This window comes from Oncorhynchus gorbuscha, linkage group LG05, assembly GCF_021184085.1.
Source record: "Oncorhynchus gorbuscha isolate QuinsamMale2020 ecotype Even-year linkage group LG05, OgorEven_v1.0, whole genome shotgun sequence".
NCBI lineage: Eukaryota > Metazoa > Chordata > Actinopteri > Salmoniformes > Salmonidae > Oncorhynchus > Oncorhynchus gorbuscha.
Window position 1 is genome coordinate 74,450,764 of NC_060177.1, and position 144,179 is coordinate 74,594,942.

At 45.3% G+C, this 144,179-nt stretch overlaps 3 protein-coding genes across 4 annotated transcripts; all 3 read right to left on the reverse strand.

Annotated features, from left to right (window-relative positions):
- Positions 1-618: 618 nt before the first annotated feature.
- Positions 619-13,001, reverse strand: LOC124036489 (cholesterol 25-hydroxylase-like protein). Its single transcript, XM_046351143.1, has 2 exons — positions 12,389-13,001; positions 619-2,571 (listed from the first exon to the last, which is right to left on the reverse strand). The coding sequence occupies exons 1-2, from the start codon at positions 12,850-12,852 to the stop codon at positions 2,109-2,111; spliced, it is 927 nt and encodes a 308-aa protein (XP_046207099.1). The 5' UTR covers positions 12,853-13,001; the 3' UTR covers positions 619-2,108.
- Positions 13,002-31,366: 18,365 nt separating this feature from the next.
- LOC124036490 (erlin-2) lies at positions 31,367-59,215 on the reverse strand. Of its 2 annotated transcripts, none has more exons than XM_046351145.1 (12): positions 59,116-59,215; positions 56,827-56,934; positions 56,395-56,476; positions 55,970-56,016; positions 55,775-55,836; positions 48,561-48,686; positions 47,740-47,813; positions 43,329-43,387; positions 40,579-40,670; positions 40,311-40,400; positions 33,088-33,167; positions 31,367-32,733 (listed from the first exon to the last, which is right to left on the reverse strand). In XM_046351145.1, the coding sequence occupies exons 2-12, from the start codon at positions 56,931-56,933 to the stop codon at positions 32,560-32,562; spliced, it is 993 nt and encodes a 330-aa protein (XP_046207101.1). In that variant the 5' UTR covers position 56,934; positions 59,116-59,215; the 3' UTR covers positions 31,367-32,559. The 2 variants fall into 2 exon arrangements, with proteins under 2 accessions (XP_046207101.1, XP_046207100.1); XM_046351144.1 differs by having other exon boundaries at positions 59,040-59,173.
- A 30,785-nt stretch (positions 59,216-90,000) lies between these two features.
- Positions 90,001-93,591, reverse strand: LOC124035252 (zinc finger protein 703-like). The gene is made up of 2 exons (XM_046348698.1): positions 92,817-93,591; positions 90,001-92,005 (listed from the first exon to the last, which is right to left on the reverse strand). The coding sequence occupies exons 1-2, from the start codon at positions 93,066-93,068 to the stop codon at positions 90,518-90,520; spliced, it is 1,740 nt and encodes a 579-aa protein (XP_046204654.1). The 5' UTR covers positions 93,069-93,591; the 3' UTR covers positions 90,001-90,517.
- Positions 93,592-144,179: the final 50,588 nt, after the last annotated feature.

The window sequence follows — 144,179 nt, forward strand, 5'->3', positions numbered from 1 at the left end:
ATGGTTCAATAGCCTATAGGGCCTAACTATAGTGCATGGCGGAGAAGCACAGCGCTAAGTTCAATTTCCAATTAAACTACATTCCTAAAAATGATAGGCCATTGACTGGAAATAAGTATTGTTTCATTAATTTGCCTAATTTAATATATAATAAGAGAGGTCCAATTAGAGTCCTGTATATTTCAAAACTGGAGTCTCATGCTAGGCTATATGATGGTAATAGGTCCGTTTTTGTAGCCTACAACTTGCGAAGCGCATCAGAGCATAAGTTGAAATAACTTCTTTATTTCACTGGACTGATGGTCATGTCTCAGCAGAGGGAGGTAGAGAGTGCGAGTCGAAGTAGAGAAACGTGTTTCATGATTTCTAAAAGTATCAGTGTTGTAGTGCTGATCATTGTCTCTGAATGTACTGAAACTATCTTTAAGGCCCTTGATTAGATCAATGCAATCAGTGACTGATATAGAGGGGGATTGGAGGCCCTTCATGGCAAAATCACTGATATCAAATAACTTGGCAAATGCGCCAACATCCTCTTTTATACAAGGTCTGTTGAACAAGATTAACAGTGAGCTTTGTTTGGCTAACTAGCTAGCTAACGCTGAGTAGCCTACACAGTGGTAAGCTACTGTTTCCTGCACATGGTATCAGTGTGAAGTGACACGTGCCAGAACCCGTCCATTATTTTGAAGTTGATAAGCTGTAAATAATCAAGCATAATTCAAATTAATTTGAATTCATGAATGGAATTTATTTTATGTACAGCACTAGATTTTTTGTGGTGTCCTGAAAGGCATCTTCCAAATAAAATGCATTATTCTTATTGTCTCTGAAGCCTGTGATAGAAAAATGACTTGTTAACCTGATTTGTTTGATATTAATAGTTAGATATTAATACTTAACAAATGGGATATTTCTGTCCTGTTAGTGTCTGTGTTTTTATGGTCTCCACTCTAGTTCCCTGCCACTAATCTGGGCGTATGGTCACCAGAGATGGCTTGAGTTGACAAATGAGTTAAAGACTGCATTGCATAGAAAATATGTGGTTGGTGTAACCAGGAGGAGTTTAGAACAATTCCTCATAGTCTCTAAATCATCCTTGCATCTGGGAAACTAAGCCAGGGAGGGGTGAAGACATCACCCACGTGCAGATAACAACAGAATGAACCCAGAGTGACTTATTTCCACGACAAGCCTCTGATTCTGTCTCTGATTCTGAAGGATGCAATTTCCAATCCAGCAACAGAAAGTTGTTTGAGATTTTTGTTTTAAGCCTATCCCAAACCTTAACCACTCAGAGTTAAATGCCTAACCTTAAGATTTCGGAAGTTAATGCATACACTTAACCTTAAACACTTTCAAATTTGCAACAACTTCGAAAAGTTATGTTTGAGAAACCTGGACGAATGTCTAATTCTGACGTGAGACAGTGAGAGCTAGTTGAGGCTTCACTGTGTGGCTGTTACCAAGTTGTATCCAGGCTGTATCACAACTGGCCGGGATTGGGAGTCCCATAGGGAGGCACACGATTGGCCCAGCGTCGTCCGGGTTTGGCCGTCATTGTAAATAAGAATTTGTTCTTAACAGACTTGCCTATTTAAATAAATGTTACATTTAAAAAAGTGCCATAGAGGGAAAAGCAAGCACAGATTGGTTCAATCCAAAGCCTACGTGTAAAGAATATTAAATAATGCATCTGTGATTGTATTTATTGCAACTTTCTGAAGATGCAATGTCACGGGAATGCCTGTGTCTACCACTTTGTGCAGCCAGTAAATTATTTTGATATATATATATTTTTTTACATGTAAACTTTAACTAGGAAAGTCAGTTAACATTGCAGAAACAGTCGTTTCTAAAGGCCTTCCGGTAAACTTTCCAAATGAAATGTTAACTGCAAAGTAGGCTTACCTGGTAAAATGAATTGTATCAAATCGGGTGGTATTTTGATTACCAAACTCTGCTATTGCACATGCAGTACAGAAACACTGCCAGCCAAAAACCAGTCTCTTGATGTGCTCAATTGAAATTAAAAGGGGAACTAAAACCTGCAAAATATAAAGTTGTATTTTCTTCCTCACACCTCAAAAGTGGTCTCCTGATGTGATTTAAGCTTTGTTGTACGTGCACATACATACACAGTCAGACCCCAGGCTTTTCCCCCTCCTCCTCCTCCTCCTCATTGTCCTCCCTCCATGTTTCCTCCCAGCCTCCTCCCTTACCCTCAGGTAGGTCCCACAAAGCCAGTCCCAGTGCCTGAAGTAGGGGGCGTAGTTCCCCCTGTAGACGTGGTGGTGTGCCTGGTGGAAGGGGGCCCCTCCGAAGCAGGGCAGCAGTCTATGGAGGGCCCAGGGCAGGTCATAACCACAGTGGTCCTCTACGGCCAGCCAGGTGTTGAGCAGGTGGAACAGGGCCTCGCTCAAAGGGTGGCAGCCCACCACCCAGGCACTGGTCAGGGCCAGCACCTGCAGGGAAAGGAGCTCAGCCGGGCTGGCATCCTGGGCAGTCAGGGCAAAGGTAATCCGATTCTGGTGGTGAGCCTGGTGGACCATCCGATACAGCCAAGGAACCCTGGGGACCATACAGACATAACTTTGATGTGTATTGTGTTGGTCTATAACTTTGTTGTCTGGGTTACAACTAAATTATCAAAAACATAGGTGTGTGGTGAATTAAGAGGAGTAGCCTTTAGTGATTGAACCAGTGACACCTCAAATCAAATCACATTTTTTGGACACATATGTCACGCCCTGGTCGAAGTATTTTGTGTTTATCTTCATGTATTGGGTCAGGCCAGGGTGTGGCATGGGGTTTTTGTATTGTGGTGTGTTTTGTCTTGGGGTTTTGGTGTTGGTATTGGGATTGTAGCTTAGTGGGGTATCTAGCAAAGTCTGTCTGGAGTGGTTCTCAATCAGAGGCAGGTGTTTATCGTTGTCTCTGATTGGGAACCATATTTAGGCAGCCATATTCTTTGAGTTTGTCGTGGGTGATTGTCCTTAGTGTCTTTGTTCCTGTCGCTGTGTTAGTTGACAAGTATAGGCTGTTTCGGTTTTCGTTACGTTTATTGTTTTGTAGTGTTTTGTGTTAATTCATGTTTACGTTTGTTGATTAAACATGGATTGCAATCTACACGCTGCGGTTTGGTCCGACTCTCCTTCATCACCAAAAGAGAACCGTTACAACATACACATGGTTAGCCAATGTTATTGCCAATGTTATTGCCAGTGTTGGGAAACACTTGTGAAATGCTCTGGTGATTGAACCAGTGACCCCTGCAGTTACAGGGCGAGCACATTCTTGGCAGATGCTATGGTATGCTTACATACAGGAAGGCCCTGAGAAGCAGTGACATGCAGTCGGGGTAGGCAGTGCTTAACCTGTGATAATCTAAGAAAAAAAGCTACTATGAAAAGCCAAATAAAAAACACAATTATATAAATTATTATTTTTTGTTATCTAATGTTTTTTCTCAATGATTCTAGTTGTTTTTATGCTCAATCTCAAAAGTTGCTAAAACTGCATCAAAACCTCAGGAAAGGAGCCAGGGTATTCATGCCTTCCTTCCTGACTCCAGTCACTGTTCAAACCACATTTTATTTGTCACATGCACCGAATACAACAGGTGTAGACCTTAAAGTGAAATGCTTACTTACAAGCCCTTAACCAACAAAGCTTTAAGAAGTTAAGACAAAAAAAGATCAATAGAAAATAAAAGTAACAAATAATTAAAGAGCAGCAGTAAAATAACAGTAGCGAGGCCATATACGGGGTGTATCTGTACAGAGTCAATGTGTGGGTGCACCGGTTAGTCGAGGTAATTGAGATAATATGTACATGTAGGTAGAGTTAGTGACTATGCATAGATTATAAACAGAGTAGCAGCAGTGTAAGAGGGGTCTGGGTAGCCCTTTGATTAGCTGTTCAGGAGTCTTATGGCTTGGGGGTAGAAGCTGAACCTCTTACGGCTATAGAGATGCTAGCGTCTCTCCTGGCCAATAGCCTGGGGAAATGCGTAGCGCCAAATTCAAATAGTACGAGATAAACTCAAACTTTCATTAAATAGCACATACAGGGTACTCAATTAAAGCTACACTTGTTGTGTATCCAGCCAACATGTCAGATTTTTTAAATGTTTTTCGGCGAAAGCTTGAGAAGCTATTATCTGATAGTATGCACCTCCCCGAAATACCTGAGGGAGACGTAAACAAAAGAATTAGTGTAGCCAGCGCTATACAAAACGCAGAAATAAAATATAAAACATGCATTACCTTCTTTGTTGGCACTCCAATATGTCCCATAAACATCACAATTGGTTCTTTTTTTCAATTAATTCCGTCCATGTATACCCAAAATGTCCATTTATAAAGCCCGTCTGATCCAGAAAAAAACAGCTTTCCAAAACGCAACGTCATTTTTTTAAATTAAAAAGGTTGCCTATAAACTTTGCCAAAATACTACAAACTACTTTTGTTATCCAACTTTAGGTATTTGTAAACGTTAATAATTGATCAAATTGATGACGGGGCGATCAATAGCAGCAAGTCAAGAAATCATGGAAGATTTTCTCTCTTTCATAACTTTCCACCGTGTAACCTCTGACAGGAAGTGCCTATTCTTCATTTCACCAAAGATTAACTTAAACCCAATTCCAAAGACTGGCGACATCGTGTGGAAGCTGTAGGAACTGTAAACTGGGCGCTATCTAATTTCCCTTGCCATAGACAATACAGGGAACTGGCGGAGGGATATATATATTTTTGTGAACAGTTCTTCCTTGGGGTTTTGCCTGCTACACAAGTTCTGTTATAGTCACAGACATGATTTAACCAGTTTTATAAACTTCAGAGTGTTTTCTATCCACACATACTAATCATATGCATATACTATATTCCTGGCATGAGTAGCAGGACGTTGAAATTTTGCACACTTTTTATCAAAAAGTTGAAAAAATTGACCCTAACCTCTAAGAGAAGCCTCTTGGACCTAGACTTGGCGCTCCGGTTCCACACAGTAACAGAGAGAACAGTCTATGACTAGGGTGGCTGGAGTCTTTGACAATGATTAGGACCTTCATCTGACACCGCCTGGTATTTTATTTTAGTGATGAAACTATGGTGTTTAATTTTGGAACCAGGGTCCAGGATGCAGGGCACATGGTGTTTAACCAGTTTGAATTCATCTGTGGATCTGTTTGGGCGGTATTACCATGGAATGGGTCTACCTTTATTTAACTAGGCAAGTCAGTTAAGAACAAATTCTTATTTTCAATGAAGGCCTAGGAACAGTGGGTCCTAATCATTGTGCCTGTTCAGGGGCAGAATGGCAGATTTGTACCTTGTCAGCTCGGGGGTTTGAACTTGCAACCTTCCGGTTACTAGTGCATCAACGCGGTATTCTAACCAGGGTTTCTGGGATAATGGTATTAGGCTACCATGCTTCATGGCCGATGGAGTATTTAGAGGTCCTGGATGGCATGTTGGACAGCTTGGCCCCAGTGATGTACTGGGCCGTATGACCACTACCCTCTAGTGCCTTGCGGTCGGAGGCCGCAAGCAGTTGCTCTTGGTTGGTTTGTGTCATACCAGGCAGTGATGGAACCAGTCAGGATGCTCTCGATGGTGCAGCTGTAGAACCTTTTGAGGATCTGAGGACCCATGCCACATCTTTTCAGTCTCCTGGGGGGGGAATAGGCTTTGTCGTGCCGTCTTCATGACTGTCTTAGTGTCCGACTCGTTGAAGAAGAATTCCTCCAGTACGGGGTGAGTAATTGCTGCCCTGATATCAAGAAGCGTTTTCCTGTTTGCTTATGGCAGTCGTATACAGCTCATTGAGCGGGTTTTAGTGCCAGCATTTGTCTGCGGTGGTATATAGACAGCTCTTTTCCGGTCATAAGACATGGTGGCAGAAACATTATGTTCAAAATATGTTACAAATAATGCAAAAAAACATACACAATAGCACAATTGGCTACAAGATCGTAAAACGGCAGCCGTCTCCTTTAGCAACATTATTATTTCCATGGGAAGGACAGGGTACGCAAAAGAATCACTGCTTTGCCTAGCTTCATTTGTTGCATTGAGACTATTTCATATGTTGTGCATGCGTATTGCCTAAACATTTGTGGGTAAGCTCTGCACATTTGGGCATGTCTACATAATTGTATATAAGACAGCCGATCAGAGATCAGAGGAATGTTTTACAACACTTTGGACAAAAGCCAGGTTTGATAATTGTGTTATCCTTGGCCGTGCAACGCTGTTACTGAGAGGTTCACCCTAAAAGACAAAACACATTTTCCTTGCAATTAGTGGGATAGGCTACTGTTGAATGAAAATACATGTAGAGTATATAACTGAAGCATTTTATTTATCTAGCTAGAATTTCATTTGAGACACTGACATTTTGAACTGCATTTTCAATCATTTTTATTGTTGATATGGACATTTTGTTAGAACATTTATTATACAGTACCAGTCAAAAGTTTGGACACACCTACTCATTCAAGTGTTTCTTTATTTTTACTATTTTTTTACATTGTATAATAACAGTGAAGACATCAAAACTATGACATAATTATGTTGGAAGTTGGTCTTTTACCAAATAGGTCTATCTTCTGAACCCCTCCCCTACCTTGTCACAACACAACTGATTGGCTCAAATGCATTAAGAAAAAAAGTAATGTTGTGGAATTGATAACATTTGTAAGATGTTTAATATTCATCAAATGTGTGTAAGTTACTTCTCATCAAATGTGTGTAAGTTACTTCTCATCAGAATGGTATATTTGTATAATACTGTGGTGAGGTTGCAGTTATCTGTTCTATGTCAGGACTAAGTTGCATGGGCCACAGAGAGGGGAGAGGTCAAGGGGTCATCTTTTCGGTGTGGCAGTGACTCCCTACTTTTCTCATGGGGGGGAAAGGAGGGTGGAATCATTCTATGCTCCCTCTTTGTTGACCTGTAGGGTCACTCTCCTCTCCGTGAGTTTGTCCAGGAGTTTGTATTTAGAGTGGGTTGTATATAAATGACAATTTGATATATGCCTATTGATATGGAGGATTTGGTTTATGGTTCTGGGGTTTGGGAAAGGAGACAAAGCTGAACGATGAATTATGTCTATGCTGTTTGACTATGTGTGTCTCTGCTATTAAAGGAACTCAGTTGCATTGTAAAGGTCTCACAGAGAATCCACTGGGAGACACTGAATTTATCTGAGAGTCACAGGATTGTGATAAGAGCTCATATAATTAAAGATTGACTTTTATAACTAACTCTGACGTGTGTGTGTGGTTTGCTCCCATGATTTGGTAAATAGAGGAAATTTCCACGACAGTAATTCCACAAATTAACTTTTTCTTGAAACTCCAGGCTAACCGGCAGGGGACCTGGGAGCAGCATTGGGCCCCAGAGATGCGTCTGTACAGGCCCACCTCTGTGTGGACACATCCTGGCAGCCATCAACCACTGTCCCACTGCCTTGTGGGTTAATCTGATACAACAAAGGCTAGGGGATCACACCCTGAGAGAAAAGCAGCGTGCTGGCGGCATGCGGTAGGCGGACGCCGACAGACTGGAGGGCCGGCAGCCTCCTGCAGCTGTGGAAGATACTGGTCGTCCTGGGTTTCCCCCTTGTCCCTGGACTTTCACTGTAGGAAGAAGTAGTGCTGTTGGGGATTGCGCACCCTCAGCGGCACTTTAAATCACTTCCTTTGCACGCGTATCAACTTCTGACCTTGGTGAAGCCATCAACCAGAAACCGGACTAAAGTCTGGGGGCGTTGGGGTGTCTGGTGATGGGGGCAGGAGTGAATGCACCGGGAGCCCTTAATCATACCCCTGCACGCCAGCGGCACAGGGCTACTATGGTCGCCAGCAGCTGGCACTTGAGTTTAATCTGCTCACATCAGACTACTGTGTGACTGATTAGCCCTATTAAGGAGCCACACGGCTCACCCCAGCTGGGGAGAGGCTTAGAAAAGGTAGCCTAAACATTGCCCACTCACGCCATCCTGGATAGACTACCGCACCTATCAGGAGTTCCACTCACGCCATCCTGGATAGACTACCGCACCTATCAGGAGTTCCACTCACGCCATCCTGGATAGACTACCGCACCTATCAGGAGTTCCACTCACGCCATCCTGGATAGGCTACTGCACCTATCAGGAGTTCCACTCACGCCATCCTGGATAGGCTACTGCACCTATCAGGAGTTCCACTCACGCCATCCTGGATAGGCTACTGCACCTATCAGGAGTTCCACTCACGCCACCCTGGATAGACTACCGCACCTATCAGGAGTTCCACTCACGCCATCCTGGATAGACTACATTTACATTTAAGTCATTTAGCAGACGCTCTTATCCAGAGCGACTTACAAATTGGCTACCGCACCTATCAGGAGTTCCACTCACGCCACTCTGGATAGACTACCGCACCTATCAGGAGTTCCACTCACGCCATCCTGGATAGACTACATTTACATTTACATTTAAGTCATTTAGCAGACGCTCTTATCCAGAGCGACTTACAAATTGGCTACTGCACCTATCAGGAGTTCCACTCACGCCATCCTGGATAGGCTACTGCACCTATCGCGAGTTCCACTCACGCCATCCTGGATAGACTACCGCACCTATCAGGAATTCCACTCATGCCATCCTGGATAGACTACCGCACCTATCAGGAGTTCCACTCACGCCATCCTGGATAGACTACCGCACCTATCGGGAGTTCCACTCACGCCATCCTGGATAGGCTACCGCACCTATCGGGAGTTCCACTCACGCCATCCTGGATAGGCTACTGCACCTATCGGGAGTTCCACTCAGCGGTCGAAAAATGCTAAAGAAAATAATTCCCCTGAGACTGGCGACATGGAACATCAGAACTCTTTTAGACACTGACGATAATAGCGATAGACACCATCGGAGAACAGCTTTGATTGCTGCAGAACTAAGGCACTACAACATTGACATTTCTTCCCTGAGTGAGACCAGGTTCCTGGATGAAGGTTCCCTGAAAGAGGAGGGAGAAGGTTAAACCTTCTTCTGGAAAGGTTACCCTCCGGGTGGACAACATCAGCACGGTGTGGGACTGGCAAATGAGAACAGCCTTCTACCCAGCCTCACCAAAACATCTGTCAGCATAAGTGAAAGACTCATGTCTCTCCGTATCCTCCCAGCCAAGATGCGTTATGCTTACTCTTCTCAGTGGATACACACCAACGCTACCATCTGAAAATGAGAGAAAGGACTGCTTCTACCAGTCACTAGATGAGGCAATTCACAAGCATCCCCATGAATGACAAGATCTTTCTGCTGGGTGGCCTCAACGCAAGGGTGGGACAGAACAACAAACTATGGAGTACTGGGTAGGCATGGTGTTGGCCAGGTCAATGAGAATGGCATGGGACTGCTAACTCTATGTGTCGCGCATTATCTCATTGTCACTAACACCTTGTTCCAGCAGAAGAACAAATATCCAACATCATGGATGCACCCACACTCCAAACACTGGCACCTGATTGACTACGTCACAGTGAGACATTCTGATACTAATGACATCCTGCTGACACGTGCCATGAGAGGTGCAGAATGCTGGACAAATCACCGTATGATACTGGATAATCACCAGGTGAAAATAGGCATCCCTCCCCCCCAACACCTGCAGAAGTCCAGTAAGAGGCATCTACACTGTATCTGGCTTGAGAAAGCTGCAGTAAGGGACGAGTTTCCGTTGCTCTCTCGCTGAAAGGCTGAGGGAGACGGAGCCTCTTCTGAGTGCAGAGGACCCCATGGAAGAGAAATTGACATCTATTAGCTCAGTGCTCTCAGGCAGTGGCTCACTCCATTGGCTACAGAGGTAGGAAACATCATGACTGGTTCGATGAGAACTCTGTCCAGTAAGGGTCCAGTAAGGCTGTGATGGTGTCAATATGCAAAGCACACAGGGCTACTCTCAACAGCACCACATCTGCTACCCTTCACATGAAATGGCACGCATAGCGCAAGGAAGTGCAAACTGACCATTTTGAAGCACTACTCAATCAGCATCCTCCTACAGACCACTCCATCCTGGAAGAACTGCCTGTTCATCCACCCATTTAAGACCTCAGCCATTTGCTAACCTTCCAAGAGGTGTTATCAGCTATCTGTTCTCTCAAGAACAATAATACTCCTGGCGTTGACAGCATCCCGGCAGAGCTACTTAAGGGAGGTTATTTCTGCACCAGAACTCTCCACCAGTACATCACTAAGGTTTGGGACCGGGAGATCGTCCCCCAACAGTGGCGGGATGCAAACATTGTCATGATCAATAAGAACAAGGACGACAAGTCCATCTGCACAACAGCCGGGAGATATCCCTTTTGGCTGTTGCCAGCAAGGTCCTGGCCAAGGTGATGCAACACAGGCTGGTGAACAACATCACAGAGGCTGCTGCCAGAGTCACAATGCGGCTTCAGAAAGAACAGGAGTATGGTCGACATGACATTCACGGCAAGGCAACTCCAGGAGAAGTTCAACTTTTTTGGAACAAGCTGTCGTACACGTCAATCCAGAGCATCCCAAACATGCTCAATGGGTGACATTTCTGGTGAGTATGCAGGCCATGGAAGACCTGGGATATTTTCAGCTTCCAGGAATTGTGTACAGATCCTTGCGACATGGGATGTGCATTATCATGCTGACACATGAGGTGATTTCCGCAGATGAATGGGCCTCAGGATTGCATTCAAATTGCAAAATAGCCAAATGCTATTGTGTTCTTTGTCCGTAGTTTATGCCTGCCCATACCATAACCCCACCATGGGTCACTCTGTTCACAACGTTGACCTCAGCAAACCGCTCGCCCACACGACACCATACACACGGTCTGCCATCTGCCTGGTACAGTTGAAACCCGGACTCATCCGTGAAGAGCACACTTCTCCAGCGTGCCAGAGGCCATCGAAGGTGAGCATTTGCCCATTGAAGATGGTTACGACGTTGAACTGCAGTCAGGTAAAGATACTGATGAGGACAACGAGCAAGCAGATTACTTTCCCTGAGTCGGTTTTTGACAGGTTGTGCAGAAATTCTTTGGTTGTGCAAACCGGGCTGGCTTTGGTGGACATTCCTGCAGTCAGCATGCCAATTGCACGCTCCCTCAAAACTAGAAACATCTGTGGCATTGTGTTGTGTGACAAAACTGCACATTTTAGAGTGGCCTTTTATTGTCCCCAGCACAAGGTCCACCTGTGTAATAATCATGCTGTTTAATCAGCTTCTTGATATGTCAGGTGGTTGGAATATCTTGGCAATGGAGAAATGCTCACTAACAGGGATGTAAACAAATTTGTGCACAACATTTGAGAGAAATAAGCTTTATGTGTGTATGGAAGATTCCTAGGATATTTTATTTCAGCTCAAGAAACATGGGACCTACACTTTACTTAACCCTACTTTTTTTTTTTTGCATTTATATTATTGTTTAGTATATTTGGATGAAATGTGTACATATGTTGGTATTTTACTGCCACCTATTGGTTGTGACTGTGGATGCTACATTGATCTAGAGAATCCCACAGTAACGGTGTCATACAGAGAAATGGTTCCAATCATTTTTCCCATTGGGGATTTTTTAGAAACAACAACCTTATTTAGAGCCAAAAATAAATTATAAGGGCTGTGTTTCGTGTAGGCTTACCCTGGTGTGACGTTTTGATAACCATGTAAATCTCTCTCAGACAAGGTGACTTATTTTTGTCTTTATTTACGCTCAGATTTGAAAATGCTAATTAACACCAATGTAGATATCATGCAAAACTACAAATCCCTGCAAGCTCCTGCACGTCATCTCTAGATGACACCTTTGCTAACATGTATTGTGTCAATTTAAAACTTTCACAAGACAGTTCACAGCATTGTCTATTTAAAGAAATGTAGCCAATTTATTCATTACTACATTTAGCTAACATTAGATAGTTAATCCAGAGATTCTTACCTTTTATTCGATTCAGTAGTCTCATCATGGCATTTGTGGTTCATTATGATAGCCACATTTGACGCTCATTTGCATTTCATTTTTTTGGGGGGTAAATACAGGCATTATATATTGATAAGTCACCATGTCCTAGAGATACTTACACAGTTATACAAAACGTCACGCCTGGGTAAAACCTACACCAAACACAGACCTTATTTTAAGTGTTTATAAAATCTCATATGAGAAAAATTAATGGTGGTAACACGACTGGAACCATTTCCCTGTATGACTGTCATACTCTATGGCTGAGCTGAGTTGAGCAGTGTCATTTTGTCAGATGATATGAAATATGTCACCATATTATGCACAACCTGAAGTGAATCACTACACATCAACGTGTCTCATAAAAACAAAAAGCTTACCGATGCATGGAATAATGCCATATGAAGAACAGCGCATCGAATAGAAGTAGGCATGCGATAACCTCCGCTATGAGCACTCTCCAGGATGGCGCGAGTTCTGGAAATATTGGATTCCGAACGCTTTGGTAAAGCGCGCTGGCCGGGAGAATAGTTGTCAGGTATTTGATAAAAATCCTCCAAAAGCAGTCAACCCATCGCTGCAAACACAACCCCAACGGTTCAGCGTTCCTAGAGATCCTGTAGAAATGTATCCGTGGCCAGAAACATCCCAGCGCTTCAAACACTAGGAAAGGTGAGCAGAGGAGGATGTGGATGAAGAACGCAAAGCACGCGGGCAGATAAGGTGACGTGAGGAACTCCCGTCGCGCTTGCATATCATCCCACAGCGCTTGGAGCAGTAATCTTTCTCCATTTGGGTCCCCATGTTGATCAAAAGAACAATTCATGTCAGACATAGGCTTCATATTTAATCAAATCAAATTTTCAACGGGAAGTGTTCTCAGCATCTAACCTAGTGTTGGCTATTTGAAATATCGGCAGTCCTCTCCAGCAATTTCAATCCAACTGAAAGTAGGCTATGAATTTAGTTATACAAATACTTATTTTCTCCTCCTTCATGGTTGGGAACACACCCACTGTGCACAGACATCAATTCAACTGTTGGTTCAACGTAATTTCATTGAAATCACGTGGAACAACCTTGATTAAACCACTGTGTGCCTAGTGGGCAGGCTTGTCTGTTATTTGGTGGGAGAGTAGTTGATTCATAGCAGCAGTTAAATCTATGAGACAGTCAATCAGACTGTTTCCCATAACCAAACCTCTTGCATGGGGTCTCTCTATGGTCAGAGACAGATTCAGAAATCATAGGCATGGGGCTTTGTTTTTTATAGCTCCCCCCACCCCTCTTCCCTGCACACTATCATTTTCTGTAATCAAATCCTTGCACCAAGATACAATCCGATGCTTGGTACATTTACTGTTGAAGAAGAAAAAACACTTTATATTAAAGCCATAATGTTTGCCATGAGGCATAGGCTACAGTTGAGCAGAGGCGATTTCAGGATTTCCGCACATAGATTAAAAAAATACCACAACAATGATCGAAATGAGTGGCTACTCTGACTGACAATGTGATATCAATCTGGTCTTGAATTCTAACAAACAATAGCCCAGGCCAATGAACACAGATTGTACAATATTAGTGTAACGGCGTTCGTCTGTTGAAAGAAGAGAGTCGGACCGAAATGCAGCGTGTAGGTTACTCATGACTTTAATGAAAGAACGCGGTACATGAAATAACTGAAGACTAAATACAAAAACAACAGAACGGAACGTGAAACTAATTACAGCCTATCTGGTGACTACAACACAGAGACAGGAACAAACACCCACGAAATACAAAGCGAACTCAGGCTACCTAAATACGGTTCCCAATCCGAGACAACGAGAATCACCTGACTCCAATTGAGAACCGCCTCAGGCAGCCAAGCCTAACTAGACACACCCCTAATCATACACAATCCCAATGCTAATAAAACCCCAATACGAACCCAACACATAAACCCATGTCACACCCTGGCCTGACCAAAATATATAACGAAAACGCAAAACATATTAACCAAGGCGTGACAGAACCCCCCCCCTCCTAAGGTGCGGACTCCCGGACGCACCTCAAGAGCATAGGGAGGGTCCGGGTGGGCGTCTGTCCATGGTGGCGGTTCAGGCTCGGGACGTGGACCCCACTCCATTAATGTCCTAGTTCCTCCCCTTCGCGTCCTGGGATAATCCACCCTCTCCGCCGACCATGGCCTAATAGTCCTCACCCAGATCCCCACATAACTGAGGAGCAGCTCGTGACAGAGGGGCAGCTCGGGACAGAGGGGCAGCTCGGGACAGAGGGGCAGCTCGGGACAGAGGGGCATCTCAGGACAGAGGGGCATCTCAGGACAGAGGGGCATCTCGGGGCAGAGGGGCAGCTCGGGACAGAGGGGCAGCTCGGGACAGAGGAGCAGCCCGGGACAGAAGCAACCTGGGACTGAGGGGCAGCCCGGGACTGAGAGGAAGCCCAGTACTGAGAGGAAGCCCAGTACTGAGAGGAAGCCCAGTACTGAGAGGAAGCTCAGGCAGGTAGTAGGCTCCGGTAAATCCTGGCTGGCTGGCAGAACTGGAAGATTCAGGTTGACAAGCAGATCTGGAACTTGCAGGCTTGTTTTCAAATTGCTGTGCGTTTTGTTGCCAACCTATTTTGCTACCTGACAACTTTACGGGTTTCACTTTTTAATTACCGTTCATATATTTATTTTTTCCTCGACTTTTTCACTCCGGACGCTTTATCTGGACACGATTCGTCAGGACCTCCAACAGCCGAAGCTAAGTAGTAACATTAACATGATGCCTTCTAATTGCAGCCGCTGTGCTCGCCTTACGGCGAGGATAGCTGTACTGCAAGCCCAGCTTCAGACGCAATCGTTAGGCAAGGGTAATTTCAGTGTAGGAAAGGATGAAACAGCGTCTGTGCCACCAGTAAGTACAGATAGTAGTATAAATCCCTGGCACAGTCCCCGCAGCCGGACAACTTTCTCACGGTTTCTGGTAGGAAATGCTGTAGGAACGCTCAACCGGTGTCGCTCATTCAGCAGACAGAAACTTTCAACCGGTTCTCCCCATTAAGCAGCGGGTCGGTGTCAGAGGCCGAGTCTTCTCTGGTCTCTACTCCTCCCGTTACGGGGTCTGAGACGCCGAAGCTTCCCACCATTAGCTCTGACAAATTGAAAACTCTAGTCATTGGCGACTCCATTACCCGCAGTATTAGACTTAAAGCGAATCATCCAGCGATCATACACTGTTTACCCGGGGCAGGGCTACCGACGTTAAGGCTAATCTGAAGATGGTGCTGGCTAAAGCTAAAACTGGCGAGTGTAGAGAGTATAGAGATATTGTTATCCACGTCGGCACCAACGATGTTAGGATGAAACAGTCAGAGATCACCAAGCGCAACATAGCTTCTGCGTGCATATCAGCTAGAAAGATGTGTCGGCATCGAGTAATTGTCTCTGGCCCCCTCCCAGTTAGGGGGAGTGATGAGCTCTACAGCAGAGTCTCACAACTCAATCGCTGGTTGAAAACTGTTTTCTGCCCCTCCCAAAAGATAGAATTTGTAGATAATTGGCCCTCTTTCTGGGACTCGCCCACAAACAGGACCAAGCCTGACCTGCTGAGGAGTGACGGACTCCATCCTAGCTGGAGGGGTGCTCTCATCTTATCTGCCAACATAGACAGGGCTCTAACTCCTCTAGCTCCACAATGAAATAGGGTGCAGGCCAGGCAGCAGGCTATTAGCCAGCCTGCCAGCATAGTGGAGTCTGCCACTAGCATAGTTAGTGTAGTCAGCTTAGCTATCACCATTGAGACCGTGTCTGTGCCTCGACCTGGGTTGGGCAAAACTAAACATGGCGGTGTTTGCCTTAGCAATCTCACTAGGATAAAGACCACCTCCATTCCTGTCATTACTGAAAGAGATCATGATACCTCACATCTCAAAATAGGGCTACTTAATGTTAGATCCCTTACTTCAAAGGCAATTATAGTCAATGAACTAATCACTGATCATAATCTTGATGTGATTGGCCTGACTGAAACATGGCTTAAGCCTGATGAATTTACTGTGTTAAATGAGGCCTCACCTCCTGGCTACACTAGTGACCATATCCCCGTGCATCCCGCAAAGGCGGAGGTGTTGCTAACATTTACGATAGCAAATTTCAATTTACAAAAAAAAAGAAAATGACGTTTTCGTCTTTTGAGCTTCTAGTCATGAAATCTATGCAGCCTACTCAATCACTTTTTATAGCTACTGTTTACAGGCCTCCTGGGCCATATACAGCGTTTCTCACTGAGTTCCCTGAATTCCTATCAGACCTTGTAGTCATTGCAGATAATATTCTAATCTTTGGTGACTTTAATATTCACATGGAAAAGTCCACAGACCCACTCCAAAAGGCTTTGGAGCCATCATCGACTCAGTGGGTTTTGTCCAACATGTCTCTGGACCCACTCACTCTCACAGTCATACGCTGGACCTAGTTTTGTCCCATGGAATAAATGTTGTGGATCTTAATGTTTTTCCTCATAATCCTGGACTATCAGACCACCATTTTATTACGTTTGCAATTGCAACAAATAATCTGCTCAGACCCCAACCAAGGAACATCAAAAGTCGTGCTATAAATTCACAGACAACACAAAGATTCCTTGATGCCCTTCCAGACTCCCTCTGCCTACCCAAGGACGCCAGAGGACAAAAATCCGTTAACCACCTAACTGAGGATCTCAATTTAACCTTGCGCAATACCCTAGATGCAGTTGCACCCCTAAAAACTAAAAAAAAATGTCTCATAAGAAACTAGCTCCATGGTACACAGAAAATACCCGAGCTCTGAAGCAAGCTTCCAGAAAATTGGAACGGAAATGGCGCCACACCAAACTGGAAGTCTTCCGACTAGCTTGGAAGGATGGTACCGTGCAGTACCGAAGAGCCCTTACTGCTGCTCGATCGTCCTATTTTTCTAACTTAATTGAGGAAAATAAGAACAATCCGAAATTCCTTTTTGATACTGTGGCAAAGCTAACTAAAAAGCAGCATTCCCCAAGAGAGGATGACTTGCACTTTAGCAGTGATAAATTCATGAACTTCTTTGAGGAAAAGATTATGATTATTAGAAAGCAAATTACGGACTCCTCTTTAAACCTGCGTATTCCTCCAAACCTCAGTTGTCCTGAGTCTGCACAACTCTGCCAGGACCTAGGATCAAGAGAGACGCTCAAGTGTTTTAGTACTATATCTCTTGACACAATGATGAAAATAATCATGGCCTCTAAACCTTCAAGCTGTATACTGGACCCTATTCCAACTAAACTACTGAAAGAGCTGCTTCCTGTGCTTGGCCCTCCTATGTTGAACATAATAAACGGCTCTCTATCCACTGGATGTGTACCAAACTCACTAAAAGTGGCAGTAATAAAGCCTCTCTTGAAAAAGCCAAACCTTGACCCAGAAAATATAAAAAACTATCGGCCTATATCAAATCTTCCATTCCTCTCAAAGATTTTAGAGAAGGCTGTTGCGCAGCAACTCACTGCCTTCCTGAAGACAAACAATGTATACGAAATGCTTCAGTCTGGTTTTAGACCCCATCATAGCACTGAGACGGCACTTGTGAAGGTGGTAAATGACATTTTGATGGCATCGGACCGAGGCTCTGCATCTGTCCTCGTGCTCCTAGACCTTAGTGCTGCTTTTGATACCATCGATCACCACATTCTTTTGGAGAGATTGGAAACCCAAATTGGTCTACACGGACATGTTCTGGCCTGGTTTAGGTCTTATCTGTCGGAAAGATATCAGTTTGTCTCTGTGAATGGTTTGTCCTCTGACAAATCAACTGTACATTTCGGTGTTCCTCAAGGTTCTGTTTTAGGACCACTATTGTTTTCACTATATATTTTACCTCTTGGGGATGTTATTCGAAAACATAATGTAAACTTTCACTGCTATGCGGATGACACACAGCTGTACATTTCAATGAAACACGGTGAAGCACCAAAATTGCCTCGCTAGAAGCATGTGTTTCAGACATAAGGAAGTGGATGGCTGCAAACTTTCTACTATTAAACTCGGACAAAACAGAGATGCTTGTTCTAGGTCCCAAGAAACAAAGAGATCTTCTGTTGAATCTGACAATTAATCTTAATGGTTGTACAGTCGTCTCAAATAAAACTGTGAAGGACCTCGGCGTTACTCTGGACCCTGATCTCTCTTTTGAAGAACATATCAAGACCATTTCGAGGAAAGCTTTTTTCCATCTACGTAACATTGCAAAAATCAGAAACTTTCTGTCCAAAAATGATGCAGAAAAATTAATCCATGCTTTTGTCACTTCTAGGTTAGACTACTGCAATGCTCTATTTTCCGGCTACCCGGATAAAGCACTAAATAAACTTCAGTTAGTGCTAAATACGGCTGCTAGAATCCTGACTAGAACCAAAAAATTTGATCATATTACTCCAGTGCTAGCCTCTCTACACTGGCTTCCTGTCAAAGCAAGGGCTGATTTCAAGGTTTTACTGCTAACCTACAAAGCATTACATGGGCTTGCTCCTACCTACCTCTCTGATTTGGTCCTGCCGTACATACCTATACGTACGCTACGGTCACAAGACGCAGGCCTCCTAATTGTCCCTAGAATTTCTAAGCAAACAGCTGGAGGCAGGGCTTTCTCCTATAGAGCTCCATTTTTATGGAACGGTCTGCCTACCCATGTCAGAGACGCAAACTCGGTCTCAACCTTTAAGTCTTTACTGAAGACTCATCTCTTCAGTGGGTCATATGATTGAGTGTAGTCTGGCCCAGGAGTGGGAAGGTGAACGGAAAGGCTCTGGAGCAACGAACCGCCCTTGCTGTCTCTGCCTGGCCGGTTCCCCTTTTTCCACTGGGATTCTCTGCCTCTAACCCTGTTACGGGGCTGAGTCACTGGCTTGCTGGGGCTCTCTCGTGCCGTCCCTGGGGGGGGTGCGTCACCTGGGTGGGTTGATTCACTGTTGTGGTCGGCCTGTCTGGGTTTCCCCCTTTGGGTTGTACCGTGTCGGAGATCTTTGTGGGCTATACTCGGCCTTGTCTCAGGATGGTAAGTTGGTGGTTGTAGATTTCCCTCTAGTGGTGTGGGGGCTGTGCTTTGGCAAGTGGGTGGGGTTATATCCTTCCTGTTTGGCCCTGTCCGGGGTGTCCTCGGATGGGGCCACAGTGTCTCCTGACCCCTCCTGTCTCAGCCTCCAGTATTTATGCTGCAGTAGTTTATGTGTCGGGGGCTAGGGTCAGTTTGTTTATCTGGAGTACTTCTCCTGTCCTATTCGGTGTCCTGTGTAAATCTAAGTGTGCGTTCTCTAATTCTCTCCTTCTCTCCTTCTTTCTCTCTCTCGGAGGACCTGAGCCCTAGAACCATGCCCCAGGACTACCTGACATGATGACTCCTTGCTGTCCCCAGTCCACCTGGCCATGCTGCTGCTCCAGTTTCAACTGGCCTGGGCCCTAGGACCATGTCCCAGGACTACCTGACATGAGGACTCCTTGCTGTCCCCAGTCCACCTGGCCATGCTCCTGCTCCAGTTTCAACTGTTCTGCCTTACTATTATTCAACCATGCTGGTCATTTATGAACATTTGAACATCTTGGCCACGTTCTGTTATAATCTCCACCCGGCACAGCCAGAAGAGGACTGGCCACCCCACATATGCTCTCTCTAATTCTCTCTTTCTTTCTCTCTCTCGGAGGACCTGAGCCCTAGGACCGTGCCCCAGGACTACCTGACATGATGGCTCCTTGCTGTCCCCAGTCCACCTGACTGTGCTGCTGCTCCAGTTTCAACTGTTCTGCCTTATTATTATTTGACCATGCTGGTCATTTATGAACATTTGAACATCTTGGTCATTTTCTGTTATAATCTCTACCCGGCACAGCCAGAAGAGGACTGGCCACCCCACATAGCCCGGTTCCTCTCTAGGTTTCTTCCTAGGTTTTGGCCTTTCTAGGGAGTTTTTCCTAGCCACCGTGCTTTTACACCTGCATTGTTTGCTGTTTGGGGTTTTAGGCTGGGTTTCTGTACAGCACTTTGAGATATCAGCTGATGTACGAAGGGCTATATAAATAAATTTGATTTGATTTGATTTGATTTGGTTGTCTGGCAGATCTGGAAGAGACTGGTTGTCTGGCAGGGCAGACTGGGAGCACTGGCGGCGCTGGGCAGACTGGGAGCACTGGCGACGCTGGGCAGACTGGGAGCACTGGCGGCGCTGGCCAGGCGGGAGACTCCGACAGCGCAGGAGAGGAGAAAAGCGCTGGCTGCGCTGAACAGGCGAGGCGCACTGGAGGCCTGGTGCGTGGTGCTGGAACTGGTGGTACTGGATCGAGGACACGCACAGGAAGCCTGGTGCGGGGAGCTGCTACCGGAGGACTGGTGTGTAGAGGTGGCTCTGGATAGACCGGACCGTGCAGGCGCACTGGAGCTCTTGAGCACCGAGCCTGCCCAAGCTTACCTGGCTTGATGCCCACTCTAGCCCGGCCAATAGGAAGGGCTGGTATGTGCCGCACCTGGCTCTGCACCCGCACTGGAAATACCGTGCGCTCCATAGCATAACACGGTGCCTGCCCGGTCTCTCTAGCCCAACGGTGAGCACAGGGAGTTTGCGCAGGTCTCCTACCTGGCATAACTATTCTCCCTTCTAGCCCCCCCAATAATTTTTTGGGGCTGATTTTCCGGCTTCCAACCGCGTCGCCGTGCTGCCTCCTCATACCTGCGCCTCTCCGCTTTACCCGCTTCTATTTCTTCCTTGGGACGGCGATATTCTCCAGGCTGAGCCCAAGGTCCTTTACCGTCTAATTCCTCCTCCCATGTCCAATTCTCCAAGTGGTGCAGCCTCTCCCACTGCAACTGCTCTTCACGATTAACAGGGAGAGTTGGCTCAGGTCTGAACCCTGACTCAGCCACTCTCTCTCTGCGCCCTCCCCCAATAAATAATTGGGGGTTACTTTCGGTTTTCGCTCTGCGTCGCCGTGTTTTCCTTTTTGACTCCATTAGCCTGTAGCCCTCTTCGCACTGCTGAAGCGAATCCCAGGCGGGCGCCTGCACTCTCTCTGGGTCGGCCGCCCACCTGTCGATTTCTTCCCACGTCGTATACTCCATGCCTTTACCTTCCATAACGTCCTCCTTTAGCTCCTGCCAGTTATCTACGTCACACGCTGCTCGGTCCGTGAGAGGTGGGTGTTTCTGTAACTGCGTTAGTCTGTTGAAAGAAGAGAGTCGGACCGAAATGCAGCGTGTAGGTTACTCATGACTTTAATGAAAGAACGCGGTACATGAAATAACTGAAGACTAAATACAAAAACAACAGAACGGAACGTGAAACTAATTACAGCCTATCTGGTGACTACAACACAGAGACAGGAACAAACACCCACGAAATACAAAGCGAACTCAGGCTACCTAAATACGGTTCCCAATCCGAGACAACGAGAATCACCTGACTCCAATTGAGAACCGCCTCAGGCAGCCAAGCCTAACTAGACACACCCCTAATCATACATAATCCCAATGCTAATAAAACCCCAATACGAACCCAACACATAAACCCATGTCACACCCTGGCCTGACCAAAATATATAACGAAAACGCAAAACATATTAACCAAGGCGTGACAATTAGGAGGATTTGTTTGGACACACCTACTCATTCAAGGGTTTTTCTTTACTTTTAGTATTTTCTAGATTGTAGAATAATAGTGAAGAAAAAAAACCATGCAATAACACTTTTACTACAATCATGTAGTAAAAGTGTTAAACAAATCAAAATATATTTTATATTTGAGATTCTTCAAAGTAGCCACCCATTGCCTGGATGACAGCGTTGCACATGCTTGGCATTCTCTCAACCACCTTCATGAGGTAGTCACCTGGAATTTCAATGACATTTCTGGCATTTTAACTAACAGGTGTGCCTTGTTAAAAGTTCATTTGTGGAATATCTTTCCTTCTTAATGCGTTTCAGACAAACAGTTATGTTGTGACAAGGTAGTTGTGGTATACAGAATATAGTCCTATTTGGTAAAAGACCAAGTCGATATTATGGCAAGAACAGCTCAAATAAGTAATGAGAAACGACAGTCCATCATTACTTTCAGACATGAAGGTCAGTCAATCTGGAAAATGTAAAGAACTTTGAAAGTTTCTTAGGAGGCCATTCCTTCTCTTGCTAGAACGAAAAAAAACACATATTCTAGCTTTGACAAATCTGATGTATTAGTTAAACATATCAATTGCACAGTTATGACTAAGTAGGCTATGTATCAAATCCAGAAAAAAACATTGCCACGAATCTGTCACCAGCAGACATGTACACAAAAGGTAAGAATCACATTTTTTTTTGTGAAATAGGGGTAGTCTAGACTAGTCTGTTCCCAATGTGTTTCATTCAAACCAATGCTACTTCTTCACTTGGAAATTATTTTGTTCTGTCAGTCCTCTCTAAACTAAAATGAAACTATGAACTGTCTCATGCTTGAAATCCCCTCTATAAGACTATCTGATGCAGGAATACTGAAGCAGGATTACAATCTGAAGCAGGAATACTGGAATACTTCTGATTGCACACACTTAATACACTCCTCGAAGAAATGGTGCTATTACCCTAGGGTTCTTCGGTTTGTCCCAATAGGGGAACCCTTTTTTATGCTACGTAGAAGGTCTTACCTTGAACCCTTTACTTAGTAGAATCGTCTATGAACAGTTCTAGAACCCTTCTTCCTATATCTTTGAAGGGTTCTTCCTAGAACCGTCTATGAATGTGTTGTCTAGGAATGTTTCCATCTGTCATGCAGGTGAAAGAGGACCCAAAAGCGACTTGGCGAAAACAGAGTCTTTAATCCAGTAAAGTAAATACAATCAAAAAAAACACAACTTTCACTCGAAATGACGAGGACAAACTGGAGACTCGATCTTGAACAGCTGGTGAACAGCAGGTTGCCTCGGGAAGGCACTTGAACCAAACAGACTCAGACACCTGCTCACCACGCAGCATCTGAGGAAAACACGACACGACAGGGCGATACACAAACACAGCACGGTGAATTATAAATGAGGATCCGACAGGGCAGGTACGGGAAACAAGGAGTGAAATAGGGACTCTAATCAGGGAAAAGGATCGGGAACAGGTGTGGGAAGACTAAATGATGATTAGGGGAATAGGAACAGCTGGGAGCAGGAACGGAACGATAGAGAGAAGAGAGAGCGAGAGAGTGAGAGAGGGAGGGGGAGAGAGAGGGATAGAAAGAGGGAAAGAACCTAATAAGACCAGCAGAGGGAAACGAATAGAATGGGAAGCACAGGGACAAGACAAGATAATAAATGACAAAACATGACAGTACCCCCCCCACTCACCGAGCGCCTCCTGGCGCACTCGAGGAGGAATCCTGGCGGCAACGGAGGAAATCATCAATGAGTGAACGGTCCAGCACGTCCCGAGACGGAACCCAACTCCTCTCCTCAGGACCGTAACCCTCCCAATCCACTAAGTATTGGTGACCCCGTCCCCGAGAACGCATGTCCATGATCTTATGTACCTTGTAAATAGGTGCGCTCTCGACAAGGACGGGAGGGGGAGGGAAGACGAACGGGGTGCGAAGAAAGGGCTTAACACAGGAGACATGGAAGACAGGATGGACGCGACGAAGATGTCGCGGAAGAAGCAGTCGCACAGCGACAGGATTGACGACCTGGGAGACACGGAACGGACCAATGAACCGCGGAGTCAACTTACGAGAAGCTGTCGTAAGAGGAAGGTTGCGAGTGGAAAGCCACACTCTCTGGCCGCAACAATACCTAGGACTCTTAATCCTGCGTTTATTGGCGGCTCTCACAGTCTGTGCCCTGTAACGGCAAAGTGCAGACCTCACCCTCCTCCAGGTGCGCTCACAACGTTGGACAAACGCTTGAGCGGAGGGAACGCTGGACTCGGCAAGCTGGGATGAGAACAGAGGAGGCTGGTAACCCAGACTACTCTGAAACGGAGATAACCCGGTAGCAGACGAAGGAAGCGAATTGTGAGCGTATTCTGCCCAGGGAGCTGTTCTGCCCAAGACGCAGGGTTTCTGAAAGAAAGGCTGCGTAGTATGCGACCAATCGTCTGATTGGCCCTCTCTGCTTGACCGTTAGACTGGGGATGAAACCCGGAAGAGAGACTGACGGACGCACCAATCAAACGACAGAACTCCCTCCAAAACTGTGACGTGAATTGCGGGCCTCTGTCTGAAACGGCGTCTAACGGGAGGCCATGAATTCTGAATACATTCTCGATAATGATTTGTGCCGTCTCCTTAGCGGAAGGAAGTTTAGCGAGGGGAATGAAATGTGCCGCCTTAGAGAACCTATCGACAACCGTAAGAATCACAGTCTTCCCCGCAGACAAAGGCAGACCGGTAATGAAGTCTAGGGCGATGTGAGACCATGGTCGAGAAGGAATGGGGAGCGGTCTGAGACGACCGGCAGGAGGAGAGTTACCCGACTTAGTCTGTGCGCAGTCCGAACAAGCAGCCACGAAACGGCGCGTGTCACGCTCCTGAGTCGGCCACCAAAAGCGCTGGCGAATAGACGCAAGAGTGCCTCGAACACCGGGATGACCAGCTAACTTGGCAGAGTGAGCCCACTGAAGAACAGCCAGACGAGTGGAAACAGGAACGAAAAGGAGGTTACTAGGACAAGCGCGGCGACGCAGTGTGCGTGAGTGCTTGCTTAACCTGTCTTTCAATTCCCCAGACTGTTAACCCGACAACACGCCCATAAGGAAGAATCCCCTCGGGATCAGTAGAAGCCACAGAAGAACTAAACAGACGGGATAAGGCATCAGGCTTGGTGTTCTTGCTACCCGGACGGTAAGAAATCACAAACTCGAAACGAGCGAAAAACAACGCCCAACGAGCTTGACGGGCATTAAGTCGTTTGGCAGAACGGATGTACTCAAGGTTCTTATGGTCTGTCCAAACGACAAAAGGAACGGTCGCCCCTCCAACCACTGTCGCCATTCGCCTAGGGCTAAGCGGATGGCGAGCAGTTCACGGTTACCCACATCATAGTTGCGCTCAGATGGCGACAGGCGATGAGAAAAATAAGCGCAAGGATGAACCTTATCGTCAGACTGGAAGCGCTGGGATAGAATGGCTCCCACGCCTACCTCTGAAGCGTCAACCTCGACAATGAATTGTCTAGTGACGTCAGGAGTAACGAGGATAGGAGCGGACGTAAAACGTTCTTTTAGAAGATCAAAAGCTCCCTGGGCGGAACCGGACCACTTAAAACACGTCTTGACAGAAGTAAGAGCTGTGAGAGGGGCAGCAACTTGACCGAAATTACGAATGAAACGCCGATAGAAATTAGCGAAACCTAAAAAGCGCTGCAACTCGACACGTGACCTTGGAACGGGCCAATCACTGACAGCTTGGACCTTAGCGGAATCCATCTGAATGCCTTCAGCGGAAATAACGGAACCGAGAAAAGTAACGGAGGAGACATGAAAAGAGCACTTCTCAGCCTTTACGTAGAGACAATTCTCTAAAAGGCGCTGTAGAACACGTCGAACGTGCTGAACATGAATCTCGAGTGACGGAGAAAAAATCAGGATATCGTCAAGATAGACAAAAACAAAGATGTTCAGCATGTCTCTCAGAACATCATTAACTAATGCCTGAAAAACAGCTGGCGCATTGGCGAGACCGAACGGCAGAACCCGGTACTCAAAATGCCCTAACGGAGTGTTAAACGCCGTTTTCCACTCGTCCCCCTCTCTGATGCGCACGAGATGGTAAGCGTTACGAAGGTCCAACTTAGTAAAGCACCTGGCTCCCTGCAGAATCTCGAAGGCTGATGACATAAGGGGAAGCGGATAACGATTCTTAACCGTTATGTCATTCAGCCTCGATAATCCACGCAGGGGCGCAGAGTACCGTCCTTCTTCTTAACAAAAAAGAACCCCGCCCCGGCCGGAGAGGAAGAAGGCACTATGGTACCGGCGTCAAGAGACACAGACAAATAATCCTCGAGAGCCTTACGTTCGGGAGCCGACAGAGAGTATAGTCTACCCCGAGGAGGAGTGGTCCCCGGAAGGAGATCAATACTACAATCATACGACCGGTGAGGAGGAAGGGAGTTGGCTCGGGACCGACTGAAGACCGTGCGCAGATCATGATATTCCTCCGGCACTCCTGTCAAATCGCCAGGTTCCTCCTGAGAAGTAGGGACAGAAGAAACGGGAGGGATGGCAGACATTAAACACTTCACATGACAAGAAACGTTCCAGGATAGGATAGAATTACTAGACCAATTAATAGAAGGATTATGACATACTAGCCAGGGATGACCCAAAACAACAGGTGTAAACGGTGAACGAAAAATCAAAAAAGAAATAGTCTCACTGTGGTTACCAGATACTGTGAGGGTTAAAGGTAGTGTCTCAAATCTGATACTGGGAAGATGACTACCATCTAAGGCGAACATGGGCGTAGGCTTCTCTAACTCTCTGAAAGGAATGTCATGTTTCGAACCCATGCTTCGTCCATGAAACAACCCTCAGCCCCAGAGTCTATCAAGGCACTACATGTAGCACCCGAACCGGTCCAGCGTAGATGGACCGACAAAGTAGTACAGGATTTTGATGGAGAGACTTGAGTAGTTGCGCTCACCTGTAGCCCTCCGCTTACAGATGAGCTCTGGCTTTTACTGGACATGAATTAACAAAATGTCCAGCAACTCCGCAATAGAGGCACAGGCGGTTGGTGATCCTCCGTTCCCTCTCCTTAGTCGAGATGCGAATCCCTCCCAGCTGCATGGGCTCAGTCTCTGAGCCAGAGGAGAGAGATGGTTGCGATGCGGAGCAGGGAAACACCGTTGATGCGAGCTCTCTTCCACGAGCCCGGTGACGAAGATCTACCCGTCGTTCTATGCGGATGGCGAGAGCAATCAAAGAGTCCACATCTGAAGGAACCTCCCGGGAGAGAATCTCATCCTTAACCACTGCGTGGAGTCCCTCCAGAAAACGAGCGAGCAGCGCCGGCTCGTTCCACTCACTAGAGGCAGCAAGAGTGCGAAACTCAATAGAATAATCCGTTATGGACCGTTCACCTTGGCATAGGGAAGCCAGGGCCCTAGAAGCCTCCCTACCAAAAACTGAACGGTCAAAAACCCGAATCATCTCCTCTTTAAAGTTCTGGTACTTGTTAGAGCAATCAGCCCTTGCCTCCCAGATAGCTGTGCCCCATTCTCGAGCCCGGCCAGTAAGGAGTGAAATGACGTAAGCAACCCGAGCTCTCTCTAGAGTATGTGTTGGGTTGGAGAGAGAACACAATCTCACACTGCGTGAGAAAGGAGCGGCACTCAGTGGGCTGCCCGGAGTAGCAAGGTGGGTTATTAACCCTAGGTTCTGGAGGCTCGGCAGGCCAGGAAGTAACAGGTGGCACGAGACGAAGACTCTGGAACTGTCCAGAGAGGTCGGAAACCTGAGCGGCCAGGTTCTCCACGGCATGGCGAGCAGCAGACAATTCCTGCTCGTGTCTGCCGAGCATGGCTCCTTGGATCTCGACGGCAGTGTAACGAGCGTCTGTAGTCGCTGGGTCCATTCCTTGGTCGGATCCTTCTGTCATGCAGGTGAAAGAGGACCCAAAAGCGACTTGGCGAAAACAGAGTCTTTAATCCAGTAAAGTAAATACAATCAAAAAAACACAACTTTCACTCGAAATGACGAGGACAAACTGGAGACTCGATCTTGAACAGCTGGTGAACAGCAGGTTGCCTCGGGAAGGCACTTGAACCAAACAGACTCAGACACCTGCTCACCACGCAGCATCTGAGGAAAACACGACACGACAGGGCGATACACAAACACAGCACGGTGAATTATAAATGAGGATCCGACAGGGCAGGTACGGGAAATAAGGAGTGAAATAGGGACTCTAATCAGGGAAAAGGATCGGGAACAGGTGTGGGAAGACTAAATGATGATTAGGGGAATAGGAACAGCTGGGAGCAGGAACGGAACGATAGAGAGAAGAGAGAGCGAGAGAGTGAGAGAGGGATAGAAAGAGGGAAAGAACCTAATAAGACCAGCAGAGGGAAACGAATAGAATGGGAAGCACAGGGACAAGACAAGATAATAAATGACAAAACATGACACCATCAGTCTTATTAACCTTCACAATTAAACTATTTATGACAATAGTGTTTTACTTGACACAAAGAAAAATTACACTCAACTCTGGCTATTAACACCAACACTGGGGTTATTTTACACCACCGAGTGTTAATTTAACTCCTGAATGAACACTAGAAATGTTACACTGAAATATCAACACTAGGTAAAAAGGGCCAATTTGCTGTCTACCATACAATATACTGCTGTTTCATGCATACTCCCTTCTATTCTTCTCCTCTCTGCTCAGAAAATACTAATTTGAAAGACAGAATTGATGGCACAGATATAAACTATGTCAGTAATGTATATGTACAATTATTAAGGGAATACCAGATACATGCACAAATATTCCCATATAGGTAGTTTACAGCATTCTCACATTTTTAAACTGGTCAGATTACTCAAACTCCTGATGTTAAAGTTTAAACACAGAGGTAAACACATGCTCAGGCACTATTTTAAAATATATATTTTTTTACAAAATTAAGCTTTTTCTGATTCAGAAGTGTTCTATAGAACCCTTCTTGCCAACCAAATTATTTTTCTTGCCTTCCAAAGAATAATCAAAGAACCCTTTCTGCCAAAAAACTGTTGTCACAGCCATATAAGGAGACAATGGAAAACAGAGCCTCAAAAATTCTGCTCATTTCCTGTTTGAAGTTTCATCTTGGTTTCGCCTGTAGCATCAGTTCTGTGGCACTCACAGATAATATCTTTGCAGTTTTGGAAACGTTAGAGTGTTTTCTTTCCAAAGCTGTCAATTATATGCATAGTCGAGCATCTTTTTGTGACAAAATATTGCGCTTAAAACGGGCACGTTTTTAAAATCCAATAATGAAATAGCGCCCCCATAGGTTGAAGAGGTTAAAGGTTCTAGGCAGAACCCTTTGCCTTACAATGAACCGTTGTCTTCCAAAAAGTTTATTCAGATGAAAACAAGTTATTGGTAGAACATTATCCCTCCAACAAGAACCCTTTTAGTAAAGAACGATTCTAAGAGTGTAGGGTGTTTATCACAGGTGATACAGTTGAAGTTGGACGTTTACATACACCTTAGCCAAATACATTTAAACTCAGTTTTCATTTCCTGACATTTAATCTAGTAAAATGTCCCTGTCTTAGGTCAGTTGGGATCACCACTTTATTTTCAGAATGTGAAATGTCAGAATAATAGTGGAGATAATGATTTATTTAATCTTTTATTTCTTTCATCACATTCCCAGTGGGTCAGAAGTTTACATACTCTCAATTAGTATTTGATAGCATTGCCTTTACATTTTTTAAACTTGGGTCAAACGTGTCGGGTAGCCTTCCACAAGCTTCCCACAATAAGTTGGGAGAATTTTGGCCCATTCCTCCTGACAGAGCTGGTGTAACTGAGTCAGGTTTGTGTAACTTAAGCCATTTTGCCACAACTTTGGAAGTATGCTTGGGGTCATTGTCCATTTGGAAGACCCAAGCTTTAACTTCCTGACTGATGTCTTGAGATGTTGTTTCAATATATCCACATAATTTTCATTCCTTATGAAGCCATCTATTTTGGGAAGTGCACCAGTCTCCCCTGCAACAAAGTACCCCCACAACATGATGATGCCACCCCCGTGCTTCACGGTTGGGAGGGTGTTCTTCGGCTTGCCAGCGTCCCCCTTTTTCCTCCAAACATAACGATGGTGATTATGGCCAAACAGTTCTATTTTTGTTTCATCAGACCAGAGGACAACAAAAAAAAGTATGATCTTTCGGGTTATGTCAATATAGGACTCATTTTACTGTGGATATAGATACTTTTGTACCGGTCTCCTCCAGCATCTTCACATGGTCCTTTGCTGTTGTTCTGGGATTGATTTGCACTTTTCGCACCAAAGTACGTTCATCTCTAGGAGACAGAACGTGTCTCCTTCCTGAGCGGTATGATGGCTGCGTGGTCCCATTGTCTCTATACTTGCTTACTATTGTTTGTACAGATGAACGAGGTACCTTCAGACGTTTGGAAATTGCTCCCCTAGGATGAACCAGACTTGTGGTCTACAATTTTTTTTCTGAGGTCTTGCCTGATTTCCCCATGTCAAGCAAAGAGGCATTGATTTTGAAGGTAGGCCTTGAAATACATCCCCAGGTACACCTCCAATTGACTCAAATGATGTCAATTAGCCTATCAGAATCTTCTAAAACCATGACATAATTTTCTGGAATTTTCCAAGCTGTTTAAAGGCAGTCAACTTTGTGTATGTAAAATTCTGACACAGTGAATTATAAGTTAAATAATATCTGTAAACAATTGTTAGAAAAATTACTTGTGTTATGCACAAAGTAGATGTGCTAACCGACTTGCCAAAACTATAGTTTGTTAACGAGAAATTTGTGGAGTGGTTGAAAAATGAGTTTTAATGACCCCAACCTAAGTGTATGTAAACTTCTGACATTAACTGTAATAGGTGATTTGTTTCTTTGACTGTAGATAAAACTTGGCTTCGCTATTGGACATAGACTTGTACCAGAAAGATGATAGTGAAGTCATGGCACTTTAGTGTTACATATTATAAACAATAGGCTAATGCTGTTGGATGCAAGATAATTTCTTAACGGATACAATAAAGCCATCATCAAAATGATGGATTTAGGGCTCTATTCAATCTATATCGCAGAAGTGTTACAGCGTGATTGAAATCTAAAGGCATGTTCCTGCATTAGTGGAGACTGCATTCACACTAAACGCTGCATATCAGCTCAATCTGAAATTACATTTACATTACTATTGCGCAATCTGTAACTCTTCGGCGATACAGATTGAATAGAGCCATTAGATTTTGAACGTTACACAACAAATTGAGCCAAACATCTCTAAAATAAGAGTTCAATTTAACAGAGGATGCTTGAAAAATATGTTATCTAATGTTTATTTTCTGCAGGCCATGTCTTCAAGTATAAATTGGAGTTGTCGCTGTCATCAAATTGGGTAACTTCTCATCTTCATAACTTCAGAAACAGTCTGTAACTTTGTGCAATAGTCTGAATGGCTGTGAATCCATCATCACAATTTACATAACATGAGCACATCTGAACTAGCCTTTCAATAGGCAGTGGTATGTAGCCGAATCCAATCAAGATTCAACATGTTTGTCTTTCTTCCTTGACAGATGTGAAAGGGCAATGTAAGAAAAAGTCAATGAAAACACCCACAGAAACATCACTCTACAAAGGAAAACTAATTTTATTGTATAAATGACAAAATTATGGATTGCTCATTCACAATTTAATATCAGTGAGAGTGCAAAAACAGTTCCCTTCAAGTAATCAGTCAAGTCAACCTGAGCGAGTCTAAAACAGTTTATACAGGTAGTCACTCGCACAGCTAACGCAGAGCAAACCAGAGTTACATTAAGAGAACAGTTTTATAGATACACAGTACAAGAATCAAATGCCTCACAAACAAGTTTAGTTAAGCACTGGTGAAAAACATACAAATGATTAACCCCAAATGAGCTCTGTCTCCAACACTGAGGGTACCAGTGAGTGAAATGCAGAGTTAAAAATCTGATGCTGCATCTTTCATTTACAACCCCATTGAGATCATTATACCATTGAATCCATTACCAAATCCTTCCAATAAAGTAATTAGCTTTTGTTTGTTTTTCTGTCAAGAAATCACACTGTGACAACTCTATACAAGAGATAATGTACATGAGAGAAAAATGCACAATTATGTGTTTAGTCAAGATCTGTTACATCTGTTGTTGTGATAAGACCCTGGCAAGATAGTAAAGATAGTAAGACAATTCTTATGGGAGAGCGGTCTGTATGAAGAAACAAGGCAATCCCAACATTTTAGTGATAAAATAATGAATCACACACAACTGTCTCTCTGTACACATCTCTTACACTTATTATGAGCTATGCAACACATAAAAGACGACCATCATTAGAAAATACAAGAAAACGCTAGCAAATGAAGTAACAATGGAAAAAAACATACATCACACACTTGCATAAGTTCAGTTAATGTTTAAATGTCCCTGGTGCAAGAGGAAATTAGAAAAACAATACAACACAAAAAGTGATAATTCAGTCAACAGAAACAAACCACATTACGCTGTTACATTCAATATCTCTGTTTCGCCTACGGTCTTCTCAGGAGAGTCTGTTGTTGAGCTAATAAAGCCTCCTGGTCCAGGTTTGCATCCCAAATGGCACTTTATTCCCTATATAGTGCACTATTTTTGACAGGAGCCCTATGGATAGTAGTGCACTATAGTAGTACACTATATAGGGAATAAGGTGCCATTTGGGATTCATAAAAACAAAAACAAAACCCAAGGCTCCTCTACCATCCCACTTTGTGCCTGGCCTTGGCCCAGCTCCAGCCCTAGAATGGGTCTCTCCTCTCCATCAGTCCAGGTCCAGGATCTGTTCAGCTAGGACGTCCATGGCAGCTGAGGCCTTAGATGTGCCTGGCCCAGAGTCAACAAACATCTGGGGGATCTCACTGCCAAAGTAGATCTTACTGTTAGCTGCTATGGCCTGGAACTTCATCAGCTGCAGGTACTCTGGCGTCAGCTTCAACTGGGAGGCAGAGAGAGATAGGAAAAGGAAAGATGAGGGGAAAGAGAGAGGAGAGGGGGAGAGAGAGGAAGAGGGGGCAGAGTGAGAGAAAGAGGGGCGAGACAGGGCATTGATGGATTCCTGGCTGTAGTGTGATGTTAGATTGTAGCCTGAGGGGCAGTGGGTTCTCTCTGACTGTTCCAGCTGCTCCCAATTCACTCCCTTCTACCTTCCCTTGGCTCTAACCCTCGGATATTTGTAGATCTGCATGGAGGAAGCAATATAGTGGGATTATGTAGACCCTTCAGATCTGCAAACATGGAAGGGTTAGGGCCAAGGGGAACCTTCTGTCTCCTCTCAATATGCTCCTCTCACCTTATTGGCCTCAGCAGCTCTTTGTGCTGTGTAGAACTCTGCATCGGCCCTGGCTCTCATCTTGGCCAGGAAAGCTCTGTCTGCAACCCAGGGGTTAGAGGTCAGAGACAAAGAGGAGTGGGTCAGAGAAGAGGCATCAGCAGGGCTATAAAGTGTAGAAAACAAATGTAGAAAAGAAGAATCCCTTGGGCTTTGGGAAATGCCAACACTAGTTCAAATGGAAACTGTCTGAGGAGACAGGAGGGAGCAGGAATATGTCTCAATTCAGGGGTTCTTAAACTTTTTCAGCTCGAGACCCAATGAGCAATTGACCGTCCTACCATGACCCAAATTGTCCTCATTCCAAGATGGCGTAGCAGTCAGACGTCTTTGTCCTTCGTCTTGTCGTGTCCCATGTATATCTTTTTCTTCGCATATCTTTTTTATATTTTTCTAAACCTCAACTTCAAAATACTCTCCTGCAACCCACTTCAGCCAATGTGGTGTGGATCTGTTTTTTCTAAAGTATTTTTATTTACCTCGGAACCGGAATCCCCCAACATAAACTAGCCAGCTCACTAGCTACTAGCGGTCATCAGCTAACCTTTAGCTCGGAAAACTCTCGCCAGTTTGTACAACGCGACTCAAAACCGGACCAATTTTCTCTCCATATCCCCGGATTCCTACCGCAAGCTCTGAACCTTTTCACCTAGATCATAGCAGCTAGCTAGCTGCAATCCGAGTGACAATTCCTGGCTAACGTCTGTCCCGAATCAAGCACCAATTAGCCTGGAGCTAGCCCATGCTAGGCCCATTCTCCCAGCTAGCTGAAGAGGCCCATCAGCCAATCCTGGGCTACAATACCCGGACCCCTTCCACTGCCGGTACGGGGCACGGAACCCCACCGATCCTTCACGACTGGACTACCGATGTAACCTGCTCGAGGAAGTACTCAACTGCCCCTACGTTACGACATCCCCCGAATGCCTATCTGTTAGCCGCGGCCCGCTAGCTGTCTAGAGCATATTGGACTGTTAGCTGAATAGATCCATAGGCCAATTTTTTCGGCCACTATACTTATTTTGCCAATTGGACTTGGACCCCTCTACTACTCGGAACCCTATCACGACTGGTCTATCAACGTCACCGCACGAGGAGGCTAAAACAGACTTTCCTCCGTCGCGACGTCCCTCTAAGGTCCTTCTGCTAGCCCCGGCCTGCTAGCTGTCTGAATCGCCGTGTCTCCAGTCAGCCCAACCACTCACTAGACCCCTATGCTCACTCGGCTACGCATGCCTCTCCCTAATATTAACATGCCTTGTCCATTACTGTCCTGGTTAGTGATTACTGTCGTATTTCACTGTAGAGCCTCTAGCCCTGCTCAATATGCCTTAACCAACCATGTAGTTCCACCTCCCACATATGCGGTGACATCACCTGGTTTAAATGTCTCTAGAGACAATATCTCTCTCATCATTACTCAATGCCTAGGTTTACCTCCAATGTCCCCAGAAACCTGCTCCTTTTACTCTCTGTTCCGAATGTACTAGACGGCCAGTTCTGATAGCCCTTAGCCGTACCCTTATCCTACTCCTCCTCTGTTCCTCTGGTGATGTAGAGGTTAATCCAGGCCCTGCAGTGACTAGCTCCACTCCTACTCCCCAGGTGCTCTCATCTGTTGACTTCTGTAACCGTAAAAGCCGTGGTTTCATGCATGTTAACATTAGAAGCCTCCGCTCTAAGTTTGCTTTATTCACTGCTTTAGCACACTCTGCCAACCCGGATGGCCTAGCCGTGTCTGAATCCTGGTTTAGGAAGACCACCCAAAACCCTGAAATTTCCATCCCTAACTGTAATATTTCCCGACAAGATAGAACTGCCAAAGGGGGCGGTGTTGCAATCTACTGCAGAGAGAGTAAGACAGAACATCACAGGCTATCGAGATTTGTGCCCAAACAATTTGAGCTTCTACTTTTAAAAATCCACCTTTCCAGAAACAAATCTCTCACCATTGCTGCTTGCTATAGACCACCCTCTGCCCCCAACTGTGCCCTGGACACCATATGTGAATTGATTGCCCCCCATCTATCTTCATAGCTCGTGCTGCTAAGTGACCTAAACTTTCATGAAATCACAAGTGCAATAAATCAAAATAAAGCTTAACTTGTTGTTAATCCAGCCAAGATGTCAGATTTCAAAAAGGCTTTACAGCAAAAGCAAACCATGCGATTATCTGAGGACAGCGTCCAGCACACAAATGCATAACAAATCATTTTCAACCAGGGAGTTCAGACACGAAAGTCAGAAATAGCGATATAATATATGCCTTACTTTGAAGATCTTGTTCTGTTGGCACTCCAAAAGGTCTCAGTTACATTAAAAATGGTCCTTTTGTTCGATAAATTTCTTCTTTATATCCATAAAAACTCAGTTTAGATGGAGCTCTTCTGTCAATAATCCACTCGGTTTCCATCGGACAAAATGCATACAAAATGAATCCCAAACATTACCAATAAACTTATCCAAACAAGTCAATCAATGTTAATAATCCATCCTTAGGTACCCTAATATGCAAATAAACAATCAAATTTAAGACTGAGAATCATTATTTTCTTTACCGGAGATAAACAAAAAGAACGCGCTCTCTTGGCCATACGCATGGAAGAACTACAGCCAAAATGGGAGCCCTTAGAAAAACTACTTCTTCTCCCTCATTTCTCCAAAAACCAGCCTGACACTCTAGACTGTTGACATCTAGTGGAAGCCCTAGGAACTGCAATCGGGTACGAAATCAGTGGTAGGGGGTGGTTTGTCCTCTGGGTTTCACCTGCCATTTCAGTTCTGTTATACTCACAGAAACTTGAGTGGTTTCTATCCAAATCTACCAATTACAGTGGGGCAAAAAAGTATTTAGTCAGCCACCAATTGTGCAAGTTCTCCCACTTAAAAAGATGAGAGAGTCCTGTTATTTTCATCATCGGTACACTTAAACTATGACAGACAAAATGAGGGAAAAAATGTCCAGAAAATCATGTTGTAGGATTTTTAATGAATTAATTTGCAAATTATGGTGGAAAATAAGTATTTGGTCAATAACAAAAGTTTAATCTCAATACTTTGTTATATACCCTTTGTTGGCAATGACAGAGGTCAAACATTTTCTGTAAGTCTTCACAAGGTTTTCACACACTGTTGCTGGTATTTTGGCCCATTCCTCCATGCAGATCTCCTCTAGAGCAGTGATGTTTTGGGGCTGTTGCTGGGCGACACAGACTTTCAACTCCCTCCAAAGATTTTCTATGGGGTTGAGATCTGGAGACTGGCTAGGCCACTCCAGGACCTTGAAATGCTTCTTACGAAGCCACTCCTTCGTTGCCCAGGCGGTGTGTTTGGGATCATTGTCATGCTGAAAGACCCAGCCACGTTTCATCTTCAATGCCCTTGCTGATGGTAGGTTTTGTTACTTTGGTCCCAGCTCTCTGCAGGTCATTCACTAGGTCCCCCGGTGTGGTTCTGGAATTTTTGCTCACCGTTCTTGTGACCATGGTGCTTGCCTACGGAGCTGTGAGGGGAACGGCACCTCAGTACCTCCAGGCTCTGATCAGGCCCTACACCCAAACAAGGGCACTGCGTTCATCCACCTCTGGCCTGCTCGCCTCCCTACCACTGAGGAAGTACAGCTCCCGCTCAGCCCAGTCAAAACTGTTCGCTGCTCTGGCCCCCCAATGGTGGAACAAACTCCCTCACGACGCCAGGACAGCGGAGTCAATCACCACCTTCCGGAGACACCTGAAACCCCACCTCTTGAAGGAATACCTAGGATAGGATAAGTAATCCCTCTCACCCCCCTTTAAGATTTAGATGCACTATTGTAAAGTGACTGTTCCACTGGATGTCATAAGGTGAATGCACCAATTTGTAAGTCGCTGGATAAGAGCGTCTGCTAAAGGACTTAAATGTAAATGTAAATCATTTTGACCCCACGGGGTGAAATCTTGCGTGGAGCCCAAGATTGAGGGAGATTTTAAGTGGTCTTGTATGTCTTCCATTTCTTAATAATTGCTCCCACAGTTGATTTCTTCAAACCAAGCTGCTTACCTAAATGACTTAAATGTAAATGTACCTATTTCAGATTCAGTCTTCCCAGCCTGGTGCAGGTCTACAATTTTGTTTCTGGTGTCCTTTGACAGCTCTTTGGTCTTGGCCATAGTGGAGTTTGGATTGTGACCGTTTGAGGTTGTGGACAGGTGTCTTTTATACTGATAACAAGTTCAAACAGGTGCCATTAATACAGGTAACGAGTGGAGGACAGAGGAGCCTCTTAAAGAATTAGTTACAGGTCTGTGAGAGCCTCATCTTTTTAAGTGGGAGAACTTGCACAATTGGTGGCTGACTAAATACTTTTTTTGCCCCACTGTATATGCATATGCTAGCTTCTGGGCCTGAGTAGCAGGCAGTTTACTTTGGGCATGCTTTTCATCAGTTAACACTCCAGCCATCCTACAATCTAAGCTTGATGCCCTCAATCTCACACAAATGATAAATGAACCCACCAGGTACAACCCCAAATCCTGAAACACGGGCACCCTCACTTGCCCTCCAAAGAAACCTCTGCTGTTTTCAACCAAGATCTCAGCGATCACTGCCTCATTTCCTGCATCCGTAATGGGTCTACAGTCAAACGAACACCCCTCACCACTGTCAAACGCTCCCTAAAACACTTCAGCGAGCAGGCCTTTCTAATCGACCTGGCCCGGGTATCCTGGAAGGATATTGACCTCACCCTGTCAGTAGAGGATGCCTGGTTATTCTTTAAAAGTGCCTTCCTCACCATCTTAAATAAGCATGCCCCATTCAAAAAATGTTGAACCAGGAACAGATATAGCCTTTGGTTCTCTCCAGACCTGAGTGCCCTTGACCAGCACGAAAACATCCTGTGGCGTTCTGCATTAGCATCGAATTGCCCCCGTGATATGCAACTTTTCAGGGAAGTTAGGAACCAATATAAACAGGCAGTTGGAAAGCTAAGGCTAGCTTTTAGAAGCAGAAATTTGTATCCTGTAGCACAAACTCAAAAAAGTTGTGTGACATTGTAAAGTCTATGGAGAATAAAAGCACCTCCTCCCAGCTGCCCACTGCACTGAGGCTAGGAAACACTGTCACCACTGATAAATTCACTATAATTGAGAATAAGCATTTTTCTACGGCTGGCCATGCTTTCCACCTGGCTACACCTACCCAATCAACAGCCCTGCCTGCTCCACAGCAACTCGCCCAAGCCTCCCCCATTTCTCCTTCACCCAAATCCAGATAGCTGATGTTCTGAAAGAGCTGCAAAATCTGGACCCCTACAAATCAGCCGGGCTAGACAATCTGCACCCTCTCCTTCTAAAATGATCTGTCGAAATTGTTGCAACCCCTATTACTAGTCTGTTCAACCTCTCTTTCGTATCGTCTGAGATTCCCAAAGATTGGGAAGCAGCTGCGGTCATCCCCCTCTTCGAAGGGGGAGACACTCTAGACCCAAACTGCTACAGACCTATATCTATCCAATCCTGTCTTTCTAAGGTCTTCGAAAGCCAAGTTAACAAACAGATCACCGACCATTTCGAATCCCACCGTACCTTCTCCGTTATGCAATCTGGTATCAGAGCTGGTCATGGGTGCACCTTAGCCACACTCAAGGTCCTAAATGATATCATAACTGCCATCGATAAGAGACATTACTGTGCAGCCGTAATCGTCGACCTGGCCAAGGCTTTCAACTCCGTCAATCATCACATTCTTATTGGCAGAATCAACAGCCTTGGTTTCTCAAATGACTGCCTCGCCTGGTTCACCAACTACTTCTCAGATAGAGTTCAGTGTGTCAAATCGGAGGGCCTGTTGTCCGGACCTCTGGCAGTCTATGGGGGTTCCACAGGGTTAAACTCTCTTCTTTGTATACATCAATGATGTCGCTCTTGCTGCTGGTGATTCTCTGATCCACCTCTACACAGACGACACCATTTTGTATACCTCTGGCCCTTCTTTGGACACTGTGTTAACTAACCTCCAGACGAGCTTCAATGCCATATAATTAACTCTCCTTCTGTGGCCTCCAACTGCTCTTAAATGCAAGTAAAACTAAATGCATGCTCTTCAACCGATCGCTGCCCGCACGTCCAGCATCACTACTCTGGATGGTTCTTAGAATACTATACTTAGAATATGTGGACAACTACAAATACCGAGGTGTCTGGTTAAACTGTAAACTCTCCTTCCAGACTCCTCTGGCCCTCGCTTCATACTCGTCGCCAAACCTACTGGTTCTAGGTCATCTCAGGTCGTCTCTGCTAGGTAAAGCCCCGCCTTATCTCTGCTCACTGGTCACCATAGCAGCACCCACCCGTAGCACGCACTCCAGCAGGTATATCTCACTGGTCACCCCCATAGCCAGTTCTTCCTTTGGCTGCCTTTCCTTCCAGTTCTCTGCTGCCAATGACTGGAATGAACTGAAAAAAATGACTGAAGCTGGAGACTCATATCTCCCTCACAAGCTTTAAGCACCAGCTGTCAGGGCAGCTCACAGATCACTGCACCTGTAAATAGCCCATCCAACTACCTCATCCCCATACTTTATTTATCTACTTTGTACCCCAGTATCTGTACTTGCACATTCATCTTCTGCACATCTACCACTCCAGTGTTTAATTGCTATATTGTAATTACTTTGTCACCATAGCCTATATATTGCCTCACCCCCATTATCCTACCTCATTTGCACACACTGTATATAGACTTTTTCTACTGTATTATTGACTATGTTTGTTTATTCCATGTGTCGAACTGCTTTGCTTTATCTAGGACAGGTCTCAGTTGTAAATGAGAACTTGTTCTCAACTAGCGTACCTGTTTAAATAAAGGTGAAATAAAAATAAAAAATTAAGAAGAAATATTGTGTAATTATAGATGTATTCTCCTAACTCACGACCCACCTTTTACATGCCCAGGTCCCACTTTGGGTCCCGACCCATAGTATAAGAAACCCTGTTTAAATGTATTTCACCTAAGCTCTGAGCTTCCACACTCAGTCAGTCAGTCAGTCCTCGAGGAACTGCTTTTTCTACCATCATGACTCAGAGCCAGAGCCAAGGACAACAATGTAGAGCATCCTAAAACCCCGTTGTATAAGCACACTATTTCACTGGCCAGTGGCCTAATGATAAATTTACAGGTACTATAATTTTGCCAGATATACACACCTTCAATTTCAGAGATCGTTTTCTCTGTTTCTTTCTCCATGACTTTCTGGCTAAACTTGATTTCCGCCACTTGAGCCACCTTCTCTGCCTCTGTAGAGCACATGGAGACAGGAAATTAACCTTCTGGGATTTTAGCGAGAAAACTGTCTGAATCCCTGTTAATAATTATAATTTGTTTATAAAATGTCAGTGTTATTGTAATTGTCAGTTTAATATCTTGTCAGTGTAAATATAAGGTTATAGTGCGTTAGTGTCACCCATGACTCACCAATCACAGCCCTCTTTCGCTCTGTCTCCGCCTCCTTCTCCACCACCTTCTGAGTCTGAGCAGAAATCAGCAGCTTTGTCTTCTCGGCCTCCCTAAACCCACACACAAACAGAGATTACAGCGTGCCAACAGCCGGTTAACATCTTTCTCCAGTCCCACAACATGCAGTGGTTCTATAATTTCCTAGAATATCCTATCCTAGGAAATATCCTAACCTTCTTTAGTGATAAGTATGGTGACTTTTGTGCAACAACATGTTAACTCAACACCATGAATAAACAGCATCAAACATTCCATCACTAAAGTCTTCCAGATGTAAGTGGTGAGCAGACAGAAAGATGAACCAGCAGAGACAGTTCCACTTACTTTGGGTCTGCATCCCTACTCCCCATGTAGTGCACTGGTCAAAAGTAGTGCACTATTTAGGGAATACGGTGCAATTTGTGACATAGCCTAGGTCCGGGGAGAACATATATGGGTGATTCTACAGAAGTGGTGTAAATTGCTGTCTCACCCCCCCCCCAAAAAACCTATAAAATGCATATGTTCTAATGCAAGGCAATAACAAACATATTGTTAAATTAATATAGTACAAAGGTATTGTTCATACATCTATTTCAATTGAAAGGTGGCTGTCCCAAACCATGACTACTAAACTTTAGCAATAAATTATTTGTATAATGTTCTTAACACTATTATTTCAATAGAACATACTGAGTTCTGTTATTACACTGAAAGATACTGATCTAATTGGTAGTTTAAACATCTTTCTCTGAAAAATGCTGCACCACTTTTGACATCACTACAAAAACACACGCTAAAAGATTGTAGAATGTGCCTTAAGCTACCACCCTACAAATAGTACAAAAGTATGTGGACATGCTCCTCAAACACCTCATTCCAAATTCATGGGCATTAATATGGAGTTGGTCCCACTGTTGCTATAACAGCCTCCACTCTTCAGGGAAGGCTTTCCACTAGATGTTGGAACATTGCTGCAGGGACTTGCTTCCATTCAACCACAAGAGCATTAGTGAGGTTGGGCGATAAGGCCTGGCCCTCAGTCGGCGTTCCAATTCTTCCCAAAGGTGTTCGATGGGGTTGAGATCAGGTCTCTGTGCAGGCCAGTCAAGTTCTTCCACACCGATCTCGACAAACCACTTCTGTATGAATCTCACTTTGTGCACGGGGGCATTGGCATACTGAAACAGGAAAAGGGCTTCCCCAAACTGTTGCCACAAAGCTGTAAGTTCAGAATTGTGTAGAGGACTACCATGTGGGTAGTGGAAAAGTGCTCATAATATATGCCTACCAGAGTGGCCTACCATCAGAAACAATGGAGAAAAATGCATCCCATAACATTTTAACAGCTCAAAATTGATAAGGCACTCGCACATCTGAGCTACCTTTTTTTGCAGGTGCATGGTAACAGTTGGATAAGGTGATAAAAACGAGAAGGAACCTGCACACTGCTCTTGATAGTATCAATGATCTTTAATAAGCTTTACGTATCGGCCTCAAGGCCTTCGTCATTCAGCCTACAGTAGCAGCCAATGTGTGGTGTTAAATGCCTTACATTCCATGAGACTTTTGGGGAAAAAAAACATGCAGAGCTTGACATTAACCTATTTATCTACTTGTCCTTCAGGGCTCATATTTCTTCTGAGTGGCAGTCCGAGGGGAGCTGCACACAGCTTAGAGGGAACATTTCCTCCACCCATAGGAATCCCCACCCGGTTGACTACTTTTAAATGGTGGAAGCGCTCAATGATAATGTCTATACCAAAATTAGTTGTTTCCATCTAGAATCATTTATTTATCTCTATGATTGACACGACACCGAAATGCTTGTTATTTTGTCAAAATAAAGATTGGTAAAGTGAAAATTTAAACATCTATCAACAAGTTTTAGATTCATACAATCAACATTGAACATTTTCCAGAGAAAAGTATATATTTCTCTAAATTCAATTTAAAGGTTTTAAAAATCAGGTAAAAACAAAAAAAATTGTATGCAAATACAATTTAAGGTTGGGAATTCAGGTAAATATTTAAATATGCAATACAAACAGTGTGTGAGTAGTATACACACGGGCCACAAACACACAAATAAAGGCACAGTACAACAGTGGTGTGCAGAACGGCATCTCGGAACACACAACTCGTCGATCCTTGTCACGGATCGGCTATTGCAGCAGACGCCCACACCGGGTTCCACTCTTATCGAGAAGTCTCCAGTGGGCATGCAATCACCTACACTGGACAATTGAGAAGTGGAAAAACATTGCCAGGTTCGATGAATTCTGTCTCATGTTGCATCATGCAGTTGGCCGTCCATGGACCCATCCTGCATGGTGTCAACGGTACAGGCTGATGGCAGTGGTGTTATGCCGTCAAATCTGAAGCAACTGTGTGATGCCATCGCGTCAGCATGTACCAACACCCCTGTGGAACGTTTCAAACTTGTAGAATCCATGCCCCGAAAAATTCACGCTGTTCTGGAGGCAAAGGGGGGGTCCGATCCGGTACTAGATGGGTGTACATAATAAACATTTAAACAGGCCGCTGAGTGTATGTCTACCAGACATATGTTGGAAGACGTGTGCTGAAAGTTTGGGAGAAATATTCTTTCCAACCCCCAATTTTTACCGCTTCTGTAGAACGACCCATATAAAGAACACACAGCAGGGGGTTGGGGGTTCAGGGAACATGGAAAGTTTCAGTGTTCTACAGCCAAATGTTCTACTCACATCATCTCATAGTTCCTGCGAATGCTCTCAGGGATGTTGGGCTTCGTGACCCGGACCGCCTGTGGTAACGATTGCCAAACCACAAGTATGAAAAAGAGGGGAGACTTGAGATTATATCAAACATTCTTTTACTGTGGTAATAAAATGAATTATCATTACCAGATGATCATCTAGGCTAAGTTCCAATTGGCACTATATTGCCATTGTAGTGCACTACCTTTGAAGGGAATACATAGGGTGCCATTTGGGAGACAGCCTTGTAAAAACGAACACAATCGTCCTCCCCAAACTCCCTCTAAAGTGAACTGTACTGTAGTGTTATTATTTCCTGGTAGAACCTACAGTTGTTATTGTAGTTTCTTCTAGAGGATTTATGGGAACAACCAGCTGAGTTTTTTTTACCCAGTGGGACATTAATTTTTACTTTTTAGCTTGAGCCTCAAATGAGCAACAAAACCAAACATCTCAGCTCTACAGGAATAGAAAGAAAAGACTGAAAGCATCTTAGCTCTAACAAGAATAGAGAGAAAATAGTAAAATCAAATGCTTTACAGGAATGAGCAGAGTTGGGGAAGGAAATTATTATTTCTCTCCGCGTCTGCCAGAATCTCGCTCTCCTTTTTGTCTGCCTGTATTTTCCCATAGTTCTCCAGTCCAGAAATTGCAACTATGGATGTGACAAATGTAACATTTTTCTTAATTAGTCTGACAACAAAAAATTCCCAAAATGAAAATTAGACAGTCAGGGAGAATGGAAAATTCCCAAAACAATGAATTTAGAAGAATATATTTTGTTATTGTGTTTGAGCAAATTAGCCATTGCAAAATGATTAGAATTGCAGGAAACCTTCTCTAAAACAGAGTCATGATGTGGCCCTTTCTAGGTATAGATCTGGCTTACCCCTCTCTCACTTTCTCCTACACCCAGGCTCTGTTATCTCAGGTCGTAAATTCCTGGCGGAGACCCTCTCCTCCTGGCCACGCAGTATGGAGAGAGAGGGTTTCACAGTAGAACTTCTACTACATCACAGAATTTGAGAACTGAACAATATCCATATTTTGGATATTGTTTAAACGGTCGGTGGAGAAGCCAGCTACGACACTGTCCGTTTTATTTCATGTTTGTGACCTCATGAAAAACAATATAGCCACATTACCCTAACTCTGTTTATACAGGTTCCTCAGTTAAGATATTTGCATCAAATTCTTGTATAAAATGAATGAGTAAAGATGAAACTATTTGTGAAATGATGTGATGTTAAACCTTTAACGGGAGAGAATTGTATTCCATTTAATGTTTAACTAAGTCATTGGCCTGCCCCGTGAGCACAGACATGATCTGGCATCATGGAACAACCCTTTCCTATCGTTACGAATAAAACCCCCTCCAGAGGAAATCATCTTCAGACCACGCATACCTCGGTGCAAGCTGAGGTGGCAAAGGTTTGAGTACCAAGACTAAGCAAACCCACAGCGTAAGATGTGATTGCGAATAGTTATTGAATTCCTAACCATACCCCGTGGAGCATTGGCTACACGGCTAGAAATGGTTCATCTGAGACTATCGATCCCTACAGAATAAGAGCAAATCTTAGATACTAATTACTAGTCTGCAGCTAGAAATTATGTAAACCTGGGATGTGAATACCGACATCCGCCGAAATATATATTCTATGAGAACATTTCTAAATGGTACTCTGAAGTATCCATTCTAACCACGAAAGACTTTGATCTTCAGGGAAAGAGAGACTCGGATTAACTTTACAGCAGACAGACCGGATTTCAATAGAGATCACGACACATAGGCGTAAATATATATTGATTTCAATTACAGTCCACCTGACTGTGCTGCTGCTCCAGTTTCAACTGTTCTGCCTTATTATTATTCAACCATGCTGGTCATTTATGAACATTTGAACATCTTGGTCATGTTCTGTTATAATCTCTACCCCGCACAGCCAGAAGAGGACTGGCCACCCCACATAGCCTGGTTCCTCTCTAGGTTTCTTCCTAGGTTTTGGCCTTTCTAGGGAGTTTTTCCTAGCCACCGTGCTTTTACACCTGCATTGTTTGCCGTTTGGGGTTTTAGGCTGGGTTTCTGTACAGCACTTTGAGATATCAGCTGATGTACGAAGGGCTATATAAATAAATTTGATTTGAATTATTCCCGAATTAGGGAGTGTTCATGTGCAAAGGATTAGCATTTCAATTAATATAGTTATCAACTGTGTGTAGTGATCCTTTTGTCTTTCCCGCTCTCAGTCCACACCCACTTCTCTTTATCCACCAAGCCGTCATATCGGCTTAGCCCACTAAGGAATCTTCCCTATCATTTGTTAGTAATATATCTGTTTGTTTATGCATTTCTGTGATTATTTAGATAGTTAGTAAATAAATGGTTATGCTAATTGGTGTATGAATGATTCATAGTAAAGGCTGGGTTTGTGCAGATAACCAACAATTTACGACATTTGGAATGAGACTGACGTGAAGTAAAGAATAATGAATTAATAGAAGATTAATTGATCAGATATTAAAATATCTGAAGAGTTATATTCGGAAAATTATAACTTTGTTCTGAAGATTTTCTTTGGTGCCCCGACTTCCTAGTTAATTACATTTACATGATTAGTTTAATCACAAATAATAATTACAGAGAATTGATTTGATAAAATAATATTCTTCACTTTTAATGATGCCAAAGACACGACAACAACATTTTCTCTCAGCTGCATGGCAAAATGTGCAGGATTGCACAAGATTTGCTATAAAACTGCAAAAATGTTTCTCAGCTGCATGGAGAAATTTGAAGAATTGCACAAAAGTGGCTTGAAAATGTAAACCTTTCTCTACACCGCCAAAATGTGGGCCTCTAGACTTTTCTGAAATTAAGCTGTGCCAGTGGGCTGACCCTGCCACGCCCCCCCCGGTACACCCACCACCTAAGCCCCTTTTTGATCCAGAAAAAAAAAACACTCATTTACAGTCCATACAGGAGCTTGTTGCAGCCCACTCATCACCTGACATTCATCATCACAATATCAGATTTTTGGCATGGCTAAATTTCAGATAAAATGTTGTGTGGCCTCAGTCGAGCAGTGAATTCAACTACAAAGAACAGGGAGATTTTCCAATGCCTTGCAAAGAAGGTCATCTATTGGTAGATGGGTAAAAATAAAAATAAAAACAGACATTGAATATCCCTTTAAGCATGGTGAAGTTATTAATTACACTTTGGATGGTGTATCAATACAGTCACTTCAAAGACACAGGCGCCCTTCCTAACTCAGTTGCCGGAGAGGAAGGAAACCGCTCAGGGATTTCACAATGAGGCCAATGGTTACTTTAAAACAGTTAGAGTTTAATGGCTGTGACAGGAGAAAACTGAGGATGGCTCAACAACATTGTAGTTATTTCACAATACTAACCTTAATGACAGAGTGAAAAGAAGGAAGCCTGTACAGAATACAAATATTACAAAACATGCATCCTGTTTGCAATAAGGCACTAAAGTAAACCTTCAAAATATGTGGCAAAGAAATGAACATTATGTCTTGAACACAAAGCTGTATGTTTCGGGTAAATCCAACACAACACATCACTGAGTCCCACGCTTCGTATTTTCAACTATGGTGGTGGCTGCATCATGCTATGGTTTTGCTGGTCATCGGCAGGGACTAGGGTGTTTTTTTAAGGTAAAAAGAAATGGAATAGAGCTAAGCACAGGTAAAATCCGTGAGGAAAACCTGGTTCAGTCTGCTTTCCAACCGCCACTGGGAGACAAATTCACTTTTCAGCTGAACAATAACCTAAATTACAAGGCCAAATATACACTGTAGTTGCTTACCAAGACCATGTTGAATGTTCTTGAGTGGCCTAGTTACTGTTTTGACTTAAAATCAGCTTGAGGATTTATGGCAAGACTTGAAAATGGCTGTCTAGCAATGATCAGCAAATAACTTAACAGAGCTTGAAGAATTTATATTTGACAAATGTTAGAATTTTTGAGTGTATTTTGTGTAGATTGTTGACAAAATTACAATGAAATATTTTAATCACACCTTGTAACAACAAAATGTGGAAAAAAGTCAAGGTGGTGAATACTTTCTGAAGGCACTATAAATATATTTAAATAAACATGGATTAATTAACAATATTTGTACTGGTATGCAAGAATTCCCTAAGACTAGTTTCTCCTGCCTCCCATGTCTCTCCCTCACGCCTCCCATGTCTCTCCCTCACGCCTCCCATGTCTCTCCCTCACGCCTCCCATGTCTCTCCCTCACGCCTCCCATGTCTCTCCCTCACGCCTCCCATGTCTCTCCCTCACGCCTCCCATGTCTCTCCCTCACGCCTCCCATGTCTCTCCCTCACGCCTCCCATGTCTCTCTCTCCCAGTCAGTTTCAGTACCTGTATGATCAGTCCAGGAGCCATGCTGGTCAGATCTTCTTGTAAGGTCAGCTTCAGGTTCTCATCTATCTGGTCTGAGGACACACACACACACACAACAGGGTTAGAGGATATACCATGGAGACAGAGGCTGCCATTTGTGATACCCACTATAGCATGTGTAGGTTGTAAATCCATAACAGAGCTAACTGGCTAGCTACTGGATGTCATAAGGTGAATGCACCAATTTGTAAGTCGCTCTGGATAAGAGCGTCTGCTAAATGACTTAAATGTAAATGTACTACTGTTAGCTAGCCAGATAGCCAGGAAGAATTGTTACCTAGCTACCCATGAAGAATTGACAGCTGCCTTGGATACCATTGGTTTTAGATCATTTTTGACTGTTATACTATCTAGTTAGTGACATTATTCAGATTCACATATCTAGCTGATAATTATGAAGTAAAATGTTTGCTTTGTGTATATCTCATTTTGTCTCTATTGCCATTGTCCTGTCTAGAAGAAGGAAGGTTCAGTGAATGGGTAAGTCAATAGGGCTAACTGGCTAGCGACCCACAAAGAATTGTTAGCTAGCTACCCACAAATAATTTACATCTACCTTGGATAACATTGGGGAGATGCAGCGTGAGGTAATACAGTAGGGGGAGTGTGAGTGCTTCTCAAATTAAATGTTTTATGCGTTCTCCACAACCTCGTCCTCACAAGTAACTCAACAGAATGTCCTCGGAGAATGCACTTAGAGCATGGTAGTATGCATATTGAGAAACACCCTTTAAACCCCTTTAACAAATATTCTAGAACTGCCTATAGTTTACACTTACCGAACAAGCCGATGTAGACCTCCTGAAGAGAATGGACGCTGCAGAACTGGTTGAGCTCATGGTGAACCTTATTGAATATTAGGGCCTTGTCGTAATCCGCTGTGAAGTTCTTCACTATATCATACACTGTAGAGGAGAGAACAAAGAGTTGCTGTGAAGTTCCTCATTATATCATACACGGCAGAGAGCAGAGAAAGAAGTGTGGCTACATTAAGTAAGTAATAGTGGCTACCGTAAATAACCCACTGTGTACACAGTGTTTGAATAAACGCTGTTTCAACATAATTTGTCAACGTTTTGTGACGTGGAATCAACGTGTAAAATACATTGGATTTGAAAAAGTAATCATCCAGTACCCCTTTCATCTCATTTCAACCAGTGTTGAGGGACATCCTTTATTTCTGGCTAATATTTATTAGGTACACAATATTTATTAGGTACCCTTCACGAAAATGGTATTCTCCTACAGACAGTGGGTCACGTGGCCGTGGCTTGCTGTATAAAGCAGACCAACAGGCATACAGGCATTCCGTTACTGTTTGACTGAAAGTTAGAATGGGCAAAACTAGTGACCGAAGTGACTTTGAGCATTGTATTATCGCCGGTGCCAGGCTCGCCGGCTTCAGTATCTCAGAAACGTCCGGCATCCTGGGCTTTTCACGCACAACAGTGTCTAAAGGTTTACCGAGAATGGCGCGACAAAAAACATCCAGCCGGAGAATGGCAAGAATTGTGTAAGCTAACAGGCGGGCCCACAAACAGACAAATAATGGTGCAGTGCAACAGTGGTGTGCAGAACGGCATCTCGGAATGCACAACTTGTCAGTCCTTGTCACGGATGGGCTATTGCAGCAGACGACCACACTGGGTTCCACCCAATCAGCTAAAAACAAGAAGAAGCGGCTCCAGTGGGCATGTGATCACCAACACCGGACAACAGGTTCCTGTTTGCGTTACGTCTCTTGATACCAATTCAGCAACATTTCCATGGCCCAAAGAATTCAGGCTGGTGGGTCCAACTCGGTACTAGATGGGTGTACCTAATAAACTGAGTATACATGCCCCCATATAGATGATCCTTATTTTTGGGGGGACCTAGAATGCAGACTGGCTGGGATGAGTGACTTTCCCATTCAAAATCGGAGGAGTCTTTAAAATCAGGTTCTTGATCCCATTCTGGACCGCAGTATCCCATCTCTTTCCCACCCATGTAGGTCAGTTGGGGTATTAGATAGAGCCTTACAGAGCCTGTTTGGTTGACGTGTAGAGAACATTCAAACCAACAAGAGGCTACACACTTTTACTCCACCCCCACATGTTTATTCTAAGATTGACTATTTCCTCATTTCTAGCACTTTCCGCTCCTCCACCCTCTCATGCATAATTGGGAGCATAATGGTATCTGATCATGCTGATGTATATACAGTGCAATCGGAAAGTATTAAGATCCCTTCGCTTTTTCAACATGTTGTTACGTTACAGCCTTATTCTAAAATAGATAAAATAATTTTTTACCCTCATCAATCTACACACAACACCCCATAATGACAGCGCTAAAACAGGTTTAGACATTTTTGCAAAACCTTATTTCATACGTTTTCAGACCCTTTGCTATGAGACTCGAAATTCCTATTCGGCACCTCCATACATTAGAGGTCCCGATGAGCTTGTACATTTTAATTTAGATGTTTTTTGGATGTACATAGCGGCTGTAACAGGGGTAAATTAGATAGTTGCTCAGCAAACTCACATCAACTGAATACAGGTGTCTAGTTCTGTGAAGTAATGTCAGGTGTTATTTACTCTCCTTTTTGAACCACAGAAAACAGTATGCACAGAGAATTCACCAACCGTCTGCAGTCCACATTGCCTACGGCTTATGTAAGATTCTACACAAAATGTACAATGAGTCCAAGTGTATTTGGAAAGTATTCAGACCCCTTGACTTTGTCCACATTTTATTTCATTAGCCTTATTCCAATATGGATTATATGAAACAAATTCAAATCAATCAATCTACACACAATACCCCATATTGACGAAACAAAACAAGGTTTTTAGAAATGTTTGCAAATGTATGAAAAATAAAAAACAGAAATACCTTATTTACATACGTATACAGAACCTTTGCTATGAAACTCAGGTGCATCCTGTTTCCATTGATCATCCTTGAAATGTTTCCACAACTTGTTTGTAGTCCATCTGTGGTAAATTCAATTGATTGGAAATGATTTGGAAAGGCCCACACCTGTCTATATAAAAGGTCCCAAAATTGACAGTGCATGTCAGTGAAAAGAAAAACAAGCCACGAGGATGTCAGTAGAGCTCTGAGACAGGATTGTGTCAAGTACAGATCTGGGGAAGGGTACAAAACATTTCTGCAGCATTGAAGGTCCCCAAGAACACAGTGGCCTCCATCATTCTTAAATGGAAGAAGTTTGGAACCATCAAGACTCTGCCTAGAGCTGGCCGCCCGGACAAACTGAGCGAACTGGGGAGAAAGGCCTTGGTCAGTGAGGTGACCAAGAACCCGATGGTCACTCTGACAGAGCTCCAGAGTTCCTCTGTGGAAATGGGAGAAACTTCCAGAAGGACAACAATCTCTGCAGCACTCCACCAATCAGGCCTTTATGGTTGAGTGGCCAGACGGAAGCCACTCCTCAGTAAAAGGCACATGACAGGACTCTCTGACCATGAGAAACACGATTCTTTGGTCTAATTAAACCATGAATAAACTCTTTGGCCTGAATGCCAAATGTCATGCCTGGAAGGAACCTGGCACGATCCCTATGGTGAAGTATGGTGGTGGCAGCATCATACTGTGGGATGTTTTTCAGCAGCAAGGACTGGGAGACTAGTCAGGATTGAGGGAAAATTCAACGGAGCAAAGTAGAGAGAGATCCTTGATGAAAACCTGCTCCAGAGCACACACCTTAAGTACACAGCCAAAACAATGCAGGAGTGGGTTCGGGACAAGTCTCAATGTCCTTGAGTGGCCCAGCCAGAGCCCGGCTTGAACCCGATCGAACATCTCTGGAGACCTGAAAATAACCGTGCAACGATGCTCCCCATCCAACCTTACAGCGCTTGAGCAAGAGGATCTGCAGAGAAGGGGAGAAACTCCACAAATACAGGTGTGCCAAGCTTGTAGCATCATACTCAAGAAGAATTGAGGCTGTAATCGCTGCCAAAGGTGCTTCAACAAAGTACTCAGTAAAGGGCCTGAATACTTATGAAAATGTGATATTTTAAATTTAATTTTTAAAATAAATTTGCAAAATATTCTCAAACCTGTTTTTGCTTTGTCATTATGGTGTTGTGAGACATTTCAAGCCAAGAAATTGCAAGATACAGCTTTTGATTGCTGCTAGATAAACCTAGTGTACAGTTCTGACTGCCTGCCTGGTGGTCGACCTGCCTATACTGTGCCGCTCCCCTCTCTCTCTCCGTCCCTAGCGAGCTAGTTTCTTTCTGTTGCAAAAATACTGAGTCTAATTAATCGATTCCTACTTCATTGTCGTTAACTTTGAAAAAATGTCAGAGAAAGGCAAGCGACAGCAGCGAAGTCCTTATGGCAACACTAAGAAGTTAAATGCAAACTTTGCGAGGTGGAATTGAGGTACAGTAATGGTAGTATAGGTGCAATGCTTAACCATCTGAAAGGGACGCACCATTAGACCCAAACCGTTTCTTGCAGCGGCATTGTGAATTCACGTGGAATTTTGTGAAATGTTCGTATCTTTTTAATGGGAAAAAAAATGGCCGTTAAAATGTTAAGAAGAATTGTCCATTTGTCACATCCCTAGTGCATTTTCATTTGTCCATGGTTGATTCGACCTTTGGAATTTTAAAGTAGTCACTATTAGCCCTATGAATAGGATGCCAAATTCATGATATTAAAAATAAACTTTTACTTTGGGATATTGTCTTGTATACACACACATTATTCATAATATACAGTATGTATATACTATCCGAGCAGAAGATACAGTATATCCACTTCAAATGTTGATATTTGGTTGCGTTCACAATTCAATATCCAATATGTCACTTCTGAATCTCAACCAAAAATCTAAGTTAAAGAATAGCACTAAATCAAATCCAATTTTAAATGCACTTCAAATAAAGTTTGATTTAGTCCTATTCTTCAACTCTGATATTTGGTTGAGATGGAGACGAGAATCCAACATATTAATAACTTGTAGATTACATTTTTAAATCAACCAACCATCATCATATACAAGGCAATAGCCAAAAGGTAAAAGTGTATTAATATAATGAACTTGGCATCCTAGTTATAGGATTAATGGTAACTACTTCTAAACTTCCAGAGATCCAATGAACCATGAATGAATGATAGTATACCTAGCTACACAATTAAATTATGTTGTCCTTTTCTGGGCAAATTAGATGTCAAAGTAGCCTACATAAAGACCATCTGTCTGCATTGACCATGCAGACTGAACGAAAGTGTCTCATGGATAAGCAACAATAAATGCGCTCCTTGAGTGACCGGGTGGGACTAAGTCTGTGTGGAAAGCGGCGTGGAGAGAGAGCGATGACTCAAGTAGCGGAGTAAACTATAGAAATGGACTTTACACACAGCGTATCACATTTAACAAGCCAAACATTCAAATACCGTTATAGAAGGTAAAGTAAAAACCCAAACTGGTCCGCGCATCAATACAGCTATATAGTCAAATACGGTATACAGCAAAGCCCTATTTCACTAACAGAAAAAGTGATTCACTAAAGAGTTGTTTTATTTGACTAAAACAGTTAAAATTTCCAATGAAGAGTTATATCTCAAAATCAAATCATTTCTGGTAACAATTAAGGACCTTACTGTGATCGTTTTCAATTAAAATTGTAAAATGGACACAAAAACAGAAGCTATCTGCATTTATGTCAAAATTTAGTTATCGACGCCAGCTTCGAATGCCGATAGATAGGCCTTGGTTCTCTCGCCCCCCCCTCATCAGTTATGTTTCCTTGAGAGACATCTCTTGTTTTGTATCGTTCTATGTTCTTTAATATTAAACTCACTAACTGCCCCTGCTTGCTGACTCCGTGTCGACGTTACCGAACACTGCCTCACTGAATGGAAGCAGCAGTTAATCAGGACTTGTCCCAGATGGTCAACGAACAGGGACAACCACGTCGCCAACACTACGACCAGCTGGCACATCTGGGGATGCCTATGGATGAGGCCTTCCGCGTTCTTCAACGTCTCTAAATTTCCCGAGGGGCATCAACCCAGTGAGCACCCCAGCCCATCCAACCGTCCGCCCAGGTCAGCGATGTCTGTTTGTCCCTCCCGGACAAATATGACGGGACTCCTTCCAAATGCCGTGGCTTCCTGCTACAGTGCTCCCTCTTTCACTCATCAGATGGGAGCCCCCACCACAGAGAGGTCCAAGGTTGCCACGGTTATTTCCCTGCTGACCAAACAGGCATTGGAGTGGGCTACGGCCTTCTGGGAGAGAGGCGGAGCTGGGTTCCTATGGGTGGGGTTCATGGCTCTGTTCAGGGGGGGTCTTCGACCATCCACCGGAGGGCAGAGAGGAGGGGGGGTGAGCATCTACAGCAGAATGGCCAGACCACGGCGGAGTAGGCACTTATCTTTCGGACAGTGGCAGCATCCATGGCTCCTCAATCTATTCAGAAGAGGATTGCGCGAAGAGGTCCAGACGGAGTTGGTGTGCCGACAATCTAACCTTGGACACACTCATCTCGATGGCCATCCGTCTGGATAACCTTCTTCGGGAGCGTCGGCACCCCAATCGCCTCTCTCCCTCCTTCGTTGACTGTCAAGAGCCTGAAACCATGGAGGTAGGGGCCACACACCTCCCCGCATCTGAGCGACGCCATCGGAGACAGTTAGGGCTCTATCCCCATTGCGGCTAGGAGGGGCACCAGCTTCAACGGTGTGTTCTTAACTGACTTGCCTGGTTAAATAAAGGTTTACAAAATAAAAATCCCTCGCCGCTGGACATCCAGGTATCACCCGCACCACTCAATCCCTTTCTGAGAAATACTGGTGACTCACTTTGGCCCAGGATATTGCACACTATGTCAACTCATGTTCAGTATGTACTCAATCTAAATCTTCCCGACACACTCCAGCAGGAAAGTTCCTTCCCTCTCCTGTGCCTCAGCATCCCTGGTCTCGTCTGTCCATTGATTTTGTCACTGATCTCCCCTCCGCTGATGGTTTCACTCCCATTTTGGTGGTTGTGGACAGATTCTTCAAATCATGCCGTTTTATCCCTCTCTCTGGTCTCCCTACCGCTCTCCAGGTCGCTGAGGCACTGTTCCAGCAGGTCTTCCGGCACTATGGCCTTCTGGAGGATATCGTCTCCTATCATGGCCCCCAATTCACATCATGTGTATGAAGGCCTTCATGGAGAAGCGGATCGCCACCGCAGTGAGGCTCCGTGTTCCATCCTGGTGATTACGTCTGGCTCTCCACCAGGAACCTTCCGCTCTGCCTACCCTGTAAGAAGTGGAGTCCCCAGTTTGTGGGGCTGTTCAAGGTCCTCGGAAGGGTCAATGAGGTAACTTAGATTACTACTCCCATCTAACTACCGGATCTCACCATCTTTTCATGTTTCCCTCCTCAGGCTCCTAGTCCCCTGGCTGATGACATCCCCCACGACACCCCTCGGTCTCCCTTGGACATTGAGGGGAGCCCCGTCTATGCCCTCAAATCACTCCTGGACTAACAACACCGTGGGGGTCGGCTCCAGTACCTGGTGGACTGGGAAGTGTGCGGTCCGGAGAAGCTGCCAGGACTGGTGGTAAGTAGACCGGCGACGTTGAGCGCCGGAGACGTGGAGCGGGAGTAGACGTGACAGTTCCCCATCTCCGGCGCTCACTAACCACCGGTCCTGGCAACCCATCTTTACGCACACCTGCATCTCATCATCAGTCACACCTCATTCTGCTATTGATTTGCTATTGATTGGGAGTCCCATAGGGCAGCGCACAATTGGCCCACCATCATCAGGGTTTGGCCAGTGTAGGCCGTCATTGTAAATAAGAATTTGTTCTTAACCGACTTGCCTAGTTAAATAAAAAATAAAAATAAGATCAGTTTTGAGTTGTGGTGAGAGAGATTAAACTTGAGCACATAGTAAAATTGAAATAAAACTGTTTTATTTTATTTTTTAAAAATCTGCTCCACCTTTTGATTTATTGGCAAATGACTTTACCTGCTGAGGGTACGAGGTAGTTCACCACTTCTATCCGGTCAAAGTAAATCATCACTCCACCACTGAAATAAATAAAAACAGAATGTGTAACAACACATATATGCAATAAATCCACAAGAATGGAGATAAAAGTAGCCGGTATTGTTTTTGCATCCATCAAGTTTATTTTGGGAAGAGATAGACAGACAACCCTACCCTGTTCCACACGGTACATTCTTCACTTCATCTGTCTGTAGAGTGGTCTACAAAGATAGAAATAAAGAGAAGGCATTCAACATTCAAAAAGCCATTACTTCCACAGGGCTCAATTTGAATAAAACCCTCATTGTATTATTTACACAGTAGTTCCTTTTTCCAAGGTCAAATAACTTCACAGACTGGTCTTGGGCACAGTATAAAAACCTACATGTAAACTTCCCTCACATGTATACTGTCACTTTCCAGAAAAAGTGTGTGGGCTTGGGGCGATGTTTGTAAACAAACACACAAAGACACTACTTAGCATAAACTTTGAAGTCCAGCCTCAGTCTTTGTACAACTACATTTGAACCTAAACGCCTCACTCCCAGTCAGACCAGCCATGCCGAGGGCCTGTTCCCGAGAAGGGTCTGTTGTCTCACCTGCACAGACTTGAAATGAGTGATGAAGGGCATCATGAGGTGGAAGCCAGGGCTACTGGTGGTGGTCAGGAGAGCTCCTCCTCTGTGGAACACACACATGATCACATCACAAGGAAATGAAAAGAATCACATCAGACAAAAATGTCAATAAAAATTGTTCTGATGTAGTATGCAACCACAATTGCAAATGTTAGTTGTAAATGTGAGAGGAGACTGGAGAATTTGCTGGACTGATCTTAAGTTCAACACAAAATAATCTTAGCCCTGTTTCTATATCACACTACAGATATCATCTTAGTTTAGCACTGGTATGAAGTATGTGTGCTGTGCACTGCAAGGTGAACTGATGCATGCCTCCAGAAACCAAAATGCATTAATAGACAGTAAGCCTCACAGTAGACATAACAATGACTAGCCTAATATCTAACTGACCTGTAGTAAACTCCAGTGTGTCCCTCTTCAATCTTGTGCACAGAAGAGAAGAGAGCTGCACCTCCAATTGCACAGATTATTGAGGCTATGGCACCCAACTGTGCCATCCTGGGAAGAAGGACAAACGATGAGTTTCAAAAGGATCAACATACACAATGTTGGACATAGGGGACAGATGAATGAAATAAGCCTATAAGCCTAGCCTATATAACAAGTAGGCTAGAATAAGGCTTTCATAACAATCTAATTGTAGCAAATAGAGTTACCTTGCAAGCTCTGGATATTAGCTAGAACAGTTGAATAGAATCAACCAGTGCCTTCTATACTAAACAAAAATATAAAACACACCATGTAAAGTGTTAGTCCCATATTTCATGAGGTGATAGAAGAACTCAGAAATGTTCCATACGCACAAAGCTTATTTCTCATAAATATTGTGCACCTGTTAGTGAGCATTTCTCCTTTGCCAAGATAATCCATCCACATGACAGGTATGGGATATCAACAAGCTGATTAAACAGCATGTTCATTACACAGGTGCACCTTGTGCTGTTGACAATAAAATACCACCCTAAAATGTGCAGTTGTGTCACAGAGCACAATGCCACAGATGTCTCACGCCAGCCCACGACCTCTAACATCTGAGACCAGCCACTTGGACAGCTGATGAAACTGTGTGTTTGCACAACCAAATAATTTCTGCACAAACTGTCTCAGGGTAGCTCAGCTGCGTGCTGGACGTCCTTACTAGTATCTTGACCTGACTGCAGTTCGGCCTTGTAAATCCCAGTTTCAACTGTACTGGGCAAATAGCAGACATTATGTATGACATCATGTGGGCAAGATGTTTGCTAAGGTCAACATTGTGAACAGAGTTCCCCATGGTGGCGGTGGGATTATGGTATGGGCAGGCATAAGCTAAAGACAACGAACACAAATGCATTTTATTGATGGCAATTAGAATGCACAGAGATACTGTGACAAGATCCTGAGGGCCATTGTGGTGCCACTCATCCACCGCTATCACCTCATGTTTCAGCATGATAATGCCCCATGTTGCAAGGATCTGTACACAATTCCTGGAAACTGAAAATGTCCCAGTTCATGGCCATACTCACCAGACATGTCACCCATTGATCATGTAGACGATACTCTAGATTGATGTGTATGACAGCGTGTTCTACTTCCAGACATTATCTAGGAACTTCGCACAGCCATTAAAGAGGAGTGGGACAACATTCCACAGGCCACAATCAACAGCCTGATCAACTCTATGCGAAGGAGATCTGTCGCGCTGCATGAGGCAAATGCTGGGATGTGTCACGCTGCATGAGGCAAATGGTCAAACCAGATACTGACTGGTTTTCTGATCCACTCCCCTACTTTAAAAAAAGAAGATATCTGTGACCAACAGATGCATATCTGTATTCCCAGTCATGTGAAATCCATAGATTAGCCCGTAATTAATTTATGATTCCTTAGATGAACTGTAACTATTTGAAATGGTTGCATGTTGCGTTTATATTTTTGTTCAGTGTATTTCGAAATAAGCTATAGCCATTTAAACATTAGGTCGGAATCAATCACAGGTATTAACAACATATGTGATATCCAGGCACAGGGCAGGCATATTGTTGTCAAGCTAAACTCCTCTGTCAGGAAGAAGAAGCTTAGCTGAGACATCAACAAGGACTGACCTTGTAGCGTTATAAGAGGATTGTCCAAGACAGGGCGTGATAAAAAACCTCTCCCGGCTGCCTTACCTCATAACAATCCTAACAACTGCAGCCAGCTCAAACTTCCTAACTTAGTGTGTAGTTAGCTATACAATACCTCCAAATAAGACCGCTAAACAAACCTCAAGTCAAGCAATGACAGGAAGCAGACTTTTGATACAAGGAGGTCGTGAACCTTTTTGTTGCACGTGTAGGATCAGTATCTTTGGTTCCACTTTCTAACATGGAGGAGTTGATTAGCTTTGAGTTGACCGAATACTGACAGCAAACCATGAATCGCCCAGTATTGGACGTACTCATACACCCCTCTCCAACGAGAGAAGACTGAATAAGCCAACTACGTAACAAGCAACCGTTTTGGCTTTTTAGCAAGCTATGCTAGCTACTTTAGCTACCTAGCTAGCTAACGTTAACCTAGGCTACGCTCGATTTCAAACACGGGAACGGTCACATCCACTGACACAATATTTCACTCACATTGTTGTCATTGTAGATACTTGATAGGTACGTTAAACCCCATTGACAAAAGTGTTCTAGAAATCCGTACGATTACCTGTAGTATTATCACTCGAGATGCCTCCTCCACCGACAAAAATAAGCAAACACCTGCTACCAGGCTCACTTCCGCATTTTACGTCATACGTCTTCAGTTGGACGTTCTTCAAGGAGGAAATATCCCACAAGACCAACAGAGGGGGACAACGAGTATCATATAAAGCTAATTATTCTGTTGTGAAGTTGATTCTGTGAAAAGAGCCATCATATCTAGCAAAATTATATTTATATTCATTTTGACATTATCCATTTACATAGGAGTACTGATAGGTAAATTGCTACCTCTTGGCTTAAGTGATACTTGAGTGACTAGACTAGCGAGCAGAGTTGCTTTTATATTAATGTAACATGTTAGGAACAGATTTGGTCAGTGTTTCACAGAGGATCATAATTACTGGGGAACATGTTATTGTATAAAAGCACCCCTTAGTCCTGTGCGTATATGAGAGTGTTGAGGTTTTAATGGATGCAGGGTTGGTGGCGGCATGTACCTATAATATTTGTTTGCGGACCGCCATAATACCAAAGAAGGAGAAGTGGTGCGCCGATGGGAGCTTTGTATCAGAAGGCCTTGTGTGGGTAGAAGCCAATTTATGCTTGATCCAAAAATATGCTTGTAGCTTGCCGTATGGATGGTGTGATGCAATTGCGGAGCCTCTGGAGGCAAGCAGGGGCCAAATTGAGCTCTGTATTGCATCGCCGTGCGCCTCTCAAATGTTGTAACAATGCGGAGAGCTCCAAATCGCTATGCATTGGAATGATTGGTTGACGGTAGGTGAGGGTGGGAGGTCCTATATAAACACAAACTCACTTCCTTGACAACTTCATTCACAACAGCCCCTGCGCTGCTCCATGGAACGCAAGAAGTATGAATTCCTTGACTTCAGCAGAGGCCGTATCACCATAAATGCTGCAGGGCAAATGCAGCCCTCGGATTGACCATGCAGCGCCTCTATGCCCATTAAGTCTGTCCAGTGTCATTGTTGTACTTTGCTAGTCAATTTTTTTTAACCTTTATTTAACTAGGCAAGTCAGTTAAGAACAAATTCTTATTTTCAATGACAGCCTAGGAACAGTGGGTTAACTGCCTATTCAGGTGCAGAACAACAGATTTGTACCTTGTCAGCTCGAGGGTTTGAGCTTGCAACCTTCCAGTTACTAGTCCAACGCTCTAACCACTAGGCTACCATGCCGCCCCAAGAGAGCCAACCGTTTGAGAGCCAACCGAGGACCATGCTGTCTTAAAATGTTTGGGGTTTAGTCTAATGTATTCTGAAGGTCTGTTGGTTTATCTGTAGGCCTATTAGTGTTTACGTTTGACAATATTCCCAAAAGTTTATCAATATGCCACTGTAGTAATCATCTTTGTTTTCAATTGGTTGCAGTTTAGCCCATGTGCTTGACTGGCTAACTTCACTGATTGTGGTGGTTCAAGGAACAGACTAAGTTTGCCGAACGAATCAGCTCTCACACTCTGATTTGAAACAAGGGTTAACCATAGGGAGGCGATAGTTGTGGATTACAGCACAGGCAGCCAGTAAAAATACAATTTAAGAAGATCTACAGTGTATTATAAATACATTTTAACATAATTATTTACAGCCTTGAAAAGTAGAGTGAGAACTCTTCAACAAGCTTCAAAAACATTTGTGTTTTCTCACCTCAACAACAAGCCTTTACTAGATAGGTGCAATGGTCCAGGGCAGAGATTTGGATATAATGTCCAGGGTCATGAGGCAGAGATGGCGAACACTTTATTTATAGCCCTCGCTCGGTCGCCTCAGAAATATGAAACGCCAACCCTGACCCCTAGGTGCCGCAGTGCAATACAGATCTGTGCTGCACATTTTAAACGAGAAGAGAAAAAGGAATAACCGAGTGAGGGGAAAATGTTTGTCAGAGTTCACTAAGTAGCCTATCAAGGGAACATCGCTGGAACTGGCAACGTAAGCTGTGCCGGGGCCCTACTGCCATTAATCACGACTGACAAGGAACGGGGGGGGGGGGGGGACACGGGTGCTGCTGCCAGAGACTCTGGTAGTGATTATAGCATGGGGTCCACTCACAGCGAAAGTGTTGAAGGTAGAATTTGCCTATAGCTCATAGTCCAGGTAGGCTCCTCTGTGTAATCCCACAGTGTAAACAGCCCACAATTATGAAATGATCAGTCTTTTACCTTTACCATTTCTTTACCGTTACTCTTTGTATAATATAAATGACACCATGTCAAATAAGTTAAGTGCAGTGCTTGAAAGCATGTCTGGCCTCATTAACTGTCAGTTGTAACAATACTTAACTAGCAGCGAAGACTGCTCTGAGTCCAGCAACCATAAATCACAGCCTGACAGCCCTCTGACAGGCTGGGAACCAGCACACAAGCAAGCCCTAATCCTTCTGTCATGTTTGTCATTTATTGTCATGTCTTGTCCTTGTGCTCCCCATGCTATTCGTTTCCCTCTGCTGGTCTTGTTTGGTTCTATCCCTCTCTCTCCCCCTCCCCCTTTCACTCTCTCGCTCTCTCTTCTCTCTGTCGTTCCGTTCCTGCTCCCAGCTGTTCCTATTCCCCTAATCATCATTTAGCCTTCCCACACCTGTTCCCGATCCTTTCCCCTGATTAGACTCCCTATTTATTCCTTTGTGTTCCGTTCCTGTGCCGTCGGTTCCTTGTTTTGTATTCCATGCTGTTATTGCGTTTCGCCCTGTCCTGTCGTGTTTTTTGCCGTGATTGTGTATCACCCTGTCCTGTCGTGTTTTGTGCCTTCTTCAGACGCTGCGTGTGAGCAGGTGTCTCAGTGGACTACGGCCTGCGCCTACCCGAAGCGACCTGCAGTCTGTGGCCGCTTCTCCAGTTGTTTTCCCTTCTACTATCTAGAGGATTTCAGTTATTTGGTTTTGAGCATTAATAAACTCTGTTTCTGTTAAGTCGCGTTTGGGTCCTCCTTCACCTGCATGACAGAAGGAACCGACCAAAGAATGGACCCAGCGACTTCAGACGCTCGTTACACTGCCGTCGAGATCCAAGGAGCCATGCTCGGCAGACACGAGCAGGAATTGTCTGCTGCTCGTCATGCCGTGGAGAACCTGGCCGCTCAGGTTTCCGACCTCTCTGGACAGTTCCAGAGTCTACGTCTCGTGCCACCTGTTTCTCCCTGGCCTGCCGAGCCTCCTGAACCCAGGGTTAATAACCCACCTTGCTACTCCGGGCAGCCCACTGAGTGCCGCTCCTTTCTCACGCAGTGTGAGATTGTGTTCTCTCTCCAACCCCACACATACTCTAGAGAGAGAGCTCGGGTTGCTTTCGTCATTTCACTCCTTACTGGCCGGGCTCGAGAATGGGGCACAGCTATCTGGGAGGCAAGGGCTGATTGCTCTAACAGATTCCAGAACTTTAAGGAGGAGATGATTCGGGTTTTTGACCGTTCAGTTTTTGGTGAGGAGGCTTCTAGGGCCCTGGCTTCCTTATGCCAAGGTGAACGGTCCATAACGGATTATTCCATTGAGTTTCGCACTCTTGCTGCCTCTAGTGAGTGGAACGAGCCGGCGCTGCTCGCTCGTTTTCTGGAGGGACTCCACGCAGTGGTTAAGGATGAGATTCTCTCCCGGGAGGTTCCTTCAGATGTGGACTCCTTGATTGCTCTCGCCATCCGCATAGAACGACGGGTAGATCTTCGTCACCGGGCTCGTGGAAGAGAGCTCGCATCAACGGTGTTTCCCTGCTCCGCATCGCAACCATCTCCCTCTGGCTTTGAGACTGAGCCCATGCAGCTGGGAGGGATTCGCATCTCGAATAAGGAGAGGGAACAGAGGATCACCAACCGCCTGTGCCTCTATTGCGGAGTTGCTGGACATTTTGTTATTTCATGTCCAGTAAGAGGCCAGAGCCCATCAGTAAGCGGAGGGCTACTGGTGAGCGCTACTACTCAGGTCCCTTCATCTAGATCTTGTACTACTATGTCGGTCCATCTACGCTGGACCGGTTCGGGTGCTACATGCAGTGCTTTGATTGACTCTGGGGCTGAGGGTAGTTTCATGGACGAAGCATGGGCTCGGAAACATAACATTCCTTTCAGACCGTTAGACAGGCCTACGCCCATGTTTGCCTTAGATGGTAGTCATCTTCCCAGTATCAAATTTGAGACACTACCTTTAACTCTCACAGTATCTGGTAACCACAGTGAGACTATGTCTTTTTTGATTTTCCGTTCACCGTTTACACCTGTTGTTTTGGGTCACCCCTGGCTTGTATGTCATAATCCTTCTATTAATTGGTCTAGTAATTCTATCCTATCCTGGAACGTTTCTTGTCATGTGAAGTGTTTAATGTCTGCCATCCCTCCCATTTCTTCTGTCCCTACTTCTCAGGAGGAACCTGGCGATTTGACAGGAGTGCCGGAGGAATATCATGATCTGCGCACGGTCTTCAGTCGGTCCCGAGCCAACTCCCTTCCTCCTCACCGGTCGTATGATTGTAGTATTGATCTCCTTCCGGGGACCACTCCTCCTCGAGGTAGACTATACTCTCTGTCGGCTCCCGAACGTAAGGCTCTCGAGGATTATTTGTCTGTGTCTCTTGACGCCGGTACCATAGTGCCTTCTTCCTCTCCGGCCGGGGCGGGGTTCTTTTTGTTAAGAAGAAGGACGGTACTCTGCGCCCCTGCGTGGATTATCGAGGGCTGAATGACATAACGGTTAAGAATCGTTATCCGCTTCCCCTTATGTCATCAGCCTTCGAGATTCTGCAGGGAGCCAGGTGCTTTACTAAGTTGGACCTTCGTAACGCTTACCATCTCGTGCGCATCAGAGAGGGGGACGAGTGGAAAACGGCGTTTAATACTCCGTTAGGGCATTTTGAGTACCGGGTTCTGCCGTTCGGTCTCGCCAATGCGCCAGCTGTTTTTCAGGCATTAGTTAATGATGTTCTGAGAGACATGCTAAACATTTTTGTTTTTGTCTATCTTGACGATATCCTGATTTTTTCTCCGTCACTCGAGATTCATGTTCAGCACGTTCGACGTGTTCTACAGCGCCTTTTAGAGAATTGTCTCTACGTAAAGGCTGAGAAGTGCTCTTTTCATGTCTCCTCCGTTACTTTTCTCGGTTCCGTTATTTCCGCTGAAGGCATTCAGATGGATTCCGCTAAGGTCCAAGCTGTCAGTGATTGGCCCGTTCCAAGGTCACGTGTCGAGTTGCAGCGCTTCTTAGGTTTCGCTAATTTCTATCGGCGTTTCATTCGTAATTTCGGTCAAGTTGCTGCCCCTCTCACAGCTCTTACTTCTGTCAAGACGTGTTTTAAGTGGTCCGGTTCCGCCCAGGGAGCTTTTGATCTTCTAAAAGAACGTTTTACGTCCGCTCCTATCCTCGTTACTCCTGACGTCACTAGACAATTCATTGTCGAGGTTGACGCTTCAGAGGTAGGCGTGGGAGCCATTCTATCCCAGCGCTCCCAGTCTGACGATAAGGTTCATCCTTGCGCTTATTTTTCTCATCGCCTGTCCCCATCTGAGCGCAACTATGATGTGGGTAACCGTGAACTGCTCGCCATCCGCTTAGCCCTAGGCGAATGGCGACAGTGGTTGGAGGGGGCGACCGTTCCTTTTGTCGTTTGGACAGACCATAAGAACCTTGAGTACATCCGTTCTGCCAAACGACTTAATGCCCGTCAAGCTCGTTGGGCGTTGTTTTTCGCTCGTTTCGAGTTTGTGATTTCTTACCGTCCGGGTAGCAAGAACACCAAGCCTGATGCCTTATCCCGTCTGTTTAGTTCTTCTGTGGCTTCTACTGATCCCGAGGGGATTCTTCCTTATGGGCGTGTTGTCGGGTTAACAGTCTGGGGAATTGAAAGACAGGTTAAGCAAGCACTCACGCACACTGCGTCGCCGCGCGCTTGTCCTAGTAACCTCCTTTTCGTTCCTGTTTCCACTCGTCTGGCTGTTCTTCAGTGGGCTCACTCTGCCAAGTTAGCGGGTCATCCCGGTGTTCGAGGCACTCTTGCGTCTATTCGCCAGCGCTTTTGGTGGCCGACTCAGGAGCGTGACACGCGCCGTTTCGTGGCTGCCTGTTCGGACTGCGCGCAGACTAAGTCGGGTAACTCTCCTCCTGCCGGTCGTCTCAGACCGCTCCCCATTCCTTCTCGACCATGGTCTCACATTGCCTTAGACTTCATTACCGGTCTGCCTTTGTCTGCGGGGAAGACTGTGATTCTGACGGTTGTCGATAGGTTCTCTAAGGCGGCACATTTCATTCCCCTCGCTAAACTTCCTTCCGCTAAGGAGACGGCACAAATCATTATTGAGAATGTATTCAGAATTCATGGCCTCCCGTTAGACGCCGTTTCAGACAGAGGTCCGCAATTCACGTCACAGTTTTGGAGGGAGTTCTGTCGTTTGATTGGTGCGTCCGTCAGTCTCTCTTCCGGGTTTCATCCCCAGTCTAACGGTCAAGCAGAGAGGGCCAATCAGACGATTGGTCGCATACTACGCAGCCTTTCTTTCAGGAACCCTGCGTCTTGGGCAGAACAGCTCCCCTGGGCAGAATACGCTCACAATTCGCTTCCTTCGTCTGCTACCGGGTTATCTCCGTTTCAGAGTAGTCTGGGTTACCAGCCTCCTCTGTTCTCATCCCAGCTTGCCGAGTCCAGCGTTCCCTCCGCTCAAGCGTTTGTCCAACGTTGTGAGCGCACCTGGAGGAGGGTGAGGTCTGCACTTTGCCGTTACAGGGCACAGACGGTGAGAGCCGCCAATAAACGCAGGATTAAGAGTCCAAGGTATTGTTGCGGCCAGAGAGTGTGGCTTTCCACTCGCAACCTTCCTCTTACGACAGCTTCTCGTAAGTTGACTCCGCGGTTCATTGGTCCGTTCCGTGTCTCCCAGGTCGTCAATCCTGTCGCTGTGCGACTGCTTCTTCCGCGACATCTTCGTCGCGTCCATCCTGTCTTCCATGTCTCCTGTGTTAAGCCCTTTCTTCGCACCCCCGTTCGTCTTCCCTCCCCCCCTCCCGTCCTTGTCGAGAGCGCACCTATTTACAAAGTACATAAAATTATGGACATGCGTTCTCGGGGACGGGGTCACCAATACCTAGTGGATTGGGAGGGTTACGGTCCTGAGGAGAGGAGTTGGGTCCCGTCTCGGGACGTGCTGGACCGTTCGCTCATCGATGATTTCCTCCGTTGCCGCCAGGATTCCTCCTCGAGTGCGCCAGGAGGCGCTCGGTGAGTGGGGGGGTACTGTCATGTTTGTCATTTATTGTCATGTCTTGTCCTTGTGCTCCCCATGCTATTCGTTTCCCTCTGCTGGTCTTGTTTGGTTCTATCCCTCTCTCTCCCCCTCCCCTTTCACTCTCTCGCTCTCTCTTCTCTCTGTCGTTCCGTTCCTGCTCCCAGCTGTTCCTATTCCCCTAATCATCATTTAGCCTTCCCACACCTGTTCCCGATCCTTTCCCCTGATTAGACTCCCTATTTATTCCTTTGTGTTCCGTTCCTGTGCCGTCGGTTCCTTGTTTTGTATTCCATGCTGTTATTGCGTTTCGCCCTGTCCTGTCGTGTTTTTTGCCGTGATTGTGTATCACCCTGTCCTGTCGTGTTTTGTGCCTTCTTCAGACGCTGCGTGTGAGCAGGTGTCTCAGTGGACTACGGCCTGCGCCTACCCGAAGCGACCTGCAGTCTGTGGCCGCTTCTCCAGTTGTTTTCCCTTCTACTATCTAGAGGATTTCAGTTATTTGGTTTTGAGCATTAATAAACTCTGTTTCTGTTAAGTCGCGTTTGGGTCCTCCTTCACCTGCATGACACCTTCTCTCTCTCGCTCTCTCTCTCACACACACAATTACAGCCCAACACACACTCAGACACACACACTTACATGCCCACTACTTTCTTACCTTCCTGAACAGGAGAGACTGATAAGCGGGCTTAGATTGGAAATGTATGAATGATCTCTAGAGCTTTGTATCGTGTGTGTCTCTGCATGTGTTTTGTTTGCATGTGTAGTACCTAGTAACCCTCAGTCTATTGCTGTGGCCTAGTGGGGGTCGCTCCAGTGTCAATCTGCTGGTGTCCACTAAGTTGACGCGTGACTGTGTGTGTGACATGGCTGGAAAGGAAGGAAGCAGGAGAAACAAAGCCTGTGGGTCATTAATCACAGGGCCCTGACACACACATACCAGGACGCCAGGGGTATGAACAGATACACACAAACCCACACGGGTGCAGGCATTCGCACACACCCATACACACCCTCAGACAGAGGAGAAGGCCATGACACCATGAGTGAGTGAGCTCACAGCTGGGCCAGACTCCACTCAACTCACAACATGCTGACCTACCAGTCATACCCATACTCTGCATTACTTTCCCTCAGCCTTCATCTCTCTCCATCTGATGTCCACCTGCTACCTCCTCCTTTTGTAAAATACAATTCACCATCGCCTCACAATGGCGAAGGTACCTGACACAAAGTTAGGGAGAAAGGGAATAGGTCAATATATTATTTTCAGCTTTTGAAAACTGATGTTCTACCTTTCCACTGTCCTCCTTTTCAGTGCCATTCATTATCATTACTGTCTGTGTTCCTGTGTTCCTGTGTTCTTGAATATCCTCGCTCTTGTCTCTGCTGCTCTCTCTCTCCTCCCTCTCTCTTGCTCCATCTCCACATTCATCTCCTCGTTGCTGAGATCTCCATTTAATGTCTTTCTCATGGGTGTCCGCCTGCTTTTACTACATCTGGAGATGTATGAGAGGGCTCAGTGTGTGTGAACAGTATATGTGTAGTACAGTGTGTCTGTGTTAGTTTGAGTGTGTGTGTCTGGGGGCGGGTTAAAATGGTCCTATGAATGTGCTTGACTATATTTGTCGTACATAGACACAGTGTGTGTCTGGTGCAGTGGGGGTATGGGAAAGGCTCTTTGAAGACTTCAGAGAGGCAAAGGAAGAATCAGAAATTTGCAGATACACTGAACAAACATATAAACAAAACACGTAAAGTGACGGTACCATTCTTCATGAGCTGAAATAAAAGATTCCAGAAATTTTCCAAACGCACAAAAAGCTTATTTCTCAAAAATGTTGTGCACAAATTTGTTTACTTCTCTGTTAGTGAGCATTTCTCCTTTGCCAAGATAATCCATCCACCTGACAGGTGTGGGATATCAACAAGCTGATTAAACAGCATGATCAATACACAGGTGCACCTTGTGTTGTGGACAATAAAAGGCCTCTAAAATGTGCAGTTTTGTCACACAACACAATGCCACCGATGTCTCACGTTTTGAGGGAACGTGCAATTGGCATGCTGACTGCAGGAATGTCCACCAGAGCTTTTGCCAACGCCGTTTTAGAGAATATGTCCAATCGGACTCACAAATGCAGACCACGTGTATGGCGTTGTGTGGACGAGCAGTTTGCTTATGTCAACGTTGTGAACAGAGTGCCCCATGGTGGAGTTATGGTTTGAGCAGGCATAAACTACGGACAACTAATACAACAGCATTTTATTGATGGCAATTTAATGCACAAAGATACCGTGACAAGATCCTAAGGCCCATTGTGCCATTCATCCATCGCCATCACCTCATGTTTCAGCATGATAATGCACGGCCCCATGGTCGCAAGGATCTGTTCATAATTCCTGGAAGTTGAAAATGTCCCAGTTTTTCCATGGCCTGCATACTCACCAGATATGTTGCCCGTTGAGCATGTTTGGGATGCTCTGGATTGACGTGTGCGAAAGTGTCTTCCACTTCCCGCCAATATCCAGCAACTTAGCACAGCAATTGAAGAGGAGCGGGACAACATTCCACAGGCCACAATCAACAGCCTGATCAACTCTATGCGAAGGAAGTGTGTCGCGCTGCATGAGGCAAATGGTGTTCACACCAGACGCTGACTGTTTTTATGGTCTGCGCCCTTACTTTAAAAAAAAGGTATATGTGACCAACAGATATATCTGTATTTCCAGTCTCGTGAAATCCATAGGTTAGGGCCTAATTAGGCAATTTTTTTTAACCTATGTAAATTGACTGATTTCTTTATATGAACTATGACTCAGTAAAATCTTTGAAATTGTTGCATGTTGTGTTTATATTTTTGTTCAGAATAGATAGCCCCTCATGCATCTGCTCTAGGAACTAGGAAGAGGCTGTAAGGCTAACAGCTGCTAGCCATCTATCTGACCTTGCTGGAAGGACAAGGGGTGGTCTGCAGGGACTCAGTTTGGCAAGGAGTTTGTATACTAGGGCTATGTCCCAAATGTCACCCTGTTCCCTATATAGTGTACTACTATTGAAATAAGGAAAAGGGTGCCATTTTGGACGCACTTCAGAACCTTTTGTTGCCTCTATGGTAAATCAGGTGGGGATAATGAAGGATGCATTGATGGATTTGTATTATTGTCTTAGTCATTTCCGTTGAGAGATGTTTTGTACTTGTATTACACTTGACAGTGCATATCCCTTGGCTTAGGAAACATGTTGTACATGTGAGCACAGTTATTACATAAAGTATCACCCTGATTAATGGAAAAATAAATGGTTTTGTGTCCCTTTCTCACTTAACAGGGATTTATAGAGTCATGTAAGCCTATTAATTCACTCATTCAAAGTCAGCTTGACAGGCTGGTTGATTTATTGCTTAGGTGATTTATTGAGATTGAAAATGTGACCCTTTTTCTTTCATAACACAGAAAATATCAAAGTAGCACTGGAAAGCCTCATCTTGACATGTTGCTTTCTAAAACCTAGTTTGTGAGAGTCACAGTATTTACTTGGCTGTTTCTCCCTCCCTTCCTTCCCCTCCTTCCTTTCCTCTATCCCTCCCTAACTCTTTACCTCCTGCCTGTTCCCTAATGCTCACTCTCCACAAATCCCTTTTCTCCCTACTCCCCCCCCAGCACTCCCCTAACCCCACTATGGTCTCACACACCAGGCCTGCCATAAATCAATGGGTAGGATCGTGTCTGCCAGTTAGACTAAACAAGAGCATTTGTGAGGATTTGCTCTACCCCATTAATCATCTTGACAGTTTGAAAAACACATTTCCCCTTTAATGACTGTATTTGGATAATCATCTCTGTTTCTCCTCCTGCCTCTGCTCTCCCGGCCCAGGCCCTCCCTTCCCTCTTTTTCTTTCTGCCCCAAGCAACATCACAGGCAGCTAGCTGGGTTGACTTACTGCAGGACAGAGGTTGTGTCCAAAATGGCAGCCTATTCCCTACAAAGTGCACTATTTTTGACCAGGGTCCATAGGACAGTGCTCAAAATTAGTGCACCATGTAGTGAATATGGTGCTATTTGGGACACACACAGAGAGGCTAGGCGGAGAAATAGTGAGGGAGTGGTCTCTCTCAGGCTTCTAAAAGGGTCTTGAGTAATCACAGCTAAGGCCTCTGGTGGATTTTTTTTCAAGAAACCGCTATAACTCTCCTTATGTAAACTCCTGTATGTGAGCACACACACTCACAGTCCTGCTGAATTAAAATTCACAAAACACGAATGGGCATGAGATGCTGACAGCAAACAACTCTGTAATGTAATGTTAGAGGGGCAACGAGCTAGGGAGACTTGTGGGACAATATATCTAACAACTAGCTAAATACAAGGGGTCAAAGCCTGTCGTTAGAGTCACTGTGATGGAATCAAGCCACCGTGTCAGTTTAGACCAACTGTGTTCACTGTCTTATTCAGAGTTGTCATTGCATAAAAGAGCCATATAAACTGAAGTATGGGAGTGATAAGGGTGACTCCTACTGTGTGTGTGTGTGTGTGTGTGTGTGTGTGTGTGTGTGTGTGTGTGTGTGTGTGTGTGTGTGTGTGTGTGTGTGTGTGTGTGTGTGTGTGTGTGTGTGTGTGTGTGTGTGTGTGTGTGTGTGTGTGTGTGTGTGTGTGTGTGTGTGTGTGTGTGTGTGTGTGTACTGACACCTGGAATTATGTCTCTATTTGAACAGTTGCGAGACAACAAGACCATCCCTTGAATACAATCTATAGATGAGTGAACATGGCACACACAGAGATACAGAAACCTGTTTGGTCTAGAAACAGAGCTCATACAGTCAGTCCATTGTCAATCATTACCTACTTTCAGATCAAGTCAAATATTCACAAACTAGGGTTAAGTGCTTTGCTCACGGGCACTTCGACAGATTTGTCACCTAGTCAGCTCGAGGAATCAAACCAGAGACCTTTTGGTTACTGGCCAAACGCTCTTAAACGCTAGGCTACCTGTCGCCCAATGACTGTGTGATAGATTAATAGATGGTTACCCATTAAGAATTATCACATCCTCCTTGGTTCAACATGTGGTTTTAATGTTACATGTTAGATAAGTATGCCCTAGGCCCAAAAATAATTGTATAAGATAACCTTGACTTTGCCTCTGATAAGAATAATAATCTGGGATTAATTAGACTTTGAAAATTTATGATTTGAGAAAGTTCAGACCAGCTGCATTCAACGTGTGACCTAAACACCTTCTCTAGGCCAAGTTAGCCATTTTGACTAAAGACTGCATCTGGGTTGGATGCACACTTTGAGAGAGACAGCAGAGGCAGAAACGATGAATACTGTGTGTATTATGACCACGGGCTGTCCCATAGTGAAGGAGAAAAAACTTGTCAACCAGGGCACGAATGGCAAGTAGGAGGGCTGCCACTCATTCTTTCCAGGCACCTGGAGCAGAGCCGCGCTCTCCCAGCACGCAAACAAGGCTGCAATAGCGGTATGCATGTTATTATTAGCAGTGTAGCATAATTGTGATGTCCTTTTCTTCTCCCCGATTACCGGGTGTATAACCTAATATAGCAGGCGTAGAAAGTCCACATGTCACGTTCTGACCTTAGTTCCTTTTTTATGTCTTTGTGTTAGGTTGGTCAGGGCGTGAGTTGGGGTGGGTAGTCTGTTCTTTTTTCTATGTTGTTATATTTCTATGTGTTTGGCCTAGTATGGTTCTCAATCAGAGGCAGGTGTCATTCGTTGTCTCTGATTGAGAATCATACTTAGGTAGCCTGTTCTCCCCATTCTGGTTGTGGGTGTTTATTTTCTGTTTAGTGTCTGTTCACCTGGCAGAACTGTTTCGTTTTCTCTTTGTTGTTATTTTGTGTAGGGTTCAGTATTTCAATTAAAATATGACGAACACTTACCACGCTGCATTTTGGTCCTCTCCTTCCACCAACGAGAATCATTACACCACACATCCTTTTTTCAGGGGAAACGAAAGATAGGTTGAAAAACACTGTTTATCTGAAATCCAGAAACATTTGCTTTCCGCCGATGCTGCTAAAGGGTGCTGGGTGTATGTCTGTGAGTGGTGCACAAGCACGGAATAGGACAACTGAATGTGGAGCAGAGGCAAAGCAGCAGAGGTGTTCCTTCAAATGAGTTTGGCCGTCGATTGGGGCACCGTGTGTTTTATTTAGTTGTTATTGCTTTTAAGTCTGACGTTATGCGGTGCTTTAATGCAGGTGTGAATGAGACGAGGGGTTGAGCATGTGGATAGGGCAGCCATTATGTTTATATGTGGAAATAAAGCAGGAGTTGTGTGATTGCTTAAAAACCTCTACGGAATCAGTGCATGGCAGACTGAAAGATCTGGCTGCTCCATGCTGACTGGCGGCTCTGACTGCTCCACGCTGACTGGCGGCTCTGGCAGCTCCATGTAGGCTGACAGCTCTGGCGGCTTCTTACAGACTAGCAGCTCTGGCGGCTCCGTGCAGACTGGCAGCTCATTGCAGACTGACAGCTCCTTGCAGACTGGCAGCTCCTTGCAGACTGACAGCTCTGGCTGCTTCATGCAGACTGCCAGCTCTGGCTGCTTCATGCAGACTGACAGCTCTGACTGCTCCATGCAGACTGACAGCTCTGGCTGCTCCATGCAGGCTGGCAGCACCTTGCAGACGGACAGCTCTGGCTGCTCCATGCAGACTGACAGCTCTGGCTGCTCCATGTAGACTGACAGCTCTGGCTGCTCCATGCAGACCGACAGCTCTGGCTACGCTGAACAGGCAGGAGACTCCAGCAGCGCTGTAGAGGAGGAAGGCTCTGGCTGCGCTGAACAGGCGGGAGACTCCCACAGCGCTGGAGAGGCGGGAGACTCCGACAGCGCAGGAGAGGCGAGGCGCACTGTAGGCCTGATGCGTGGTGCTGGCTCTGGTGGTACTGAACCGAGGACACGCACAGGAAGCCTGGTGCGGGGAGCTGCTACCGGAGGGCTGGGGTGTGGAGGTGGTACTGGATAGACCGGACCGTGCAGGCGCACTGGAGCTCTTGAGCACCGAGCCCATCCAACCTTACCTGGTTGAATGCTCTCGGTCGCCCTGCCAGTGCGGCGAGGTGGAATAGCCCGCACTGGGCTATGCAGGCGAACCGGAGACACCGAGCGCAGGGCTGGTGCCATGTAAGCCGGCCCAAGGAGACGCACTGAGGACCAGATGCGTAGAGCCGGCTTCATGGCATTTGGCTCGACGCTCAATCTAGCCCGGCTGATACGCGGAGCTGGAATATACCGCACCGGGCTATGCACCCGCACTGTCTCTTTAGCCCCCCGGTAACCACAGGAAGTTAGCGTAGGTCTCCTACCCAGCGTAGCCCTACTCCCTGAGAGCCACCCCCCCCCCCCCCAATACATTTTTGGGGCTGACTCTCGGGCTTCCATCCGCTACGCCGTGCTGCCTCCTCATACCTGCGCCTCTCAGCTTTCTTCGCCTTGAGTTCTTCCTTGGGACGGCGATATTCTCCAGGCTGAGCCCAGGGTCCTTTGCCGTCCAGTTCGTCCTCCCATGTCCATTTCTCCAGGTGGTGCAGCCTCTCCCACTGCAGCTGCTGCTGCACCTGCTGCTGTTGCCTCTGTTGCCTCTCCTGTGGCTCCTGCCTGTTGACACACTGCTTGGTCCGTTTGTGGTGGGTGATTCTGTAACGGTTCTCTTGTGGTGAAGGAGAGTCGGACCAAACCGCAGCGTGTAGATTGCATCCATGTTTAATAAACAACGAAACACGAATAAACACAAACACTACAAAACAATAAACGTAACTAAAACCGAAACAGCCTATACTTGTCAACTAACACAGCGACAGGAACAAAGACACTAAGGACAATCACCCACGACAAACTCAAAGAATATGGCTGCCTAAATATGGTTCCCAATCAGAGACAACGATCAACACCTGCCTCTGATTGAGAACCACTCCAGACAGCCATAGACTTTGCTAGATACCCCACTAAGCTACAATCCCAATACCAACACCAAAACCCCAAGACAAAACACACCACAATACAAAAACCCCATGCCACACCCTGGCCTGACCCAATACATGAAGATAAACACAAAATACTTCGACCAGGGCGTGACACCCTACAGATACTTCAATGTAAACTCTGATTGATCTTATTTTAACGAATACACCAGATAAATATGTTTCTACTGGTGTCTTCGCACAATACATTAGTGATCATTGCCCAGGTGTTTGTGTTAGAGATATGAAAATACAAAAATCTGTTTAGCTTTGTGCCTTTTTGCAGATGTCTTCAATACAATTGTGGATAATCATGCTCCCTTCAAAAAATGAAGGGTTAAAGGTAGATCGAATGTCTGGTACACTCTGGAAGGTCCACAGTCCGGAACCTCCAGCGACGGTCTCCAGCGACCATCCCCAGTGACAGTCCCCAGTCCGGGGCCTCCCGCGATGATCCACAGTCCAGAGCCTCCAGCGATGGTCCACGGTCCGGTTCTACAAAGGCGGAGGGATCAGCATAAAGAGGGGGGGCTGAGTCCAGAACCGGAGCCGCCACCAAGGGTAGATGCCCACCCGGACCCTCCCCTATAGGTTCAGGTTTGCGGCTGGACCTTTTGTGTGTGTGTGTGTGGGGGGGGGTACTGTCACGCCCTGACCTGAGATACCTCTGTTTTCTTTATATTTTGGTTAGGTCAGGGTGTGACTAGGGTGGGTACGCTAGTTTTGTATTGTCTAGGGTTTTTGTAATTCTATGTTGGCCTGATATGGTTCCCAATCAGAGACAGCTGTTAATCGTTTTGTTCTTTTGTTAGTTTGTTCAGTGTTCATTCTTTAAATGAATAAGAATGTACGCATACAACGCTGCGCCTTGGTCCGATCCTTATAACGAACGTGACAGTCAGACTCTATGAGACCAGAAACACATGGAGTGTGGCTGCATGTTGAAAAGGTTGGTTACTCTGAAACTCTCTCTGTTTAAGTCTAGTAAACTCGACCGAGAACCCCCGGGTGGTACCTTGAAGGATCCATTCTAACGAACTCTTCCTCTGGAAGATCCAGATCTATGGAAGATCTACGACTACAAAATACATTGTGACCTCTGGGGGCAAACCAGAAACTTCTGTCGAACTACTCTCCCCAGACAGACCGAATGAGCGGTTGTTGGGGTGCTAAATATCCATATTTATGAAGAGTGTATTGTTCAACTGTATGTACGATAGGCGAAGTCCTTTGTCTCTTCTCCCGCTCTTGCTTACATGCCCCTCCCTTTTCATTTTTGTAACAAGCCATCATATCGGGTTAGTCTACTAGGGACTTTTCATTGCATTGTAGTAATCAATGTGTAAGCTATCCTGTTTGTGTGTTTATGTAATTCTGTGTGATTATTTAGATAGTTAGTAAATAAATAATTTAGACAATTTGTATATTGCTGATTTAACATTTATGCTAGGGTTCATGCAGATAGCCAAGAGTTTTGCGACATTCAGAATGAGACTGAAGGTAAATAAGAATGAATTAATTGACTGTGACTAATATAAGATATATTCATATCTTTAGAGTTTAGTCGGGAGATAGTAACTTGTTAGATATCTTTTCCCATGGTGTCCCGGATTACTACTTAACTAATTGTTATATTATTAATTTAATCGTGTCACGCCTTGTGTTTTTGTTATATGTTTGGGTAGGCCAGGGTGTGACATGGGTTTATATGTTGTATTTCATATTAGGGTTTGTATTAATTGGGAGTGTGTATTATTAGGGGTGTGTCTAGTTAGGCTTGGCTGTCTGAGGCGATTCCTAATTGGAGTCAGCTGATTCTAGTTGTCTCGGATTGGGAACCGTATTTAGGTAGCCTGAGTGCGCGTTGTATTTCGTGGGTGATTGTACCTGTCTTTGTGTTAGTCACCAGATAGGCTGTATTAGTTTCACTCGTTTGTTGTTTTCATATTTTCAGTTATTTTCATGTACCGCTTTATCTTTATTAAAAGTCATGAGTAACCTACACGCTGCATTTCGGTCTGACTTTCTACAAACAACAGACGAAGATCATTACAGAATCACCCACCATGATTCACAGACCGAGCAGCGTGTGAACTGGCAGGAGCTAAAGGAGGACGATATGGACGGCAGAAGCAGGGATTATACGACGTGGGATGAAATCGACAGGTGGGCATCCGACCCAGAGCGAGTGCAAGAGCCCGCCTGGGATTCCCTACAGCAATGCGAAGAGGGCTATACACGGATGGAATCGAAAAGGAGAGCACGGCTATACAGAGCGAAAACCGTAGGTAACTGGGAAAGCACAGAGAGAGAGTGGCAGAGTCAGGAGTCAGACCTGAGCCTACTCTCCCTGTTAATTGTGAGGAGCAGCAATATGAGTACTTCTGGTCTTGGGAGATGATATTAGACGGAAAAGGACCCTGGGCACAGCCGGGAGAATATCGCCGTCCCAAGGAGGAAATAGAAGTAGCTAAAGTGGAGAGGCGTGAGTATGAGGAGGCAGCACTGCGACGCGGTTGGAAACCGGAAAGTCACCCCAAAAATTTTTTTGGGGGGCTAAAAGGGAGAATAGTTATGCCAGGTAGGAAACCTGTGCATACTCCCTGTGCTCACCGTTGGGCTAGAGAGACCGGGCAGGCACCGAGTTATGCTATGGAGCGCACCGGTGTTTCCAGTGCGGGTGCAGAGCCAGCTGCGACTCATACCAGCCCTTCCTATTGGCCGGGCTAGAGTGGGCATCGAGCCAGGTAAGCTTGGGCAGGCTCGGTGCTCAAGAGCTCCAGTGCGCCTGCACGGTCCGGTCTATCCAGAGCCACCTATACACACCAGTCCTCCGGTAGCAGCTCCCTGCACCAGGCTTCCTGTGCTTGTCCTCGCGCCAGTACCACCAGTTCCAGCACCATGCACCAGGCCTCCAGTGCGCCTCGCCTGTTCAGCGCAGCCAGTGCTTTTCTCCCCTCCTGCGCTGCCGGAGTCTCCCGCTTGTTTAGCGCAACCAGAGCTGTTCTCGTCTCCTGCGCTATCGGAGTCTCCCGGCTGTTTAGCGCAGCCAGAGCCTTTCACCTCTCCAGCGCTGCCGGAGTCTCCTGTCTGTCCAGCGCCACCAGTGCTCCCAGTCGGCCCAGCGCGTCCAGTGCGCCTCGCCTGTTCAGCGCAGCCAGAGCCTTTCTCCTCTCCTGCGCTGCCGGAGTCTTCTGTCTGCCCAGCGCCGCCAGTCGGCCCAGCATCACCAGTCTGCCAGGATCCGCCAGAAGTGCCAGTCTGCCAGGATCCGCCAGAAGTGCCAGTCTACCAAGATCTTCTAGATCGGCCCGACAACCTTAATCATCCAGGTCCACCAGCCAGCCAGGATTTACCGGAGCCTACTACCTGCCTGAGCTTCCTCTCAGTACTGAGCTTCCTCTCAGTACTAGGCTCCCTCTCTGTACTGGGCTCCCTCTCAGTACCGAGCTTCCTCTCAGTACCGAGCTTCCTCTCAGTACCGAGCTTCCTCTCAGTACCGGGCTTCCCCTCAGTACCGGGCTTCCCCTCAGTACCGGGCTTCCCCTCAGTACCGGGCTGCCCCTCTGTCCCGGGCTGCCCCTCTGTCCCGGGCTGCCCCGCTGTCCAGAGTTGCCCCTCTATCCTGAGTTGCCCCTCTGTCCCGAGCTGCCCCTCTGTCCCGAGCTGCCCCTCTGTCCCGAGCTGCCCCTCTGTCCCGAGCTGCCCCTCGGTCCCGAGCTGCCCCTCAGTTATGTGGGGATCAGGGTGAGGACTATTAGGCCATGGTCGGCGGAGAAGGTGGATTATCCTAGGACGCGTAGGGGATGAACTAGGACATTTATGGAGTGGGGTCCACGTCCCGAGCCAGAACCGCCACCATGGACAGACGCCCACCCGGACCCTCCCTATGCTCTTGAGGTGCGTCCCGGAGTCCGCACCTTAGGGGGGGGGTTCTGTCACGCCTTGGTCATTGTATCTTGTGTTTTTGTTATATGTTTGGGTAGGCCAGGGTGTGACATGGGTTTATATGTTGTATTTCGTATTAGGGTTTGTATTAATTGGGAGTGTGTATTATTAGGGGTGTGTCTAGTTAGGCTTGGCTGCCTGAGGCGATTCCTAATTGGAGTCAGCTGATTCTAGTTGTCTCGGATTGGGAACCGTATTTAGGTAGCCTGAGTGCGCGTTGTATTTCGTGGGTGATTGTACCTGTCTTTGTGTTAGTCACCAGATAGGCTGTATTAGTTTCACTCGTTTGTTGTTTTCATATTTTCAGTTATTTTCATGTACCGCTTTATCTTTATTAAAAGTCATGAGTAACCTACACGCTGCATTTCGGTCTGACTTTCTACAAACAACAGACGAAGATCATTACAAATCGCTTAATAATTGAACGTGGTATGTAATTATTTGATGAAATAACAGTCAAACACATTAATGATAGTCAGCTGTATGTCCCGTTGGTAGGATATACGTGCTTTTAGTTCATCCAATTTATTATCCAGCGATTGTACGTTGGCCAATAGGACCGATGGCAAAGGCAGATTAGCCACTTGTTGGCAGATCTTCACAAGGCACCCCAATCTCCTTCCGCGAAACCTCCATCTCTTCCTCATGCAAATTACGGGGATGAGGGCGTGTTCGGGTGCCTGGAGTAAATCCCTCTCGTCTGACTCATTAAAGAAAAATGATTTGTCCAATTCAAGGTGAGTAATCACTGTTCTGATATCCAGAAACTCTTTTCGGTCATACGAGACGGTAACAGCAACATTATGTACAAAATAAGTTACAAACAATGCGAAAAAACAAACTAAATAGCACAATGGTTAAGAGCCAATAAAATGGCAGCCATCCTCTCTGGCACCATTACAATTGGATCCCTGTCTGCGTAAGTGTGCAGCGCCCATTAATGTTGACTCAATAACCTACATTTTTTATTTAACATTATTATCAGGAAATATTTAAAAAGTATGAAAATCAGCTCTGGTGCTGCCACTCCATAAGGACGGGGATAGTAGTGATCTTAATATTTATCACCCCATTTCAAGGCTTCCTTGTATAGCTAAGAGGATTGAATCCTTGGTAAATGTACAACTTTGCTCTTTTTTTAACTGAGAAATGTATGTTGAATGTAAACCAATCAGGGTTTAGGCGCTATTACAGCAACCACTTTAGTTGTTTATGATCTTGTTAATGCTTTAGACACTAAAATTAAATGTGCTGCTTTGTTTGTGGACCTGTCAAAAGTTTCTGATACTGTTGATCATGCTATTTTATTTAATAAGTTGTCCTTGATAGGCCTGAGCTCTGACACCTGTTCATGGTTTCATGATTATCTTTTTTTTGCCCAATTGGCAGTTTTATCCAATTGGTATTAGTTACAGTCTTGTCTCATCACTGTAACTCCAATACAGACTAGGGAGAGGAGAAAGTCAAGAGCCATTCGTCCTCCGAAACACAACCCGACACAATGCCCAACCCGGAAGCCAGCCACATCAATGTGTCGGAGGAAACGCCGTATACCTGGCGACTGTGTCAGCATGCACTGCACCTGGCCTGCCACAGGAGTTGCTATAGTGCACAATGAGACAAGGATATCCCTGCCGGCCAAACCCTCCCTAACCCGGACGACGCTGGGCCAATTGTGTGCCGCCCCATGGGCCTCCCGGTCGAGGCCGGCTACAACAGAGCCTGGGCTTGAACCCAGAATCTCTAGTGGCACAGCTCGCACTGTGATGCAGTGCCTTAGACCACTGCGCCACTCGCGAGGGCTTTCATGATTATCTTAGTGACAGAACTCAGGCGATCGTGAGGATCGGCCCTTTTTTTCAATTTTCGCCTAAAATGACATTCCCAAATCTAACTGCCTGTAGCTCAGGCCCTGAAGCAAGGATATGCATTTTCTTGGTAACATTCGAAAGGACACACTTTGTAGTTTGTGGAAATGTGAAAGGAATGTAAGATAATATAACCTATTAGATCTGGTAAAAGATAATGCAAAGAAAAAAAAAACAGTTTTTTTTGTATAAAAAATAAAAAATTGTACCATCATCTTTGAAATGCAAGAGAGAGGCCATAATGTATTATTCCAGCCCAGGTGCAATGTATATATTGGCCACTAGATGGCAGCAGTGTATGTGTGAAATTTTAGTCTGATCCAATGAAACATTGCATTTCTGTTCAAAATGTTGTATCAAGACTGCTCAAATGTGCCTGATTTGTGTATTAATAACTTTTCATGTTCAAAATTGTGCACTCTCCTCAAACACTAGCTTGATATTATTTCCCTGTAATAGCTACTGTAAATTGGACAGTGCAGTTAGATTAACAAGAATTTAAGCTTTCTGCCAATATCAGATATGACTGTGTCCTGGGAAATGTTTACATTTACATTTACATTTACATTTAAGTCATTTAGCAGACGCTCTTATCCAGAGAGACTTACAAATTGGATGTTCTTGTTACTTACAACCTCATGCTAATCCCATTAGTCTACCATAGCTCAATCGTCCCACAGGTGACCCACCAATCCTGAAGAATATTTATTTAAACAGCATGCTCATTACACAGGTGCACCTTGTGCTGGGGACAATAAAATGCCACTCTAAAACGTGCAGTTTTGTTACACAACACAATGCCACAGATGTCTCAAGTTTTGAGGGAATGTTTTGAGGGACCTCCAACCGGCCTCACAACCACAGACCACGTGTAACCACGCCAGCCCAGGACCTCCATATCCGACTTCTTCACTTGCGGGATCGTTAAGGGGGAGTATATCTGTCTGTAATAAAGTCCTTTTGTGGGGAAAAACTCATTCTGATTGTATGGGCCTGGCTCCCCATGGCTGTGCCCCTGCCCAGTCATTTGAAATCCATAGATTAGGTTCCTAATGTATTTATTTAAATTGCCGGATTTCCTTATATTTACTGTAACTCAACAAAATCTTTGAAATTGTTGCATGTTGGTTTATATTTTTGTTCAGTATACACGTTCACTCATTTGATGGTTCTCATAATATTACATTTTCCCGCATATAAATACCTAGGCATTTGACGTTTATGAAACATATGGGTGAGCTGGTCAAGAAGCTGAGATTTAAAGTTGGCATTTTCTACACAAATCGATTGTGCCTTTCTCTAAGGAGTAAGAAGCAGATTATTCAGTCAACCTTTTTATATTATTTATCAAAGTGCAGCTGCTAAAACTCTTAAACCTTTGGAAGCCATCGACCATAGTGCCCTTTATTTTGTTACAGGTGACAGTTTTGATACTCATCCTTGCATCCTGTATCAAAAGTTTGGCTGGACTTCGCTAATGACCCATAAATCTCTACATTACTCAGTTTTGTTTACAAGGCCATACTTCATAAACTTCTGTCTTATCAAATTTTGCTATTGAAGTATAGACACCTGACTTCCCTAAGCCGTTCACAGGATTGGTTCATTCTTGAGTTTGCTATGTTCTCCACCGAGTTAGGTGAATCTGCTTTTAGTTTTAATGCTCCGTATTGCTGGAAAAAAAATCAAAATACATTTCATCTTGATGTTTGGGTAATTTAAAGTATTGATTGGGGACTTATTTGTGGAGGAATGTAACTGTTTTTCTGATTTGTGATGTTTTATTTGTGCTTCCCATGCCATGTGTTTTTGTACTTTTATGTACAGTACCAGTCAGAAGTTTGGACACACCTACTCATTTCGGGGTTTCTTTATTTTTACTATTTTCTACATTGTAGAATGGTAGTGAAGACATCGAAACTATGAAATAACACATGGAATTATGTAGTAATCAAAAGTGTTAAACAAATCTAAATATATTTTATATTTGAGATTTTTCAAAGTAGCTACCCTTTGTCTTGATGACAGCTTTGCACGCTCTTGGCATACCGCCTGGTATGGCAACTGCTCGGCCTCCGACAGCTTGGAGTTACAGAGGTTATTGCGTACGGCCCAGTTCATCACTGGGACCAAGCTTTCTGACATCCAGGACCTCTATACCAGGTGGTGTCAGAGGAAAGCCCTAAAAACTGCTACCGCACGGCAAGCGACACCGGAGCAACAAGTCTAGGTCCAAAATGCTTCTTAACAGCTTCTACCCCATAAAACTACTGAACAGCAAATCAAATGGCTACCCGGACTATTTGCATTGACCACCACCCCCCTTTTTTTACACTGCTGCTACTTGCTGTTTATTATCTATGCATAGTCACTTTACCCCTACCTACATGTACATATTACCTCAATTTCCTTGACTAACCTGTACCCTTGCACAATGACTCGGTACCGGTACCCCCTGTATATAGCCTCGTTATTTTATTGTTCTTTTAAAAATATATAATATATACTACCATTCAATAGTTTGGTGTCACTTAGAAATTTCCACGCTTTTGAAAGAAAAGCATATTTTTTGTCCAAGAAGGCCAGCATCCTGGAGTCGACTCTTCACAGTTGATGTTGAGACTGGTGTTTTGCGGGTACAATTTAATGAAGCTGCCAGTTGAGGACTTGTGAGGCGTCTGCTTCTCAAACTCAACACACTAATGTACTTGTCCCCTAGGCTTAGTTGTGTACCGGGGCCTCCCACTTCCCTTTCTATTCTGGTTAGAGCATGTTTGCGCTGTTCTGTGAAGGGAGTAGTACACAGGGTTGTACGAGATCTTCTGTTTCTTGGCAATTTCTCGCATGGAATAGCTTTCATTTCTCAGAACAAGAATAGACTGACGGGTTTCAGAAGAATGTTATTTGTTTCTGGGCATTTTGAGCCTGTAATCGAACACACAAATACTGATGCTCTAGATACTCAACTTGTCTAAAGAAGACCAGTTTTATTCCTTCTTTAAGCAGGACAACAGTTTTCAGCTGTGCTAACATAATTGCAAATGTGTTTTCTAATGATCAATTAGCCTTTTAAAATTATAAACTTGGATTAGCTAACACAACATGCGATTGGAACACAGGACTGATGGTTGCTGATTTTGGGCCCCTTTCTCCTATGCAGATATTCCATAAATCAGCCATTTCCAGCTACAATAGTCATTGTATTGTACACTCTATTTCTGATCAATTTGATGTTATTTCAATGGACAAAAAAATTGCTTTTCCTTTAAAATCAAGGAAATTTCTAAGTGACCCCAATCTTTTGAACGATAGTGCATATATTTTCTACTTTAGTTTATTTTGTAAATATTTTCTTAACTCTTATTTTTCTTAAAACTGCATCGTTGGTTAAGGGCTTGTAAGCATTTCACAGTAAGGTCTACACCTGTTGTATTTGGGGGATGTGACAAGTAACATTTGATTTGATAAAAAAACACAAAAAACAAGACTAACACCAAATTGAGACTCTGCTGCAAAAACATCCTCGGTGTACAATGTAAAACACGAAATTGAGACTCTGCATGCAGAATTCTGCAAAAACATCCTCGGTGTACAATGTAAAACACCAAATTGAGACTCTGCATGCAGAATTCTGCAAAAACATCCTCGGTGTACAATGTAAAACACCAAATTGAGACTCTGCATGCAGAATTCTGCAAAAACATCCTCGGTGTACAATGTAAAACACCAAATTGAGACTCTGCATGCAGAATTCTGCAAAAACATCCTCGGTGTACAATGTAAAACACCAAATTGAGACTCTGCATGCAGAATTCTGCAAAAACATCCTCGGTGTACAATGTAAAACACCAAATTGAGACTCTGCATGCAGAATTCTGCAAAAACATCCTCGGTGTACAATGTAAAACACCAAATTGAGACTCTGCATGCAGAATTCTGCAAAAACATCCTCGGTGTACAATGTAAAACACCAAATTGAGACTCTGCATGCAGAATTCTGCAAAAACATCCCCGGTGTACAATGTAAAACACCAAATTGAGACTCTGCAGAATTCTGCAAAAACATCCTCGGTGTACAATGTAAAACACCAAATTGAGACTCTGCAGAATTCTGCAAAAACATCCTCGGTGTACAATGTAAAACACCAAATTGAGACTCAGAATTCTGCAAAAACATCCTCGGTGTACAATGTCAAACACCAAATTGAGACTCTGCAGAATTCTGCAAAAACATCCTCGGTGTACAATGTAAAACACCAAATTGAGACTCTGCATGCAGAATTCTGCAAAAACATCCTCGGTGTACAATGTAAAACACCAAATTGAGACTCTGCGTGCAGAATTCTGCAAAAACATCCTCGGTGTACAATGTAAAACACCAAATTGAGACTCTGCTTGCAGAATTCTGCAAAAACATCCTCGGTGTACAATGTAAAACACCAAATTGAGACTCTGCATGCAGAATTCTGCAAAAACATCCTCGGTGTACAATGTAAAACACCAAATTGAGACTCTGCGTGCAGAATTCTGCAAAAACATCCTCGGTGTACAATGTAAAACACCAAATTGAGACTCTGCGTGCAGAATTCTGCAAAAACATCCTCGGTGTACAATGTAAAACACCAAATTGAGACTCTGCATGCAGAATTCTGCAAAAACATCCTCGGTGTACAATGTAAAACACCAAATTGAGACTCTGCATGCAGAATTCTGCAAAAACATCCTCGGTGTACAATGTAAAACACCAAATTGAGACTCTGCATGCAGAATTCTGCAAAAACATCCCCGGTGTACAATGTAAAACACCAAATTGAGACTCTGCATGCAGAATTCTGCAAAAACATCCTCGGTGTACAATGTAAAACACCAAATTGAGACTCTGCAGAATTCTGCAAAAACATCCTCGGTGTACAATGTAAAACACCAAATTGAGACTCTGCATGCAGAATTCTGCAAAAACATCCTCGGTGTACAATGTAAAACACCAAATTGAGACTCTGCATGCAGAATTCTGCAAAAACATCCTCGGTGTACAATGTAAAACACCAAATTGAGACTCTGCATGCAGAATTCTGCAAAAACATCCTCGGTGTACAATGTAAAACACCAAATTGAGACTCTGCAGAATTCTGCAAAAACATCCTCGGTGTACAATGTAAAACACCAAATTGAGACTCTGCATGCAGAATTCTGCAAAAACATCCTCGGTGTACAATGTAAAACACCAAATTGAGACTCTGCATGCAGAATTCTGCAAAAACATCCTCGGTGTACAATGTAAAACACCAAATTGAGACTCTGCATGCAGAATTCTGCAAAAACATCCTCGGTGTACAATGTAAAACACCAAATTGAGACTCTGCATGCAGAATTCTGCAAAAACATCCTCGGTGTACAATGTAAAACACCAAATTGAGACTCTGCATGCAGAATTCTGCAAAAACATCCTCGGTGTACAATGTAAAACACCAAATTGAGACTCTGCATGCAGAATTCTGCAAAAACATCCTCGGTGTACAATGTAAAACACCAAATTGAGACTCTGCATGCAGAATTCTGCAAAAACTTCCTCGGTGTACAATGTAAAACACCAAATTGAGACTCTGCATGCAGAATTCTGCAAAAACATCCTCGGTGTACAATGTAAAACACCAAATTGAGACTCTGCATGCAGAATTCTGCAAAAACATCCTCGGTGTACAATGTAAAACACCAAATTGAGACTCTGCATGCAGAATTCTGCAAAAACATCCTCGGTGTACAATGTAAAACACCAAATAATGCATGCAGAGCAGAATTAGGACGATACCCGCTAATGAACTAAATCCCAAAAAAGAGCCTTTAAACTCAACCACCTGAAAGGAAGCGATTCCCAGACCTTCCATGAAAAAGCCATCACCTACAAAGATATGAGCCTAAAGGACAATCCCCTCAGCAAACTGGCCCTGGGAGTCTGTTCACAAACACAAACACACCCTACAGAGCCTCAGGACAGCAACACAATAAGAACCAAGATCACGAGATAATTACTTCACACATTGGAAAGAATTTACCATAAAATATAGCAAACTAGAATGCAATTTGGCCCTAAACATAGAGTACACAGTTGCAGAATACCTGACCACTGTGACTGACCCAAAATTAAGGAAAGCTTTGACTATGTAACGTTTCAGTGAGCATAGCCTTGCTATTGAGAGAGGCAGCCATATGCAGACCTGACTCTCAAGAGAAGACAGGCTATGTGCTCACTGCCCACAAAATGAGTTGGAAACTGAGCTGCACTTCCTGACCTACTGCCAAACGTATGACAATATTAGAGACACATATTTCCCTCAGATTACACAGACCCACAAGGAATTAGAAAACAAATCCAATTCTGATAAACTCCCATATCTATTAGGTGAAATACCACAGTGTGCCATCATAGCAGCAAGATCTGTGACCTGTTGCCACAAGAAAAGGGCAACCAGTGAAGCACAAACACCATTGTAAATACAACCCATCTTTATGTTTGTTTAATTTCCTTTTTGTACTTCAACTATTTGCACATTCTTACAACACTGTACATAGCCATTATATAACATTTGAAATGTCTCTATGATTTTGAAACCTTTGTGAGTGTCATGTTTACTGTTAATTTCTGATTGTTTATTTAACTTTTGTTCACTTTTGTAATTGTATTTATTTAACTAGGCAAGTCAGTTAAGAACAAATTCTTATTTATAATGATGGCCTACACCGGCCAAAACCAGACCAATTGTGTGCCGCCCTATGGGACTCCCAATCACGGCCGGATGTGATACAGCCTGGAATCAAACCAGAGTGTCTGTAGTGACACCTCTAGCACTGAGATGCCATGTCTGACACCACTGCGCCACTCAGGAACACTTGCTTTGGCAATGTGAACATGTGTTTCCCATGCCAATGAAGCCCTATTGAATTGAAAGCAAGAAAAGGAGAGCGAGAAAAAGGAATAGAGTGTATGAAATAGAGAGTGCCTCCTCCCTCTCCTCCTCTCACTCTCTGTCGTGGCTGTCATCGTGGTGAGCCAGTGTGGACTTGGCATCTAATTGAGGAGCAGCGACACACCCTGTCATCATTAATCACCGGGGCTGGCGGCTGTCTGCCCATGACCCCACAGTGACACGTAGCTAGCTAGCCAGCCAGGCAGGCATGGCAGCACAGCTCTCTCTCAGCCTGAGAGAGAGACCGAGAGGGGACACTCTTCCTTACTATGTCCCAAATGGCACCCTATTCCATTTATAGTGCACCACTTTTAAACCAGGGCCCATGCAGCTATGGTCAAAAGTAGTACGCTATATAGGGAGCACTACGCTGCCATTTGAGACGTAACCTCTGTCTGTCTGTCCCCACCATACCCAGGACAGAGGGACAGGACAGGGAGATCAATCTATCTCAGGTGTGGGCCCTCCTGTGAGAAGAGCAGTTGGAAACTAAATGAACTGCCCTCCTCCCCACCAGCCTCCCCCTCCTCACCCAGCTGGCCAGCCAGCAGAGCAGAGGTGACAGAAATGAAGTATCTGGGTGTTGACTCAGCTGTAGCAGTGAGAGAATCTAAAGATAGATGGAGAGTGAGACTGATGAGAGTACTGAGATGGAAAGAATAGTGAAGCCTTTGATGAATGAGTGTAAATGGGCGACAGCAGAATTCATTTCTCCCTCTTGACAAGATTGAACGTTTTGTCCTCAGTTTGACCTCTGGTTCTAATACACTAGTGTGAGGCTGATCTCTCACAACAGTCTTTTAAGGGCCAGCGCCAACCTCTAGAGGACATTAACATCATTTTTAAACTCTGACATTTACTACTACATTTACACAGGGATCTGGATAAACAAAGCCAATAGTTATGTACAACATGACAAAGAGGAATAATGCAATACTGAGTCAAATATTTAATCTGTACTTCTACAACAGACCCATAGGTGGCAACATATACTAGGATATGACCCAATTAGTGGACCTCTTTTAGCACTTTAATGTATCTTCAATATAAACTGTATTCTTATTTACAGTACAAGCTAAAAACAACAACTTATCTGTCCTAGTTTTGATTCCAACCTCTGATCCAACCCTGAAAACAGATAGAGAACAGAGATAAGCCATATGTGTGGCAGACCATCCATGTCCCAGTCTGTTGGCATTAGCTTGTTTCTGGGGGTGAAAAATGTGTACGCTGGGCTTCCCTCCCTCCTGATGAGTTCACCTGCTCAGCTCTCAGGGCAGAGTGACCTTCCTGGGCAGGAAGGGCTGGAGCTGGCAAGCCCACAGAGGTTTGGGAGCGTGATCTATTTTGTTAATGGCCCTGTCAAGTGACACCTGTGGTCGCCTCTCCCTCTCTCCTGTCTGGAGTGCTAATGAACCGAGTGTGCTTCTCTAGCTAGGGGAGTCTGGTAGTCAGGGTCAATAGCCACCCCCGAGACTGACTGCTAGCCTCTTCACTTCCAGATAAACCTCCTATCCTCCACACTATCAGACCATTTAGGCTAGATAAATAAACCATTATTTAATTGAACCAAGACACAAAACACTGGAATTACTGAACTGTGGTGTTGTTACATAGGCTTTCGTTCTCTATCCCTGAATATTAGCGTCTAACAGATACTTAAAACAGAGAAATCTGTCCTCAGATAATACAAAATACAGTATTGTATTTATTAACCTACTAAATGCTGTTCCCCACTAGGGGAGAGCCATGGTATCTGTCCCAACTGTCATCCTAGTCTTTAGTGCACTACTTTTGACCAGGACCCAGGGGGCTCTGGTCAAAAGTATTGTACTACATAGTGAACATGGTGCCATTTGGGACACAGACTTGTTGTTTGTGTTTCCTGGTTTAAAGGCTGTGCTCCTCCTCTCTAGGGAGGACAAGGTGTCAGGAGCTTTGATGAATATTTCTCTATTAACTACCTCCCATTGTTAGCCCTGGCCTTTGTGTAGCAGGGCCATTCGTCAAACAGGGAGGGGAGCCAGGGTCAGCAACCCTCCAGTCATTATCGAAATCCCACTGACCCAGCGGCCACTCAGCGACAGCCAGCAAGCCACAGTGCTGCTGAGACTGCTATTCTGGCCCCCTAACAAACAAGCATCAGCAATTAAACCCTGTCTTGCACTACCAACAGCCAATATTGTGGTGGAGGTAGAGGGAGAAGGAGAGGAAAGAGGGATAGTGGTCTTTAGAAAGAAGCTAAATATGATCTGCCTTCTTTGGGACAGTGTGAAATCCCATCAACTGTTATTTATTCTGAATTATTACATATATCCATATAGCTGTAGTATATCACTAAATTACAACTATACTTGTCCATAGAACTGCAGTACACCAACAGTACAACAGCTAAATTACATGATTATTTGAATAGTTTAATTGTTTACTAAAATAATTTAGTACAATTTAGCAAAATGTTAAATGACCCCCTTATAGCCCTAATGAAAACTTGCGACACTATATAACTAGTTATGACACTATATAAGCATTTCAATAAAACAACTTTAAATGCAATCAAGTACATGTTTTAAAACAAAATAAGACATTTTCCTGTCAGATGGGCAGCACTGCCATCGTTGTGTTTTGATTTTGTTTGAATTAATCTCATCCTCTTTCTGTGACAGTCAGCAACTCCAATGGGCTGACTCGATAACACTTGAAAATGGTTTGCATCGTCGCTTATGTACAAATACTAAATAAATGGCAATTTATCAAGAAGACTTTATCATCGTGACATTACATTTTCCATCAGTCTGAATAGAATAAGAAAAAAAAACAGCAGAGATGGAAAGACACAGAAGCAAAGAACAAATTTAGGCTTATTCCTCCAGAAAAAAAACACAGTCCATCTTTGCCATTGTGAAAAACTTTATTTAAAGAGTGTATGATAGGCATAACAATATATTTAAAATATTTTTTTCCAATTAGAATACTTATGAACAATTAATTTGGATAGTAAACTTCCCCCAAGTTTGAATGCCAAGCGCTCAAGTGAAAAATAAATACATGTTTTCAGTCCTGGGAGGGAGCAAAAAAGAAAAGAAAAATCAAAAACCAATCCGAAATCCCACAATCTCATTCAATCAAATTCAAGCTCCTTTCTGTTCCCAGGCAGGTGTCTGGCCCGCACACCAATGTCTCTGGGCCTTTACTGCTGGCCAGCCATCACCACTGGGTCTTGCCATTGAAATGGCATTCAGAATCCTGTGGCTAACAGGTGGTATTCCAGGCAGGCACGGTAAGGCCCCCTTGTTCTGGCGACTGGCGAGGACCCCTCCTGTCCAGACGGGGCCTGGTCCATCCATCCACTGTGCATATTTGAGGTGTCCAGCTTGTGCCTGTTCTGTTGTCGTTGTGTCCTCAGACGTCACTGGTAGCCCAGGGTGGAGGCTGAGCCTAGTCTCTGGCTGTAGATGGCATAGGGGGAGTAGTAGGGCGAGGACGCCTGCAGTGAGTGCATGGGCAGGCCTGGGGTTCCGGGCAGGTGGGCCTTGCTGTAGGGGTGGTAGCGAGCCAGGCTCAGGCCAGGTGACCCCCGCAGGGAGAAGGAGCTGGGCAGGGTGCCGGGGCTGCCGGGTTGGGGAAGGTGGAGGTGGCAGGAGGCGGCTGAGGAGGGGTAGGCAGATAGGGGCTTACTGTCCAGCCCACCAGAGAGAGCCGTGTGAGTACGCAGGTGGGCCAGCAGCTCCTCTGACGTGGAGAAACGTTTGTCACACGGTCCTCCTACTGACACCCAGTTACAGGCGTGTGGCTGGGGCTCGTTCTGCAGCATGTAGCCGTAGGTATAGAGCGGGTGGGACAGGGTGGGGGTGGTGGAGGATAGAGAGCTGGGGTGGAGGGAGTGAAGGTGGTGTGATGGGTACATGATTTGGTAACCTGATTTTAGAGAGGAGGGGTCATGGACACATGTATTGCAGTTGCTTCCCCCTAAATGGGGGTGGTTGGGGTAAGTCAAACAGTACGGGTCCCTGCATAGACCCTGCATGAGGGAAGGAGGTGAGGCCCCAGTGAGGGGGCTGGAGCTGGGGTGCTTTCCTGGGATCCCCATCCCTAGACTAGACTTTGTATGATCCATGAACTGAGATGGGTAGCCTGCATAGGCACCCACTATGGAGCCATGGTAACCCATGGAGGAGGGGGGCATGGGGAAGATTGAATGGCTTGGTTTGAAGGGGGAGACAGGGGCGATGTGTCCGGAGCCTAGCCCAGACTGAGAGGACTGTGAGTCAGCCTTGCTCTCCGGCCGCGGGCTGCTAGCGGAGCTGGCATTGCTGGAGTTGGCGATAGCCCGCATGTGACTGGAGTTAGCTAGCTGGGCCCCGTCCAGCTTCTCCTTACTGTGATCAGAATCTTTCTTCCCTGTGCTGCTGTCTGAGCTGGCCTGGTCCGAGCTCACAGGCTTGTTGTCTATGTGCAGGGCCTGAGAGTGTGATGTCTGCTGCTGTGTGGAGGGGGACTGGGTCTGTCTGTGGGACTTGTCTTGGGAGTGCAGGGGAGGGGAGGTGGAGCTGGGAGAGGTGGAGTGTGGGGGGAAGGACGGGCAAGAGCCACTACTCCCGGATCCACCACTGGGCACCCTGAAGCCAGCTTTGTCTGTAGCACCCTTGGTCACCAACCCATCCTTGCGGCATTCCCCTCCGGCCTTGTTGTAAGGCTTGAAGCTGGACTTATCCTCCAGGGACTGGTGCTGGTCTCCAGACTTGTGGCCAGAGCTGGAGGAGCGTCCGGATGGCTCCTTGTCACTGAGGCTTATGGAGGAGAGGGAGCCCAGCTTGGATGAGGAGGGGGGGTCTGGTTTGCCGATCTGTGAGCAGGTCTGAGCCAGCAGGGCCAGAGGACTCTTCTTAGCATCCAGCTGAGGGGGCGACACAAACAGAGACAGGATGAGAGCACAGCCACGTTAAAGTACTCTATAGTCACACTCTATACTGGTCTTACATTGGATGGTAATTCGGTAACTATTCTGTAATTTTTTTCTTCAATTTTGTTCTGAGTGTATAGTATGTCCACTATAAATATATTTTAGCCAGTATCATTTAATAGGCCAAATAGAATGTCCATCCAATAAACAAGGTGCAGTAAAATGCGTTGTAAATGTTAGTAATAATTTAGCCCATGAGTCATATATATCTATTCGCAGAGGGAAGGAGACATCAATCTGCCCAAAAGTTATTTCCCTGTGTTTGCCCTATGAAAAAATCCTGAACAAGAAAGAGAGAAAGCGAGAAAAATGTATGACTGCAATGTTGGCACGGGGTAAATAGCATCTGTTCTATTTGGGAAAAACGAAGGAAACGATTGAACTATTTCGGTTTACATATCTTACAGACAATTACACACAATATATGAGAGTATCAAATCAACACACTGGCCTATTTATGTAACCTCAATAACTCAAGAATAACTCAATAATAGGCTACTCATTTGAAATATTAATTTCATAATCTAGTTTGTTGGGTCACTTGAAAGGTAAAATAAATATACAGTGTATTGTAATGTAGACGAATTAGTTACAATGTTATGCGTAATTTGATGCGTAGGCTAATACATGAGTAATCTTGGAAACTACGTGGGATATTTATAAATATTTGTAAGTAATTCCAAACATTAACACGGTCGAGGATGATCGAAGAATTCGACAGTTCTAGAAAATGTGCTTTGCTTACCTCAATGCTTACTGGCGCGGACGTAAGGGGTTGGAGATACTCTGGGTGTAGCAAGATGCTACTGTGAGTGCTCAACATCTTTAGAATCCGAATAGGCAGCCTTCTAGCCTGGCGTGTTGGATCTGAGGGAGAAGGTACGGAAACCAGCTGTATTTTAGTTCCTCTCGGGAGTGAATTACAACGGTCGTTACCGGTACGCTCAGGGGACGGACTGCGTAAATGCGCGTCAGATCCACTAGGAAAATTGTTCATCTGGATCCAGGCGGCGCAGAGTTCGGGCGATGGCAGGGAACGTGTTGTTGTAAGTTGAAATACATTTATGAAAACAACATATGATGCACAAATCAATAATCAAGCTTAAGTACTCGGTCTGTTTTAATCCAAATACACCAACAGTAGCACGGGTCTCACGAATCAGTTCAAATTATTGTCTTTATAGAAGAAGAATTCTCTCAAATGTCAACATTCCTTGACCCAATCTTCTGTCCTTTCAAAATAATTTCCTTGGATTGGACAATTACATCCGTCCGTCTTGTAAAAGAGGAATGGAGCAGAAAGATCATATGTAGTCAGTTATCACCAGAAAATAATAAACATGGACAAGTGTAAATAGAATATCCCCGTAGACGATACGGTCAGGCTTTCCTGTCGCTGTCCCACTGTCTCTCTGTTCACACAACAGCTAGTACCATGCTCATTTCACATACTAAAGACCAAACTAAGGAGGCGAATTTTTTAAGCAAGAAACCGCTGTCCAATCGCGAGTTCACGCATTCGTAATAAGGGGATCGCTCTCCTTGTAGAGGCGCGGCCTGCCTGTGTCCACACCCCTACACTCTCCTTGGCAATGTTTTTAAATATTGCATAATATATAGACATGTACTTTTATGATAACTGAATTTTAAGTCACTTTTTATGTCAAAAAACGATCTCTACCATAGATAGTTGATAGCCACACAACAAGCTGATGGTTTGCTTTAGATGTCATTTGTTATATAGCCTATACTCACTCCCCTTGTAAATGAGTTCATTCAATTCGAAATAACAGCACTATGTTCATGTCTGGGTACAATTCTGGAATGTTAATTGCTTTTATTGCATTACTGCTGGCTGAATTGACAATTAGGCAATTTAACTAATCTAATTACGCAATGAATTGGATGTATTATTTGAACATTTTCCCTGACGGATGCAATTACAATCTGTCTGAAATCAAGAAACTGTGATGCTCTGGCTACTCTGCTCCTCCATTGGTCATAAATCATGTCTGGCATGATAGTTCTAATTTCTGTCCCAAGTAACCACATGATGCCATGTCACCTCCCATTAAAAGGCCATCTAATACATGCCATCGTCTCCCTTTAGGGGGAAAATGTGAATGTCACACTTGTCTAGAGGTGCCTGTCATGACAACACAATATCAACTGTCTGACAGTAAACACAGCAAAAAACAAACAAACATATTCAACCAATATTATCCAATCAAATACTGATTAATCATGTAATGTGAACTTATGTGACAACCATCAACATCAATTTTTTTTTGCCTCGTTCAAACATAAAAAGGACAACTATTCCTCCATAAATCTAGTTTGTAATCTCAGGCCCAGTTGAAATGAGGAACAACTCATCTTGTACCAGCTGTGTGTGTTCTATCTTCCCAAAGAACAGCTGGGAGTATATACCTGTTCTGTTTTAAACAAAACAACATTGTTAATTTAAACCAATTACACTGAGAGAAATGTAGTTTAGCTGACATACTCAATGACTCAAGAGAACAATAAATAAGGGCCTTTTTCTGTGCTGCTTATGTGTCATAATGGCCCATTACGAGCTCAATAAGCTCCGTCACACTTTCCATGTCCCATTATTAATGGTGCTGTCAGCAGAGTAGTCCTTGACTATAACGACGAATGCCATTTATCTTTAGTTAAGAGGAAAGGCAGTGGGATGCTGGCTGGCTGGCTGGGGGATGGATAGATGAAGTCACTTCTTCTGCCTCACTCAACAGGATCGCTGTTTGACCTGTCATCATTAGGCTTAGCCGTCACTTATCACCTACACACTGCAGTGAACGCTTGAATAACCTGCCCAGATCCAAGAGCATGTGAATGCAGATGTACAAGGGGTTAAGTGTGATGTGATCTTTGTTTTCAATGTGTCCGTCTGTCTGTGTGTGCTTGTTTTATTCAACCATGCGATGAAAGCTGTACAAATAGATGAAGGTTGGTTCATGACACAAAGCCAATTCAAATGTAGGTTAGGCCACAAAGCATGCAGAATAGAAATCACTTCAAATCAATTTTTATTCAGTGTCTAGTGCTGATCTAAAACATTCAAGAAATTTCACGAGGAAACGTGCCATGCGTATAACGCAAGTTATTCACCGATATACGTGTAACTCAGTCCTCCATTTGCAAGGGGGTTAGTTGGTTAAGAGAAAGGGTATATTTTGGGTGTGTGGGTTAAAGAAGGGGGTAGGGGGGACCTGGAGGAGGACAAGAGAGGAAAAAGACACAAAGAGAGAGAGAAAGAAACAAGGGGAGGGCTGAAACAATGGGGAGCAGCTCCTTTCATGTTTTGCACTGAAGTTGGGCTGGTTACAGCTGTTGTGGCATGTTGGTGACTGATGGCCATTTCCTGTTGTTGATATTTAAGGGGTGGGTTTCCCATCAAGAGGGCGCTCTGCAGTAGAAATCTCTTCGGCCGGCCCTGGAAGCATTTGCCTTTGCATGGCCATATCAAAGCAAGAGGTCTTTACTAGAACAGCAGCCTAACAAAACACCCTGTCCTGTGGCTAGGGCTACACGGCTAGGCAACGGAGACTAGAGGACCCCACAGACATCCTCTGTCTTCGATCGTGTGATTTACAGACCCACTGAGGCATGTAATGGAAGCCTAGGGCGGCAGGTAACCTAGCGGTTAAGAGGGTTGGGCCAGTAACTGAAAGGTTGTTGGTTGGAATCACTGAGGTGACCTAAGGGAAAAATCTGTTGATGTTCCCTTGAGCAAGCATAAGAGCATCTGCTAACATGTAAAATGGCTGGCCTTATTTGTTAAAAGGTTGGTGTTTGACTTACTTGAGTTTAGTGATATACAGAATGTAGATCACTAGAGTAAATGGATTGCTCATCCTGTCAATTGTAGACCTACTTCTTGTAAGAGTAAAATGAAGTTTGAGGCACATGAGGATGTTCATTCTCAAATGACCTCTGGTGTGATCGTTAAGTTGTAAAGGAAGATGCTGTAGTTCAGCCCATATTTCAAATGGTTTTCAGACCATGTCCATTTCTATAGCCCTCTGATTCGATCAATGGAGCGTAAATGGAGAGAAACCACTGACTGAGTGTAGTTTACTGTCTGCATCCCAAATGGCCCCATATTCCCTATATAGTGCACTACTGTTGACCAAAGCCCTATTTGTATTTGTATGTATTATGGATCCCTATTAGCTGCTGCCAAGACAGCAGCTACTCTTCCTGGGGTCCAGCAAAATTAAGGCACTTAAACAATTGAACAAAATGTATAATACATGTACAACAGATTTCCCAACACACTAAGTGTGTGCCCTCAGGCCCCTACTCCACTATCATATATCTACAACACAACATCCATGTGTACGTGTGTGTATAGTGCATATGTTGTTGTGTGTGTGTGTGTGTGTGTGTATACATGTGTCTGTGCCTATGTCTGTGTTGCTTCACAGTCCCTGCTGTTCCATAAGGTATATTTTTATGCACTTTTTTGCATTCATTTTAGTGCTTGCATCAGTTACTTGATGTGGAATAGAGTTCCCTGTAGTCATGGCTCTATGTAGTACTGTGCTCCTCCCATAGTCTGTTGTTGACTTGGGGACTGTGAAGAGACCTTTGCTGGCATGTCTTGTGGGGTATGCATGGGTGTCCGAGCTGTGTGGCAGTAGTTCAAACAGACAGCTCAGTTCATTCAACATGTCAATACCCCTCACATATGGGCTCTGGTCAAAAGCAGTGCACTAAGTACGGAATAGGGTGTCATTTGGGATGCATCTACTGTAAGCTGCAGGCACAGAGAGGAGAATGATAAATGGTCTGAGGGGCAGTGGAGGAGAAATGAATGTAAATAACTCCTATTTAATTATCTGTGTGTGACTTATGTGGTGTGTGGAATGGGAATACAGGCCTGAGGCTGGGGCTTTGCTGCTCTAGCCCCGTCTGTGTTCTCCAGGGTGAATAAGACTTTCATAGGGTGTAACAGACATTACATTTAGGCCTCAACCTTTAACAGAAAAGGAACAAAGTAGGCAACATTCCACTCTGGTCAAATAGTTTAAAAATAAGGATTTTGATTGGTTCTGGTTTACATTTACATTTAAGTCATTTAGCAGACGCTCTTATCCAGAGCGACTTACAAATTGGTGCATTCACCTTATTTAAAACATCAGTATCTACATACAGGGTTCTCTCACAGACACTCTCTCTCACACACACACACACTCGGAGCAACACGCACACATGCACAATAAGAAGTGGGATATTGACATATTTCTGGTACAATATAATGTATCAAAAAAAAAAACAGGAATAGTGGGTGAAGAACCAGGGAGAACAGACTAACTGACGGACTTCCAGGCCCTGTCTGACTCAAATCAGGTTGTCCGACATTGTTGTGTGAAATTTCAGCTGACATCAAAAGCTGTTTTTGCAATGATCCAGAGAGGGCATTTGATAGAAGTACAACCGAGGCATTCACAGCACTTGGCTTTGCGTCCCAAATAGCACACCATTCTCTATACAGTGCCCTGGTCAAAAGTAATGCACTATAGAGAATAGGGTGCCATCTGGTACGCATACTTGGTGCAAATGAAATCTCCTGCACATTCCTCCCAGCTACCACATTTGATTCCTTGGAAGTTGTGGGAACATACGTTTTTGGTTTCCAATTGGGTGTGCGAATTAAGCCATACTTTTATTGAACGGAAAAACAAAAGTTTTTTTTTACCGTTCTGAGAATGGAAGTGAACATTTTACCTGTTCTGGGAACATACATTTTTGTTTGCAAGGAGATTCTGAGAACATTTTACTATGGTTCCCTGAAAGTTTTCCAGGGAGGTTTTATAAATGTTCTGAGAATGGAAAATATTGGTTATTTGAAAGTAATTAAATAACGTTTTAAGAAAAAATGTCAATAAGAATTGCAATAGCACTGCTAGCTTTGGTTAACTGTTTTGAACTCCAAGCACAATTGCTTAGCCATTAATCATGCAAACACATGTATTTATTATAGTGGCACGGCCTCAGTGAGCTTCAAATCTATTATCTTCTGCTCTCTATCCATGGAATTAATACACTGTGCCACCAGGATGGAGCTAGAATGCCATGTTTTTTTTTACTTATACAAAGCTATTCATTTTAGTCTAGTCAAACAGATCACATTTCAAAGGAAATAAATCATATCAAAATCAAATCAAATTTCTTTATATAGCCCTTCGTACATCAGCTCATAACAAGGACAAATTAAGTTCAGGTGTGACCAATTAGTGGGCGCTACCAAAAAACCTGAAAACAGGATAGAGTTTTGTTGATGCCGAGGAAGGAATGTATATGTTAAATAAAATTCTTAGAACCTTACTAAATACTAAATGAAATTCCTACCTAAGAAACATTCTTAGAATGTTATGTGCTGCTAGCTGGGTGTCTTGCACAATGTATATCTTCATTGATCCTTCCAGTATTTTCCTATTATATCAAAATAATGAATAGGATATGCAGAATAAATACTAATAACTAACAGGCTGCAAGCAGTATTATTGTGCTATTTATTGTGCTATTTATCCATCATCAGATGCTAAAATACATGTCTCAATGAACAGCCACAGCCTAACCCTAGATAAAAATGTATTGCAGACTTTAGAAATAGTTAGAATTTTCTCCCGCTCAAATAGTGGTAGTAGTAATGTAGCCATAGTTGTGTTATGATGTATACAGTACCAGTCAAAAGTTTGGACACAACTACTCATTCAAGGGTTTTCTTTATTTTTTACTATTTTTTACTTTGTACAGTAATAGTGAAGACATCAAAACTGTGAAATAACACATATCGAATCATGTAGTAACCAAAAAAGTGTTACACAAATCAAAATATATTTTATGTTTTATATTATTCAAAGTAGCCACCCTTTGTCTTGATGAAAGTTTGCACACATGGCATTCTCTCAACGGGCTTCATGTGGAATGCTTTTCCAACAGTCTTAAATGAGTTCCCACACATGCTGAGCACTTATTGGCTGCTTTTCCTTCGCTCTGCTGTCCAACTCATCCCAAACCATCTCAATATTGCTTCCATGTTGTGCTGCTGCCATGTGTTGCTACCATGTTGTTGTCATGTTCTATTGCTACTATCCTGTATTGTCATGTGTTGCTACCATGTTGTTGTCATGTTCTATTGCTACTATCCTGTATTGTCATGTGTTGCTACCATGTTGTTGTCATGTTCTATTGCTACTATCCTGTATTGTCATGTGTTGCTACCATGTTGTTGTCATGTTCTATTGCTACTATCCTGTATTGTCATGTGTTGCTACCACGTTGTTGTCATGTTCTATTGCTACTATCCTGTATTGTCATGTGTTGCTACCATGTTGTTGTCATGTTCTATTGCTACTATCCTGTATTGTCATGTGTTGCTACCATGTTGTTGTCATGTTCTATTGCTACTATCCTGTATCGTCATGTGTTGCTACCATGTTGTTGTCATGTTCTATTGCTACTATCCTGTATCGTCATGTGTTGCTACCATGTTGTTGTCATGTTCTATTGCTACTATCCTGTATCGTCATGTGTTGCTACCATGTTGTTGTCATGTTCTATTGCTACTATCCTGTATTGTCATGTGTTGCTACCATGTTGTTGTCATGTTCTATTGCTACTATCCTGTATTGTCATGTGTTGCTACCATGTTGTTGTCATGTTCTATTGCTACTATCCTGTATTGTCATGTGTTGCTACCATGTTGTTGTCATGTTCTATTGCTACTATCCTGTATTGTCATGTGTTGCTACCATGTTGTTGTCATGTTCTATTGCTACTATCCTGTATTGTCATGTGTTGCTACCATGTTGTTGTCATGTTCTATTGCTACTATCCTGTATTGTCATGTGTTGCTACCATGTTGTTGTCATGTTCTATTGCTACTATCCTGTATTGTCATGTGCTGCAACCATGCTATGTTGTTTTCTTATGTCTCTCTTTATGTAATGTTGTGGTGCCTCTCTTGTTGTGATGTGTGTTTTGTCCTATATTTGTTTTTGTATTTAAAAAATAATCCCAGCCCCCGTCCCCACAGAAGGCCTTTTGCCTTTTGGGAGGCTGTCATTATGAATAAGAATATGTTCTTAACTGACTTACCTAGTTAAATAAAATATGATTTAAAATAAATACAAATAAAAAAGGTTGGGTGATTGTGGAGGCCAGGTCATCTAATGCAGAACTCCATTACTCTCCTTTGCGCTCCCACTAAGCGCAAACCAAATGGGATGACGTATCGCTGCAGAATGTTGTGGTAGCCATGCTGGTTAAGTGTGCTTTGAATTCTAAATAAATGTCCCAGCAAAGCACCCCCACATCATCATACCTCCTCCATGCTTCACGGTGGGAACCAAACATGCAGAAATCATCCGTTAACCTACTCTGCCTCTCACAAATTCACAGCGGTTAGAACCAAAAATATCAAACCTGGATTTATCAGACCAAAATACAGATATTCACCAGTCTAATGTCCATTGCTCGTGTTTCTTGGCCCAAGCAAGTCTCTTTTTATTATTGGTGTCCTTTAGTAGTGGTTTCTTTGCAAACATTTGACCATGAAGGCCTGATTCACTCAGTCTCCTCTTAATAGTTGATGTTGAGATGTGTCTGTTACTTGAACTCTGTGAAGCATTTATTTGGGCTGCAATTTCTGAGGCTGGTAACTCTAATGAACTTATCCTCTGCAGAAGTGGTAACTGTCTTCCTTTCCTGTGGCGGTCCTCATGAGAGCCAGTTTCATCATAGCGCTTGATGGTTTTTGAGACTGCACTTGGAGAAACTTTCAAAGTTCTTAAAATGTTCTGTATTGACTGACCTTCATGTCTTTAAGTAATGATGGACTGTTGTTTCTCTTTGCTTATTTGATCTGTTCTTGCCATAATATGGACTTTTACCAAATAGGACTATTTTCTGTATACCACCGCTACCTTGTTACAACACAACTGATTGGCTCAAATGCATTAAGGAAAGAAATTCCACAAATTAACTTTTAACAAGGCACACCTGTTAATTGAAATGCATTTCAGGTGACTACCTCATGATGCTGGTTGAGAGAATGCCAAGTGTGCAAAGCTGACATCAAGGCAAATGGTGGCTACTTTGAAGAATCTCAAATATATTTAGATTTGTTTAACACTTTTATGGTTACTACATGATTCCATATGTTATTTCATAGTCATGATGTCTTCATTACTATTCAACAATGTAGAAAATAGTAAAAATAAAGAAAAACCATTGAGTAGGTGTGTCCAAACTTTTAACTGGTACTGTACATGTTTGGTTATCGTAAATATGTAATGTATATATATATATATATATATATATATGATACTTTTTTAATTGAACCTTTATTTAACTATGCAAGTCAGATAAGAACAAATTCTTATTTACAATGACCGCCAAACCCGGACGACGCTGGGACAACTGTGCGCTGCCCTATGGACTTTTATTGTAACAATATCCTACTCTTCCCATGCTCACCTGAGAGATATTCATGTGATTCACAATACATCTAAAAATTCAGTTACAATAAAATGGTCATAGACTGTCAATAATAAGCAACATTTATTCCCACAAGGCAGGCAGTATGAGTGTATAGGACTAAACCTATATGCCCACAATCCAGACCTGCCTACCACATCCGAATTCTTTCATGCAATTCCTGCATCATCATCGTGTTCGTGGGAGAAGGAAGGGAAAAGTTCGGTCATCACAAAGTTACCTGGGGCCTTGTCGATCGCCCTGCCTTTCATATGACGAAGGATGGAGCCGCTCAATTAAAAGCCTATCAATGTGTAAGTAAATCAGTCTTGTTCCATCAAACAACCCCCCCCCTACCCATTAATCTCCTATCGTGTTGCTTTCCAACCCTGGGCCATGACTGCCGCAGTGAAATCCCGGGATGGAATAAAAAAGGAATTTCTCCATTTTACAAATTCATTCCATATCCTCCTGAGGAAACGGATATATAACATGTTTGGGTTGAGAATAAAAACATGTCACCTAGAAGAAAATGTGAAAAATAGAGTTATTTATATTTTAAAGTAAGTGCAAAATTGTCCTCTGTATTGGTCATTAGGATGTAAATATGAAAAAAATTAACATTACAATCAATGGGTACAGTAGATGAAAAACATAGTTGCTGTATCGAGGTTTCCACTAAGGGACATTTCTTGATAACCTTGTATTTATCTCTAATTTAAGGTGACATTTTTTTAGAACTATTCCTGAGATATTCACTGACTAGAAACAATTTGAAAATCAAACTCACAAAAATGATAATTAGTAATTGCACACACTTCTTTTAAAATGTCCACCAAATGTGCTAATTTTGACAACACCAATTTTTTTAAAGAACCAGGAAGATTAAGTTATCAACGTCGCACCCCCAGACACGTGATATAATTGAAAAGACCCAATTTTTTATCAAAGGGACAACAGGACTTAAAGCTGCGATATGTAACTTTTTGGGAGACCCAACCAAATTCACATAGAAATGTGAGTTATAGATCTGTCATTTTCTCTGAAACAAGTCTAAAAAGCACTAGATCTGTTCTGCAGTGGATTTTTCCACATTTTTTTTTGTGACAATCTAAAATGGATTAAAATGTTTTTTTCCCTCAACAATCTACACACAATACCCAATAAAAAACGGAAATATCACATTTACATAAGTATTCAGGCCCTTTACTAAGTACTTTGTTGAAGCACATTTGTTAGCGATTACAGCTTCGAATCTTCTTGGGTATGATGCTACAAGCTTGGCACACCTGTACTTGGGGAGTTTTCCCCATTCTTCTCTGCAGATTCTCTCAAGCCCTGTCAGGTTGGACGTCACTGCAGCTATTTTTAGGTCTCTCCAGAGATGTTCGATCAGAACAGTCCAGGCTCTGGCTGGGCCACTCAAGGACATTCAGAGACTTGTCCCGAAGCCACTCCTGTGTTGTCTTGGCTTTGTGCTTGCGGTTGTTGTCCTGTTGGAAGGTGAACCTTCGCCCCAGTCTGAGGTCCTGTGCGCTCTGGAGCAGGTTTCATCAAGCATCTCTCTGTACTTTGCTCCGTTCATCTTTCCCTCGATCCTGACTAGTCTCAAAGTTCCTGCTGCTGAAAAACATCCCCTGAGCATGATGCTGCCACCACCATTCTTCACCGTATGGATGGTGCCAGGTTTCCTCCAGACATGATACTTGGCATTCAGGAGTTCAATCTTGGTTTCACCTAACCACAGAATCTTGTTTCTTGTGGTGTGAGAGTCCTTTAAGTGCCTTTTGGCAAACTCCAAGCGGGCTGTAATGTACCTTTTACTGAGGAGTAGTTTGGCCACTCCACCATAAAGGCCTGATTGATGGAGTGCTGCAGAGATGGCTGTCCTTCTGGAAGGTTCTCCCATCTCCACAGAGGAACTCTGGAGCTCTGTCAGAGTGACCATCATGTTCTTGGTCACCTCACTGACTAAGACCCTTCGCCCCCGATTGCTCAGTTTGGCCAGGCGGCCAGCTCTAGGAAGAGTCTTGGTGGTTCCAAACTTCTTCCATTTAAGAATGATGGAGGCCACTGTGTTCTTGGGGACCTTCAATGCTGCAGACGTTTTTGGTACCCTTCACCAGATCTGTGCCTCGACACCACCCTGTCTCGGAGCTCTACGGACAATTTCTTCAACCTCATGGCTAGGTTTTTTGCAGTGGGACCTTATATAGACAGGTGTGTGCCTTTCCAAATCATGTCCAATAATTTGAATTGACCACAGGTGGACTCCAATCTAGTTGTAGAAACATCTCAAGGATGATCAATGAAAACAGGATCCACCAGTTCAATTTCGAGTCTCATAGCAAAAGGTTTGAATACTTATGTAAATAAGGTATTTATGTTTTTTATTTTTTATACATTTGCAAACATTAAAAAAACTGTTTTCACTTTGTTATTATGGGGTGTTGTGTGTAGATTGATGAGGATTTTTATTTATTTAATCCATTTTAAATGAGGCTGTAACTTAACAAAATGTGGAAAAGGGGAAGGGGTCTGAATACTTTCCGAATGCACTGTATGAACAGATCCAGATGGACAATCATTGAAGATTCACAATTACATTGAATTTTGCCACTAGTCACTATAATTCATTTGTTACTGTAAGGCAAGCAATTTGCTTAAAAAGCAAAACAATCAAAATATGCTTTCCAAACTTCTTCCATTTAAGAATCATGGCTGTAATTCATAGTGGGCCCGGCTGTAATTCAGACTGGAGATGAATACATGAAGGTGAAGGAGTCCTATACATCACCCTAACCCCCCTCTACGCCCATGTGTGCCCCAGAAAGTCCCATGCATCCGGCTGTTTGTCATTGGAGCGTGCATGTGCATTCTCATTTGTAACTCTGAGTTAACGGCTGTGGGCCAAGCTGACACTTATGAAATATTTCCCCTGCTGACCCCGGCTACTGCTGCAGTCCAACCATTAATCCTCGCTCCACAGACAGACAGAGAGGAGTTGGGGGGGGGGGGGGGGGGGGGGGCTGTATGTGTGAGAGAGGAGATTCCAACATCAGCCTTCATATGTGAGGCCTCCACATAACATAACACAACACCAACAGCTCTGCTATAGCAATCAATACTTGTATTGATTACTGGGAGGATATGTAGCTATATCATTTCCCCCTTCACATCTCTGCTGTCTGATTCTCCACTTCATCTCTCTTTTTTGTATTCTTGCATCTCCATTTTTATCCAGTTGATATGTTTTGTCCTTCCTTCGCCGGCTCAGTGCATGTGCACAGCACCCCAATAACTTGGCTAAGTTTGGGCCTATAAAGGGTTATTTAGTTGCAAGGAGAGAGAGCAAGCTGCTTCTGCAGGGCCTGCCAGAAGGTTACAATACCGGTGCCTCCTAAGCTACACAGAATACAAGGACACACACAGAGAGAGAGAGAGAGCGAGAGAGAGATTAATGCGTTTCAGAACGAGGCTGAAAATACATCATATCATCTTTAATGGGTACACATTTCTGCAGCCGTAAATCAGCATTTATAAATAGAAAAACCGGGTGAAATATGGCGTTGTATATTCCTCTCAATGACACTTTTACAAGCCCTCCCAGCAGTATAAAGGCATTGATTGCTATTTCAAAGTACCACGTTAGACCCAAGACTGAGTACAACCAGCTGTCACAGTGGAGAGAGAGAGAGAGGGCGAGAGAGAGAGAGAGAGAGAGAGAGAGAGAGAGAGAGAGAGAGAGAGAGAGAGAGAGAGAGAGAGAGAGAGAGAGAGAGAGAGAGAGAGGGAAGGAAGGAAGGAAAGTGAGAGAGAGAGAGAGAGAGAGAGAGAGAGAGAGAGAGAGAGAGAGAGAGAGAGAGAGAGAGAGAGAGAGAAGGAAAGCGAGAGAGAGAAGGAAAGCGAGAGAGAGAGAGAGAGAGAGAGAAGGAAAGCGAGAGAGAGAGGAGAGAGAGAGAGAGAGAGAAGGAAAGCGAGAGAGAGAGAGAGAGAAGGAAAGCGAGAGAGAGATAAGGAAAGCGAGAGAGAGAGAGAAGGAAAGCAAGAGAGAGAGAGAGAGAAGGAAAGCAAGAGAGAGAGAGAGAGAGAGAAGGAAAGAGAGAGAGAGAGAGTGAGAGAGAAAGCGAGAGAGAGAGAGAGAGAGAAGGAAAGCGAGAGAGAGAGAAGGAAAGCAAGAGAGAGCGAGAGAAGGAAAGCGAGTGAGAGAAGAGAGAGAGAGAGAGAGAGAGAGAGAAGGAAAGTGAGAGGGCAGGAGGGAGAGGGAAAGCGAGAGAAGGAAAGCGAGAGGGCAGGAGGGAGAAAGTAAGCAAGAGAAGGAAAGCGAGAGGGCAGGAGGGAGAAAGGAAGCGAGAGAAGGAAGCGAGAGGGCAGGAGGGAGAGAGGGAGCGAGAGAAGGAAAGCGAGAGGGCAGGAGGAAGAAAGGAAGCGAGAGAAGGAAAGCGAGAGGGCAGGAGGGAGAAAGGAAGCGAGAGAAGGAAGTGAGAGCGCAGGAGGGAGAAAGGAAGTGAGAGAAGGAAAGCGAGAGGGCAGGAGGGAGAAAGGAAGCGAGAGAAGGAAAGCGAGAGGGCAGGAGGGAGAGAGGAAGTGAGAGAAGGAAAGCGAGAGGGCAGGAGGGAGAAAGGAAGCGAGAGAAGGAAAGCGAGAGGGCAGGAGGGAGAGAGGGAGCGAGAGAAGGAAGCGAGAGGGAGGGAGAGGGTAGAGTGGACTTATGGCTCTGGCAAATTTGGGGCCTTTTTTCAGAGCCGTTCAGAGAGTCAAATTATTGGACTGACAGCCCATCCCTTTGGTGAAGGTGAAAATAAGAAAAAGAAAAGGTACCGTGTGTGTGTGTGGAGATGAACTATTCCTTCTTGTCTTTGTGTCACTACTCAGTATATATCTCCTTGTTCTAAGAAACTCTGTTCATCTCTCTCTCTCCCTCTCTCTCTCTCTCTCTCTCTTGTCTTCTGTGGTGTGTACTTTGTTACTTTTATGAGAGCTTTGAGCTTATGAAGCATGCTATAACTATTTGTGCTTCCACTGTGCGACCTATTCCAGTCCTGCTATCAACCAGGTGTGAGTAACGTGTGTCTCTCTCTGTGAGCCTGGAGATAGCTAGGCTGATTTCATTATTGTCGATGACACTAGATATGATGGGAAAACACAGAGAACACAGACTATTACTCTTTTCTCATGGAGTTGCTTATGGTCGGTGTCCTTGGTGTTTTTTTCATTTTCTGTTGTAAATCAAGGCTCCCTGGATTCCGTCTGAGACCTCTCTATCTCTCTTTCTCTCTGTCTCTCACTCTCTTGCTCTCACTCTTCCCCCCCCTCTCCCACCTTTATCCCCTCCCCCATCTCTCTCTTTCTCTGTCTCCCTCATTTCTCTCACTCACTCTCTTGCTCTCACTCTCCCCCTCTCCCTCTTTATCCCCTCCCCCATCTCTCTCTTTCTCTGTCTCCCTGATTTCTCTCACTCACTCTCTTGCTCTCACTCTCCCCCCTCTCCCTCTTTATCCCCTCCCCCATCTCTCTCTTTCTCTGTCTCCCTGATTTCTCTCACTCACTCTCTTGCTCTCACTCTTCCCCCCCTCTCCCTCTTTATCCCCTCCCCATCTCTCTCTTTCTCTGTCTCCCTGATTTCTCTCACTCACTCTCTTGCTCTCACTCTTCCCCCCCCTCTCCCTCTTTATCCCCTCCCCCATCTCTCTCTTTCTCTGTCTCCCTCATTTCTCTCACTCACTCTCTTGCTCTCACTCTCCCCCCTCTCCCTCTTTATCCCCTCCCCCATCTCTCTCTTTCTCTGTCTCCTGATTTCTCTCACTCACTCTCTTGCTCTCACTCTTCCCCCCCTCTCCCTCTTTATCCCCTCCCCCATCTCTCTCTTTCTCTGTCTCCCTCATTTCTCTCACTCACTCTCTTGCTCTCACTCCCCCCCTCTCCCTCTTTATCCCCTCCCCCATCTCTCTCTTTCTCTGTCTCCCTCATTTCTCTCACTCACTCTCTTGCTCTCACTCTCCCCCCTCTCCCTCTTTATCCCTTCCCCCATCTCTCTCTTTCTCTGTCTCCCTCATTTCTCTCACTCACTCTCTTGCTCTCACTCTTCCCCCCCCTCTCCCTCTTTATCCCCTCCCCCATCTCTCTCTTTCTCTGTCTCCCTGATTTCTCTCACTCACTCTCTTGCTCTCACTCTTCCCCCCCCCTCTCCCTCTTTATCCCCTCCCCCATCTCTCTCTTTCTCTCTGTCTCTCACTCTCTTGCAGCATTGGTCAGTCTATTAAAACCTATTCTGGACTCTTGCCACCGGCACATCATTTATTTCAGCTGGTGTCGAGAAGAATTATTGTTGCGTAAATCCTCAAGCCTTTTAGGAGATCAAAGTTCCGAGACATAAATCAAATTTCCTTAGTCCAGTAGTCTCAGTCTCTCTCTCACACTCACTCATACCAACACAGAGGGTTGGGAAAAAAAGAGAGAGCATTCACCATGTATGGAGGCGAGGGAGGCTCTGCAGGCCTCCCTCGCTGTCGCTCACTTCTTTCTTCAGGCTCATGAGGGAATACTTCAGGCCTCCTCCTTTCCTCCCTCCATCTGTCTCTCATTCGTCATTCCTCTGTTTGTACTTTACACCTCCACCATTCACTCTACTCTCAATCACTCCAACAAAGTACCAGAAACAATCACTCTTCTCTATTTTCTGTGCTTTTGCTCTCTCCCTCTCTTTTATTTTACAGCATAAATGTTTTTCTATCCCTCACCCACAACTCCACTTCCCCCCCCTCATTCTTCCCGCTTCTCCCCCTCTATCTCTCCTCTTATCTCACTGCTTTATCTTTGTAATATCCCCGCGTCTCCTAGGAAAAGGTGTTGAAAAGGAGCCAGGGAGGGTGCTGTGGTGGGCATGTATCTGTGCAGGCTGGCAGGCTGAATGGACTGGTTTTGTAAAGAGAGATTTACTGGCAGTTTGACCTAAGGGAGAGGAATGGAGGTATTGCACGGCTGGGTCTCAAGTGATGCCCTACTCCTTATATAGTATACTAATTTTGACCAGAGCCCTATGGACCCTGGTCAAAGTAGTGCACCAAATAGGGAATAGGCTGCCATTTGAGATTGAGCAATGCTGCACAGGATGGATGACTTCTCCTGGTGTCTGGCTGCTCCTTTATTGAGCACTAAATAAAACAAGAGGAGGATTTAAGTCTTCATCAGATCAAGTTTAGGAAAGAGAAAGAACTGAAAATACTGTAATCAAGTGAGGTGGTCTCTTTCTCTTCCTCTGCTGCATGAACTTCATCCCTTAGGCCAATCCATTACTTGTTTAGGCGCTTTAGAAGCAGCACAGACTAACTCACAGAGTTAATTCCTTTCCTTAGAGTTTCTCACTGCTGGTATTTGTCGCCAACATCAGTCACTTCAGCCATCTCTTTACTGGAATATCCAATTGTATGTGGAATATTTCCCCATTGTGATGAATAATGTGTGTATTTTATTTCCTTTGGAGTTATGATAAATTATTATGTAGTTCCAGTAATGAGTTTTTCTTTATTGGGATACAAAAATGACTTTCTTATTTCCATTTGATTGAATTCTCTTTAAATCACTGCTCTTCATTTTGCAATGAAAACCATTAAACATGAATGGTCTAAATGAGAATGGTGCGGCTTAGAATTGACATTTTCTTGTAGAGTTGAAGCACACTGAGCCTCCATAACACAGTGGAGTGCTGCGTGTTATCATGACATCCCTTCACTGTGCTGTGCTGGGGAGTCTCTGCTGCTTTTTGATGTGTGATCCGGAAAACCTGGCTTGCACCGGTTGGCAGATTGTGTCAGCAAGCAAGGCAGGCATATGTGTAGGGAGACAACATTTAAAAAAGGGGGTTAGTGATAAACTTGTGAAGGATTATCTGCCATTTGCCGGGCCCAGTGATGTGCTATCAAAACGGATTTGGTGGAAATGGAATGGCAGAAAGGAAGATGACAGAAGGGAGGGAACCGGGTGAGGAGGAGGGGGGCAAGGGGGAGGGTGTCATACAGGGAGGATTTTGTTTCCTGTTTAATTTCTTGTCTTCCTCTACTGACAGCCTCCTCCCATTAGTTGTGTGTCACTCACATCTGTACTTGCCGAGCAAATACTGTGGAATGATTGGAGCTGTCAGTCAATGTAATTTGTTGCGGAGAGAGAGAGAGATTTTACCACATTACACCCCATTAACAACTGTGGGATATGCGCGTCAACAGCAACCTTGGGAAAATCCTCTGCTTTAACAGCAGACTCGTACATTCCCTCAGTGAAAACAGTTTATTGAGCAAATGTCAAATTGGCTTTTTACCAAATTACCATACAACAGACCACGTATTCACCCTGCACAACCTATTTTTTATTTTACCTTTATTTAACTAGGCAAGTCCGTTAAAAACTAATTCTTATTTTCAATGACGGCCTTGGAACAGTGGGTTAACTCCCTTGTTCAGGGGCAGAACGACAGATGTGTGTGTACCTTGCCAGCTCAGGGATTCGATCTTGCAATTTTTCGGTTACTGGTCCAACGCTCTAACCACAAGGCTATCTGCTGCCCCTAATTGACAAACAAACAAACCAAAACAAATGCAAAGTCTTCTCATGCTTTGTTGATTACAAAATGCTTTTGACTAATTTTGGCATGAGGGTCTGCTATACAAAGTGACGGAAAGTGGTGTTGGGGAAAAACATACCACATTATAAAATCCATGTACACAAACAACAGGTGTGCGATTAAAATTGACAAAAAACACACACGTTTCTTTCCTCAGAGCCATGTGGTGAGAGAGGGATGCAGCTTGAACCCCAACATCTTCAACATACTGTCACGAATCCCGCCGAAGGTGGTGCCTCTTCCTGTTCGGGTGGCACTCGGCGGTCGTCGTCGCCGGCCTACTAGCTGCCACCGATCCCCTTTTCTGTTTCATTTAGTTGTGTCTGATTAGTTGCACCTTGTTTTGTGTTTAGGTTGTGATTGTGGGCTATTTAAACCCAGTAAGCCCGCTGGCTTTTGTGCTTGTTTCTCTGTTCGTTTTGTGGATGTGATATTTTCTGTATTTCTCCGGACTGTTTGTGTCCTGTTTTTGGTCCGGTCATTGTATGCGCCTGGTGTTTTGGCGTGACCTACTTTTTCCCGGAATAAATACAGTTGTCCTTTACCCTCTGCTCTCTGCACCTGACTCCGTGCCCACTACTCCTAGAAGTCTCTCTGCACCTGACTCCGCACCCACTACTCCTAGAAGTCGTAACACATACAGTTGAAGTCGGAAGTTTACATACACTTAGGTTGGAGTCATGAAAACTCATTTTTCAACCACTCCACAAATTTCTTGATAACAAACTATAGTTTTGGCAATTCAGTATTGACATCTACTTTGTGCATGACACAAGTAATTTTTCCAACAATTGTTTACAAACAGATTATTTCACTTTAATTCACAGAATCACAATTCCAGTGGGTCAGAAGATTACATAAACTAAGTTGTCTGTGTCGTTTAACAGCTTGGAAAATTCCAGAAAACGATGTCATGGCTTTAGAAGATTCTGATAGGCTAATTAACCGTGCTTCACAGTTGGGATGGTGTTCTTCGGCTTGCAAGCCTACCCCCTTTTCCTCCAAACATAACGATGGTCATTTATGGCCAAACATTTATATTTTTGTTTCATCAGACCAGAGGACATTTCTCCAAATAGTACCGTCTTTGTCCATATGTGCAGTTGCAATCCATAGTCTGGCTTTTTTATGGCGGTTTTGGAGCAGAGGCTTCTTCCTTGCTGAGCGGCCTTTCAGGTTATGTCGATATAGGACTTGTTTTACTGTGGATATAGATACTTTTGTACCTGTTTCCTCCAGCATCTTCACAAGGTCCTTTGCTGTTGTTTTGGGATTGATTTGCACTTTTCGCATCAAAGTACGTTCATCTCTAGGAGACAGAATGCGTCTCCTTCCTGAGCGGTATGAAGGCTGCGTGGTCCCATTGTAACGCTCGTCTTCCTCCTCTTCTGAGGAGGAGTAGCAAGGATCGGAGGACCAATGCGCAGCAAGGTACGTGTTCATGATAAATTTATTAAACACAGACCACTAAAACAAAAATAACAAAGAGAATGACATGAAACGAAACAGTCCTGTCTGGTGACATACACAAAGACAGAAAACAATCAGAGACAACTAACGACACCTGCCTCTGATTGAGAACCATACCAGGCAAAACGCAAAACACAACATAGAAAAACAAACACATAACAAAAGAACTATGGTCAGAACGTAACAGTACCCCCCACACCAAAGGTGCGAACTCTGGCCGCAAAACCTGAACCTATAGGGGAGGGTCTGGGTGGGTGTTGTCACGTTCTGTCCATCGTTCGTATGTGTTTTCCTTGTTTTAGTGTTGGTCAGGACGTGAGCTGGGTGGGCATTCTATGTTGTGTGTCTGATTTGTCTATTTCTATGTTTGGCCTGATATGGTTCTCAATCAGAGGCAGGTGTTAGTCATTGTCTCTGATTGGGAACCATATTTAGGTAGCCTGTTTTGTGTTGGGTTTTGTGGGTGATTGTTCCTGTCTCTGTGTTTGCACCAGATAGGACTGTTTAGGTTTTCACTTTTCTTGTTTTGTTTAGTCTGTTCATGTATAGTCGTCTTTATTAAAAACATAAATAACCACCACGCTGCATTTTGGTCCGCCTCTCTTTCACCAGAAGAAAACCGTTACAGAATCACCCACCAACCAAGGACCAAGCGGCGTGGTAAACAGAGGCAGCAGCAACAGCAGCAGCAGGAGAAGCGACAGGTGCAGCAGGAGCAACAGCAGCAGCAGCAAAGGCAGCAGCAGGAGAAGCAACAGAGGCAGCAGCAGCAGTGGGAGAGGCTGCACTATTTGGATAAATGGACTTGGGAGGAGATCCTTGACGGAAAAGGATCCTGGGCAGAGCCAGGGGAATATTGCCGCCCCAAAGCCGAGCTAGAGGCAGCGAAAGCAGAGAGGCGGCATTATGAGGAGCTAGCACGGCAGAACGGCTGGAAGCCCGAGAGGCACCCCCAAAAATTTATTGGGGGGGGACAGGGAGAGTGTGGCAGAGTCAGGAGTCAGACCTGAGCCAACTCCCCCTGTTTACCGTAAGGAGCCATGGATGGAATTGGAGCTGTCGGCGAAGCAGAGTGCTGAGTCTGAGAGTGTGGAGGATGTATTGGACAGAGTAGAAAGAAAGCTGTTGGTTGGGCATAGTATGCACGGCATTCACCCTGAGGAGCGTGTTAGCTGTCCGATGTCACCCGTGTCAGTTCCTCGTACTCAGCCTGAAACGTGTGTTGGAGTTCCGGGGGATTTGATGCCGGCTATACACACCAGGTCTCCAGTACACCTTCACAACCCGGTGTGTCCTGTTCCTTGCACTCACCCGGAGGTGCGTGGCCTAGTACCACCAGTGCCAGCACCACGCATCAGGCCTACAGTGCGTCCCGCCTGTCCAGCGCTGCCGGAGCCTTCCTCCTCTCCAGCGCAGCCAGAGTCTCCCGCCTGTCCGGCGCTGTCAGAGCTACCACCCCTCATGCCAGAGGCACCAGAGCCCCTCATTCCAGAGTCACCAGTGCTCCTCAGTCCAGTGCTGCCAGAGCCTTTTTCTCCAGTCTGCCCAGCGCCGTCTGAGCTACCCGTCTGCCCAGCGCCGTCTGAGCTACCAGTCTGTCCAGTGCCGCCAGTGCCGCCAGTCTGCCCAGCGCCGTCTGAGCTACCCGTCTGCCCAGCGCCGTCTGAGCTACCAGTCTGCCCAGCGCCGCCAGTGCCGCCAGTCTGCCCAGCGCCGTCTGAGCTACCCGTCTGCCCTGCGCCGTCTGAGCTACCAGTCTGTCCAGCGCCGCCAGTCTGCCCAGCGCCGCCAGTGCCAGTCCCAGCGCCCCAGTGCGCCAGTCTGCCCAGCGCCGTCTGAGCTACCCGTCTGCCCAGCGCCGTCTGAGCTACCAGTCTGCCCAGCGCCACCAGTGCCACCAGTCTGCCCAGCACCGCCAGTGCCGCCAGTCTGCCCAGCGCCGCCAGTGCCGCCAGTCTGCCCAGCACCGCCAGTGCCGCCAGTCTGCCCAACGCCGCCAGTGCCGCCAGTCTGCCCAGCGCCGCCAGTGCCGCCAGTCAGCCAGGATCCGCCAGAGCCGCCAGTCTGCCAGGATCAGTTAGATCCGCCAGTCAGCCAGGATCCGCCAGTCTGCCAGGATCCACCAGTCAGCCAGGATCCGCCAGTCTGCCAAGATCCGCCAGTCTGCCAGGATCCGCCAGTCTGCCAGGATCCGCCAGTCTGCCAGGATCCGCCAGAACTGCCAGTCGGCCAGGATCTGCCAGTCGCCCAGGATCTGCCAGTCGCCCAGGATCTGCCAGTCAGCCAGGATCTGCCAGTCAGCCAGGATCCGCCAGTCGGCCAGGATCTGCCAGTCAGCCAGGATCAGCCAGTCTGCCAGGATCCGCCAGAACATCCAGTCGGCCAGGATCTGCCAGTCAGCCAGGATCTGCCAGTCTGCCAGGATCCACCAGTCGCCAGGATCCGCCAGTCAGCCAGGATCTGCCAGTCTGCCAGGATCCGCCAGAACATCCAGTCGGCCAGGATCTGCCAGTCAGCCAGGATCTGCCAGTCTGCCAGGATCCACCAGTCAGCCAGGATCCGCCAGTCAGCCAGGATCCGCGAGAACTGCCAGTCGGCCAGGATCTGCCAGTCGGCCAGGATCTGCCAGTCTGCCAGGATCCGCCAGAACATCCAGTCGGCCAGGATCTGCCAGTCAGCCAGGATCTGCCAGTCTGCCAGGATCCACCAGTCGCCAGGATCCGCCAGTCAGCCAGGATCTGCCAGTCTGCCAGGATCCGCCAGAATATCCAGTCGGCCAGGATCTGCCAGTCAGCCAGGATCTGCCAGTCTGCCAGGATCCACCAGTCAGCCAGGATCCGCCAGTCAGCCAGGATCCGCGAGAACTGCCAGTCGGCCAGGATCTGCCAGTCAGCCAGGATCTGCCAGTCTGCCAGGATCTGCCAATCAGCCAGGATCTGCCAATCAGCCAGGATCCGCCAGTCAGCCAGGATCTGCCAGATCCGCTAGTCAGCCAGGATCCACCAGTCAGCCAGGATCTGCTAGTCAGCCAGGATCTGAACCACCAGCCAGCCAGGATCTGGTAGATCCATCAACCTGCCTGAGCTTCCTCTCACTCCTGAGCTTCCTCTCACTCCTGAGTTTCCCCTCAGTCCCGAGCTTCCCCTCAGTCCCGAGCTTCCCCTCAGTCCCGAGCTACCCCTCAGTCCTGAGCTACCTCAGTCCAGTGGGGCCCGTTGTTAGGTTCCCTAGGCCATGGTTAGCGGCGAGGGTCGCCACTCAAGGGACGCTAAGGAGGTGGACTAAGACAATTATGGAGTGGGGTCCACGTCCAGCGCCAGAGCCGCCACCGCGGATAGATGCCCACCCAGTCCCGCCCCTATAGGTTTAGGTTGTGCGTTCGGAGTCCGCACTTTGGGGGGGTCTGGGTGGGTTCTGTCACGTTCTGTCCATCGTTCGTATGTGTTTTCCTTGTTTTAGTGTTGGTCAGGACGTGAGCTGGGTGGGCATTCTATGTTGTGTGTCTGGTTTGTCTATTTCTATGTTTGGCCTGATATGGTTCTCAATCAGAGGCAGGTGTTAGTCATTGTCTCTGATTGGGAACCATATTTAGTTAGCCTATTTTGTGTTGGGTTTTGTGGGTGATTGTTCCTGTCTCTGTGTTTGCACCGGACAGGACTGTTTAGGTTTTCACTTTTCTTGTTTTGTTTAGTCTGTTCAGTTCATGTATAGTCGTCTTTATTAAAAACATGAATAACCACCACGCTGCATTTTGGTCCGCCTCTCTTTCACCAGAAGAAAACCGTTACAGGTGTCTGTCCCGAGCCTAAAAGGACTCGATTCCCAAACCTTCAGAGAGATTAAAGTAGAGAAGAGTCCCCTAAGCAAGCTGGTCTTGGGTCTCTGTTCACAAAGGACAGCAATGAGAAAACAAAAAATATTTACTTGCCACATTGGAAAGAATTAACCAAAAAAACAGAGCATATTGGAATGCTATTTGTCCCTAAACAGAGAGTACAAAATGGCAGAATACCTGATCACTGTGACTGACCCAAAATGAAGGAAGGCTTTGACTATGTACAAACTCAGTAAGCATAGCCTTGCCGTAGGCAGACCTGGCTCTCAAGAGAAGACAGGCTATGTGCACAGAAATTTTTACTTACTAGGTCTATCTACTGTCGATTTTACTTCCAATGCTGAGAGAGTGAGAGAGTGAGAGAGTGAGAGAGAGAGAGAGAGAGAGAGAGAGAGAGAGAGAGAGAGAGAGAGAGAGAGAGAGAGAGAGAGAGAGAGAGAGAGAGAGAGAGAGAGAGAGAGAGAGAGGGAGGGAGAGAGAGAGAATAGAGGAAGACAGAGGGACTAGGATGGAAGAGCAGGGGATGTAGAGAGAGGGAGAGATGGAGGGAGAGAGAATAGAGGAAGAAAGAGGGACTAGGATGGAAGAGCAGGAGAGGTAGAGAGAGGAAGAGAGAGAGGAAGAGAGAGAGAGAGAGAGAGAGAGAGAGAGAGAGAGAGAGAGAGAGAGAGAGAGAGAGAGAGAGAGAGAGAGAGAGAGAATGTCTGTAATCACAGTTTGTCTCACAACAAAACACACCACCTAGATTATTTAGCACTGGAGGAATATTACAGCTTGACTTTGTCCTCAAACACTCAACTCCAGAGGCCAAGCCAAGGGCAGGATATAAGTGAGTGCAGTTGCCAATTTAGTCATTCTATTTAGCCTTTTTCATTCTGAGATACAATATGTTGTTTTGTGTTGAGGCTTATCTCTAAATTCATCTGACAATCAGGTATTTTACAAATATTGAACTGAATGAAAACTGGACATTATATATCATCAAAACATGGAGCTCTCATTGAAATATGATCATTTGAATGGAAAGAAACCACATTATTTCAGGCACAAACAAGGTTTTCTTTTCAATAAAAATGTGTCAGTCCCAAGGCAACAACAGCATAATTGACTCAGCCCAGCTCTTTTGACCTTGTCAAAATATCCTTAGTTAGGAACCAATTTACACAGGCAGTTAGGAAAGCGAAGGCTCAATTTTTCAAACATAAATTTGCATCCTCTAACACTAACTCCAAAAAGTTCTGGTACACTGTAAAGTTCATGGAGAATAAGAGCACCTCCTTCCAGCTGCCCACTGCACTGAGGCTAGGAAACACGTGTCACCACCGATAAATCCACTATAATTGAGGATTTCAATAAGCATTTTTCTACGGCTGGCCATGCTTTCCACCTGGCTACCCCGATCCCAGTCAACAGCCCTCACTACAACTTGCCCAAGCCTCCCCATTTCTCCTTCACCCAAATCCAGATAGCTGATGTTCTGAAAGAGCTGCAAAATATGGACCCCTACAAATCAGCAGGGCTAGACAATCTGGACCGTCTCTTCCTAAAATTATCAGCCAAAATTGTTGCAACCCCTATTACTAGCTTGGTCAACCTCTCTTACATATCGTCTGAGATCCCCAAAGATTGGAAAGCTGCCGCGGTCATCCCGCTCTTCAAAGGGGGAGACACTCTAGACCCAAACTGCTACAGACCTATATCTATCCTATCTTTCTAAGATCTTCGAAAGCCAAGTTAACAAACAGATCACCGACCATTTCGAATCCCACCGTACCTTCTCCGCTATGCAATCTGGTTTCCAAGCTGGTCATGGGTGCACCTCAGGTCCTAAACGATATCATAACCTCCATCGATAAGAGACAATACTGTGCAGCTGTATTCATCGACCTGGCCAAGGCTTTCGACTCTGTCAATCACCATATTCTTATCAGCAGACTCAACAGCCTTGGTTGCTCAAATGACTGCCTAGCCTCTGACAGAGTTCATTGTGTCAAATCGGAGGGCCTGTTGTCTGCACCTCTGGCAGTCTCTATGGGGGTGCCACAGGGTTCAATCCTCGGGCCGCCTCTTTTCTCTGTATACATCAATGATGTCACTCTTGCTGCTGGTGATTCTCTGATCCACCTCTACGCAGATGACACCATTCTGTATACTTCTCGCCCTTCTTGGGACAAAGTGCTAACTAACCTCCATACGAGCTTCAATGCCATACAACTCTCTTTCTGTGGCCTCCAACTGCTCTTAAATATAAGCAAAGCTCTTCAACCTATCGCTGCCCACACCTACCCACCTGTCCAGCAGCAGTACTCTGGACTGTTCTAACTTAGAATATGTGGGCAACTACAAATACAGAGGTGTCTGGTTAGACTGTAGACTCTCCTTCCAGACTCACATTAAGCATCTCCAATCCAAAATTAAATCTAGAATTGGCTGCCTATTTCGCAACAAAGCATCCTTCACTCATGCTGCCAAACATACCCTTGTAAAACTGACTATCCTACCGATCCTTGACTTCGGGGATGTCATTTACAAAATAGCCTTCAACACTCTACTCAGCAAATTGGATGCAGTCTATCACAGTGCCATCCGTTTTGTCACCAAAGCCCCATATAGTACCCACCACTGCGACCTGTACGCTCTCGTTGGCTGACCCTCGCTTTATATCTGTTGCCAAACCCCCTGGCTCCAGGTCATCATAAGTCATTGCTAGGTAAATTAAACACCAGTGTTTAATTTGCCATACTGTAATAATTTTGCCACTATGGCCTATTTATTGCCTCACCCCCCTTATCCTACATCATTTGCACACACTGCATATAGACTTTCTCTATTGTATTATTGACTGTATGTTTGTTTATTCCATGTGTAACTCTGTGTTGTTGCTTGTGTTGCACAGCTTTGCTTTATCTTGGCCAGGTTGCAGTTGCTCTCAACTAGCCTACCTGGTTAAATAAAGGTGAATAAAGGTGAAATAAAAAATGCAATAATAATAAAACATCCTCTTCAGCCAAATACCCCATTGTGCTAAAGTTGCTACCTCACTTACAAGCTAATATCCTCATTCCAGACTGCTGACTAGTAGTCTCAGGATGTTTAAAGGGAGGTGTGACTTGAGGCATCTTGGCTCATCAAAATTACTTCACAAGTTTCTTACTGCCACTTTCAGCGTGCTGGGTTATTGAGAACTTGAGGTGATTTTATAGCACCCAGCTGGCTCCTGCTTATTCAGGGAGTTAGTTAGAAAATTACCCCCTAGGCGTGAACTGGAGCCCAGGGGTCTCATGTGGCTAATGCTATAGGCTTCTAGACTGTCAATGGATGGGATAGTAGACAAGTAGCAACAGTAGTGCATGGGTGTGGTGGATACAGCTGATGTACGATTGGCAGTTAGAGTTTGAGAGTTGCAGAGAACCTACTTGTTTAATGTAACATTAGTGTAATACTTTTTTCCTTGCTGTCTGTTGGCTCTCTTTACAAGAACAGGGAGAATAGCTCACAAGCTCTTTCTTTGCAGAGTGAAACACTGTAAAAGAGACAGATAGAGGGAGGAATAAAGGGAGGGACATGAAGGTGTAATTCATGTTTCACAAACCCAATCCCTCTCCTCAGGGGCATACACATTCATATTTCCCCCCCATTTTTTTTCTCTCTCTCCATCAAATGAAATGATACTTTTCTCCTCTCTTTTTCTCTCCCCTCTCTGTCACTCTGGTGTCTTTGTCTGAACTTGGAGGACTAGGGTGTGAGGCGAAGGAAGGGAGGGCTGGCATGTTGTGGCTGTGGTTGCAGGCTTCTGAGAGGGAGAGACCCTCATGTTTCACTGATAGATAACCTGTCTGTCTGTCTGTCATCCCGAGGCGACAGGGAGATGTCAGCGTGTGTCAGGGCCTGTCTGTCATCTCAGCACTGTCATCGCGGCTCTGCCACAGCTCCATTGCGGCTCTGTCACTCTGAGTTTCCTCCACGCCTGTGATCTGAGAGGCTCAGACAATGCAACTGCTCTGCACTCGGCTCACCTCACCACTCCTGCTCAGCTCCCCTCACAGTACGGTGATACGATACCTACCTGTTGCATGACACAACAGAGGTCAAGGTGTCTGTTATGTTTTATTTATTTATTTTTCTCAGGTGTGTTGTTGCGGTTGCCTATGTATGAAAGCCAATGTGGAGTGTGAGTCTGTCAGGGTGTGAGCGAGCCGACACAGGTGCTGTGTGTTTGAGTGACAGTGTGAGTGAGGTGCAGCCAGGCGGCTTCTCTTTGTAAGAAGTGCTGCCTACCTTCTCTTCCAACAAGTCCCTCCTGGCAACAAACTGTCATGGCTGACAGCTTCCACAAAGGAAGAGAGGTAAGGATTGAAAAAAGTTTAAGAGATGAAATTAAAGCATAGAAGGGAACCTGACAGAACCTAGAGAAGGGACATTGTCCTTGGGGGAAATTTATCTGTGAGAACAGGCTTTGATCACTGGAGGATGAAAAGGAGGATGAGAAGGGGAGAGCCCATTGAAAACAATGGAGGGAAGAAACCAGACCTGCAATTACTCTCCTCTCAGTGACTCAGGCAGGCCAGAGGAAACCACAACACTCTACATTACACAACCTGGAAGGTCAAGGTTTAGACATCCTTGACGCTGTTGGTTGTGTAGCAGGGCATGTTGAGTGGTGACAGTTGTGGTAACTGTATGTTCTTCTAGGGTGTGTTTCGTCTCGTTTTCTCCTCTGTGGTAATCAATGCTTTGTAAAAACAAAAGATTGAGCAAATGTAAAAAGACAGATGAAATGTAGCCACAGCATTGAAGTAAAAAGACAAAAACACCTTTGAAGAGGAAAACAACAAAACTAAGGAGTGTCGCAAAAGAGAAGCATCACCGCACAGGGGGAAGATTTAAATACATGAAGGAGAATGAACTGAGCAAGAGAGAAAGAGGGGAGGGGTGGAGATAATCACCTTTATTTTGGGATTCGGAGGAGAGGAGAGGTTGACAGGGCACCGCCCCAGCTTTCTATAGAGGTAAAGATGAGTGCAGCTCCATTGCCCCACTATGGTCCACTTTGATAGACAAAGCAGCCCAGTGAAGGGGAACTTCATGCTGGCAGAATCTGAGGAGACTGTTTACAGAAGAGCTTGTCTGATGTAGGCCCTGTTCCCCTTGTATGAGAAACAGTGGAGGGAGCCCTGCTTTGATGTCTCTTTCTTTCTGCTTCTCTCTCTTTCTCTTCCTCTTTTTTCCTTCAATTTCAAGAGACTCAACAAGTAAGCATTTTTCTCGTTAAATCTGCTAGGTGATTGAGATTAATTCGTTACAGGTTTTATTCCGTTTACATTGGATTTAGAAAAGAGTGGAATTCTGTTAGAATATTAACTGAAGTGATAGTAGAAATGGTCTTACAAAGACAAAACAGAGGGAGAATAGAGAGGTTACTACAGGTGTGTGTGTGTGTGTGTGTGTGTGTGTGTGTGTGTGTGTGTGTGTGTGTGTGTGTGTGTGTGTGTGTGTGTGTGTGTGTGTGTGTGTGTGTGTGTGTGTGTGTGTGTGTGTGTGTGTGTGTGTGTGTGTGTGTGTGTGTGTGTGTGTGTGTGTGTGTGTGTGTGTGTGCATACACGTCCATATCCGTGCATGCGTGTGTTTGTGTACATTCGCATGTGTGTGTGTGCACTGACCAGGACAAAAAGGTCCTGTCAACAGCATGGCTGCTTTAATGTGACATTTTAACGTGGCCTGCCAGTGCCAATAACCCACCTCAAGCAGCACGTGTGTGCATATTTATGAGAGTCCATAATTTCAGCCCCATCGTAAAAATCTCCACTTGTGCTGGGAACTGTTGAGTGTGTTCATAAACCATTGAGAAAGCTTTTCCCCCTTTCACTACCTGGGGTAGATTGGTGAGTATGTTCAGGAGAGGAGATGGCAGAAAATATAATGATCAATGTTCTAGCTGAAAAACATGGAGCACATTCATAATATTGTGTACCTGATTGATTCTGTGTCAATTTATCTCTTATTTTGCCTTAATATATTCTGAGTCCCAAATGGCACCCTATTACATATACTGGACTACTTTAGGCCAGATCTCCTATGAGCCCTGGTCAAAACTAGTGCACCATACAGGGGTGCTATTTGGGATGGAGCCTACAGTATGTACTCATCTATAGAGGAGTTATTGTGTTTCTCCTACAAGGCGCTTAATGTAAATGAAGGGTGAATACATTTATCCATAAATGAGTTATTCTATACACAGTATTACAATGTTGCAGGATAATAAAATATATTTTCTTCAATTGTTTACTCTTGCCTCTGCACTACCTATGGAGGCTTTAATCACAAGGGACAATCAGGTATTTTCTTTATACACTGAATACAAATATAAACGTAAAGTGTTGGTCCCATGTTTCATGATCTGAAATAAAAGATCCCAGAAATGGTCTTGAGACCAGCCAGATAATTCAACTGAAGAAATTCTGCATAAACTGTCAGAACCTGTCTCAGGGAAGCTCATCTGCATGCTTGTTATCCTTCCCAGGGTCTTATCCGACTTCAATGGACAACGAACAGAACTTTATTTTTTCGAAGGCAATTTGAATGCACAGAGATACCGTGACAAGATCCTAACGCCCATTGTCGTGCCATTCATCTGCCTTCTTCACCTCATGTTTCAGCATGATAATGCATGGCCCCATGTCACAACGATCTGTACACAATTATTGGAAGCTGAAAATATCCCAGTTCTTCATTGGCCTGCATACTCACCAGACATGTTTCTCATTGAGCATGTTTGGGATGCTCTGGATAGATGTGTACAACAGCGTGTTTCAGTTCCCGCAAATATCCAGGAACTTCGCACAACCATTGAAGAGGAGTGGGACAACATTCCACAGTCCACAATCAACAGCCTGATCAACTCTATTTGAATTAGATGTTGAATTGTATGAAGCACATGGTGGTCACACCAAATACTGTCTGGTTTTCTGATCCACGCCCCTACCTTTTCTTTAAGGTATCTGTGACCAACAATGGCATATCTGTATTCCCAGTCATGTGAAATGCATAGATTATGGCCCAATTAATTTATTTCAATTGACTGATTTCCTTACATGAAGTGTAACTCATTAAAATCTTTGAAAGTGTTGAATGTTGCATTTATATTTTTGTTCAGTGTAGTTTTTTTCAACTTTCTCAGCATTATATGCATCCCAAATGGAACACTATCCCCTGTATAGTGCACTAATTCTGACTAGTGGCCATTGTCTTTTCTGGTGATCCATTGTACCGCTGGACATTTGCTCCTGTTGTAACAGTCAAAAAAAGCCATATTACAACCTATGTGTTGCGATATTTGTGTTGTTTGCTCTATAACCTGTTAGTTCATATGCATTGCAACTGTGATATATAGGCCTAAAAACAGATACAATTAGAAGATACAGTGGCAAAATAAATTCAACCACACCTTTGTTTCATCACAAAACTGGATAGCACCCTCTGTCCAGTGAAGTTCCCAAAGCATATTGCATGTACAGTAACAGACAGTTACATGAACTACAGCCTGGTCAAGCAAGTTAATGTTTCCGACATTTTCGGACCACTAAACAACTATTGATGTAGAGAGTTACCGCAAGTCACAAAAAAACAGGAGCTGCCTCCACTATTCCAGCACCATTTCAACTTTAACATTTCAACATCATCAAATCACCTCTGCTTAGTCTGATACAGTGACAACTACAAGATCCCAAAAATGATTTAGTCCAATCAATGTAAGCTAAATATGATATGGCTGTCCATGGTTCTGATTTCTGTGTGTGCGCACGTGTGTGCACGTGTGTGTTTGCGTGCAAGTAGAAAACATGTTGACTCGAACCTACTTGTAAAGAAACGCCAATGAAATCCTCTCTTTCAAACGGTCTATCACTGTCATACAGTAGACGCTTTTAATTTTTGTTGTCCTAGGCTACCTGGCTAAAATAACTTCCATTCATGGACAACGTTAGCTGGTTAACATTAGCCTTCTACATCTACAGCTACATACTGAACTTCAATTCTCTCGGGCCGGAGGCACAACAATGTATGAACTAATGGAAGGATCAGAATCCCTGTTATAATCATTGGCCAGTACAGAGAATTAAGTTAAACCACAATTCCAAATCTCTATCCATGGCTAATTTAGGAAAGGCACAATTTTAGCTAGCTAGCTAGTTAGCCACTGGAGGATAACAACACAACGAGATGCAACAATTCAAGTTTTTCTGTCAATGATGTATACCCTCAATGGCATTTGATAGTAGTTACGTCAAAATCCAAGCTGGATTCCATTGACACTCCTTTTTTTGGTGAGCCAGGACCATTCACAGTTGAGCACGCTCAGTTTAGCTCAACGCTATACTTTTTTATCAGGGGAGGCCAAGTGCTCCGCTTGCTTCCCTTGCCTTCAATGCTACGGGCGGCAACGATGTCATACTGGTTTGGACCAGACAGCATCAGTTAGATGGCCTACACGTAGAGAGACAGAGGGGTGCTGTTTTTCTCGCTCAGATGCTTTCTCCCGTGAGATACATTCAGGCTCTTGCAAATTGAAGGAAGATTATGACACAGAGACAAATGAGACAAAAGATAATTTGAGTTTTTTTTGTTTTCTTGGTCAATTCTTTTGGGGAAACCTGGCTTTTTTTTTTATTGAACATTTATTTAACTAGGCAAGTCAGTTAAGAACAAATTCTTATTTACAATGACAGCCTACACCGGCCAAACCCGGACAACGCTGGGCCAGTTGTGCGCCGCCCTATGGACTCCAATCACAACCGGATGTGATGCAGCCTGGATTCCCTCGGTATCCATGAATACAGACTACTGATGCTGGGTTTCTTTCCTTCTTGGTCTAGTAGGCATGTTGACGTGCCTAGAGGAGTTTATTGGAGCTGGGAGCCGGGAGCACCGAAGGGCATGCACACAAACAAACACACACACTTCATGACAAAGTGAAATAGAGGGGAAATGACACACAGCGTATTTTCATAAATCTCCCTGCCTGTTGGCATAGTAGCTCTGTGCTGTCAGCAGGTTGTCTCCTTAGTTTAACCATCAGACACACATAAACCAGACAACACACTGTGCCTTGCATACAGGATGGACAGAGTGAGAGAGCTCATCCACGGGTTGCTTGGGGGAAGTGGTATATGAATGGCTACAAAATCAGGTTCTTCAGTTTGGAAAAACAGAGCGTTTAAACTCTCATTCTCTCAAATGATTCATTTCGAAACAAAAGAGCTCCAACTCCTACTGTTCCTGAGTCATTTCACTCTATTGGAGGAGAAATGATTTTGACTGCTGCAGTGTAATAGGCCTACTCTCCCCCCTCCTTTTTGTCTTTCATATCGCCACAGTTTACCTTCCTCAATGCTAGAAGCACAGAGCGATTGGCTGCATACACTTTTCCAGTGAACTTATTAAGTAACTGCAGGGCCACTACCACCGACATGGTTTCCTCACAGTGGGACAGATTGGTAGACTAGACTCATGACAGGGCTTCAAATGGAAGACAAGAGGGAGATCAGACAAGTGACTCAGTATGAAGAGGTCACAAGGGCTGGTTTGTCCCCCTTTCCCTTCCCTTCCCTTCCCTCCCCCCACCGCCATCTCCCTCACCAACACTAATTGTAAACATATGATCGACACTGCTGCTGCAGATGTGGACAGCCTCCACTCCCCCATTATGCCCAGTTCCAGGATGTGCCCCAAATGGTATCCTATTCCTTATATGGTGCACTATTTTTGACCAAAGCCTTTTGGACCCTGGTCAAAAGTAGGGAATAGGGTACTAGGGAATAGGGTGCTATTTTGGACACAGCCCAAGTGAGCTGCCTCTATCTAGTCAGAATCCAAACAGAAATATGAAGAAAGGGCTTGTTTAGAGCGCTACAGGGGGGTGGCTCAAATTGAAAGTGACAGCTTTCCATAATATGGCACCTGTAATGTGATTAGGCAGCATGGCACTATTTCTATAAACCCAGAGAGCACTACTCAGACTGGTTGGGCCTGCATCCCAAATGGCACCCTATTCCCTATGTAATGCACTACTTTTGACCAGAACCCCATAAACCCTGGGAATGCCAAACATACTCAATCTCTTACCACTAAAAGGGGATAAAAGGATGTTTTTTTTCCCCACAATCTTGTTTATCTTGCAATGCTTCATGCTTTGAGAAGAATTGAGATTATGTTTTAGTTGAATCATAACTCCTAGAGGGGAATTGCAAAAACATTTGGACGAGGGGAGGTTTGACTGGGTTTAGTACATTGTGAGCCAACAACAGAGAGGGAGGAGAGAGGGAAGTAGAGTACTATGGGAAAAGGATTAGGTCAGGCATTATCAGAAGCTTTGATGGTCCGAGTCACTATGTCAGTGCCTGTGATGTGAATGAGAAATGACATGACAATGATATCACCAATGTGAGGTTTCTCATTGTGAAATCGAGCTGATCTTACATCTCGTGAAGTTGAAACTCATTGGTATTATATAAACAATATTAACTGGGTGTTCTTAAAGTTTTGTACACTCGGTGGAGTGTACATTTTGATTTGAAAAGGTATGTAATTGAGGATGGGAAAAACATAAATAGTTAAATTAATGCAGGGTGGGAGAGATAATATATGCCATTTTGCAGGCACTTTTACCCAAAGTGACTTACAGTCATGTGTGCATACGTATATTAAGTATGGGTGATACTGGGAGTCAAACCCACAACCCTGACGATGCAAGCGCCATACTCTACCAACTGAGCCATACAGGGAGGGAGGACAAGGACATACGGGGATGGTGGGAGTCCATGGATGGAGGGCTGGATAGTTTGTATCCCTTTCCTGTAGTTGAATGACTAGTGGCCTCATAGGTGGAAAGTTATATATTTCATGACTTCATAATTAATAAACATCATTTTTTTAAAGACTGGAAATCTGGTGTTTCTACGTCACACGGTTTTGTTATATTTCAGTCTTCTGTGATGTATATAAAGTGTAATATTGGGATGCAAACTCAAAATGTAATACATCATATCTGACATGGTACAGGTATCTTATTTTTTAAAAGTCCATAACCATGTGTGTGAGGTGTATACTTTGCTTTCAAAGTAGATTTGTTTAAGTCTACCAAGAAACACTCTGTGTGACCCTGATTTAGCCCACTGCAGTAAAAGGTTTAAAGTAGAACTGAGCGACTGGAATGAGTATGGGGAATATAGAGAGGGAGAGAGCATTGCAAAAAAGTGAGAGACAAAATGGACCTTGGCGCTAAAACCAGCAGGATTTTCAACAGAAATTCTTCAAAAGTCTGAGGCTGACAGTGAAAAATTGTCAAATTATAAAATTGAGCTGGAGAAATAAAAATAGGAATTATTATAGTTGGCACGCACGAGGGAAGCAAGAGCCCAGGGCTGCATTTTCAAATGAGCCGTCACCGATTTGAGAGATCTGGGCTTCGGCTATGATTTAGTGTGGAAGGAGAGTGCGTGAGTACTCTAACCTTCACAATTCAGTTTTTTACCCCAGGAATTCCCTGACTATCACTCTAGCGATGACAGGATGAAAGAAGGGGAAAGGGGGACTGACGGACTTGAGCATGAACTTCGCTGGGCTAGGAAACGAAGGGATGGCAAACAGCAGCATGAGAGGGTATTGGGACTGTGTTGCACTGCCAAACACAGTCAAATTGAAAAGCCTTGTAATTCCTCAACTGTGTTTAAAAATGTGTCAACGAGCAGCGAGATAGAGTAATGTTACCACCTCTCCTTGTCTTTTGCCCCTTTTATATACCTCCCTCTCCCTCCAAACTGAAATGTGAACAAGTCTTTATTTGTATTATTACGCCGTGCCAGATGCCAAAGCATACAGCATGTGGATCACCATAAAAACATGTATGTTAGCCATCATTCTCCCCCTGTACCCCCAACTAAGTAGTCTTAATGAGTGACTCCATCTCCCTCTATCTCCTCTTGCTCCCTCTTTCTTCCCTTGGCTTTGAGTTAAAGAAAAGCCTGTCAAGGGGAATCAAGTAAAACCAAAGACACTGTTGAGCATATGTGACAGGCAGAAAGCAGCTAAAATGGCCTGATAATGAAACTAATAATGGTGTGAAACTAATAATGGTGTGCGTAAGCATAATTGACCAATGCTGGCTGGGGAGTATTGAGAAAGGGAGCCAATTGAGACGCAGAGGATGAGATGGAACAGAAGGGAAGATGGAGTGGCTCTAAGGCCAGCTGTCTCTCTGTGGGCCAGCCCCGACCTGTGTCTACCACTACCTCTACCCAGCCCCGACCTGTGTCTACCACTACCTCTACCCAGCCCCGACCTGTGTCTACCACTACCTCTACCCAGCCCCGACCTGTGTCTACCACTACCTCTACCCAGCCCCGACCTGTGTCTACCACTACCTCTACCCAGCCCCGACCTGTATCTACCACTACCTCTACCCAGCCCCGACCTGTGTCTACCACTACCTCTACCCAGCCCCGACCTGTGTCTACCACTACCTCTACCCAGCCCCGACCTGTATCTACCACTACCTCTACCCAGCCCCGACCTGTATCTACCACTACCTCTACCCAGCCCCGACCTGTATCTACCACTACCTCTACCCAGCCCCGACCTGTATCTACCACTACCTCTACCCAGCCCCGACCTGTATCTACCACTACCTCTACCCAGCCCCGACCTGTATCTACCACTACCTCTACCCAGCCCGACCTGTATCTACCACTACCTCTACCCAGCCCCGACCTGTATCTACCACTACCTCTACCCAGCCCCGACCTGTATCTACCACTACCTCTACCCAGCCCCGACCTGTATCTACCACTACCTCTACCCAGCCCCAGCCCCGACCTGTATCTACCACTACCTCTACCCAGCCCCGACCTGTATCTACCACTACCTCTACCCAGCCCCGACCTGTATCTACCACTACCTCTACCCACCCCCCGACCTGTATCTACCACTACCTCTACCCAGCCCCGACCTGTATCTACCACTACCTCTACCCAGCCCCGACCTGTATCTACCACTACCTCTACCCAGCCCCGACCTGTATCTACCACTACCTCTACCCAGCCCCGACCTGTATCTACCACTACCTCTACCCAGCCCCGACCTGTATCTACCACTACCTCTACCCAGCCCCGACCTGTATCTACCACTACCTCTACCCAGCCCCGACCTGTGTCTACCACTACCTCTACCCAGCCCCGACCTGTGTCTACCACTACCTCTACCCAGCCCCGACCTGTGTCTACCACTACCTCTACCCAGCCCCGACCTGTGTCTACCACTACCTCTACCCAGCCCGACCTGTGTCTACCACTACCTCTACCCAGCCCGACCTGTATCTACCACTACCTCTACCCAGCCCCGACCTGTATCTACCACTACCTCTACCCAGCCCCGACCTGTATCTACCACTACCTCTACCCAGCCCCGACCTGTATCTACCACTACCTCTACCCAGCCCCGACCTGTATCTACCACTACCTCTACCCAGCCCCGACCTGTATCTACCACTACTGTATCTCTACCCAGCCCCGACCTGTATCTACCACTACCTCTACCCAGCCCCGACCTGTATCTACCACTACCTCTACCCAGCCCCGACCTGTATCTACCACGACCTGTATCTACCACTACCTCTACCCAGCCCCGACCTGTATCTACCACTACCTCTACCCAGCCCGACCTGTATCTACCACTGTCTACCACTGTATCTACCACCTCTACCCAGCCCCGACCTGTATCTACCACTACCTCTACCCAGCCCCGACCTGTATCTACCACTACCTCTACCCAGCCCCGACCTGTGTCTACCACTACCTCTACCCAGCCCCGACCTGTGTCTACCACTACCTCTACCCAGCCCCGACCTGTATCTACCACTACCTCTACCCAGCCCCGACCTGTGTCTACCACTACCTCTACCCAGCCCCGACCTGTGTCTACCACTACCTCTACCCAGCCCCGACCTGTATCTACCACTACCTCTACCCAGCCCCGACCTGTATCTACCACTACCTCTACCCAGCCCCGACCTGTATCTACCACTACCTCTACCCAGCCCCGACCTGTATCTACCACTACCTCTACCCAGCCCGACCTGTATCTACCACTACCTCTACCCAGCCCCGACCTGTATCTACCACTACCTCTACCCAGCCCCGACCTGTATCTACCACTACCTCTACCCAGCCCCGACCTGTATCTACCACTACCTCTACCCAGCCCCGACCTGTATCTACCACTACCTCTACCCAGCCCGACCTGTATCTACCACTACCTCTACCCAGCCCCGACCTATCTACCACTCTACCCAGCCCCGACCATCTACCACTACCTCTACCCAGCCCCGACCTGTATCTACCACTACCTCTACCCAGCCCGACCTGTATCTACCACTACCTCTACCCAGCCCCACCTGTATCTACCACTACCTCTACCCAGACCTGTATCTACCACTACCTCTACCCAGCCCCGACCTGTATCTACCACTACCTCTACCCAGCCCCGACCTGTATCTACCACTACCTCTACCCAGCCCCGACCTGTATCTACCACTACCTCTACCCAGCCCCGACCTGTATCTACCACTACCTCTACCCAGCCCCGACCTGTATCTACCACTACCTCTACCACCCAGCCCCGACCTGTATCTACCACTACCTCTACCCAGCCCGACCTGTGTCTACCACTACCTCTACCCAGCCCCGACCTGTATCTACCACTGTCTAGCCCCACTACAACTCTACCCAGCCCCGACCTGTGTCTACCACTACCTCTACCCAGCCCCGACCTGTGTCTACCACTACCTCTACCCAGCCCGACCTGTGTCTACCACTACCTCTACCCAGCCCGACCTGTATCTACCACTACCTCTACCCAGCCCCGACCTGTATCTACCACTACCTCTACCCAGCCCCGACCTGTATCTACCACTACCTCTACCCAGCCCCGACCTGTATCTACCACTACCTCTACCCAGCCCCGACCTGTATCTACCACTACCTCTACCCAGCCAGCCCCGACCTGGATCTACCACTACCTCTACCCAGCCCCGACCTGTATCTACCACTACCTCTACCCAGCCCCGACCTGTATCTACCACTACCTCTACCCAGCCCCGACCTGTATCTACCACTACCTCTACCCAGCCCCGACCTGTGTCTACCACTACCTCTACCCAGCCCGACCTATGTCTACCACCACCTCTACCCACCCCCCGACCTGTATCTACCACTACCTCTACCCAGCCCCGACCTGTATCTACCACTACCTCTACCCAGCCCGACCTGTGTCTACCACTACCTCTACCCAGCCCAACACTACCTCTACCCAGCCCGACCTTTTTCTACCTCTTCCCAGCCCCGACCTGTATCTACCTCCAGCCCCGACCCAGCCCCGACCTGTATCTACCACTACCTCTACCACCTACCCAGCCCCGACCTGTGTCTACCACTACCCAGTATCTACCACTACCCCGACATGTGTCTACCACTACCTCTACCCAGCCTCGACCTGTGTCTACCACTACCCAGCCCCGACCATACCACTACCTCTACCCAGCCCCGACCTCTACCACTACCTCTACCCAGCCCGACCTGTATCTACCTGGATCTACCACTACCTCTACCCAGCCCCGACCTGTGTCTACCACTACCTCTACCCAGCCCGACCTGTATCTACCACTACCTCTACCCAGCCCCGACCTGTGTCTACCACTACCTCTACCCAGCCCGACCTGTATCTACCACTACCTCTACCTAGCCCCGACCTGTGTCTACCACTACCTCTACCCAGCCCCGACCTGTATCTACCACTACCTCTACCCAGCCCCGACCTGTGTCTACCACTACCTCTACCCAGCCCCGACCTGTGTCTACCACTACCCAGCCCCGACATGTGTCTACCACTACCTCTACCCAGCCTCGACCTGTGTCTACCACTACCCAGCCCCGACATGTATCTACCACTACCTCTACCCAGCCTCGACCTGTATCTACCGCTACCTTATTCCAGCCCCAACATGTATCTACCTCTTCCCAGCTCCGACCTGTGTCTACCTCTACCCAGCCCCGACCTGTATCTACCTCTACCCAGCCCCGACCTGTGTCTACCTCTACCCAGCCCCGACCTGTATCTACCTCTACCCAGCCCCGACCTGTATCTACCTCTACCCAGCCCCGACCTGTATCTACCTCTTCCCAGCCCCGACCTGTATCTACCTCTACCCAGCCCCGACCTGTATCTACCTCTACCCAGCCCCGACCTGTGTCTACCTCTTCCCAGCCCTGACCTGTATCTACCTCTACCCAGCCCCGACCTGTGTCTACCTCTTCCCAGCCCCGACCTGTATCTACCTCTACCCAGCCCCGACCTGTATCTACCTCTACCCAGCCCAACATTTTTTCTACCTCTACCAAGCCCCAACATGTATCTACCTCTACCAAGCCCCAACATGTATCTACCTCTACCCAGCCCCAACATGTATCTACCTCTTCCCAGCCCGACCTGTATCTACCTCTACCCAGCCCCGACCTGTATCTACCTCTTCCCAGCCCGACCTGTATCTACCTCTACCCAGCCCCGACCTGTATCTACCTCTACCCAGCCCGACCTGTATCTACCACTACCTCTACCCAGCCCAACATTTTTTCTACCTCTACCCAGTCCCGACCTGTATCTACCTCTACCCAGCCCCGACCTGTATCTACCTCTACCCAGCCCCGACCTGTATCTACCTCTATCCAGCCCCAACATGTATCTACCTCTTCCCAGCCTCGACCTGTATCTACCTCTACCCAGCCCCGACCTGTATCTACCACTACCTCTACCCAGCCCCGACCTGTATCTACCACTACCTCTACCCAGCCCCGACCTGGATCTACCACTACCTCTACCCAGCCCCGACCTGTATCTACCACTACCTCTACCCAGCCCCGACCTGTATCTACCACTACCTCTACCCAGCCCCGACCTGTGTCTACCACTACCTCTACCCAGCCCCGACCTATGTCTACCACTACCTCTACCCAGCCCCGACCTGTATCTACCACTACCTCTACCCAGCCCCGACCTGTATCTACCACTACCTCTACCCAGCCTCGACCTGTGTCTACCACTACCTCTACCCAGCCCAACATTTTTTCTACCTCTTCCCAGCCCCGACCTGTATCTACCTCTACCCAGCCCCGACCTGTATCTACCACTACCTCTACCCAGCCCCGACCTGTGTCTACCACTACCCAGCCCCGACATGTGTCTACCACTACCTCTACCCAGCCTCGACCTGTGTCTACCACTACCCAGCCCCGACATGTATCTACCACTACCTCTACCCAGCCTCGACCTGTATCTACCGCTACCTTATTCCAGCCCCAACATGTATCTACCTCTTCCCAGCTCCGACCTGTGTCTACCTCTACCCAGCCCCGACCTGTATCTACCTCTACCCAGCCCCGACCTGTGTCTACCTCTACCCAGCCCCGACCTGTATCTACCTCTACCCAGCCCCGACCTGTATCTACCTCTACCCAGCCCCGACCTGTATCTACCTCTTCCCAGCCCCGACCTGTATCTACCTCTACCCAGCCCCGACCTGTATCTACCTCTACCCAGCCCCGACCTGTGTCTACCTCTTCCCAGCCCTGACCTGTATCTACCTCTACCCAGCCCCGACCTGTGTCTACCTCTTCCCAGCCCCGACCTGTATCTACCTCTACCCAGCCCCGACCTGTATCTACCTCTACCCAGCCCAACATTTTTTCTACCTCTACCAAGCCCCAACATGTATCTACCTCTACCCAGCCCCAACATGTATCTACCTCTTCCCAGCCCGACCTGTATCTACCTCTACCCAGCCCCGACCTGTATCTACCTCTTCCCAGCCCGACCTGTATCTACCTCTACCCAGCCCCGACCTGTATCTACCTCTACCCAGCCCGACCTGTATCTACCACTACCTCTACCCAGCCCAACATTTTTTCTACCTCTACCCAGTCCCGACCTGTATCTACCTCTACCCAGCCCCGACCTGTATCTACCTCTACCCAGCCCCGACCTGTATCTACCTCTATCCAGCCCCAACATGTATCTACCTCTTCCCAGCCTCGACCTGTATCTACCTCTACCCAGCCCCGACCTGTATCTACCACTACCTCTACCCAGCCCAACATTTTTTCTACCTCTACCCAGCCCCGACCTGTATCTACCACTACCTCTACCCAGCCCAACATTTTTTCTACCTCTACCCAGCCCCGACCTGTATCTACCTCTACCCATCCCTGTGCCTGCCTCTACCTCTACCCAGCCCTGTGCCTGCCTCTACCTCTACCCATCCCTGTGCCTGCCTCTACCTCTACCCAGCCCTGTGCCTGCCTCTACCTCTATCAATCCCTGTGCCTGCCTCTACCTCTACCCAGCCCTGTCCCTGCCTCTACCTCTACCCAAACCTGTGTCTGCCTCTACATCTACCCATCCCTGTGCCTGCCTCTACCTCTACCCAGCCCTGTGCCTGCCTCTACCTCTACCCAGCCCTGTGCCTGCCTCTACCTCTACCCAGCCCTGTCCCTGTGCAAGTGCATATGTGTGTGTGTGCGTGTGCGTGTGTGTCTCTGAACAGGGGAGTAAAGCCATCAGGACCAATACCGTTTCAGGACAGAGGCAGGTAGATGTGTGGGCTCTGTGCCATGGCTATCAGCCACCTCATCAAAGTCACTTTCCCAAACTAATAGTGACTCACATTTGCCCCTGGCCGCCCGGCTTATGTTACAGTACCAGTCAAAGGGATAATGGCCTCATAATTGGAGTTTGGTGTTTGAGATTAAATCATGCTAACTTAACCTGTGCCTCCCTCTCTCTGTTTGGTTGGTTTGATCGCTGCTTGCCGAGCAGTGGAAGGAGGCTGGGTGGGAAAGGAGCCTAGACAATTGCATCACCAGATGAGAAACACGTGGGTGGGGAGGGAAATGGATCTCCATGTTTGGTTTTTCAAGTTCAGAGCTTTCTCTCCTTCACTCTCTCTCTCATAATTTACAGTGCCCCCCCCCCCTCTCTCAATTCAATGGGATTTATTGGTATGGGAAACATACTGTATGTTTACATTGGCAAAGCAAGTGAAACAGACAATAAACAAAAGTGAAATAAACAATCGGAAATTAACTGTAAACATTACACACTCTCTCTCTCTCTCTCTCTCTCTCTCTCTCTCTCTCTCTAACTTGCAGGGCACAGTGTGCTGTCCCTGTGTGTTTGCTTGTTTATGTGTGTCTGATGGTTGAACTAAGGAGACAGCCCGCTGACAGGCCCTATGCCAGAGCTACGTATGCCAACAGGCCGGGAAATTTATGAAAATATGCTGTGTGTCATTTCCCCTCTATTGAATGATGCGCTTGTGTGTGTAAGGAAGAGGGAGAGTATAGGCCTATGTGTGTGTAAGGAAGAGGGAGAGTATAGGCCTATGTGTGTGTAAGGAAGAGGGAGAGTATAGGCCTATGTGTGTGTAAGGAAGAGGGAGAGTATAGGCCTATGTGTGTGTAAGGAAGAGGGAGAGTATAGGCCTATGTGTGTGTAAGGAAGAGGGAGAGTATAGGCCTATGTGTGTGTAAGGAAGAGGGAGAGTATAGGCCTATGTGTGTGTAAGGAAGAGGGAGAGTATAGGCCTATGTGTGTGTAAGGAAGAGAGAGAGTATAGGCCTATGTGTGTGTAAGGAAGAGGGAGAGTATAGGCCTATGTGTGTGTAAGGAAGAGAGAGAGTATAGGCCTATGTGTGTGTAAGGAAGAGGGAGAGTATAGGCCTATGTGTGTGTAAGGAAGAGAGAGAGTATAGGCCTATGTGTGTGTAAGGAAGAGGGAGAGTATAGGCCTATGTGTGTGTAAGGAAGAGAGAGAGTATAGGCCTATGTGTGTGTAAGGAAGAGGGAGAGTATAGGCCTATGTGTGTGTAAGGAAGAGGGAGAGTATAGGCCTATGTGTGTGTAAGGAAGAGGGAGAGTATAGGCCTATGTGTGTGTAAGGAAGAGAGAGAGTATAGGCCTATGTGTGTGTAAGGAAGAGGGAGAGTATAGGCCTATGTGTGTGTAAGGAAGAGAGAGAGTATAGGCCTATGTGTGTGTAAGGAAGAGAGAGAGTATAGGCCTATGTGTGTGTAAGGAAGAGAGAGAGTATAGGCCTATGTGTGTGTAAGGAAGAGGGAGAGTATAGGCCTATGTGTGTGTAAGGAAAGAGAGAGTATAGGCCTATGTGTGTGTAAGGAAGAGAGAGAGTATAGGCCTATGTGTGTGTAAGGAAGAGGGAGAGTATAGGCCTATGTGTGTGTAAGGAAGAGGGAGAGTATAGGCCTATGTGTGTGTAAGGAAGAGGGAGGGTATAGGCCTATGTGTGTGTAAGGAAGAGGGAGAGTATAGGCCTATGTGTGTGTCATTTTGGGAAAGTCTATAAAAGTTGGATCTAAAAGCCTATTAGGTACAATGTCTAGAGAGCATTTCAATCTCAAAGCCAGTGTTTTTGATCCCACACACTCATCAAAGCTCCTCCAAATCTACTCCAATGTAATATTTGATCCCTGCTTTTGGAATGTGAAGTGAATGATAACATTTCATATGAGGCAAAACGAAAAAGAAAACAGCCTGAAGTCGAACACGAAACATGTTGGCTGTCAGCACAGCATTCATTTAATGCCACTGTCTTTAGCGGCTCGGCAGTTGAGTTTAATCTGGCGGAGCGGTGGAAATGAGTGTTGGTGACAGGGATGTCAACAGCGGTTTGTTTCATGGGCTACAGGAGAACAGTACCTGCCTGTTACACAACCAGCCCAGTCTTCTCCAAGTCAACCCACATTACTGTCAATCTCTGAACCCAACAGTGACATGCTTAATCACTCCGTCAGTTAGCCCCACTCCAGCGCTTTCTATGTTTGTGTCCCAAATGGCACCCTATTCTCTACTGTATACTACATATTTCCTATAATGCCTTGTCATAAGTAGTGCATAAGTAGTGCACTACATAGGAATTAATGTGCTATTTGGGATGTATCCTAAATCTGTCTATATGTATAAATAAAATGATAACATGCCACAGTGGAAGTTTCAAAATAAAATACTATGTCTAGTTGTTATGTTTTCATTTGGATGACGTCCATCCACTCCACAGGTTGCCTGATACAAAAACATGTCTGACAGGTGATGTTGATCCTGGTGGCAGAACTAAATTGAACTGAACTGGCAGTTGGTTGCTCTGGCAGTTCATCAGGGGTCATTTCAGCTTATGTGACTTAACAGATGTTGGACTCTCTTATACTCTTGTGTTGTCTGTCCTCATAACTTCCCTCTCCCTCACCCCTCCACCCCTTTTATTCCCCCTAGCTATCAATCACACCCTGTGTGTCTGTGTGCATTTGTGTGTGTCTATGTGCCTGTGTGTATGTCTGTGTGCCTGTGTGTGTGTCTGTGTGCCTGTGTGTCTGTGTGCCTGTGTGTGTGTGTGTGTGTGTGTGTGTGTGTGTGTGTGTGTGTGTGTGTGTGTGTGTGTGTGTGTGTGTGTGTGTGTGTGTGTGTGTGTGTGTGTGTGTGTGTGTGTGTGTGTGTGTGTGTGTGTGTGTGTGTGTGTGTGTGTGTGTGTGTGTGTGTGTGTGTGTGTGTGTGTGTGTGTGTGTGTGTGTGTGCCTGTGTGTGTGTCTGGGTGCCTTTGTGTGTGTCTGTGTGCCTGTGTCTGTGTCTGTGTCTGTGTGCCTGTCTGCCTGTGCATGTGGCTGTGTGCCTGTCTGCCTGTGCATGTCTGTGTGCCTGTGTGTGTGCGTGCATGTGTGTGAGAAAAGGGAGACTTTTGGCACTGTTGTAACCAGGACAAGGGGAGGAGGGGAGGGGAGGGGAGGAGGGGAGGAGAGGATGAGGGGAGGAGAGGAAATACTTGCACAGGAAACCAGCAGCAGTGGCAGCAGGGCATATATTCCAGTGAGACAGTGAATGTGATTCATCCTGATCAAAGGAAGCTGTCAGTGACAAAGGGCTGTTTGTTTTGCTGAAGCATGACACGTATCAGAGACACATAAATTACAGGAGGCTTTGTGGATTTCATGGTCGTGTGGCTGCTGTGATTGTTTCCCAGATGGTACCCTATTCCCTATATAGTGCACTACTTTTGAGTAGTGCACTATATGCTTGTAGTGTTCCATTTGGGACACAGCCTCTGGTTGGTTGGTTTGATCGCTGCTTGCCGAGCAGTGGAAGGAGGCTGGGTGGGAAAGGAGCCTAGACAATTGCATCACCAGATGAGAGACCCGTGGGTGGGGAGGGATAATGGATCTCCATGTTTGGTTCTTCAAATCCACCATCAAGAGATGAGAGCTGGCATGTGTCTGGCCCAGAATGAGAGGATTGAGAGAAAGGAGAAGGAGAGACAGAAAAGAAGGAGGACGGGTATGAGGAGCGTACAGTATCTGTGATCCTGGAATTATGTCTGCCCTGACTCAGTGTGTCCTTTTTAAACACACAAATAACGAGAGGAAGAAGGGAGAGATCTCCCCGGCAACATCTTGTCAATGGCAACATATCATTCAAACAAGGACTAGTAGAGGATTGCTTTTGTTGATGTTGTTAAATAAACTGACCAGTGAACTGTTGTAGTTATAAGGGCACAAGGCGAGACCCAGATGCAGACACGGGAGGCAGAGTGGTCAGGCAGGCAGGTACAGAGTCCAGAAACAGGCAAAGGTCGAAACCGGGAGGACTAGCAAAAAGAGAGTAGAAAAAGCAGGAGCCCGGGAAAAACATGCTGTTTGACTTGAACATACAAGACGAACTGGCACAGAGAGACAGGAGACACAGGGATAAATACACTGGGGAAAATAAGCGACACCTGGAGGGGGTGGAGACAATCACAAGGGCAGGTGAAACAAATTAGGGCGTGACAGTGGTAGTGATGATTAGAGCAAAACAAGCGTATATTTTGGTTTCTGAAGGGGTAGGACAGTTTAAGCTTATGGAACATTTTATAAGCAGCTTCATCAAGAATCAATGGGTATACACGTAGTGGTCAGTTTGTAGGTACACCACCCCATTGATGGTTCGCGCCTACAGAGTGTGAGTCACGTGGCAGTGGCTTGCTATTTAAAGCAGGCAGACAGGCATTGAGGCATTCATTTATTGTTTGATTGGACATTACATTGGGCAAAAGGAGTGACCTAACCGACTTTGAGAGTGGTATGATCGGTGCTCGGCGCGCCAGTTCTAGTATCTCAGAAACAGCCGTCCTCCTGGGTTCTCCACGCGCAAAAGTGTCTAGGGTTTACAGAGAATGGTGCAACAAAACTAAAAAATAAGAATTTGTCCTGTGGACAAAAACAGCCTGTTAATGGAAGGTCAAAGTAGAATGGCAAGAATTGTGCAAGCTAACAGGCGGGCCACAAACAGGCAAACAATGGAGCAGTACAACATTTACATTACATTTAAGTCATTTAGCAGACGCTCTTATCCAGAGCGACTTACAAATTGGTGCATTCACCTTATGACATCCGACAATGGTGGGCAGAACGGCATCTCGGAACGCACAACTCGTCGGTCTTTGTCATGGATGGGCTATTGCAGCAGACGACCACACCGGGTTCCATAAGCTAAAAACAAGACGCAGCGGCTCCCATGGGCACACGGTCACCAACACTGGACAATTGAGTGGAAAAACATTGCTTGGTCCGACAAATCCCGCTTCCTGTTGTGACATACAACATTCCCTACACTTTAGGTCCCTTGATACCAATTGAGCAACGTTTCTATGCACCAAATAATTCAGTCTGTTCTGGAGGCAAAGAGGGGTCCAACCCAATACTAGATGGGTGTACCTAATACCCTGAGTGTACATCCTTAATTTGAAAGTAAAAAATGTACTAATTGCAGATTGCCCTTTTAAGTTGTGAAAGAGGATTCAACACAACCTCCAAAAGGATCACATTCAAAAATATCAACCACATCATTATCTCCAAACCTGCAAAAACAATATATTTCCACATAGTCCTGTGTTTGGGCTCACTATTGATTTCGACCAGACAAAGCCCAGCTAGCTGTAATGGGTTTCTTCTTCCTCCTCCTCTGAGGAGTAGTAGGACGGATCGGAGGACCAAAATGCAGCGTGGTATGTATCCATAATGTAATTGAATGGAAAATGAATACAAAATACAAAAGAACAAGAGAATCAAAATGAAAACCGAAACAGTCCCGAATGGTGCAAACACTGAAATTGAAAAATAATCACCCACAACTCAAAGGTGAAACCAGGCTACCTACAGTAAGTGTGATTCTCAATCAGGGACAACGATTGACAGCTGCCTCTGATTGAGAACCATACCAGGCCAAACACAGAAATCCCAAATTATAGAAAAAAGAACATAGACTGCCCACCCCAACTCACACCCTGACCATACTAAAACAAAGACAAAACAAAGGAACTAAGGTCAGAACGTGACACGAGCACATTTGGTTTCTTGGAAGTTGTGGGAATGTACGAGGTTTTGAGAACATTTTACTATGGTTCCCTGAAAGCTAGCCTGGGAGTTTTATTAACGTTCTGGGAGCGGAAATTATAGGTTATTTAAAGTTTTTTTTAAATAACATTCTGAAAACATGTTCTGAGAACATGCAAGCTTAGTTTGGGTTAAATATTTTGAACTCCAAGCACAGGTAATCAGAATCAGAAACTTTCTGTCCAAAAATGATGCAGAAAAATTAATCCATGCTTTTGTCACTTCTAGGTTAGACTACTGCAATGCTCTATTTTCCGGCTACCCGGATAAAGCACTAAATAAACTTCAGTTAGTGCTAAATACGGCTGCTAGAATCCTGACTAGAACCAAAAAATTTGATCATATTACTCCAGTGCTAGCCTCTCTACACTGGCTTCCTGTCAAAGCAAGGGCTGATTTCAAGGTTTTACTGCTAACCTACAAAGCATTACATGGGCTTGCTCCTACCTACCTCTCTGATTTGGTCCTGCCGTACATACCTATACGTACGCTACGGTCACAAGACGCAGGCCTCCTAATTGTCCCTAGAATTTCTAAGCAAACAGCTGGAGGCAGGGCTTTCTCCTATAGAGCTCCATTTTTATGGAACGGTCTGCCTACCCATGTCAGAGACGCAAACTCGGTCTCAACCTTTAAGTCTTTACTGAAGACTCATCTCTTCAGTGGGTCATATGATTGAGTGTAGTCTGGCCCAGGAGTGGGAAGGTGAACGGAAAGGCTCTGGAGCAACGAACCGCCCTTGCTGTCTCTGCCTGGCCGTTCCCCTGTGTAAATCTAAGTGTTCCCCTTTTTCCACTGGGATTCTCTGCCTCTAGCCCTGTTACGGGGCTGAGTCACTGGCTTGCTGGGGCTCTCTCGTGCCGTCCCTGGGGGGGTGCGTCACCTGGGTGGGTTGATTCACTGTTGTGGTCGGCCTGTCTGGGTTCCCCCCTTGGGTTGTACCGTGTCGGAGATCTTTGTGGGCTATACTCGGCCTTGTCTCAGGATGGTAAGTTGGTGGTTGAAGATTTCCCTCTAGTGGTGTGGGGGCTGTGCTTTGGCAAAGTGGGTGGGGTTATATCCTTCCTGTTTGGCCCTGTCCGGGGTGTCCTCGGATGGGGCCACAGTGTCTCCTGACCCCTCCTGTCTCAGCCTCCAGTATTTATGCTGCAGTAGTTTATGTGTCGGGGGGCTAGGGTCAGTTTGTTTATCTGGAGTACTTCTCCTGTCCTATTCGGTGTCCTGTGTAAATCTAAGTGTGCGTTCTCTAATTCTCTCCTTCTCTCTTTCTTTCTCTCTCTCGGAGGACCTGAGCCCTAGAACCATGCCCCAGGACTACCTGACATGATGACTCCTTGCTGTCCCCAGTCCACCTGGCCATGCTGCTGCTCCAGTTTCAACTGGCCTGGGCCCTAGGACCATGTCCCAGGACTACCTGACATGAGGACTCCTTGCTGTCCCCAGTCCACCTGGCCATGCTCCTGCTCCAGTTTCAACTGTTCTGCCTTACTATTATTCAACCATGCTGGTCATTTATGAACATTTGAACATCTTGGCCACGTTCTGTTATAATCTCCACCCGGCACAGCCGGAAGAGGACTGGCCACCCCACATATGCTCTCTCTAATTCTCTCTTTCTTTCTCTCTCTCGGAGGACCTGAGCCCTAGGACCGTGCCCCAGGACTACCTGACATGATGGCTCCTTGCTGTCCCCAGTCCACCTGACTGTGCTGCTGCTCCAGTTTCAACTGTTCTGCCTTATTATTATTTGACCATGCTGGTCATTTATGAACATTTGAACATCTTGGTCATGTTCTGTTATAATCTCTACCCGGCACAGCCAGAAGAGGACTGGCCACCCCACATAGCCCGGTTCCTCTCTAGGTTTCTTCCTAGGTTTTGGCCTTTCTAGGGAGTTTTTCCTAGCCACCGTGCTTTTACACCTGCATTGTTTGCTGTTTGGGGTTTTAGGCTGGGTTTCTGTACAGCACTTTGAGATATCAGCTGACGTACGAAGGGCTATATAAATAAATTTGATTTGATTTGATTTGATTTGATTTGATTTGAGGTAGGACACATTTCAAACACGTGTCTTTTTTTATTGTGGCACAGGGTCACTGAGATTGGAACCTGTGATCTTCTGTTCTCTATCAATGGAATTAGTCCACTGTGCCACCAGGATGGAGCTAGAATGCCATGTTTTTGTTTTACTCATACAAAGCTTTTCATTTGTGTCTATTCAAACAGACACCATTCAAAGGAAACAAGCGCTCATTAAGATCTGGTGTGGCCAGTTAGTGGGCGTGACCTACACACCTGAACACACTTAACAAGGTAGGATAGAGAGTTTTGTTGACACTAAGAATGGAATGCATATGATTTTAAATAACATTCTTAGAATGTTCTTTGAACGTTATTAATGTTTTCTTGTGGTTTGTCTGGAAAGTTTTCTTAATGTTCTGAGAACATGACTTTAAATAGAATCATGAGGAAACCTGTAGAAAACATTATGCTGAAGTACTTACATTTCCACAGAACAACATTATTTATTAACATTTTCAAAAAGTTTTGAGTATATGACTTTAAATAGAATCATGAGGAAACCTGCAGAATAGGTTATGCTGAAGTACTGAAATTCCCACCTAAGAAACATATGGTTTTCAGAACGTTTTGTGCTAGCTGGGTATCCTGCACCATTCCCAGAACTTTGTGGGAAAGTTCTATGCAAAATAACCATAGGACAACCACGCTCTAAGAGAGTTCCAAGAAACATGTGGTTCTCAGAATATTCTGTGCTATCAGGGAGTCCTCTGCAGAGACAAGTAATACAATACTATCAGCAATCTGATCTGTTTTGATTCATCGTGCCTGCCAGGAAATTCATTTACTGCCTGGTCTGTAATCCAGACCAATTAATGGATTGAGTTTCAGAGAGTTACATGTGTTGAAAAACCTCACACTGTTCCTTTGTTCGTATAGGGACACAACGTTTTGTATTAGTTTCAAACAAACTCTCTCAGACCGAATGCTGTGTAACTGTGAAAATAAAATATGACCACCACATTTCTGGAGCCGAGCCCCTCCCTTTTGTTTTCAGAAGAAATAAAAACTGCTGCAATAAATTTAGATGACAAAAAAAACAGGGAGATTTGACAAATTAGTTTGAACACTTTTAACTGTCAAGTTGTTAATTTATGATTGTGCAAACTTCCAAGTGTTTGGCTTTTCTGTTGAACATGGGGTCCCATAGCTCTCGGAGGTGACTGTAAAATGAAATATGGAGGCAACGTTGCTATTTATTTTTTTCCATGCCTGGGGCTTTCATGGGCCTATTGGTTTTAATCCTCCAGAGTGCTGTAGGAGAAGCCGATTCATGTTCACATTAATAAATATAATATTTTGCAGAGCAAGGTCTAATGTTCAAAATGTCATATGTACCACTCTCCCTTATCCACCGCACGGCCATAAGTGAACAAACCACTCTTTTATCTGCTTGTTTCAAACTCGTGAAAGGAAAAAAATCCCCTGTTACTTTTGGTTTGGACCACTATGAGGTGGTCCAAAATCCCCCTGTTACTTTTGGTTTGGACCACTGTGAGGTGGTCCAAAATCCCCCTGTTACTTTTGGTTTGGACCACTGTGAGGTGGTCCAAAATCCCCCTGTTACTTTTGGTTTGGACCACTGTGAGGTGGTCCAAATGTCAATCACCCTGTTTGATGAACATATGAGTTTTATGTTTGAATTGCTCTACTCTATTCTACATGCATATCTCATAGGCTCTCCGTATATCCCTCTGGTTTCTCTCTTTCTCCCTCTGTCTCTGCTCCCCCTCTCCTCCCGTCCTCCTCTCCTCCCCTCTGAGGGCTTTTACTAAAAACATACGCTCTTTAATCACCGAGGTGACAGTCCATACCCTATGTGTGCCTCTGCCCTGCTGCAATAATAAAGGCAGGGTCAGCCTCAGTGTCAGCTCCAGGTGTAATGTGGGAGGGAGGGAGGGAGGGCGAAAGAGGCAGGAACTGAGGGGAAGGAACTGTAAGTTGCATTTTATGCATGTCTGCCACAGGAAATAAGAAGGAGAACTAGAGAGAGTTTGAAAGTCAACAGGATTAAAAAATATATATTTGTAACCTTTATTTAAGTAGGCAAGTCAGTTATGAACA

What these genes read in the sequence shown, in the direction of transcription:
- LOC124036489 (XM_046351143.1), bottom strand. Translation starts at nt 12,852, where the DNA reads ATGAAGCCTATGTCTGACATGAATTGTTCTTTTGATCAACATGGGGAC. An exon ending in TGGCATTATTCCATGCATCG is followed by an intron (nt 2,572 to 12,388) that starts GTAAGCTTTTTG and finishes TATGGTCCCCAG; the next exon opens with GGTTCCTTGGCTGTATCGGA.
- LOC124036490 (XM_046351144.1), bottom strand. An exon ending in CTCATTTCAAGTCTGTGCAG is followed by an intron (nt 56,017 to 56,394) that starts GTGAGACAACAG and finishes CTATCTTTGTAG; the next exon opens with ACCACTCTACAGACAGATGA. An exon ending in CTACCTCGTACCCTCAGCAG is followed by an intron (nt 48,687 to 55,774) that starts GTAAAGTCATTT and finishes TCTCCTCTACAG; the next exon opens with TGTATGATATAGTGAAGAAC.
- LOC124035252 (XM_046348698.1), bottom strand. Translation starts at nt 93,068, where the DNA reads ATGAACAATTTTCCTAGTGGATCTGACGCGCATTTACGCAGTCCGTCC. An exon ending in CCGCGCCAGTAAGCATTGAG is followed by an intron (nt 92,006 to 92,816) that starts GTAAGCAAAGCA and finishes TCGCCCCCTCAG; the next exon opens with CTGGATGCTAAGAAGAGTCC.